Genomic DNA, 115,889 nt, shown 5'->3' with positions numbered 1-115,889 from the left:
GATACAATGAGATGTAAACAAAAGCGAAATATAGCGGTCAGAAGTTAGTATGATGTGCATGCTCTCTCTCATAAGGCAAGCAGCAGTAATCTCAATAATATACCCTGTAAAAAAAAACTAAGAACTAACGCAACTTAACTAATAATAAGTACAGTGAAAAAGAATAAGATAAGGAGCAGAATTACTAAAGAGAAACTAAATAGTGTATATAAAACTAAAAACTAAGGCGCAGCGCAATTTACGAACTAATAATAAGGAATGAAAGCACTAGACGTTCTATACCAGAAACAATGTTATCCAATTTCACGTGCAAGCAAGTCGATATGTCCACGAAAGGAATAAGCGTTGAGTTCAGTAAAACATCCCAGAAGAATTATATGTTGATTAAGCCGAACGATCAAAGAACAAGGGACGAGCCGGTCGGACCAGTCAGATAAGCTTAGCTAGATCAGCGTCGGAATCAATATGAATAACAGGTTGACCATCGGAAGACCTAACACATATTTGACCATTCCTTACCCAGACATACTTATACGACCTCTCTTTAGCAACACTCTTAGCTCGTTGTAACATGTCGTAAGTGCTCTTGGATAACAACTCGTTTACGTAAATGTAACGATCTGAGTTACCACCGCATACGTCCTTACATTTGAGAACACCCTTTGCCCGCTTTTTTGAAATAACCATATCGCGCACGGCACTCGAGGCCAAGGTAACAACGACTGAGCCGGAAGATGCAGCAACAGTGGAAGTCGCCGACAGTGCCTTCTTAACAGTTCTGACACGAGAATATGGCAAGACAAGTCAGGAACGTCCAATGCCTTTAGCACATTCCTGGCAAGCTCAGATGGAGCAACAGATAACGCCAATGGTAAACCCGAAATGATTAACTCATTGCCCCCATGAGTTCCCTGAAATGACTGAGCAGATTTTAAGTCGTGAATTTCGCGAATAAGTTCAGCGTTATCCTGCTCCAATTTGGCAATGCGCTGACTATTCTGACTAACGGTGTCAGCAAGCCGATTTAATTGACTGAGTTTATCACTTAGTTCCTTGTTGGTACGTTGCTGACCTTCAATAAACGCAGAAAACTTCGCATCTAATTCATCCATGAAAAAAGAAAACTTCGCATCAGATTTATCCATCCGCTCAATCAATCGACGCAAAAGATCATTGGTGGAATCATGTACAGTGTCACACATAGTGTCATGCGTAGTGGAATGCATACGTGCACCGTCAAGCGAGGCATCTACAATGTTAGGTACTTTAGTAAATGGCATATTTAAAAATTGTAATTTACAACAAGCACTAGCGGACTTCGTACCAACGTAAGCTTTGACACAACCCGGATGAAATGCTCTATGACACTCAGCACATGAAACAGATTCACCAGCAATCCGTTTAGTACACTTAACACACGTACGCTGCATGTGTTATCTACAATCGCTTAATCACTTAAAAGTAGAGTTCTGTAGTATCGATCCGCGATCAGAGTGTTCCGTATAGATCACAAGAAATATGGCAGAGTCAGCAGTCACTTAGATAGCACGTGTTCAGAAAATAGCATGTAGATAGGGAAGATCGGCAACGATAGGCGCATGCGCAGCTGAGATCAACGTCTTCCACAGGAACAGCCAAGAATTAGGTTAGAAACAAGCGATGATATTTGCCGCAGAAATGCTTCTAATTAGGTAGCAAGCACCAGAAAGATAATGATAGCACGTGACAAGCAACAAAAAACCTGCTAATACCTGCAACAAAATGGCCCGAAGGCGGCTTACGGCAGAAAATAGATTCACTTAAAGCAGGAGCAAAGAGAAGAGACAAGCAATGATACTCACAGAGAGAGAGAGAGAGAGAGATAGAGAGAGAGAGAGAGAGAGAGAGAGAGAGAGAGAGAGATTTGATTTGATTTGATTTGATTTAATAATATGCCCAAGCAAGGCTAAAGGGCAAAAAATGATACAGTAATGCAGTACAAAGAAATACGCATGCTCTCGCTCGCATAGGAGACTAACAACTTAACTATGGAGTGTAATATGTACAATGCGATAATAACTAACGCAACTTCCAGTTATATACGCAGTATAGTTATAACAAAGAACCAACATAAAAATGATACAGTAATGCAGTACAAAGAAATACGCATGCTCTCGCTCGCATAGGAGACAGACAACTTAACTATAGAGTGCAATTTGTACAATACGATAATAACCAACGCAACTACCAGTTATATACGCAGTATAGTTATAACAAAGAACCAACAAACAGGAGTACAGGAGAAAACAGAAGACATAGGTAAGAATAGTTACCCAGTTTCTCGAGCAAGCAGAAATGTCTTGAGAAGATTTTTAAAGGTAGGGAATGATGAAGTAGAGGTGATATTAACAGGAAGTGAGTGCCAGAAATAAATAGTAGAAAGATAAAATGAGTTTCTGTAGGTAGTTGTTCTATGTGAAGGAATATGAAATGTATGAGATGCATGAGGAAGGCGGTCAGATCTCCTCAAGAGCGGATCAAGCAACGTGAAATTTTCTCGCAAGTAAGAAGGGGAGCACATATGAAGTATGCGATACATTTGACAACCAAGAAAATATAGTCTTCTGTTTTCAACTGAGAGCCAACCTAATTGGCGTCTATACGGAGTAATATGTTCATCTCTCTTGAGATCGAAGATGAAGCGGATGCAACAATTTACAAGTCTCTGTAATAAGGTATTTAACTCACCACTTAAACCATGATAGACCAAACAACAATAATCGATGTGTGGCATAATTAGGGCTAATACCAGCCTTATCCTTAACCTCGTAGAAAGAGAATTTCTATTAAACTTGAGTTTATGCAAAGAAAAATGAACTTTTTGTGAGATGTGCAGGATGTGTTTCCTCCAGGACAGGTTGGACGTAAAAATTACACCCAAATTCCTGACTTCATTAACAAAGGGTAAAGGTGTTTGGCCAACAATGACAGGTGGTAAGCCATGGCAGTCAATATCATTAACATAAGAATGACTGCCGAAAATTATCACCTTAGATTTCGCAGGATTAAGTTTGAGACCGTTCAAGTTTGCATAGTTAAAAATAGCGTTCGCATCAGTAGAAATCATTTTAAGACCATGGAGAATGTCAGCACGAGAACATTGAAGATATATTTGTATATCGTCAGCAAAAGCATATGATACACAAACGACAGAAAACCGCCTATGTCGTTAATATATAAAGCAAACAGAAGAGGACCAAGCACAGAACCTTGAGGGACACCAGACGAAGTGAACAACCATTCCGAGAAATTACCTTCATCATCAATTACAGCCTGAGAGCGGCCAGTGAGATAGGAGAATATCCACACAAGGACCTCATCAGAGAATCCCAATTCTTTCAACTTCATAAGTAAACGAAGATGTGGAACAGTATCAAAGGCTTTACTAAAGTCGAAGAGAATCATAATTGTGATAAGCCTATCATCAATTCCCTTTTTTATGTCATCACGTACGCGTAAAAGTGCAGACTGCGTGCTGTAGCCTGAGCGATACGCAGACTGTCTCGGATTCAAAAGATTATGCTTGTTCAAATAGTCAGTAATCTGTGAAGCCACAATTCGTTCAAGGATTTTGGACATTTCAGGAAGGTTAGCAATAGGACGAGTATCAGATGGAGACAGAGGAGTACGAATTTTCGAGAGAGGACGGATCACCGCACGCTTCCATAGTGAAGGAAATACAGAGGATTGAAGTGAACAATTAAGCAGTGAAGTGAGCCATTCAGAAATGACAGGCCAGAGAGAGAGAGAGAGAGAGAGAGAGAGAGAGAGAGAGAGAGAGAGAGAGAGAGAGAGAGAGAGAGAGAGAGAGAGAGAGAGCATGTGCATGCTCTCTACTACACCTTTGATATAGAGCATGACGCAAAAAATATAACAATCGCAAGAATATAGACAGCTGAAGAACTAAAAACTAACGCAAGTTATAATAAAGTACAGTATAACTATCGCAAAAATATTACAATCGCAAAGTACAGTATGAGTAAAATAAAACTAAAATTGACGCACAGCATAACTTACAAACTACTTACAGAAAGGAATAGAAAAGGAGGTCTCAGAAAGTACTATACCCGAGAAGTGTCATTCGGTTTCACGTGCAAGCAAATATGCTTTTAGAAGACCTTTGAACGAAGGGAATGAGGAAGCAGAGGTGATATTGTCCGGAAGAGAGTGCCAAAAATAGATTGAGGATAGTCGGAAAGAATTTCTGTAAGTAGTGGTTCTGTGAAGAGGGATATGAAAGATCTGTGATGATGAGGCCAATCGGTCAGAGGTCCTCAATGTTGGATCAGGAAGAGTGAAGAGTTCACTCAAATACACAGGAGAACGCATGCGGAGAATACGAAAAGTCTGGCAGCCAAGAAAATAAAGCCTTCTATTCTCGACCAAAAGCCACCCCAGACGACGCCTGTACGGAGTGATATGTTCATCTCGACTAAGATTAAAGATGAATCTAATGCAGCAGTTGACAAGCCTCTGCAATTTGATGTTCAATTCATTACTCAAGCTATGGTAAACGAGACAACAGTAATCAATGTGGGGTAAGATCAGTGTGTTAACCAGTTTGATTCTGAGCATCGTGGAGAGGGAGTTTTTATTGAACTTGAGCTTATACAGAGCATGATGTACACTTTGCGAAACATGCAAAACATGCTTTTTCCATGAAAGATTGGACATGAACATTACACCCAGATTCCTCACTTCACTCACAAAGGGTAAAGGCGTCTGGTTTACAATGATAGGTGGCAAGCAGTTAAGGTTAATATCACTAACATAGGAACGACTAGCAAATAAAATAACTTTAGATTTAGCTGGATTTAGCTTGAGACCATTTAGGTTGGCATAGTTAAAAATCGCATTTGCATCTCTTGACATAAGCTCAAAAGCATGGAGGATATTCGCCAAAGAACATTGAAGGTATATTTGTATATCATCAGCAAATAGCATATGATAAGCGGAAGACAATATTCCACCTATGTCGTTAATATAAAGAGCAAATAAAAGTGGGCCAAGTACAGAGCCCTGAGGGACACCAGAAGACGTGTACAGCCATTCTGAAAAGTTACCCTCATCATCTACTACAGCTTGAGAGCGGCCAGTGAGATAGGAGAAAATCCATGTGAGAACCGCATCAGAAAAGCCAATTGCTTTAAGCTTGATGAGCAATTGTAGATGCGGGACAGTATCAAATGCTTTGCTAAAATCGAATAGAATCATAATCGTAATAAGTCTGTTGTCAATTCCGTTCATAATATCGTCACAGACACGCAAGAGTGCAGATTGAGTATTATGACCCACACGATACGCAGATTGTCTAGGACTCAGGAGGTTATATTTATCAAGGTAATCCGTGATCTGTGAGGCAACGATTCTCTCAAGGACTTTAGACATTTCCGGTAGATTAGCAATGGGTCTAGTATCGGACGGTGACAGTGGAGTACGGATTTTCGAAAGAGGACGGATCAACGCGCGCTTCCACATTGAAGGGAACACGGACGTTTCCAGTGAGCGATTGAGGAGAGGTAGAAGCCATTGGGAGATAGCAGGCCAGGCAATGCGGAGAACATGAAGCGGAATGCCATCACAGCCAGCCGCATATGAGTGAAGAGGTCCATTAGTGATAAGCTTGTATACCAAGTCAGGTGGTATGGTCGAGAATACAAATTCTGGACGTTGAGAAGAACGGGAAACAGAAGCAATGGCTGAGACAAAGTCAGCGTATGAGCATGACGATGGAGCATTGGACACTGAGACGTAATATGAGTTCAGCTGTTCCAGTGTGAAAAAGCGTAGAGGAGAAACAGAGGTAGATTTAACAAGTCCCAGGCGAGCAAGTTCTCTCCACATTTTAGCAGAGTCAGTAATATTAGTGAGAGAAGCAGCATGAAACTCACATTTGGCACGCTTGATGTCATCGTTGAGCTGGTTGCGAAAATGTCGGTATCTGGCATAACCAAGTAGACTATTTGAACGTTTAGCTTGTTTGTACAACTGATTACGCGTACGAAGCTTGCATTTAAGTTCTTGAGAGAGCCATTGAACAGGAGGCTTTCTGATCACAGACAAGCGAGCAGGAACGAAGACATCAAGCGCTCCAAGCAAAGCACTCGACAACCTGGCGCAAAGGTCGTCAACATTGGCCTCATCAGAGAGATTGCCCACCTCAGTCCGAACATTGACGATAAAAGAATAAAGATGTTCAAGGAACGCCGAGGTGTCAATGCTCCTATAACTACGTCGTAACATAGATTGCTTAATATCTAGCTTACAATTAAGTGAATACGACAGTTCCAAGAGATCATGTCCAGCAATAAATGGACTCGAGGATTTAGTAAACTTATGAACCTTGTCACAGTCATCCACAATCAGAACATCAAGCCACGAGTCGGAGGTAGCAGTATGATACGTTGCATCCGAGTTGACAACACACAAAGATAGACTTAACAATAGTTCACGCAAATAATTCGCTTCAAAACTGCTCGCCAACAGATTACAGTTCAGATCACCGCCAATGATAGTATTTTTATAAAGGTGAGAAACACTAGTCAGTGATTCAACGAAGTCGCCAAAAAGACTGCCCCTAGGTCTCCTGTAAACAGACGCAAACAATACTACTTCATCACTCGGTAAACGAATTTCCATTATAATATATTCAGGAGCATTGACATCTACTCCGATGGAGGTCGCAATTAATTTAACTTTTAGTGAGTTATGTACATAACAAGCAACACCCCCACCCACACGCCCCATCCTGTCATGACGAACAAGAAAATAGCCGTCTAAAGCAACAAGGTCGTCCGATACTCCCCCATGAAGCCACGTTTCAGATACCGATATTATGTGATGAAAGTTAGCATTGAAATGCAGCCGAACAAAGTCTATATGCCCACGAAGTGAATTTGCGTTAAATTGGGCAACACGCAACTGAGACAACGTTCGACTACAGTTTTTACAAGCTGCAGGAGCCGCTGTTATACCAGGTCCGAAAGGTCAAATAAGTTTGGCAAGATCAGTATCGTGGTCAACATAAACAATAGTATCGCCATCCGCACGCCTAACGCATATTCGACCATTGTTCGCCCAGACAAACTTGTAAGATTTGTCCCGGGCGACACGTTTGGTTCGCTGCAAGAGATCATGAGTAGCCTTGGGCAGAAGCTCATTCACAAATATACTACGATCGGAACCGCCACCGCATACCTCACTCTGCTTGAGTACACGTTTGGCTCGCTTCCTAGCTATGACCGCATCACGGACAGCACCGGAGGATAAGGTAACGATAAGCGAGCCAGTCTCAGTCGGATCTAAGGGTCGGCTTCGCGCAGCAACAGGAAGAGGCTTTCGCACGACGGTTCTAACGTCAAGGACATGACTCGAAAGATTCGAAATATCAAGAGCCTCGAACACACCACGAACGAACTCCGCAGGCGTGACCGACAATGCCGGCACACCAGAAACAATGATCTTATTTCTGTCTTCATCATGTGTCGAAGGAGCCGACCCAACCGATGTTCTCAGCTCGCGAACCTCACGCACAAGAGTCGCGCTCTCCTGTTCTAATGCTGCAATGCGCTGGCAATTCCGATCGACTGTATCCGCAATACGATTTAATTGATTGAGCTTGTCATTAAGAGAGAGAGAGAGAGAGAGAGAGAGAGAGAGAGAGAGAGAGAGAGAGAGAGAGAGAGAGAGAGAGAGAGGAGAGGAGAGGGAGAGGGAGAGGGAGAGGGAGAGGGAGAGGGAGAGGGAGAGGGAGAGGGAGAGGGAGAGGGAGAGGGAGAGGGAGAGGGAGAGGGAGAGGGAGAGGAAGAGGAAGAGGGAGAGGGAGAGGGAGAGGGAGAGGGAGAGGGAGAGGGAGAGGGAGAGGGAGAGGGAGAGGGAGAGGGAGAGGGAGAGGGAGAGGGAGAGGGAGAGGGAAAGGGAGAGGGAGAGGGAGAGGGAGAGGGAGAGGGAGAGGGAGAGGGAGAGGGAGAGAGAGAGAGAGAGACTATTTGCGTGTCTTATTACATATGTCCTCCGGGGCGAAGCCCGGGTAACCAGCTAGTCCTTTACATAGGTCGTTCGATGACAAACGCATACGCAAGCGTAAACCAATTTAGTTCTCGTTCATAAGATCATCTTCATTTAAGGCCTCATGCAGGTTTTCAGTCACTAAATTCCCTTACAGTATAAAATCTTCTGATCACCAAAGTGGACTTACAGACGATAACTGTGCGAGTATTGCCAAATTTTCCCGCTCTCAGAGGTATAACCATCTTCAGATTCGCCTTCAGCCTGCTGTTGTCTTCAGTTTTTCTTATAGCCTAAACATCAGGAAAGACTGACACAAGTGTGTTTGTGCGTTTACCAATAAAATTCTGGTTGGTCTTGACCTGAGACAAATTATATTCTTTTTTTTAAGCCTTTACCACTAAAAAACGTGGTTTTTTACGGTTTTTTGAGGTTATCTTTGAAATCCTCTGGGCGACTCCTATTTTTTATTGCAGATTCGTGTTCAGCGGGTCAAAATACATAGGAGTAATGTGGTCTCAACCCCAGAGAAATATACTTTTTTTTGTGGGCCTGTGTAATTAATGGATGAGTTTGGAGAGAGGGGAATAGATTTTAAGCTCGCGCGAAGCGCAGGCGAAAAATCTAGTTTAATAAATATCTTTGGTAGCTATTTTGTGGATATGGATATGTAGATAACACGTGGATATCTAATGGATATCCCTGGTGGCTATTTGAGAGATATGGATATGTGGATAACACGTGGATATTTAATGGATATCCCTGGTGGCTATTTGAGAGATATGGATATTTTTACATTTAATAGATATCTATTAAATATCCACCATAGATATGGACGTTATATGGATATGTAAATATCCATTGGATATCTATTAAATATTATGTTCTGTGTGGGATATCATTTCCCTCCTTCTTTATTCTTCCCTCAGGTCCTGTATCTCTTTCTTTATCTCATCTTTTTTTCTTTTTTTTCTGCTTGTCCATTCTCACCAAAATCTCTTTTAACATTCTTTCCGCTTTCATATTATCTTTTCTCTCTTCTTCTCTTTTTATTTTATTTGGCGATCTTATTATTCTTGCTTTTTTATTGAATCTTTCTAAGATTTCTTTTTTAGCTTTTTCCGCCACTTCTTTTTCTTCCTCTCTTCCTCTTTTCTTTAAGTAGTCTTTAATGGATTCTAGGCTTCCCGTCTTTTCTCAGTCGCGATAATTTTCCTGCCCTCGTTGGTCTGCCCCCTGTATTCTTTCCTCTTTCAACTCCCTTACTTTTCTCTTTGTCACCTCTCCGCGTTCTAATGCTCCTCTCTCCGCACCCCTCTTTCTCTTCTTCCATTCGCTCCTTCCTCTTTTTTCCTCTTATGCTGTTTCTTTACTTTTAGGTTTATTTTGTTTTATCACTTCCTTTCTTATCGGTTGGCTCTTACCAACTTTGCTTTTCTATGCCTCTTTCTCACATGTACGCTCTGTCTCTCTCTCTTTTCTCTATGCTCCTTCGGTTCTTTCTTTCTAACCTCCAAACTCTTACCGTTCTTGTATAATTTAAAAACCCGTCGATATTACGGCTCCTTCACTTTATATTTATCTATGCAATCATTGTTGCATTTTGGCGCTTACAAACTACCTGTAACATAAACGCCCTGAGGCGATGGAACAGCAGATAACTTCGAAAAAATGCGGACGAAACTGACAGTTGTGTTTCTATCTACTTACTCCACGAATGTCCTAGAAAGTGCTATTAAAACTTTTAGTATTTTTTTGAAAATTTGTAAAATATTGTATTAATTTCACAGACATCTTTCTAACTCCCGCCTTTCCAAATAAGTCGATCTATTGGATATTTCTGAAATGCTTCAGAAATATCTCTGGAATGCTTAAGAAATATCTTTGAAATGCTTCAGAAATATTTTTAAAATAATTCAGAAATGCTTCAAAAATATCTCTGAAATGCTTCAGAAATATCTCTGAAATGCTTCGGAAATATCTCTAAAATATTTCAGATACTTTTTCTCATATACAGGGTAATCCGGAACAATTTCCTGTCCTTCATAAATCATATTCTTGATTATAGTCATGATTTTGCTTCGCCGGAGGCCTGCTTATATTAGATCCCAACTGAAATTTACTTACGAGTTAGTCTTATCATTATGCGCCGCCTAGTGGCGTCGTTGCGAACTGGCGCGGAAATACTTCTGAATAATTTCAATGTTACATTTCAATATTATTTTCCAAGTTATCTTTCGGAAAGCTTTCAATGATACGTATTTTAGACATTACGTACGAAATATTTCTCTGAAATATTTCGTAATATTTCAGAAATATTTCAGTGAAAAGGGTCATAAATGATTTCGATAAAACGTTTCAGAAATACTTCTGAATAATTTCAATGTTACATTTCAATATTATTGTCCAAGTTATCTTTCGGAAAGCTTTTAATGATATGTATTTTAGACATTACGTACGAAATATTTCTCTGAAATGTTTCGTAATATTTCAGAAATATTTCAGTGAAAAGGGTCATAAATGATTTCGATGAAACGTTTCAGAAATACTTCTGAATGATTTCAATGTTACATTTCAATATTAATTCCAAGGTATCTTTTTTCGAAAGCTTTCAATAATATATTATTTTGATGAAACGTTTCAGAAATATTTCTGAATGATTTCAATTTTACATTTTAATATTAATTTCCAAGTTATCTTTCGAAAAGCTTTCTGAAACATGTTGTGCTGTGTGGGTTGTTTACATATCTACGTGTTCAATCGTGAATAGATCGTTAATTCGAATCTGCAGGTCTTTTATATGGTCCTGAACCTCTATAGACGCTTGTGAGGATAGGATATTCATGGATTTGATGCTCTGAATGACAGTGTGCACGAGATTGCATCTCTTGATATATTCTAGGTGTTGCTCTTGACAAGTTTTTGACAAAGTTTAATAATGTGGCTATTTCAGGAACATTGTCAAAAATACCTCAATCATCGAAAAGTGTCAAATTCCATGTAAATTGCTCTTATTTGAAATGTAATAATTCACAAACAATGAGGTTTAAGATCACATATTTTTGGGAAATTATGAAGCCTACATGAAGGAACATTTCCCCTCTGATTTCTTTTGAATTCAAGGAGAGAAGTCAAAAATGGCCCCTTATTGCAACCTTTCCTTTAACAAAAATTTCAATATAATAGAAAGAAATGATTGGTAGGGGGAGACCGGGGCTAAACCGCCAACGGGGTTGAACCGCCAAATCAAATATCTCGGAACCTGTATATTGTGCGAACTCGCTATTAACATTGTAAACGCTGCTTATGGTACCCATGTGACCAACGGAGTTTCGGCAGGTTACCTGCCGTGTTATGATTTTTACGGAGGCAAACGTGTTTTTGTGGTGAAAAGTGAAATTTTCTGCGCGTGGAAATTTTGTAATATCTGCAATAATATTTGCTCTCCAAATCTCGAGGTACGTGATTATAAATGCATGCTGATTATAAAGAGTAATGCATGCTGAACACGAATCCAGTGTAGATATCTAATATTTCATGGGCAATCAAACCTGAAACTGATTTATTCCGGGGGGTGGCGGTTCAACCCCGTCATTTTTTAGATTTCAATTTTTCCACCGTTGTCGTTTTTGCTCTATACCGGTTAAACAAAGCAACATAGATAAAAATTTCCTATATAAATTTTGTAGCTAAAGGTTCACTCTTTACAGTGGTATACGTCATTGGTACATCTAAAAAACATAACAGAAACATAACATTTAAAACGTTTACGTGATGTTTATGAAAGGTTTCTATATACAATTCAGCTGAAATAATATGTACAATAGAAGTACTGCCGGTATTCATATAGGTCTAAGAAATCCGAAAAGAAATCCTTTACTAAACATCAGTGACAAGGAAAAAAGTACATCATCTGATAAGAGCTAATTTAAAATTATCACTTTGGTACATGACTTTTAAGTAACAAACTTTAAGTAACAGACTTTTAAAAACGTTTTTGTCTTCTATGCTTTAAAAACATATTGTTTTATTCTTAACGTTCTTATTTCTTAATATTTTATATTTTTTAATATTCGTAATGTGTTTTATTTTTCTACTTATCATAAAGTGATATTTTATGTGCAATGATAATTATATTTAATATTTTTTTATATTTTATATTCAATTTTTTTATATATAGAGCTTCTACATATTAATTAATTCACGTAGGCTGAAAAATGGGTTACTCGTTCTTTCAAAACGTTAAATATTATTATGACCTTCACGCGGTTTATTTATGTGAATTTTAATGTTAAGACAATGCGCTGAAGATGGCCCCAAAAAGGGTCAAAACGTACGTTATTTGACTACTTTTGACTGTATTAATTACACAGGACCACAAAAAATTTTTTTTGAAAAGCAACTGGGATCAGAGTAGGTGTTTCTTATAGATTTTGGGTCACTGAATCCGAATTCGTAAACCGTTTTGCTCCATCACGTCTAGATTTTTAGATAATCGAGAAAAATAGCGGAAAATCTGTGAAAATTGAAATAAACATTTAAAGAAAGAGCAAAAGTATAACATCAAAGAAAGAGAAAAAGTATAACATCAAAATGCGGTCACAGAACTGATTTAAATATATTTTGGTAAGTTAAATAAAGTGCAAAAAAGGAGGATGTTAAAAAAGAGACGAATTTCGCCCAAAAAGGTGTAAGTAAAAGAAATAGTGTTTTTTGTAGATCTTGATCTCCTGAATACGATAAAGCTAATAAAAAGTTCGTGGTGCTTGGGGAACACCTTGAAAATTGAGCATAAACGTGGTGTATTTACAGAAATTCGGATGAGATATATGCTATATCATAAAATGTACTGGTGAAAAGATTTGATGGAGAGAGGGAAAAGGGGGAAGAAAGAGTGTTTTGTGTGCGTGTGTGTGTGCATGTGTGCGTGCGCGAGTGCGGGTGCGTGTGCGGGTACGGGTGTGTGCGGGTGTGCGCGTGTGTGTGCGCGTGTGTGCGGGTGTGTGCACACTCGCACACACGCGCACGCGCGCACACACCCGTACCCGCACACGCACCCTCACCCGCACCCGCACCCGCACCCGCACCCGCACCCGCACCCGCACCCGCACCCGCACCCGCACCCGCACCCGCACCCGCACCCGCACCCGCACCCGCACCCGCACCCGCACCCGCACCCGCACCCGCACCCGCACCCGCACCCGCACTTGCACCCGCACCCGCGCACGCACCCGCACCCGCACCCGCACCCGCACCCGCACCCGCACCCGCACCCGCACCCGCACCCGCACCCGCACCCGCGCACGCACCCGCACCCGCAACCGCACCCGCACGCACGCACACACACGCACACACACACGCACCCGCGCACACACACGCGCACACACACACGCGCACCCGCGCACACACGCGCACACCCGCGCACACACGCGCACACCCGCACCCGCACCCGCACCCGCACCCGCACCCGCACCCGCACCCGCACCCGCACCCGCACCCGCACCCGCACCCGCACCCGCACCCGCACCCGCGCACGCACACACGCACACACACACGCACACACACGCACACACACACGCACCCGCACCCGCGCACATACACACACACGCACACGCACCCGCACCCGCGCACGCACACACGCACACACACGCGCACACATACACCCGCACCCGCGCACACACGCGCACACCCGCACTCGCACCCGCGCACATACACACACACACGTACACGCACCCGCACCCGCGCACGCACACACGCACACACACACACGCACGCACCCGCGCACATACACACACACGCACCCGCGCACACACGCGCACACCCGCACCCGCGCGCGCGCACGCACGCGCACACACACACACACAACACTCTTTCTTCCCCCTTTTCTCTCCCCAACAAATCTTTCACCAGTACATTTTATGATATAGCATGTTTCACCCGAATTTCTGTAAATACACCACGTTTATGCTCAATTTTCAAGGTGTTCCCCAAGCACCACAAACTTTTTATTAGCTTTATCGTATTCAGGAGATCAAGATCTACAAAAAACACTATTTCTTTTACTTACATCTTTTTGGGCAAAATTCGTTCCTTTTTTAACATCCTCCTTTTTTGCACTTTATTTAACTTACCAAAATATATTAAATCAGTTCTGCGACCGCATTTTGATGTTATACTTTTTCTCATTCTTTGATGTTATACTTTTGCTCTTTCTTTAAATGTTTATTTCAATTTTCACAGATTTTCCGCTATTTTTCTCGATTATCTAAAAATCTAGACGTGATGGAGCAAAACGGTTTACGAATTCGGATTCAGTGACCCAAAATCTATAAGAAACACCTACTCTGATCCCAGTTGCTTTTCAAAAAAAAATTTTTGTGGTCCTGTGTTATTAGTTTTGCAAAATAAATCTTAGCGGCTAAATATCACGCTCGGATTTTATTGCCTGAATTTAATTTAAATTTTTTTATATATATAGAGCCTCTATATATATATATATATATATATACATATTTATAAATTTATATACTTGCATTACAAGATAAAGCGATGTAAAGAAAGGAATAATATTAAATATTTAATTGATCTATTTTTCTACATTTTTTAAAAATATTCTTAAAAATTTTTCTATATCTTTAAAAAATTAATTTTGCAACTCCATACAATACGATAAAATTATTTTTTGTTAACTTGGTCAGCGACCTTTCAATTCGGGACTAAATATTGATCAAAAATATAGGTACATAAAGTAAAATCTAATAAAATTAAAAGTTCATATAACTTTATGTAGCGTCCCTTTAGAGAAATGGGAGAACTTTAAAGAGATAGGCTCAAATATGGAATAAATGAGATTGTAAGTAAATGCGAGAACAAAATGTTTATGCAATCAAATACAATTTATTTTATGGTTTAACATAGTTTGTTCCCTCATTTACCTAACGGTTTTAATTATTCTACTATATGAGCGTATGTAATAATTGCCATGATATCTCTATGCAACGTACTCAAAATGTTTTGCGAAACATCTCAGAGATGGTAGCAAAATCTCTAGGAGATGTCTATGCAACCTTTCATAAAGGTCTTTGTGACAAAATAGCGGACATTTTCACGTATCTAAGACATATATGAGACATTTGTAAGATCTTTTTTGTAACACTTTGCGAAGGTCTCTGAAAGGTATTTGTTGAGTTTTGTGCTGTGTGGGCAACAACGGAACTTAATAATTAGTTTTTCTATTGTACTGTGTAATTATTTAAAATTTGAATATTCAAAATTTTATGTTATTTTTGAAAAATCGAAAATGTAAAATATTTAAGAATTGATATAAAAAGTAAAAGATTGCAAAAACTAATTCATGATTTGAAAAGTTTCAATATTAAAAAAATGAAACAATTTATATACAAAGATAGTTCAAACACAAAAGGATAGTTCAGTTTGCGGACCTAATCAATTTGTGTCACCCTGCATGTTGTGACACGTTCAGACAGGTTTCACCTTACAAGCCGTTAACAATCTTCACAAAGTCAGCAGTCAGACGCTGTCACGATGACTGAACGAGCAGTGCAAAGAAGTAGTGTTAGGCAACGAATATAATTATCCAACAGAAAGTATATGTATTTGTTTCGCCAATAATTAATAAACGAGAAAGACTCTATTTTTATATTCGACGACGTTTGGCTAATGTCGTGACAATTCGACCATTGGTTTTGGTCGTTTCTAAATTGATTTAATCTTTGATACTTACATATAAGCATCTCATTTTTATTAAATTAAATTATTACACATGCCTCAGTGGTCGAATTGGTACGACGCCCTACACGGAATGAGGGAGGTTCCAGGTTCGAACCCTGTCTGAGGTAATATTTTTCGCAATAAATTTAATAATTTAATTTAATAAAAATGAGATGCTTATATGTAAGTATCAAAGATTAAATCAATTTAGAAACGATCAAAACCCATGGTCGAAAAAGTCTTTACGATTAATCTGACCAAAACCAATGGTCGAATTGTCACGACATTAGCCAAACGTTGTCGAATATAAAAATAGAGTCTTTCTCGATAATTATCCAATTTTTCATGAATAAAAGAGTCAATTTTTCTGAAATTTTGACCAGACTTCAAGTATAGTTTGACAATAAATGTTTGTTACAGACAAGAGTGTATAATTGAGCAAAATTACTTCAAAAAGGAAGAAATTGTGTGAAAAATGAATCTCACGCTCAGTGACTAATTGTAAGAACTTCTGTGTATCCCGACATTATTGTTTTGGAAGCTTCCAGAACGATGGAACAAGTGTATTGTAGTCAAGTGAGATATATTAAAAAATGTGAAACATTCCGGTGATGTTGTACGTAACATGTATAGAAACAAATTCCCGTTTATATTTAATTTAAACTACTTTCATCTACGGTGTAATTTATAAAGTAAATTGCTTAAAAAAACCTGTTGAACTTTTTAATATACATTTACTACATTCTATATATTTATCTTACGTTTTTCATTGTTTTGATTTCTTATGACCAAAGTATCAGCACACAATGATATGCAAGCAGGATATAGTGGTTCTGAAGAAAAACCTTTCCATCTTGGATTACCCAGTAAACCGCCTTGGTAACTATACAACGATACAGTATTCCATTCCACAATTAAGAAGTGCCTAGAAAAAAATTATTTTCATACAATTACATTATTGCAAAATACATATACAGATAATTTCATTAATTGCTTACAACTGAACATTGCCAATCTGCAAATTCTGATTTTAATGAAACTGTATAACATTACCGCTCGAAAGTTTGAAACATTCTACAGGGTGTTTCCTACGTAAGTATAAAAGATTGAAGAAAATATTCTGTGGCTTATTTTAGGAAAAAAAGGTCTTATAATCCCTTTCAATTTTTTACTTAGAAAACACTGTATAATTTTCGGATAAAATCACAAGTCATGACAGATACTATTATTTTATTAAAAATATTGGTCTATATTTGAGTCTTCAACTCGCGGGGGGAGTCCCGGACGAATTACACGTTTCCCGGAGCTCCCCCTCACGTGTGAAAAACGCGCCTAGATGGACATCCGCTGGGTTTTTAGCCGGTAAGAATCCGGCACTCCCCTCGTCCTCTCCCCGGAGGCGAGGGAGTCTTCCCCCTCCCATAAAGAGGGGGTTACCGGGCCATATACCGGGCCTCCGGGCCCGGGAACCCGGTAGTCGAAGATTTCGCAGCGAAAAAAAAAGAGTCTTCAACTCCGATTTGCCTTAAAATTTATATGGAGCTTCCATTTGGTCTAGAATTAGCAGTTATAATATTTTAAAGGGCCACTTTCGTTTGAACACACCGCTCGATTAAACACGTAATATTGGACACGTTTTATTGGACACTGCACTATTGAACACCACACGATTAGGCATCGCGCGTGGTTGCAGTGGGTTCCGCCCCCTGCGGAGAGCTCCACCTCCAAAAAACTATCCTAACCCAACCCAATTGTTGTATGTGTGACTCACCCAACAATTGGGTCAGCATACGTGTCCAATCGTGTGATGTCCGATCGTGCGGGGTCCGATCGCGCGGTGTCCGATCGTACGGTTTCCGATTGAGCGGTGTCCAATCGTGCAATGTGCGTGTCCAATTGTGCTGTGTCCACCCGAGAAAAAATGATCAGATATAATCATATATGTTTATATAAAATCGACATTAGATATAATTAGATATAAAAAATGGCCCGATATAATCGTATATAATTATATATAACCACATATAATTATAGTATAACAAAATTAGGCTTTTTGGGTTTTATTATATATAAAATATTTATTGGATGGGGGGGATTAGATATAATCATATATAATCATATATGTACATATATAATGAGATTATATATATCTAAATATATATAATTATATACGGGGTGGGAGAAAAGTATGGAAACCCTGAAAAATCTCGAAAACTATAAGTTTTACAGAAAAATGTTTCAGACAAAAGTTGTTTGGTTTCGAGGGGGCCATAAGATGGTATTATTGGTTTGACCTTGGATGGTCGTTTAAAGCTCACGTAAACGACACCTTTAATTTCTTAAATGGAATAAAGCATTGATAAATTAAGTGTATATTTTTTCAAAAGCTAGAATCAAAAGTGAAATGATTTACATATAACTTGGCGCTGCTTGGCGTGAGATACTGCCGTGTCTCTTGATACCATTCTTATACCACTGTTTGTCAAATTTTAAATACGAGAAATAAATCCTATCGGATGCCATCTATCGGATAATCCGAATTTAAGTTTATATATGGTTATATATAATCATATATAATCTACATAGATAAATGCTTAATTCTTATATATATACTTTATATATAAATTATATGAACTTATATATAATCATGTCAAAATGTATGTGAAACTTTTTACATATATAATATATATATTTGATAGGATTCGTTTCTCGTATTTAAAATTTAACGGACAGTGGTACAAAAACGGTATCAAAAAACAAGGCACTGTCTCATGTCAAGCAGTGCCAAGTTGTAATATATGCATGGAATAAATCATTTCACTTTTGATTCTATAGCTTTTGAAAAAATATACATCTTAATTTATCAATGCAAGGAGGGCCATGTGGGAGGGCAGAGGGGACGGTTGGCTCCGAGCGTGAGTGGAGAGAGATAAGGGTTTAGAGAGGAGATAAGGGCACGTAAAGTGAGCAGTGTGGAGGAGATGGTGGAGGAGGCCCAGAGGAGAGTGAGGAAGTGGAGGAGGAGTCGAGGATGGCGTGGTTTGAGAGTGGTGACAGGAGTTAGTTGGAGCAAGTTTGGAGGTTAGAACGAGAAGCAGGAAGAGAAGGGAGCAGAGACGGAAGGGGGAGGAGAGAGAATCGAGAGAGGGAGAGGTGGCAAGGAGCAGGGTCTAACCGGTCGGAATGGTGACGCGTGGCACGTTGGTTGGCTGGCGAGGAGAACGGTGGAAGCGGACATCACTGGCGGTCCGGCCCGGAGCGGGGTGCCGACTGCCCCAAAAGGGTAGGTTGGCACCACTGCAGGGCGGCGGGACTGGTGGCGGGACTGGCGTGCGGAACGGGCCGGTAAGGAAGAGAGAGGGAATACCGGTGAAGAAGGAGATGGCGCGAGAGACGATGGGCGAACGCGCAACGCGCGTCAACACGCCAACGATAGAGGGTCGATTGTTGGAGATCGAGAGATCGAAAGAGGCGGGGTCGACGGAGCGTAGCCAGCGCAGCGATGCACGTGGTGACAGCAGAGAGAGAGGAGAAAGTGTGAAACGGCAGCGAGAAAAGTAGGAAAGCAGTAAAGCAATAAAGACCCACTCGGCATGTAATATTTCAGAAACATTTCTGCAAAATTTTATTTGAAATATTACACCTTTCATTAATATTTCAGAAATATTTCACGACCGTTTCTACATCATTTCGGCAATGTTTCAATGTCCGCAATTATTTCAAAGCAACCTTGCTGAAAGATTTCGGCAATATTTCGGTAATATACTGAAATATTTCTCAAATATATCTACGAAATATTGCAGAAACACTTCAGAGATATTTCAAATACATTTTACACTGAGAAAAATGTTTTGTATTAGCAAACAAAATTTTCTTACTGACGCAAAAACTATTTGTTAATATGTGAAAAATAAAATATTTTATTACCGGAACAAAAAATATATATTAAGCCGTATATGTGCGTATAGCCGTCGCGCGTTTGTCCGAAGAAATCCGCTCTCTCAGCCGGTCACCCATCCAAGTAGTATACCGGCGCCTTGTTGCTTGACATCGATGATCCGACAGGGTAGTGGTGATCCTCTGTCTCTGACGCTTCTTTCTTTCTTATACTTACTTATTTTGGTGAGCATAAAGCTATCGCATAACAATATTAACAATACAGATATACGAATAAATCTTTTTTGCCAGTCAGCGTCGAATATTATTTTATATTAAATATTATTAAATATTTTATATTTTATATTAAAAATGCCATATGACAAAATTTGGAATATCAGAAAATTCTTAATAAAAGAGAAAAAATGCAATAATTATATAATAATAAATTTCATTTTTTATAAGTTCTAAAGTCTGTCAGCAACTTTTCGGAAATATTACAAATGCAATGTTGTATGTGAAACACTCAAAAATATAACGCGTGCAATGTAAACGTAATAATAGTTTTATCATGTATCAGAAATGTTTCTAAACCATTACATCTGCAATATTTCTTCTGCAATATTGTAGAAACTCGCAGCCTGCAATTCAATTTTTCATTATCTACGCAATTTTTCAGAAATTTTTCAGAAATATTTTAAATGCAATGTTGCGTTTGATATGTTACAGAAATATTATTCGTGCAATGCAAACGTACTATTACTTTTATAATGTTTCAGAAATATTTCTGAAATATTGCATTTGCTACATTTTTTTGCAATATTACAGAAACTTACAATATTGTAAACAACTTTCTGAAAGATTTCAGAAATATTGTTAATGCAATATTATAAAAAACATGATGCAGGTACATTTCTAAAATATTTCAGATGCATAGTTACAAATGAAATGTTAACGAAATATTTCTGCACCATTTCCGAATATTTCAATATTTCAGCAACATAACATGCCGAGTGGGGAGGGTAAAGAAAAGCGGGAGAAAGGAAGAGATGGAGCGGGCAAAGGTGAAAGGTGAACAAGAGGAGGAGATACGTGAAGTGAGATAGAAGAGCGGACGGAGGGAAGAGAGGAGAACGGAGGGACGAGGCAAAAGACTGAAGAGGTGAAGCAGGAGTAGAGATGCGCGATGTTGACCGATTAATCGAAACGTCCGATTATTTTTTGTCGATTAATCGGTTATTACTGCCGATGTTTTTGAAATCCGATATATCGATATTCGGTTTTTTTTGTGAATATCGATTTTTCACATGTTATTCTTTTGATAAGGGGGTCAATTACGGTTCTTGAAACGAGGTGAAAATTACAAAAGTGAACAGATTTACTAGATTTCAACCAATGAAATCATAGATACGCTAGTAAATTTCCTCACTTTTGTAATTTTCACCTCGTTTTAAGAACCGTAATCGACCCCAAGCTAAGTTCGTTTTCGCTGCACTTCTAAATTAGTGCAAATAGTTCAATTGTTGGTTCTAGAAGTAAGAACCAATCACGTTCGATTGCTACTGTCTGCGAAGCTGAAGCCAATCGAAGCTCGCCGAAGCGACTAGTTATTTATGTATTATTTGATACGCGTAAAGGCCATCGCGCGTACACAAAATTGCATAGGCTGCATAAGCATAGCATAAGACCGCTGGACCAATGAGCATCTTATGTAAATCAATATGGCGACTTTATGCTAGATGCTCATTGGTTTAGCGGTCTTATGCTACGCTTATGCTAAGCTTATGCTAAGCTATGCATTTTGTGTGCGATGGCCTTAAAGCCTGTATCAGACGACGAATTGGAATTGAGATTGGATTGAAATTTAATCAATCAGAATAGAGAAAATTGATCTCAAGTTTAGTAAACTTTGCTCTGATTGGTCAAATTTCAATCCAATCTCAATCCCAATCCGTAGTCTAATACGGGCATAAAGCCGTGATCAGACTACGGATTGGGATTGAGATTGGAGATTGGATTGAAATTTGACAAATTAGAGCAAAGTTCACTAAACTTGAAGTTAGTTTTCTTTATTCTGATTGATTAAATTTCAATCCAACTTCAATCCCAATCCATAGTCTGATCATGGTTTAAGGGTGAAATCCCATGGAGCCAGCGTACGGCGTACCGGCGTATGGCGTAAAGAAGCTTGGCTAATCACAGGCTTTACACTCGTTTTCGTTACGCCAGCACAGATGTTACGCTGGTTTTTAAAGCGTTTCGGCGTTTATGCTACAATGATACACACCCACGTACACGCATATGCATGTATGAACGTATGTGTTAAAAATTGCGCTGAAAATTTCATCGGCTGTCCCATGGGGCGTATTTACGTCGGCGTAATGATCAATAAGCCAATCACAAGACCCCTTGAGCATCCATTTTGAAAATAAGCTTTGTAAAACAACACTGTGATTGGCTTATTAATCATTACGCTTCTTAAATACGCTCCATGGGACAGTTGATGTTTGTGCTGACGTAACGAAAACGAGCGTAAAGCCTGTGATTAGCCAAGCTTCTGTACGCCATATGTCGGTAGTGCCGGTACGCCATACGCTGGCTCCATGGGACTTCACATGGCTCCAACACACCAGCGCGATTCGCAACGCGCGATGCACGACGCGACGAGCGATATCCAATAAGCGTACAGTTTTTCCGGAAAAACAGTACGCTTATTGGATATCGCGCGTCGCGAATCGCGCTAGTGTACTGGAGCCATAAACATGATACTGTGACTGTGACACGCGAGAAATTTGAATAGTTATTACAAGTATTACGACTGTTACGAGTAGTTTACGAGAATCGTGGCCGGATTGCGCACGCGGATGCGATCACACATCACACGCGACTCGCGTGACTCGCGTCGCGAACCGTACCAGACCCAGAAGCTTCTGGAAAGATCGGGCACACGTGTTTCTACGTGTTGTGTGAGTTGTGTCTTGTGTCGCAGATCGCCCATGTGTTCCGATATTCACTGCCAGTACTGAAAATCTATAGTTTGCGTCACGTATACTATAGATATTCAGTACTGGCAGTGAATATCGGAACACACCCCCGCATCAGAAGTTAAATAATAAGAAGAAAAAGACGCAGATACATCGCAAAACGGTCGCCAATCGGGAATTACGGGGGAAATTATTCCGCTGCAACGAGGAACTGACGAGAGCTGCATACAAAAGTTTTTCCACCTCTACTTTGTGGACCACGTGCATTCTCGCCTTGACCATCCGCACATACATTCACATATACACTCACGATCATTTGTTACGCGCTTTCTCATGCATGCGTAATTATAAACCAGGCCAATACATTTATGCATTTATATTTAAAATGTATGAAGACGAAGGTAAGATGTGAATTGGTTATATTCTTTTTTTAACAGATCTATTGCGAAGTAATTTGAAAATTCTAAGTTCACTTCAACAACTCATCATCGAACTTATCTCTTTATCATTATCGATTTTGATTGAATTTAACAAGTCAAATTTAGTTTCATTTATCATTTCTTTTTATCCAACAGATCCTAGATATACGATTTATTTTTGTATTAACGAACAGCCTTCCTTCGCTGAAAGAGGATTGACCAGACATAAATATCTTCAATTGAAATGTACGTGTCTTTTTCATGAATTTATATATAAATACAATTAATATGTTATCAAATATTTTTAACTGAGACTACGTTTACGCGAGCGTTACTTCTGTAGTAACTTACGATAATTCACTCGTTTACGCGGGGTAAATTATCGTAAGTTACTACAAAATTCCGTTTACGCGAAGGAATTATCGTAAGCTACTACAGAAATAACGCTCGCATAAACGTAGTATGTTTGTTATGTAATATTGAAATGATAATTTCAGATGATGACAAAGTGACTTGGAAGTTTATCCAAGAAATGTACAAACTAAGAGTTAAAGAGTGGAATCCTGCTGTCGATGTTTTGTACCGATCGATTGATGATATTGATTAGTAAGTTTATCAGAATAATTACTGCAACTGGCTTAGGATTTCCAATTCATTTTCTATAATTTCAAATTTCTTCCCTATTTTATTATAGCACACGAGTTATGATGCCATTGCCAACGCAATCACATGCTAGGAACAAGAGTCCCCTGGTTTCTCATGCATGTGACATAGAATCAGTGACGTCATGCAATGCAGTAAACTCTCATCACGAAGTACATGATATATCACTTATATCAGCAGCAGGTCCATCTTCCAAGTCTAACAACGAATGTTCTAGTACCAATGTCGATAATTCTAAAAATCTTGAGAATGAAACGGAATTAGTTGTGAAGAGGAATAATTCAAGGTAAAAATTGCAATTAATTCATCTTTTTTTTTTTTGTTCAATTTGATAAGCATAGTTATATTATTTACAGTATCAGAAAAAAAAGTTCTGTATGGGCCTATTTTAAAGACAAGGATGATAAAGGTGCTGTATGCATCATTTGCAATGTTAAAGTTAAGCATTGTGGTGGGACAATAAATTTAAAATCACATTTGTCCAGAAATCATCGGTTATTGTGCTCTGATGTATTAAAGAATAACAGAGACAGAGATAATACATCTGAATCTAGTAGTGAATCGATAGCTAGAGATGAAGATGATCCGCCGCTTAAACGAATAAAATTGGCATCAAAGGTAATAATAATGATTTTTTACACTCATCCCTCCAACGTATTTTCTGGCACATCAGTCCTCCAGCCATGCACTTTCGGAATCTTCGAAGGAACGAAGTTTCGAAGGATCGAAGCTTCGAAGGAAAGAAGTTTTGAAGGATCGAAGCTTCGAAGGAAAGAAGTTTCGAAGAATCAAAGCTTCGAAAGTTTTCAAAAGAACGAAGGAATCTTCGAAGGATTTCGAAGCTTCGAAGGATTTCGAAGGAACGAAGAAATCTTCGAAGGAACGAAGCTTCGAAGGTCCGAAGTTTCCAAAAATGTGTAGAACCTTCGAAGCTTCGTTCTTTCGAAGATTCCTTCGTTCTTTTGAAAACTTTCGAAGCTTTGATTCTTCGAAACTTCTTTCCTTCGAAGCTTCGAAGCTTCGAAAAAGTAACAATCCTAATTTTTAATACATAATAAAAAATATTAAATTAAAATTTGTTTCAGAAGAGCAAGTTACCCCGAATCGACGAAGCCTTTAAGAGGGCAAATTCTTTCGCAGGTTTGTAACAAATTTCAAACAATTAACACTCATTCCTCCAACGTACGTTCTGGCACATCAGTCCTCCAGCCATGCACTTTCGAGTCCCACGCGTTTTTCAAAATGTTAAGGCTCCTGGTCCCTGAGCCGAAAACTCCGCAGTGACGGTGACGACGTACCGTAGAAATAAGAACTATCTCCTCTCACTCTCTCCAATGGAGAATAAGCGAGAAATGTTGAGAATTGACACGGTGAGAATTGTTGCGTAGTATTTCCAAATAAAAAGATATTTGCTTAAAATAACACTACAGATCACTTCAGCACACTTCGAAAATACGCCGAGTTCTCAAGATTAGCAAGGAATGTACTACGTTCAAGGAGCCTTTACCACTCCTTCCGAGTTGGCAGATCGCGTGTGTTCCTCCCCCCCATGATTGGGATCGTACAGGCTTCGTATCACGTTCGTTTTACGGTTGTTTAATAACTGTCAAGGGAAAGGGATTCAACTCGGCGTATCTTTGAAGTGTCCTGAAGTGATATCAATTTTGATTTTGTGCAAATATCTTTTTATTTGGAAGTACCACGCAATGCTTTTCAACGTGTCGTTTTCTCGCTTCTGACGTCACGATTCAATATGGCCGCAGCAGGTACCCAGGAGCCTTAATAGCTTTGAAAAATTCCCCAAAAGTTATTATAATATCTTTGTACCTTCGACTAAAAATCAATGTAAAAAACATTTGGAAATCATTTATTTAAATATTTTTTTACAACAATTATATGTTGACAAACACACGTTACGACTCGTTTTATTTAAAAAATCATAACTCACGAACAAATTGACGAAGCTTAATGATCAAACACGCAAATTAAAGCTAAAAGTAATGCAAATGACAAAAAAAATATGAGATAATTATTAATTAAATAGGAATACTTAATTTCGTCGCCGCAAATTTGGTAATTTTTAAATGGTACAGAAGGACTTTAAGGACTTAAAGAATGCTAGAAAAAGAATTTCTGAATAAGAAAAGACGAATTTGAAGTGTGACATATTTTTTATGTAAAAAAATTAAATTTTTTTTATAATCGTAACTCCTCCCCACCTCTTCCACTTGCCTCTGAGCCATAATAGTTCTCTGTGGAATGTCAAATTTTTGTTTTAACGACAAAAATATTTTAAATACGCTTAAATTATACACAAAAATACATTTTTATCGAAAAAAAATTCTCACTTATCTTTCACACTACACTGACGTAATCCTCCAACCATGCACTTTCGTGTCCCACCGAGATTTTAATTGTTCGCCGTTTCAAGAGTAAATGAGCTAGGACTTTGAAATTTCTACCTGATGTTCCCTACTATAACAACTTTTTTTTTGGGGGGGGGGATTATCTGACGATCATTTGTTTTCCGGAACAAACGACTGTTAGAAACTCGTGGGACACGATTGACACGAAAGGGCGAGTTGGAGGAATGAGGGTTAATAAGTAGGTTAGTCAAATGGTCGAATGCTCGCTTATCATTTTCAGAAGGAGGAGCACGGTCTGACAAAATTACTGCAGCACTAATGTTTATGATCGCCAAAGACAAAGAACCACTATCCATAGTTGATAGAGAAAGTTTCAATCTTTTAATGAAAATAGTAACTCCACTTTATCGTATACCTGATCGAAATACTCTAACTAAATTAATGGATAATCGTTGAAGCAAAAGAATGTTATAAGTCCACTCTTGAAAAAGCTTTGTCCTATACATTAACGTGTGATAATTGGACAGACTGCACTTTCCAAAGCTATCTGGGTGTCACCATTCATTACCTGTCTGAAGATCTTGTAATGAAAAATGGATGTTTGGAAGTCCTTCCGCTGCATACAAATCATACAGCAGAGTACCTCACGGAGTGTCTCAATTCTGTCATTGATGATTTTAAATTAGATCGAAAAAAAATTATGGCAATCACCAGTGATGGAGCAGCAAATATCAAAGCTGCTGTACATAATGTCGTGGGCCCTGAAAGACATATCTGGTGTTTTGCTCATTTTTTGTCTCACCTTGTACCTAAAGTATTAAATGATATGCCAGAGATCAACGATATTATTGCTACAGTAAAGAAAATTGTCGTGCTTATCAGAAGAAGTGTTGTGGCTACAGATGAGTTAAAACGGTTACAAATATTTGATGGGAAGACAGAAGGAACTGTCTTGAAATTTATTCTCGATGTTCCGACTCGATGGAATTCCACTCTTTACATGTTAGAAAGATTTCTCGCTCTGGAGCAGTACGTTCATGCAGTTACTTTGAAATGCAAAAGATCAGACATTTCAGATATGCTAACTCATAGCCAAATTGAAGTCCTACAGGAAATCGTGTCTCTCATGAAACCAATTGAATATGTCATTAAGGAAATCAGCGGCAGCAAATATCCTACTTGCAGTACTATTATACCAATCATTCACTGTATGACACTATCAATTGAACAAGTTAAACCTTCAACAAACAACGGAAGTCTTTTTCAGACAAAGCTCCTTGCATCGATTGTACATAAATTTAAAGATATTGAAAATAATATGATTCTCGCGGTTCCTACAATACTTAATCCACGATTCAAACGAATCCATTTTCAGAATGCCCGTGCAGCAGCTGCTGCTGTGGAACGAATCAATAAAGAAATGAAATCGATTGGTATGAAAAAAATTGAAGAAAAAAGATCTGCAGTTCAACGAGACTCTAAGGAAACTAGTCATAATTTTTGGAAGGTTTATGACGATTTGGTGGCAAAGTGTACTGATGAGAGTACGGACGATGAACACCTTACCCATGAATTAAGACAATATTTAAAGCAATCGGTAATTGCTCGACATCGCGATCCATTTCAACATTGGAAATCTTTAAAGCATTCGTTTCCAACGCTGTACGAACTGGCAATTCGATACATCAGTATTATTAGTACCTCGGTACCATCAGAAAGGAAATTTTCCGAGGCTGGTGACATCAAGAGCAATGAGAGAAATCGATTAACGGGTGAGCACTTGAATCGACTCTTATTTCTGGGATCTCTTTCAAAAGAAGAGTGGAAATTGGGATGAAGAATGTTCCTGCATCTAGACTCTCATTATTCATTATTCCCAATTTTTTCATTTTATTTGTCCTTGACTTATATATTTTCTTCGATTCTTATTATTCTCGGTTTATTTTTATACAATGTGCAATGTGTGCAATGTTTATTTTTGCAATGTGTGCAATGTTTATTTTTGCAATGTGTGCAATGTTTATTTTTATACAATGTGCAATGTGAACATCACATTTGCACTTCAGACATTTGTTGGTTTTTTTTTACAAAAACACTGTACTATGTACTTATTCATTAGAAAGAAATACATACTGGCAAAATTCTTCTTTTCCTTTATCCTGCTTTTTATATTAGTGACCTTAAATCAGCTGTTTGATTTTTTTATTTCAAATTAATTATTTTCTAAGTGAGTACGAGTCAAGTCAAGTATGAATTTTATCATGGGCACACTTACTTTGTCATGGACCTTAATTATACTTATTCCATATATTATCGGAAATAATCAATTGTTTTTCTTTCCAGGCTCACTTTCAATTACAAACGGCAGTCTCAAATCTACCAATTCAAATTATCTGAAGAAATATATGGTAAGGAAATGGTAGAATGATAAACAAATAACAAAAAAATTTTCTAAAATATTTAAAATTGTTTAGCGATGAAAATAAAATGAATTTTATATCAAAAAGTTGATTTCTTTTCAAATACTATTTTATGTAGGTGTTAATATTAAAAAATTATAAAAATAATTTAGTGTTTTAAACGGTTGTCTCTTTTTTAGTTTTTGATTGCCGTTTGTAAATATTTAAAAAATATTATAATCGATATATCGATTCTTCGATTTTTTTTTGCAACAATCGATAATTTAGTATCTATTTTTTTTCGTTTTTATCGATTGTTTCGATATCAATATTTTCTTCAAAATCGCGCATCCCTAAGCAGGAGCGGGGAAAGGAGAGGGGGCGCAGCTGAGAAGAAAGCAGGAGGGTGAAGAGAAGGCGGCAGAGGGGAGAGCGGGGAGATGGAGGAGTCGGAGGGTCTGATGAGGGTGCTGAGCACGATTGCAGAGGAATTAGGGAGGGTCAGAAGGGTGCTAGAGAGAAGGGAAGGGGGGGCAGAAGGAGCGGGGAGTACCGAAGAGAGAAGGCAGGAGAGCACGGGTGAAAAGAGCGAGCCGGGAAGCAAGACGTAAGAGGGAAATAGTAGTGAGGCGGAGTGGTGGAAGGAGGAGATGAGAAGAGAGGTCGCAGGGTGGAGAGGTGAAAAGGCGGAGGAAGCTGCAGCAGAAGAAAGGAAGGCGTTGAAGGGGGTTAACGAAGGCGGAGAAGAAGAGAGGAGTATAGTATGGGACAGAGGGGAGATGATCGGAAGATGGGTGGAGGAGGAGGCAAGGAGAAGAGTAAAGGCGGCGGGGGCGAGAGGGGGGGCTGACCTGGGGGAGGAACAGAGATGGAGGGAGATGGAGGAGGTGGAGAGGGTAGAATGTAAGAGGAAAGGGGGAGGGACGCAGAAGGAGGCAGAGAGAGGAGAGAGCAAAGAGGGTGAGAAGACAAGGAGGCTGAAAGAGATGGTAAAGAGGTTGGAGGAGGAGAAGGAGCAAAGAGAGAGAAGGAATGTGGTTTGGAGGGGGTTGGATGAAAGGGACGCAGAAGAAAGGAGGGGTCTGATGGAAAGGGTGGCGGAGAAGGTGCTGGGCAAGGTACCAAAGATCAGAAGGGTTTGGGAAAGGAGAGGAGAGGGAGGGAGAGAGGTGTTGATTGTGGAGATGGAGGATGAGAAAGAGAAGGCGGAGCTGTTAGGGAGGTATGGAGAATTTAGGCAGAGGTGGGGGATAGGAGTAGACGAGGACCTGTCCATGGAGGAAAGAAAAGCGAGGTGGAGGTTGCTGGAGAAGGCAAAGGAGGAGAGAGAAAGAGGTAGGAGAACAAGGATGGAAAACAGGAGAATTTGGGTGGAAGGAAAGGAGATTGTGTGGAATGAGGATGAAGGGAAATGGGAGGAGAAATAAGGGTAGGGAGGGCTGGGTAGGGTAGGGGGTCGAGAGGGGGGAGAGGGGAAGGAAGAAGGCGAGTAGGGGAGGGAGGGAAAAAGAATGTAAAAGGCCGCAATGGTCAGGTCGGGGCAAAAAGGAGCTTTGTAAAGGGTTGGGTACGTCCCTGAAAAACGCCACGTGTTTACGCGGATAAGTCTGTGTTAAATGTGATGTTAATTTTCATGTATGCGGATAAGAGAGGAGTTGGCTAATTGTAAACGGTTTGGGACCGTTCCTTGGAAAAACGCCTTTCAAACCCTGCGGGGATAAGAAATAAATCATACATACATACAATTTATTAATGCTTTATTATCGAAGTTAACAGTTCTTTGCCAATATATATTGACTATATATGGTCATATATGATTATATATAATTATATATAATTATATATGATCATATAGAGACAAAATTCATGTATAATTGCGTTATATATAATCATATATATTTATATATAATTATATATAATTTTTTTCCCGGGTACGCACACATGACCTGCAGTATTATTTTATAATACTGAATTATATAATATTATGTAACGAATTTTTGAATTTAATATCTATAATATAGGGTGGTGTGGGGTGATGTGCAACATGGGGTGATGTGCAACGTTTCCGATTCCTGGTCTGCATGTCGACATTTGACAGAACCGCATACTGCCATGTGTTTGTGTCGACAGTACCTTGTTTTAGATAAATAACTCGCGAGATACCACGCACCCTGGTTTGCTGTACAAAAAGCGAGTTAAATTTCTCGAGCTGAAAGTTTTTTTGCTTTTCACATTCATAGTGATTTCGTGAATTGGTTTTAGTCATCTTATAGGTAAATATTTTTATATTGTTAGTTTTTCAAGTGCTTTTGATAATCCAAAGCGATTTTGTGATTTTCTTACATTGTGTTGGTGTCACGCCAGTCCGCGCAAAATAGCGTGTTTGGGGTTATGTGCAACACTTTTTTTGGGGTGATGTGCAACACTCATTTTTCGCTAGTTTATCGCTATTTTACGATTGAACATGTGTATATGAAGTGTTTTAATGCATTTTTCAATGTGTTTAGTCATTATGCCACGAAAGTATAAAAATAAGGGTATCGCTGTTCCGGTCAACTATTTTACTTGTGACAACTGCGATTCAGATGATGAAAAATAAAGTTTTTTGCGTTTTTCCTTTCATTATATTAATTTTTAAGCGATAAATAAATAAGAAATCAAATAAAAAATGAATTTTTTTGTGAAATTTCAATTTGTCAGAGGTCGATTACAACACAATGAAATTTTTTGTTCACCAGATTTCGATTAATTTGTATTTAAGAAGCCCAAATTTAACATTTAAGTCGATTGATGTCGATATTCATGCATTTTTTACCTTAATTTTATCTGTGTTGCACATTACTTCAAGATTTTTTGAAAATGCTAAAACAGACGTTTTTGAAAACTCGAAAAATTTTTAGGAAAAATTTAAAATTTTGAAAATCTAATCATGCAGAATTTTAGTATTTTCCTTCCTCTACATTATACAGCCATGATATATTCAAGAATTTGATTTTCGGATATGTTTTCCGAGCAACGAAAAAAAGTGTTGCACATCACCCCACACCACCCTATATAAAAACGATTCAAATAAATTTTTAAATTTAGGATTAAATAATCTGCAGCATATATGATCACTTGCGAATCTATATCTATACAGATATAGTGCTATATCTGGTTGTACATAGGACAAGATTAGTCACATTAATATATCTGACTATATATGACTTCATATATAGTTGTATATAATGCTATATCTAGTTATATGTAGGGTGCACTACTCATATATCATTATATCTGGCTTCACATACATTTATATACGATTAGAAATGGTGCTATATCTGGTTGTATATAGCGCTAGATTAGTCACATTAATATATCTGGCTATATATGACTGCATATATAGTTGTATATAATGCTATATCTAGTTATATGTCGGGTGCAGTACTCACATATCATCATATCTGGCTTCACATACCCGCTAGATTAGTCACATTAATATATCTGGCTATATATGACTGCATATATAGTTATAGATAATGCTATATCTAGTTATATGTCGGGTGCAGTACTCACATATCATCATATCTGGCTTCACATACCCCACACAGCACCGAAATATTTCAGAAAGCTTTCAAAAAGCTGTCAATGAAATATGAAACCTTTCAAAAAAATATTTCAGACATGTTTCAGATATGTTTCAGATATATGAAATGTCCGCCAAGCTGAGATATCATAAATGTTTCTGAAATATTTCTGAAATATCTCTGAAATGCTTAAGAAATACCTCTGAAATGCCTAAGAAATATCTCTGAAATGCTTCAGAAATATTTCTGAAATAATTCAGAAATGCTTCAGAAATATCTCTGAAATGCTTCAGAAATATCTCTGAAATGCTTCGAAAATATATCTGAAATGCTTCGAAAATATCTCTAAAATGTTTCAGAAATATATGGGAAATATTTCAGATACTTTTTCTCATATACAGGGTAATCCGGAACAATTTCCTGTCCTTCATAAATCATATTCTTGATTATAGTCATGATTTTGCTTCGCCGGAGGCCTGCTTATATTAGATCCCAACTGAAATTTACTTGCGAGTTAGTCTTACCATTATGCGCCGCCTAGTGGCGTCGTTGCATATTTCTCTGAAATGTTTCGTAATATTTCAGAAATATTTCAGTGAAAAGGGTCATAAATAATTTCGATGAAACGTTTTAGAAATGATTTCAATGTTACATTTCAATATTAATTTCCAAGTTATCTTTTGGAAAGCTTTCAATGATATATGATTTTGATGAAACGTTTCAGAAATACTTCTGAATAATTAACAAAAGAATTATGTTTGACCCAACTGGCAAATTTTATTGTTCACAAAACGCTACGTTTCGACTGCAGATTTCGGTCCTTTTCAAGCGTATAGAAACTCACAAATATTGTTAGTCAGACATAATGCCCAAACTACGCCGATCTAAAAACTAAACATCAAAAATTGTGGCACGCAATAATAAGTGTAAGTCCAAAAATAATTATATAAATCAAAACTTACATATTTGTGCGTTAAATTCACAGAAGTAAAATACAATTTAAACGGCATTTTCGTTATTCGTTTATGTCGAAGGGCATGTAAGAGCTGTGCGGTGGTAAAATTTTAACTGACGAGAACGGACAAGTAATAAACACACCAATGACGTCAATATTAAAAACCAGGGCGTGGAGAGGGAAACAGAGAAGAAGGAGATAGAATTACGTTTCTTTTATGATATGTTCGTAGAGATGTAAAGATTGCAATGCTACGTATATTGGGCAGACAAAAAGACATTTGTGCACACGTCTCAAAGAACACCAGAACGATATCAGAAAACCGGCGAGCAAGCATTCTGTAGTGAGTGAGCATCGAACATCCTGTGAGCATGATTTCGATTGGGGGAAGCCAGAAATAATACATAAGGAGAGACAGATTAGAAAGAGGGAATTAGCGGAGATGTTTTTTATTAAAAAATTTGATGACACCATTAATTTACAAAAGGACACGGAGAATCTTAACGCTCTCTACGAACATATCATAAAAGAAACGTAATTCTATCTCCTTCTCTGTTGTTTAAATTGTATTTTACTTCTGTGAATTTAACGCACAAATATGTAAGTTTTGATTTATATAATTATTTTTGGACTTATACTTATTGTTGCGTGCCACAATTTTTGATGTTTAGTTTTTAGATTCGGCGTAGTTTGGGCATTATGTCTGACTAATAATATTTGTGAGTTTCTATACGCTTGAAAAGGACCGAAATCTGCGGTCGAAACGTAGCGTTTTGTGAACAATAAAATTTGCCAGTTGGGTCGAACATAATTCTTTTGCTAATTGTTAATTATTCACTGGCGATTCAAGTTTTTACTTCTCCGTTTTTACTTCTGAATAATTTCAATGTTACATTTCAATATTATTTTCCAAGTTATCTTTCGGAAAGCTTTCAATGATACGTATTTTAAACATTACGTACAAAATATTTCTCTGAAATGTTTCGTAATATTTCAGAAATATTTCAGTGAAAAGGGTCATAAATGATTTGGATGAAACGTTTCAGAAATACTTCTGAATGATTTTAATGTTACATTTCAATATTAATTTCCAAGTTATCTTTTGGAAAGCTTTCAATGATATATTATTTTGATGAAACGTTTCAGAAATATTTCTGAATGATTTTAATTTTACATTTCAATATTAATTTCCAAGTTATCTTTCGGAAAGCTTTCTGAAACATGTTGTGCTGTGTGGGACATTTATATACGATTAGATATGGTGCCATATCTGGTTGTATATAGCGCCAGATTAGTCACATTAATATATCTGGCTATATATAACTGCATATATAGTTGTATATAATACTATATATAGTTATATGTAGAGTGCACTACTCACATATCATTATATCTGGCTTCACATAAAATTAGATACATTTATATACTAGTAGATATGGTGCTATATCTGGTTGTATGTGGGACCATTGATTGCACATGTGGCCATGTATAATTAGATATGACCCCATATAAAAACATATATAATTATATATAATCAAGAGACACGGTAGTGTCTCGCGCCAAGTACACGCGGAGCGAGACCGACCGTGACTCTTTTACGCGACGCGACGAGTTGCGAGTACTCGAGATGTTGAGATCTCGATAACGAGTGAACGGATCAAGTTCTAAGTAGGCTTAATCGATAGCTTGGGGTCGAATTAGGGGGGGGGTTTCTCTTATAATATTTCCGCTACGTGCCCTACGAGCGGAGATATTGCGACGCAAAGTCCAAATGTGAAAATTTTTAATTAAGATACTCCTCCTAACGCCGACGTCTCTCATGCCATGCCATCATTTCATTAGCTGGAGTCGCGTCACTTTCACTTTTTCGACACCAGGGCGGTGCTAGTATCGCCAGTTTCGATATGCACATATGTATACGTGTGTGTACTGCGCGAGTGCAGACGAGTGCAGACAGTGCGTTTAGCGCGCTGTCACCTGTCACAGTCAGTTATAACCTATAACACGGTATAGTGTCCCACGTCAAGTACGCGCGGAGCGAGACCGACCGTGACTTTTTACGCGACGCGACGATTAATATTTTTTCTCATTCAAGGTAATTGTTTTATTTACATGTAATTATCCTATTATTATACGACGCGAAGCGAAACCGCACCGTGACTCTTTTACGCGACTAAGTGCATGTGACAGGAATTATAATAGTTTACAACTTTTGATAAGTCAAAGAATAATAGTTTACGTTTACGTGAGTATTACTTCTGTAGTAACTTATACGAACGATATCATCGTAGTTACTATAAAATCTCCCGTTTATACTGAGGAATTATCGTATCGTTCGTAAGTTACTACAGAATTAAGTAACGTTCGCGTAAACGTAGTATAGGTTAGATTACCGATTTCTTACAAAATTTTACATAAAACGCGAGATTCACTTATGGGAGCTTTCCAGCAAGCGACACAAGTCGACACAGGTATCGTTTTGTCTTTGTTACTCATTGTCAAAAAAGAAAGATAGAACGACGTTTATGTCGGCTTGTGTCACTTGCTGGAAAGCTCCCTATGTATGCAAGTTTAACGCCTATTGAGTTAATATGAAATAATTTTCCTAAATGTAATAAAAATAACACGATGTTATATATGCGGTTTGCCGTGATTATATACATATACACATGTGATTTCTGCCCAGTGCTCTGAATGTTATGTGATTTTCGCCCAGTGCTCTGAATGTCATCTAGTCATACATATCATGCTTTGATACAAGGAACGTGAAAAAGAGCAGGAAAAGAAAAGCACAAACAGAAGAGACAGATTCAAGCTTTGTCTTTTAATCTGGATGAAGACAATGCCGAAAAATCCCCGCAGTCAGAAAATGAGCAATCTGATGGCCTCGCGATTAAGAAGATTAAGAAAAATCCAGATGTAGATACAAGTTTCTTGCCAGATAGGGAAAGGAAGGAGGAGGAAAATAAACTTAAGGAAGAATTGAGGCAAGAATGGGCTAGAAAGCAGAACGCGTTGAAGGAAGAAGAAATTGAGATCACATTCAGTTATTGGGATGGATCTGGCTATCGTCGGAGTGTTATAATGAAGAAAGGTGAATGTCTCAGTGATTTAGAGAATTTTTAAGTTATTAAAATACTCCAGTGTCACTTTTGGAGTAACATTGGCGTGATATATAATGTTCTATTGCATAAATTAAATTTTCACATACAGGTAATTCTATCTATCAGCTTCTTCAGAGATGTTTAGAAGTTCTGAAGCGTGAATTCAGCGAGCTTAAAACAGTAATGGTAGATCAGTTAATGTATGTCAAGGAGGATCTTTCTTATATTACCGCACCATTATACGTTTTACGATTTTATTGTAACTAAGGTAAAGATACTAAGTAATAAAACTTATGAAGCAATATCACAATGTTGGCATGTTATTTTAATGTATGTAATATTGCGATTAGGCACGAGGAAAAAGCGAACCTCTGTTCACATTTGACGTTCACGATGATATTCGTGTTATGCACGATGCTTCTGTCGAAACCGAGGAATCACATGCCGGAAAAATTTCACTTAGGTATTTATCATTAAAAGAATACTTTGTATAATTCTCTTTTATGTTATTTCTCACTAGATCATGGTACGAGAAGAACAAACACATTTTTCCAGCGAGTAGATGGGAACCTTTTGATCCAACGAAAAGTTATGACAAGTATACAGTGTCGGATAAAAATAGGAAGAAAGATAAAATCTGATAAACTTAGATTCAACGAATTGTCCAATTTCGTTTAAAGGATTCAGATTCAAATTCATTCAGTTATGTGATAATATTTAATTCATTTACTCGATTATGTAGCTCTACTAAATTACAGTCCTTTGAATCTGAATCCTTTAAACGAAATTGGACAATTCGTTGAATCTAAGTTTATCAGATTTTATCTTTCTTCCTATTTTTATCCGATACTGTATACTTGTCATAACTTTTTGTTGGATTAAAAGGTTCCCATCTACTCGCTGGAAAAATGTGTTTGTTCCTCTCGTACCATGATCTAATGAGAAATAACATAAAAGAGAATTATACAAAGTATTTTTTTAATGATAAATACCTAAGTAAAATTTTTCCGGCATGTGATTCCTCGGTTTCGACAGAAGCATCGTTCATAACACGAATATCATCGTGAACGTCAAATGTGAACAGAGGCCCGCTCTTTCCTCGTGCTTATAGATATCCATTAACAGGTGGTACTTATATGGTCGGCAGTCCAGACTCCGGAAAATCGCATTTTGCAAAGAATTATCTGAAGGAATACGGATACGTCAACAGAGACACTTTATGCAGCTGGCAGAAGTGCATTGCTGCAGTCCAACAATACTTGAATCAAGGAAAAAGTATAGTTATAGACAATACCAATCCTGATCCAGCTTCGAGAAAGAGATATATTGAGATAGCCAAGAAGCGCAATGTCTCGGTCAGATGTTTCGTCATGACGACAAGTATAGAACACGCGAAACGTAATAATAAGGTAATCGAAAATTAACATTAACCGTCATCGTGTGAAAGAATCGTATGAAGTAATGTTTCCGAAAATTCTAATCGATTTATTATTATATTACAGTTTCGCGAGTTGACTGATCCAAGCCACATTTCAATCAACGAGATTATTATCAACTCCTACGTGTAAGTAGATTTTAGATATATACATCTCTACACTCAAAATTATTTATCTTTGGATATGTAATTATACTTTGATGTTACTCTTTTGCAGGTAAATGATCGACAGAAGCTTACAATGTGGTACAAAATTGTTCCTCAAAGGGAGTTGCTGCCCAAACTCAGATTGAAGGTCGCATTCAAACTAATATTTATGCAAATATTTATTTTATGATACAAAATTATGAGGTAAGTAGTTATTATTATCCAATCTTCGAGAATCTCTTTGCAGATGCGCAAATTAATTGAAATTAATTGATTTTTTAAAGCTAATTTCCCTTACTGAAGAACTGGTAATGAACGGACATGCTGAACAAGTAGGCATGGGACCAGATGAATGAAGCCAGAAACACTTGAATCCATCTGTACATAAGAGTTGTCAAGAAACTCTACAATTTTCACGCATAATCCGCGATTCTTAGTCAGTATGGACTGGAGTTTAATACAATCGCCATTGATGATCCCCTTTAATCGCGTCAAAATTGATTATTTCGCTTTTTGACTTCGTTCTTTACTCATGTTGTAAAATAGTTTTCCGATTGTGTAGAATATTTTTATTTAGAAAGAAATTTATAAAGATTGTTATATTGATCGTAGAGTAGAGAAAACAATAAAACTTAACATTTTACAAAGTAGTGTTACATTTAAACTAGAACATTGTATCGAATAACTCAGACGAATTAGGAAATTTGTTTCTACGTGACTCATGTCTATTTCTGATTGGGGACGATTCGAGAACTCATTGAAATAATTTAATTTCTTTTCACGTTTAAATTTAGGTCACCGTAGATTAAACTTGTTACCTTAGAAGTTATTGTTAAATGGCGCATTTTATTTAATATTCCGCACTTCACTGTTGTGGCATAAAATTATTTTATGTTTCAAAAGATGGAGACTAAGCTTTCGGATTAATCCAGATGTACGCATATATACTGTATATATTTGATTAATTGTTTACTTAGATATCGATGATTCTTGCGCGATATGCTAATACATATTTTTCTATGCAAGATTTCAATGCAGTAGAAACTAGTTAACTGAGAAAAAGAGTCTATAAATGATTCGTAACTCGTGCAATTGCGCTCAACTGGAAACGTTTGGCAGTTATGAAATGTTAATATTTAATATTGTTGTTAAACATAATATAGAAATATTTTTCTAGGAAATGTATACAAGTAAGGTTACAATCATTAAATCGCTCACAGTGCTCACGTACATAACTTTGTCGCGCGCTGCGATTAACTCAATTTATTATAATTTATTATAATTTTTTAACAAAGCGAAAATATAGCGCAATGAACATCGTTACGTAATAATCATTCGTAATTCATTTTCGTGTATATAATAATTTTCGTGTATATAATATGTAGCTGACCGCAAACTTTGACTCTATTCAAATTTTGTACAACACTTCATTTAGCATTGTGTTAATCATTAAGTAGCTTTGAGTACATTTAGTAGCTTTTGTATATTCGTCAGTTTAATCCTTGAAGTTATTAAGACTTGCATGAATTTTTACCGCAAGTCCTCTTACATCTTTTATACGTCTTCTGTAATATATATAAAAATATATCATAACTGAATTAACTCGCATATCTTGGTCTGTCTTTTTTTTCTCCATTGCTTAACTCCTATTCGCCTCCCGACTTGACGTATACGCTACTATACTCGTCCAAGACGTTATTCGCGACATTTACAAGCTCTCTGTCTTTCTCTTCAATCGCTCTAAAAAAAATGTGTCGTCTTGAAGTGATTGATCTCCCTAAAGGATTTAAAAGTTACGCTTTGCGAAGACATAAGATATACGTTAGCTGGAAAATCGATTCACAGCGGGATTAGAAAAAGACGGAATGTTATGCGGTCGGTTCTTCAACAGTATAACGGGTGAACGTTTCGCGACTAGGTTAATCCACTTGCATATCGGTCATTGCGATCTCGCTCTTGTACATACTTGACTCATCGTCATGAGACTAGCTTCATTGTTCGCGAAGATACTTTTCTCTTGTTCTCTCATCTGCTACCGTAAGGCGCGCGCGCGCTCGTGTGTGTGTGTGTGTGTGTGTGTGTGTGTGTGTGTGTGTGTGTGTGTGTGTGTGTGTGTGTGTGTGTGTGTGTCAAACGTTTTAACTATTATTAACAACTTCAGACACATTACATTTTTATTTTTAAGTAGTAATTTTTTTCTGTGGTATACATATGTATAGCATTAACAAGGTGTACAACTAAAAAGGTTACAGATTATTATTTTTAAAAAACTAAGCAAAATATTAAATTGTTGTTTTCTTTAGAAATAATAGTCCGTAACACCTTTAGCTTCACACCTTGTACATACTGTTTATAAGATTATAAGATATATTGTTTATAAGATTAAGATGCGTAACACTACAAAAAGGCGTGATATCCGTACAAAATTACCTTTTTTAAAAAAAAGGTAAAAAAAGGCGCCAAGTACACGCATAGTAGTGTATATGTATTATGTTGTTACCTCGAAAAAAACAAAGTGGTAGTATAATACCTCCAAATAGCTTTACCCTGTACATACTGTTTATAAAATGCGTAATACTACAAAAAGGCGTGATATCCGTACAAAATTATCTTTCTTAAAAAAAAGGTAAAGAAAGGCGCCAAGTACACGTATAGTAGTGTATATGTTGTTACCTCGAAAAAAAAAAGAAAGTGGTAGTATTATACCTCGAAAAAACCTAAGTAACAAGTGGTAGACGTACTCTTTGTATCTCGAAAAATCTCGAAAAAATCTAAGCAGTAGTATCTTTATTTCCAAAAAATTATAACCCAAGTGATACACATCACAAAATTATGTTACCTTATCAAAGAAGAGTCGCGCTTCAAATGATCTATTACAATTACAAAAAAGAAATGATATCTCTTTAAATTACAGCGCCAATTACAGAGAGAACATATATATTGCCTCAAAAAATAATTGTTGCACTACTTTGAAAAATCTTTACATGGTGTCAATTAGAAAGAGAATGTATGATAACAATTTTATAAGATTAAAAAATTTTATTTAAATTTAACAAGGGAATACAAGATATTAAAGTTTACATGTGTATTTTTTAGTGGTTACAAAGAATTACAGAGGAACAGTACAAAATAAAAATATTTTATTAAAATATTTAATCCAACGAGGGAATACAAGGTATTTAAATACAAAGTTTATATATGTATTTTTCAATAGAATAAAAGATTTAATCACAAAGAATTACAGAGATAGTAAAAAATAAAAATATTTTATTAAAATACATAAATTTTTCTTGTAAAAAAACTTGGCGCTGCTAGACCTCGAAATTTTAAATAAATAAGGATAACAATAAATAAAAATAATTCATAGAAGAATGCGACGGGAGTAACAAAATGATTATCAGCGTGGTGTGTATGTGCGAGCGAGTGATATGGGTGTGCGTGACGACGGCGAATAATGCGGCTTATAATTAAGTATAGGATAAGTTTATTTATTTATTTAAAATTTCCAGGTCTAGCAGCGCCAAGTTTTTTTACAAGAAAAATTTATGTATTTAATAAAATATTTTTATTTTTTACTATCTCTGTAATTCTTTGTGATTAAATCTTTTATTCTATTGAAAAATACATATATAAACTTTGTATTTAAATACCTTGTATTCCCTCGTTGGATTAAATATTTTAATAAAATATTTTTATTTTGTACTGTTCCTCTGTAATTCTTTGTGACCACTAAAAAATACACATGTAAACTTTGTATTTAAATATCTTGTATTCCCTTGTTAAATTTAAATAAAATTTTTTAATCTTATAAAATTGTTATCATACATTCTTTTTCTAATTGACACCATGTAAAGATTTTTCAAAGTAGTGCAACAATTATTTTTTGAGGCAATATATATGTTCTCTCTGTAATTGGAGCTGTAATTTAAAGAGATATCATTTCTTTTTGTAATTGTAATAGATCACTTGAAGCGCGACTCTTCTTTGATAAGGTAACATAATTTTGTGATGTGTATCACTTGGGTTATAATTTTTTGGAAATAAAGATACTACTGCTTAGATTTTTTCGAGATTTTTCGAGATACAAAGAGTACGTCTACCACTTGTTACTTAAGTTTTTTCGAGGTATAATACTACCACTTTCTTTTTTTTTCGAGGTAACAACATATACACTACTATACGTGTACTTGGCGCCTTTCTTTACCTTTTTTTTAAGAAAGGTTATATATATACTAGATATAATTATATGTGATTATATCTAATCATTTTTTCCCGGGGCAATCGTACTGTGTCCAATCATGCGGTGTCCAATCAAGCAGTGTCCAATAAAACGTGTCAAATGGTACGTGTCTAATCGAGCAGTGTCCAATCGTTACGTGTCTGAACAGGATACGCATTATTTTAAAGCGCCGGAAACAATTTATCATCCTTGGGGAAAATCATGAAGTTGCCGCTTTAAGCGCTTCTCATTTAAGAACATTATTAAATTATACGTAATATTTTACAGCACATATCTGTTTTTAGGTTAGGTTAGGTTAGTTGGTTGGATGTTGTGTCGGTGGAAAAGTATATTCGTGGTTGCAGTGGGTTCCGCTCCCCTGCGAGGGGCACCACCTCCAAAAAACTAACCTAATCTAACCTATTTGTTGCGTGAGTGACTCACACATACAACAATTGGGTTGGGTTAGGTTAGTTTTCTGGAGGTGGAGCCCCCCGCAGGGGGGCGGAACCCACTGCAACCACGCATATACTTTTCCACCCACACAACACTCAACAACTAACCTATGCTGTGAAAAGAATGTAGGCCCCCGCTAAACATGTAAACTTCTTGTAACATCACATTTCGACTGTAATTCAACAAATCTAAAACGTTTTATATGTATAGGCAATAAAAAGTTTCGTAAACGTCTCAAATTAACATTTTATTTGTGTCAGTCTGTAGAACGTATCAGAAACGTTGCTTTTCCGCATTTAATTTGACAATTCGGAACGTCACAAATAAAATGTTTTGTGACGTTCAAATAACATTTTGTATGAAACGTTTCCTTTGCGACTTTATAAACGTTGCCTCAACGCTAGCATTTGCGATATTTCTAAAATATTCATTTCGCTACGTACTTTAAACGGTTCAATCAAAACGTAACTTTGAAAAACATTTTACTACTTCGCATTAACGTTGTAAATCCGACATTTTTAAAAAATGTATAACTATATATATATATATAGGATGTTATGGATATGCGGGTAAATAGAGCGGAGGCTAGATCTTTTAACATACGATCGTTTAATCGATAGTCCGAGTGATATACAATATACGGATATAATATAGTTCTCGGTAACTCGCGGACTGTGTCGCTCGCTACTCTCCTCGTCAAACGCTCACTCGTTTCTGTCTCTCGCCTCGCGCAGCGCACACTCGCACGCACGCGACTCACGTGTCACGCCGATACTGCGTGATCAACGCCGCACGCGCAACAACAAACCGCCGAATTTGACATCCTACATTCGGCCATCCTGAAATTAAGGTCGCCCCGACCGCTCGCCGCTCTCGCCGTCCTCCGACTCATCATAGTCGTCCTCCGTTACATCGTAGTCGTCGTCCTGTATCCAAGGCTTCATATAATCGGCAGCGGACGACGTTTGCATGGGACCTTCGCTTTCGCCAACTTTGCGCAGAAGATAGCGGTGGTTACGCAAGACTTTTATGATCTCGTACGGTCCGAGATACTTATGCGGCAACTTGAGATGAGGGCCCTGCTGCGTGCGCTTGATCGCAACGAGGTCTCCCTCACGATAACTTAGAGGCTCCTTCCTCTTCCTGTCGTAAGTCTTTCTGTTTTCCTGCTGAACCTTTTCGATATTCCTCCTGGCCTCTGTTCGTAACTCTATTCGATCATCATCGAAAGACGTGACGATCTCGTTTTCAAGTAGCTCTCTGATATCGGGGCTATCCCTGATGCGTTTCTCCGATTGACAGTATTCCTCGAACTCTCTCGACGTAAATGCAGCTCCTCTATCCGATACAATTCTTCTCAGATTACCAAACGTGTATGACTGTCTTCGTAGTCGGTCAACCGCTTCTGCTGCACTCGTCGATCTAGTGGCGTATAGCCAGACAAACTTCGAGAACGCGTCCACTATAGCAAAGATATGCACGTAACTCTTTTTGGTTGATTGCAAGGGACCTAAATAGTCAACATGAAAAGTGTCTAAAGGGGCATCTCCCTTATTAATCGGACTCAGATAGCATTCGGCTTTCCCATGTTTCCGTTCTGCCGGGATACACGGGATGCAATTTCGCAAGACACTCTTAATCTTAGTGCACAGGTTAGGGATCCAGTAGTCTTTCCTCACCAAAGCCTCCGTTTTAACGATCCCGAAATGTCCTTGCTCGTGCACTCTCCCTATCATCTGCAGCTGCATGGCCTTGGGAACGACCAATCTTATATCGCCGACATCCTCCTTGTACAATATTCCGCCTCGAATCAAGTAGCCCTCCGACTGACCCTGTTCGATCGCCTTGAACGTCTCTCTCAAGTCGCTATCCGCGCTTTGTGCTCTCCTCAATCGCGCAAGTAGACCTCTCTCGCACTCGTTCACCATCAAACACGTCGGCAATGGATTTCGACTGACAAAGCATCGACATGCGACATGCTCTTGCCTGGTCTATGTTCTATTACATATTGAAATTCCTCCAACGATAACGCCCACCTAGCCACTTGCACGCAAAGGTCTCTCTTCGACATTGTTTGAGCAAACGCTCGACAATCGGTTACAATTTTAAATTTTATTCCTAACAAGTACGTACGAAACTGCTTAAGCGCTCTAACAATTGCCAGAACCTCTAGTTCGTAACTTGGATATTTCTCTTCCGCCGGGGTAGTTTTGCCGCTTGCATAATACACCGGGTGTAGTGTTTGATCTTCGCTGTTTCTTTGAAGAAGTATCGCTCCGAAACCGTGCATGAATGCGTCGGTATGCAATTCGGTCTCCGCGCCTATTCGGAATAAATTCAATACTGGCTTCTCGCTCAATATGACTTTCAACTGCTCAAAAGCATTTCTTTCGATAGCACCGAATTGAAACCTCGCATCCATCCTCAGCAAGTTCGACAGCGGACGCGCAATCGCGCTATATCTCGGGACACGGAAGTAGCCGCTCAAGCCTAGAAAGGACTGTACCTGTCGCATGTTCTCGGGCTCTGGAAAACATACAACCGCTTTAGTTTTTTGTTCCGACGGTCGTATCGTACCGTCCTCAACGACGTGTCCAAGAAATTCCACCGCGCGACGCAAAAAACAACACTTTTTCCAATTTATAATTAGACCAGCTCGACTCGCGGTATCTAAAACAGTCTTTAGGTTTTTCAATCCCTCGTCTTTGTTAGCCGAAAGCACAATCAAATCGTCCATATATATTAATACAATTTTCCGTTTCACTAAATCTCGAAAGACCGCGTTAATAAATCTTTGAAAGACAGAAGAGGACTTACATAGGCCAAAAGGAACTCTCAAAAATTCATATTGTCCGTCTGGTACAATAAAAGACGTATATTTTATACTTGCTTCGTCCATTCGCACATGGAAAAATCCATTTTTCAGATCGATCGTGCTAAAAACTCTCGCCCTCTGCAAACGATCCAACTGATCCTCGATGAGGAGAAGAGGGTACCGATCTTTAATAATTTTTTTGTTAAGCATCCTATAATCTACACAAAGTCTATAAGAGTCATTCTTCTTTTTTACTAAAACAACAGGGCTCGCGAAATCAGATGCGGATTCTCGAATTATACCTTCCTCCTTCCACTCAACGATTTGAGCATTTACAATATCTCTCTCATATTGTGAAAGGCGCCTTGTCTTCCGATAAACTGGTTCGTCATTCGTTAAAATAATAGTCATCTTAAAATCTATTTCGTGTGTCTTAGCCGGCTTGTATTTATTTACCAAGTCCGTTACAATACGCTCATGCTCGGGCATCGACAGCATGTCAACATCCATTGTATCCGAGTCATGTACGATGTCGATCGCAAATATTTCGGGTCGCGACTCATCGTTGGCCGTTAGCTCGCAAGCAGGTTTGATGGAGATTACACCTCTTTTGAAATTTATCTCTACCGTGTCTATAAAATCTGCACCTATAAGTAAATCGTACGGTATGATGGCGTCTGGCGCGACTCGAATAAGTATCGGATACGTGTGTTCGTCAATTAAAATATCTGCACAAAATTCGCCTAAAGTTCTCGCGCTAAATCCTCCTATTCTGCGTTCGACATCTGCATCCTCGGCGATCCTATTATCGCATACTCGCTTGCTCGCATTATCGATATATCGCTCCCGGTATCTATCAATGCCGTAATAACTCGACCGCCTATCGTTACCGTCTGCGTGTTTCTCATATGGAGTGTTCGCGAAACCGACGTGACAACGGATTTTCCTGCACTATTATTCTTTTCCGGACATTTAGTTGATATGTGACCACGCGCACCACACTCAAAACACTTAGCTCCTAAAGCCTTCGTCAGGCAATTTGCGCCGATGTGTTCGCGTTCGCCGCAATTAAAACAACGCTTATCGTTAGTGTCCGTTACGCTTTTCTTTTTGTTTTCGGTCATGCCTTTGTCGCTACCGCGTCGATTCGAATTTGTCGCGCCGCGATCACGCAACGTTATTTTCTCGAACGCTTTTAACAAACCGTCTACAGATGAAAATCCTTGTATGCGCGCCTGGTCGCGCATTGTGACATCCGGTATACCCTCGATGGCGTATTCCAGCAGTTCGTCCCTCTCGATTGGCACTCGGTTGCCTATGATGGTCTTATCGTGGAGGTACTCCTGGAACGTCTCCTCCTTCTTCCACACACGATTCTCGAACTGTCTCCGCAGATGTAGCTTGCTCTCGTGATGTCGAAACATGATCCCCAACTTTTCGAGGAGCCTCTCAAAGGTCATCTCTATGTATTCCGGCTTCGAATGGAATTCGACGCTCTCTTTTTCAGCCGCATTCCGATTAGGAGTTTTGCGCAATCATTATCTAGTCGATACGTCGTCTTCAAAAACCTGAGTTGTTTCTCCCACGTTTCGAAATTATTGGACGTGCCGTCAAAATCATTCAGCAAATCGGATATCGTCGTTAAACTTGCTCTGGGGTGCACGCGAGAAATCTCTCCGTCGTCGAGACTCATCGCCGTCCTCGTCGTCGTCGCCGCCTCGCCAGCGGGATTCTCTCTCCTCGTCAGCTGTTCTCGTAACAGCATAACCTCGCGTCGCGCGAGATCAAGTTCGCGCTCAGCAAGCTCCTTCTCTCGCTTGTAGAGTTCGACCTCTCGCCGCGACACACTCTCTCGTGCCTCATCCTCGATATCCTCGGCATCCTCGCCGCCCTTGCCGCCACCAGACCCGCTGCTTTCCGCCCAGGAACCCGATGGGTCAGCCTCATGTAGCCGCGAGACGAGTTCCGCCTTTGAACCCGTCGTGGACAGTCCGCGTGTCTTCAGCCTCTCATTCAACTCCGCAACCGTCCAGTCACTCTGATCGCGTGGCATCGCAAATTATTTTCGGCCACGTATCACTTCTGGAACGATCGAACCTTCCCGAACCACACGTTCGCTCTATCCCGGACGAGCCTCCAAAAGCTGTAGGATGTTATGGATATGCGGGTAAATAGAGCGGAGGCTAGATCTTTTAACATACGATCGTTTAATCGATAGTCCGAAGTGATATACAATATACGGATATAATATAGTTCTCGGTAACTCGCGGACTGTGTCGCTCGCTACTCTCCTCGTCAAACGCTCACTCGCTTCTCTCTCGCCTCGCGCACCGCACACTCGCACGCACGCGACTTGCGTGTCACGCCGATACTGCGTGATCAACGCCGCACGCGCAACAACAAACCGCCGAATTTGACATCCTACATATATATATATATATATATATATATATATATATATATATTATAAAGGGCCCTATATACGAGAAGAAGTAGTGCGTAGTCCGCGGCAAGCCATCGTTCCGTGCGGGCGTGTGCCGCGTGTGTAAAACTACCGCTACATCTATCGTAATGTTCACCGTAAGCGATCGTAACGCTCGTCGTAACAGCTATCGTAAGCTCATCGTATGAGTTGATTCAGCTTGAACTCTTACGATTACGACGCTTGTCTGGCGTTACAACATAACCTAACCTGTCAGCTTTCTCGACGTGCAAAGAAAAATGTGTTTATAGATATATTGGCATAGATATACGGTTTACGACGGCTTCATTGCTTACGATCACGATCAAAGCGTTACGATAGATGTAGTTCTAGCTTAAGATTTCGACGCGCGGTTTCTATAACCGATTTCTTTGTCCGTCATATGCGCGCGTCGCGGCTACCACGCCTGTTATTTGTCGCTTGAGTTACGGATAGGCGCCGTGGTGCTAGGCGCAGGAAGAAGCGCACTGATTGGTGGGTTAGCGAGAAGGTCGCTAGCTACCGATACCGGCAACGACCGGCAGTCTTTGCCCGCCCGTCTTTGTCCGGCAGTGTTTGCCCCTTTTTTCAGTGATATATAATTATATTAAACAATTAAAAATGACGTCCCGCACTCGGACTGATTCTGTTGCTGAGGAGGATCCGCATCAATTATGACATGAGGTAAGTAATAAATCTATTTATAATCCAGCAAACATAATATAACATGTAAAACGTACGTACAGCTAGGTTAGTTGTAATTTCCTACTCAAGAAAGAAAATGTAGGAAATTACAACTAACCTACATATACGTTACAATGTTGCATTGTGTTTGCTAGAAACCTATCTAACCTAAAAAGTAATTCATATTATTTACTTATGTATAATAATTGTTCAAGGTGCACACTCGCGAGCAGATAGAGCCAAAAAAATATTGGGAAAAAATCACAGGAAAAATAAATAAGTGTTCGGGATCAAACGTAAAGCGTATAATAAATTAAATTCGGATAAATTGATCCGTAAAATGGCTCTTAAAGTATTCCGGGAAACGACGTTAATTCGAGATCGTATTCTAGAAATAAGAAGGTCGTTTCTCGGAAATATCGAGACAGAAAAACTGTCTCGTTTTTGCGTGTGCTCTCTTCCTTTGTCTCGGGGCCTCAGTGCGCGAGGTAAACACCCGAGACAAAGCGAAGGACTCGGCGAAAATAGCTGATCGGTTGCCGGCCCCGAGATCAGCTGAGCAGTTTGACTTTTTCGAAATTAGCTGCTTTCTCGGGGTGGCGGCATCCGATTGGCTCCGCCGAATTTTCAGCCCGTTGCCGGGGGTCCGGAGCTAGAGTTTATAAAGCTCCGGCCCTCCGCGCGCGGATTCGCACTCGATAACAGTACGCCGAACGAACTTGACGAAAATAAGATTCCGTATTCCGTGCGATATATTCGGTCGGCTTCGAACTCCTGCCTTTTTTTCGCTGCTTGCGATATCGAACTCGTGCTTCGAGTGACTGCCTTTTCCGCGCGCATTCGCCCGCATCATTAATTTGGTCGCGTAAACGCGCATTTCTCGCTCGCCTTCGCCCGCACAATTTCCGTTGTTTGCGAAATAAAGACTTTTTGTAAATAGCTGTAAATATCATTAACTTTAATTATAAACATTCGTTAAAACTCTGCATAAACGTTTCTATAACCTTCGAACACTAATTTCCTCAACCCATTCGCGCACAATAAGTGCTTTGTATCCAAAAGACATATGCGTCGATTAGTCAGAAAAGAATTATTATAGAAACTTTGTTGGTGAATCAAAAATTAAATAAAATAAGTGATAAATCACAAACTAAAACTGCATCCCAGTCAGTAACGCAAGAAGAAAATGGCAATAAAAAAATATTGGCCAATTTGCACAGACCGAAAATCAGTGTACCGCAGTATTTCCAACAGAAATAGATGATGTAGAATCCATAAAACATATAGAAACGCTCGTCGATGATGATTTTCAATTACATAAATGTAACGTCGAATGTGACAATGAAGTTTCATCTACTGAAGAGTTTGTACTTGATGCCATGAAACAATGGACTTTGAAATATAGACATTTATTAAGCCAACGGTCCATTAACGATATGTTGCAAATTTTACGAGTGCCATATCCAAAGTTTCCTGCAGACTCGCGTACTCTTTTGGAAACAACAAATTCATGCCCCTATGAAATAATTAGTATGCCCCCCGGTTTCTACTGTCACATCAGTATAGAGAATACAATTCGTAGACTCATCAATAACAAGGGCGGCAGTGTGGTCTAGTGGTAGAGCGCCAGACTCGTAATCTGAGGAACCAGGTTCGAGTCCACTAGAGCCATGTAAACATGGAATGTTTTTCCGAAGCTGCGCCCCTCCGTGCAAGATAGGCTCTTGTGCGGAGCAAACTGGGCTCCGTCTTTCGGAAAGAGACGTTAAGCCGTTGGTCCAAAGGGTTAAAGTGAGAGGAGAAAGGGTAGTAGTGTAAAGGTTTGGGTAACGTTCCTTATAAAAACGACTTGCAAACCCTGCGGGGATAAGCAATAAAGATAGTTTATGAGTTTAGGAGTTTATGACTCATCAATAACAGTATTAATATGCAAAATTTCTTATTTAAAACTTCAGGAACAGTGTTAGCTATTAGTATAAATATAGACGGATTACCTATTTCTAACAGTTCAAAAAGTCAATTTTGGCCGATTTTGATTTCTATAGATGTAGAATTGCAATTGTGATGCAACTAAATTAATTTTGTGTCTTTTTTCTTGTTTTAGGCAAAAGCACAAGCAGTAAGAAACCATGCAGATGGTCCGATATAATTCAGTGAGTTTATGAGGCGACTATGCAGAAGCAACGGTTGTTATAAACAAGGGAGGACACTCGTCGTCCCTTAAATCAATAGTTTCACATTTGTTAAAATTTACGTATCAAATGGATCTGTGATGTGTAACGTACACGACATTATAGTATTATAGAATAGATGTGCAATGACATTAAACCCATTTACTATCACAATACTGTATTTGTGTGTTATTTATTAAAATAAATTAATTAATAAGCGAATAATTATTATAATGTTTTTGATTGATTATATTTACGCATGTTGTATCATATTATGCGTCTTCCACAATGGCAGCAGAAGTGATGGATTAGGCTGTAAGACATCGGAGTAAAGCTGGTTTTCCAGTGTAATAGGGCGTAGATTAAGGTCATAAGCAAAATGGTTGAGCAGACCATAGAAAATGGAGTTCAACCATTCCGTTGACGGCCTTACTCTACGCCCTATTACACTGGAAAAACCAGTTTTACTATTACGTCTTACAGCCTAATCCACTATTCCTGCTGGTAGACCCCGCATTATACATTTGTTACAAAAACGTTACAAATGCAACGTTGCAAATTAACCGTGAAGGGGAAAATTTAAGTTCCTGGTTGTATAAACGTTATTTTTGGAACGAAAGTTGTAACGTTTTTCTAACGTTTGATGCAAGTTTCACAAACGTCGCAAAAACGTTGTAAATGCGACGTCGCACATATAAAGTTTTGCAAACGCCTAAAACACCCCTGGCGAAAATGAGAAGTTTCATAAACGTTTGTTTGACGTTTACGTGAGCGTTTGCGGAAGTTCATTGTGAGAGTTTAGAAACGGTCAGTAGAGAGTTCGTAGAGCGGAAATTGCAACGCTGCAGCGTTTGAAAGGCGTTTGTATATAGCGTTTTTGAGAGTTTGCACAGTGTTTACATGACGTATGACGTTTGCTGAGAGTTTTTTAAAACATTTAGAGATCCTCTGTTAAGCGTTTAATAAGTCGAAAGCGTTTGCTTTCATCATTGAAAACTGCGTGCAGCCTTTATTGAGCGTTTAATGGGCGTTTACTCTTGTCATTAGAAGAAACGGCGTAAAGAGCGTTAAATTTTAAAATCTGCTTTTCGCCTCGCAGGGGGTCTGCTTATATACGCGGCTAGATGTATTTAAATCTGAGAAAGATGCGCCGCCTAGCGGCATTGTTAGAAGAATGTTTGCTGAACGGAGGGAAAACGCTTGTGTTACGGAGTCGGGAAAAGCGTTTCTTGGGCGTCTCCAAGCCGTTTGCGTTAACGCCTTACAAAACGTTCACTGCGCCTCTACAATTCGCCACATCGGAAGAGCGTTTGCTGAACGGAGTGGAAACGCTTGTCTTACGGCGTTGGGAAAAGCGTTTGCTAAACGTTTGAAAAGTCTGACAGCAAACTCTCTGCACGAATGCGTTTCAGCGTTTACTGAGTGTTCTCTGAAAAGCGTTGCCTCAGAATTCCAGAACTTTCATGAAACGTTATATACAGCGTATAAACTCTCAAAAAACCCTCATTGAACAGTTGTCAACGCTTTATAAAGCTTCTTATTTTCGCCAGGGACGTTGTAAGTGCAACGTCGTATATGTAAGGTAATTGAATCAGGATATTTCTGGTTCCTGAAATGTTATTAAAATGTTTATGCAACCAAACTTAAAATGTCGCATGGCTATATTGCGATGTTACAAAAACGTTTCTGTAACAAAATATTGTTTAGCGGGCCGTAAGAAGAATGTAAACAAAGCATCGATCAAATGATATTGATATTGTATCGTGCTTTCGTATTGTAGAAAACGGAAATTTTAATGCTTTATAACTTTTGAACTGATCAGGACCACCACTTTTCCGGCACTCGAAAATACGATAATAACTGCTAATTCTAGACCGAATGGAAGCTCCATGTAAATTTTGAGGCAAATTGGAAGTGAAGATCCTAATATAGAAATTTACCAAAATATTAATTTTTATTTATGAACACTTTTACTTCAAGACTCTGGGATTCTTTTACTTTTTGGAAACAGAGAGATAGAATAGGATATGGAAAGATGGTATATTCTTTTGCAGATATACACATTGAGGCGCGCGCTGCGAATTAAATGCACTATGCAAGGCACCAGATAAAAACTAATGTCCCAAAGGGTTATTCCAAGGATATTTATTAGAATAAGTAATATCCCGTAAAACATATTTTGTGCGCAAAATTGAATGATTTTTAACGGAGTTATGAATGATCAAAGTCAAAATGTCCACTTTTTCTTCAATTCCCGATAATTTAATAAGAAAAACTCGAAATCAAAATGTAGTAAAAGGTTTTGCAGGGAAAACTTCAGGCTTTAACATGAAAAAGTAAAAAACTTATTCAATTCTTCTTTGTGCATGTGACACGCCCATAGTGACAAAAAATTTCTCCATTTCGTCGAGCTCGTAGTTTTCTGTGCATTAAAATTACCATAATTGAAGAAAGTAAAAAAGAGCTGCCACCTTTTGAAAGTAGAGATTTCAATCTTCAAAACTCTTTTTTTAGATTTGGACTCCTATTTTTTTAAACAAAGTCACAACTGTTTAAAGTTTACTTTTTTAAAGACAATTTATTTCTTAATTATTTGGCGGAGTGTATTATCAAATATAGATGCAGATTTTACATAAAATAATGTTCAGCAATGTATTAATAACTTCAGACATATAAATTTTCAAATTTTTATAATTAGCAAACTGATACTCTGAATCAAATTTGAATTTTATTACATATAAGTTAAAACAACCTGACTTCGATACGCGGATCTAGCTCGCGGCGTGGCTGGGTTCGAAGGAGGCGCGGAGGAACAGAAGCGAGGCGTGGGATGGCAAAATGAAGCGTATCGTTTTCGATAACAGAAAGTTTATTATAAAGTAATAAGTGCTCGCGATGTACAGAGTCGTGATGCATGCGTATTTACAAGAAAGGAATTTACTATAAGTATGCAACGTGCGCAGTGTATAGTGTCGTGATGCACGCGTATGTACGAGAGATGAGCCGGCGCGGTACAATGAAAGGCGCGCGTAAGTACAATTCTCGCGGGATGGCACTAGCGGCCGGGTACACTTGTTGTGCGATCGTGACGGATGGCCGATTCGTCGCGAGCGGCGCGAGGTAAATATTCCGATTGGCTTATTAGCGCGGTACGTACGGGGCGGAGCCGGTCCTTTCGGAAGTTCGCGTGCCGAATCGCGCGACAAGCTATTGGTACGGGCGGAGCCGGTTTTCCGGCGTCGTGGAGCGGGGCGCGTGGAAAAGGCGCGAAGCGCGGATGCGGCTATGAGATCGCGTGGATTCCGCTCGGAGGGCGGAAGGATTGATCTAGCGCAAGTCCGACCACCGAGAAGCGCTCGGTGGAGGCAGAGTACGGAGGCTCTACCCCCGATGGAAGCCTGCAAGCGGCTGGATCGAGGAAATGGCGCGAAGCGCGGACGCGGCGATGGGATCGCGTGGATTCCGCTCGGGTGGCGGAAGGATTGATCTAGCGCGAGTCCGACCACCGAGAAGCACTCGGTGGAGGCAGAGTACGGAGGCTCTACCCCCGATGGAAGGCTGCAAGCGGCTGGATCGGAGGAGGTATCTGTCGAGACACACTCGATGGAGGCAGAGAAGCGCTCTACCCCCGGTCGGATAGCCTTGTGGATGAGGAAGCTGGTCGTTTGCCGAGACACACTCGGTGAAGACAGAGGAGCTCTCTACCCTCGGTTGACTACCCACTCGGCAAGTAATATTTCAGAAACATTTCTGCAAAATTCCATTTGAAATATTACACCTTTCATCAATATTTCAGAAACATTTCACGACCGTTTCTACATCATTTCAACAATGTTTCAATGTCCGCAGTAGTTATAGTAGACCGATTCCACCCCGGGGGCAATGAGGGGGGGAGGGGGTGAGGGAGGGGGGGTATCGGGTTTCGCGGGGGGGGGGGGTAAGGAGGAGGGGGCGGGGGCGGGGTATCGGGTTACACAAGGGTATTGGGTTTCGCGGGGGTGAAGGGGAGGGGGGGGTACCGGGTTTCGCGGGGGTGAGGGGGAGGGGGGGGTATCGGGTTACACAATGGTATCGGATTACGAGGGGTGAGGGAGAGGGGGGTATCGGATTACGAGGGGGTGAGGGGGAGGGGGGTGACCCTGACATACCACCGGGATGACTAACCGGGATGACTCACCGGGGGATGACTCACCGGGATGACTCACCGGGGGATGACTCACCGGGATGACTCACCGGGATGACTCACCCGCATTCGAGTTCGAGTTCGCGGTCGCTCCGCGGGTCCGCGCGGGGGGGTCCGCGTCGCGCCGCGGGTCCGCGCGGGGTGGTCCGCGTCGCGCCGCGGGTCCGCGCGGAGTGGTCCGCGTCGCGCCGCGGGTCCGCGCGGGGGGGTCCGCGCCGCGCCGCGGGTCCGCGTGGGGTCCGCGTGGGGGTGCGCGGTCGCGCCGCGTATATATCTAGCTTCTATTAGCATTGTAAATCCTACTTTAGCAGGGCGGTGAATCTCTACAAACTCGCTACGCGGTTCGCGTAGGCAATCAGCGCCTCGTCCACGAGGAGAGATCGGTCCTCCGTCAGGCGGAAGAGGTCTTCCCGCGCGCGGCCAGGCGCGGATATCGTGCCGAAAAACGGAAGCCGGGGCGCGGAGAAGCACCTTCAGACGTCTCTATAGCGTCTTCAAACTGGGGAGCATCAGGTCCCCCCAAAATTTCACTGTCTTCTATGTCTTTAGGTATAAACGGTTCGCGCGGAGACATCACAAAATCACAGAACACGTCCGAACACGCGTTCGTAAAAAAAAAACTCGTAAAAAACACGTGAACCACTTTGCGCTGACTCGATGCGACTGAATTCAATGACGATTGCAGAACGGAGAAGTCGCCAAAGAAAAAAATATAATGGGCGGTGTATAAAACTGATAGCAATACATCTCGCATTACACCTGCGAGCGTAGACGTCCGCTGGAGCATCGACGCCTCGCTTCTATGTTATGATATGTGATATTTGATTGTAAAATTCAAGCAGCCGGAGTTTTGGCGGACGTCGCATATACGACTCGAATAGAAATGCGCGCGAAGGAATTATAGTATAATTTATACTTTAAAAAACAATCTATCTACGCAGTACGTAAAAGACAAAGGAAAAAATGACGTCATCGGGACGATGATCGACTCGATAACGCGTCGAACCTGTCGGAACATGTTCGTCGTAAACAACATTTTTATGGGAAAAAGGGGTGTTATCGCGTAGACTAAACAATATATCTACGCAGTACGCGAGACAAAAGAAAAGATCTTTCAAAAATCAGTTGGAGCGAGAGAGATAGCAAAGGGTATATAACGAGGGATGAAGCGCGTCGAGCCGCAGTAGTGAGATTTGAGAGCTATACATCGATCGAAAAGTAACGCGGTTTCTTCGTTATTGTATGGTTGAACATTATCATGTGCAAGTGCTCTGTAAAAGAGATTCTTTTATCGCTCAGTCGCAAAGATGTTCGTCCTGCTGTCGAGACCGTCGGACATTCGCGATTTTAGCGCCGAACAGCTGCAATTCGTGCCGAAAGCCGTTCTGTTGCAAATGTGCGGTGATCACATTCACTACGTGTGGGACAAACTTCCGGAGCATATAAAGGCGGATTTGGAGGTTCAGACCTATCGTCGCTGTGACGAACACTGGAATCAACCGTGGCAGCAAACGCACATCGACGGTCCCGCTCCGACGCATAAGGATTGCGGCGAATGTCAACGAAAATAAAAACATTAGCTTTCGCGACGTGAACATTATATATAATGTGCGCAACATGGAATGGACAAGTGGCGAGAGCTCTACGGAGTCTCCAAAATTTGTGGATGTTGTAACAACGGAAGATATTACAATAGATGTCGCCGATGATTTGCATAAAGAAGATCAAGGAGTGAAATTGACTGATGTGCGACGAATATCACCGGTACAGTTTCTTCGCGATCGCGAACTAGGTATACGCGGAACCGGTCAACGCATCGCTAGACAAGGAGTCGTTATCGATACCAATCCTCCTTATTACTGGAGGTCTAACGTGCAACGAAAAGTGTATCGACGGCTGCGGGACGTGTGCGTTAGCGAGGAAGAATCACGTGCAGCTTACCGTGCTGACGTTGTGCCGTATCATATTAAGCCTATTGTTGACTATCGCTATTGGGCGTCTAAAATTTTTGAAAAGCTCGACGATTGTGAAGCAACATACATTAAAATTCATACAGGTATTGGGAAATACGTTGAATTGGTGGTGATGAACAATTCGGTACGTATGTATATGTACCCTGGCCGTATCAATGATCCTAATCATCTATTGATGCTTCATAGAACTTATGAACATGATTATAATGATATTATTAATTGGAAACTTAATCATTTTAATGCCCCCTACTTCAAGCCTATGGATTTTATGTTTATGCACTTTGAAATTCAACGTTGCAAACGATATTGTCCAGCGTGTGATCGAGTCACGTGCAAGTGCCCCCTTCGAAGAGTGTGACGTAATCGACAATTCTACAATATGGAATGTGCATCGACTTCGTGGTGATGAACAACCTGAATCTGAATAGATAAAACATGGAGCAATTTGAGCAAACCGAACGCGATCTGTTGGAGCTGTCCGACCAAGTCGCTACCTTGGGTGAATATTTCACATGGGCGCTGCAATGCGCAGAATTCGTCGAGCAGCTCGAAGAAGGCTGTCGTACCAAACGTCCGCGGCTCTCGATCGGGCGGAGACAAAAGTTGGTTGCCAGAATCGCGCAACTCGAGGGTGCGAAGACGCGATAGGAAAGACAATTTATCCATAGCGGTGGTGATTATGCGAATGCCGGTAACAGTGGCGACACGCGCGCGACAGAACTCGTATGGCGAGAAATCGATGCCGCGTTCAAATCGCGGATAATGACCGGTGCGGTAATTAATACAGACCATGTAGAACCGCGGCAGTTTTTGGAAGACGCCTGCAGCGTAGTGTGCAAGCGAGTGCGAGACATTATAAAAAAACATAACTGTGTCAAAGTGAACACCTTGTTCAACGGGGAGTTTGTGGCGGGTGATAAACGTGCCAATAAGAGTTTTAATACAAATAACAAAGAACTCTATCGTACATCGCACTTGCGCGAGTGGTACGAGCGGCACGTTATCGAACCCACATTAGCGAAACTCGAGGAGTTCCAGGAACGCGACAGTGGGTGGGCGTTGACGCGAATCCTCAATTTGACGGTGAACGTCAACAGATACAATCCTTTGCGCGCGGGGTGTCACGTGAAATTGCCTCAAGACATTAAATCGAAGAGAGCGGTAATCAATGTACTGTCTATGGATAATGCGTGTTTTGCGTGGTCAGTGGTAGCCGCCTTGCATCCAGCCGAAAGACATTCAGAACGGGAATCATCATACCCGCATTATTCAACGGTATTGAATGTACGAGACATTGAGTTCCCAATGACATTGAGTCAAATTAAAAAGTTCGAACGGCTCAACAATATATCCGTCAACGTCTATACCATCGAGGGACAGAAGACGTCAACCGTTCTTCCAATACGGCTTACCGACCACACGAGTAACAAACACGTGAATCTGCTGTACGTGCAGGATCCGCGAGACAACAATGTTGGACATTTTGCGTGGATTAAGTATCTATCCCGCCTCGTGAGCTCACAAATTAATAAACTTGGACACACAAAGTACATTTGTGATCGGTAAGTGTCTATACTTTTTTAAAATAATATATAGAATATTTTATATTTTGTATATAAAAAAATGTATAATATTTGTATTTCTTTTTTGCAGATGTCTTCACTATTTTAGTTCGAGCGACAAGTTGCAGTCTCACACTGTGGACTGCCGAGAGGTAAACAAATGCGCAATCCGACTGCCGAGCGAGGACAACAAGTGGCTGAGCTTCAAGAACCACAGCAGGAAAGAGCGACTTCCCTTCGTGGTGTACGCCGATCTGGAGTGCGTGCTGCAGAAGACACAACCGGAGACGGAACACGCGTCATACGTCTATCAACATCATCGGGTATGTAGTATAGCATACTACGTACAGTGCTCGTACGACAAAACGTTATCAACGTATCGATTTCGTCGCGATAATGACTGCGTCGCGTGGTTCGTCGAGGAACTCAAAGGATTGGCGCATCGCGTAAAGAATATCTTGTCAGACAATGTATGCATGGTAGACCTAACTCGAGACGAGTGGGAGACATTTCGCAGCGTGGCGCAATGTCACATATGTGAAAAACCGTTCGCGCCGGATGATAATCGTGTACGCGATCATTGCCACCTGACCGGGCGTTACAGAGGTCCGGCACACTCGACGTGCAATCTGAATTATAAGGATTCTCACTTCATCCCAGTAATATTCCACAATCTGTCGGGCTATGACGCACACTTTATTATCAAGGAGATAGCTGCCGCGTTCGAAGGCTCGATCGATGTACTGCCTATAACAAAGGAAAAGTACATCTCATTCACGAAGCATGTAAAGACACAGCGGAAAGATCAGATTCGCGCAGCGACATAAAATTAAGATTTATCGACTCGTATAAATTTCTGAGCGCGAGTCTCGCAAAATTGGCATCCTTCCTCGACAAGGATAAATTAAAAATTATACGTTCCAAATTTTCCGCGTTATCCAACGACGATTTCAAATTATTGACGCGAAAAGGTGTCTTTCCATACGAATACGTGGACAGCGTCGAAAAGCTGGAGGATACGTGTTTACCGCCGCGCGATTATTTTACAGTTCCTTGACCGGTGAAACCGTATCCGAGAGCGATTACGCGCACGCCGCGAACGTATGGCAGCGATTCTCCGTTCGAACCCTGGGCGAATACAGCGATCTATACCTGAAAACCGATGTATTGCTGTTGGCCGACGTGTTTGAAAATTTCCGCGACAGCTGCGTCGCGAGTTACGGACTCGATCCCGCGTACTACTACACTTTACCAGGCTTTACGTGGGACGCCATGTTGAAACATACCTGTATCAATTTCGAACTGCTGACCGACATTGACATGGTCATGTTTATCGAACGTGGTATTCGCGGCGGCCTGAGTCAATGTTAGGGCAAATACGCGCAGGCCAACAACAAATATATGCAGTCGTACGATTCATCGAAACCGTCGTCTTACCTATTGTACTTCGATGTAAATAACCTGTACGGCTGGGCGATGTGTCGGCCATTGCCCTACGCGGAGTTTCGATGGGTCGAAGACGTGTCGAATTTCGACTTTAACGCGATCGCTTTGGATTCGCCTACGGGCTATATTCTCGAGGTCGACCTAGAGTATCCGCAGGATAAACACGACGCGCACACTGACCTACCGTTCTGTCCGATGCGCGATAAACCGCCCGGCAAACGGCAGGACAAACTTCTCGCCACGGTAAACGATAAGGAGCGTTACGTTATTCATTATCGCAATCTACAGCAGTGCACGCGCCACGGTCTTCGCGTCACAAAAATACATCGCGTATTGTAATTCGTTCAATCTGCGTGGCTCCGCGCTTACATCGAACTCAATACAAAATTTAAAACACATGCCAAAAATGAGTTTAAAAAAACTTTATATAAATAAATGTATAACGCAGTTTTCGGGAAAACGATGGAGAATGTACGCAATCACGTCGATGTAAAGTTACTAACGAAGTGGGACGGACGATACGGCGCAGCGGCGCGGAGGCAATGATCGCGCGACCGAATTTCCACAGCAGGAGCGTGTTTTCGGAAAATTTGGTAGCCGTCGAACTGCGCAAACTCGAGGTGAAATTCGACAAACCGATCTACGTCGGCATGTGCATCCTCGACCTGTCGAAGGTGTGCCTATACGAATTTCACCACGAGTACATGTCTCCCCTGTACCGCGACTCGTGTAGAATCATGTATACCGACACGGACAGTTTGATTTATCATATTAAGTGCGACGACGCGTATGAGACGATGAAACATGATATAGTCAGGTTCGACACGAGTGACTACGCGGTAGATAACGCTTATGGTATGCCTCTCGTGAATAAAAAAGTGCAGGACCTGATGAAGGACGAAAACAACGGCGCGATCATGACCGAATTCGTTGGACTTAGGGCTAAAATGTATGCCTTGCGAGTCGATAGTAAAAAAGACTGTAAAAAAGCGAAAGGTGTCAAAAGCAACGTTATCGCGCGCACCATCACGTTCGACGACTACACGCGGTGTCTGAACGATGAGATCGAAATGACTCGACCGCAGTCGTGCATACGATCGAAAATGCACGAAGTGTACACTATCAGCGAGACGAAAATCTCTCTGAGTCCGTACGACGATAAGCGATATATCGTGCCGGATTCGACAGATACGTTGCCGTGGGGACATTATCGCATACTTTTATATAATAAGGAACAGTGAAGATTCATGTATGTAATGTATGTATGTATGTATGTACATAGGAATATATGTATGTAATGTATGTAGTAGTATAACACGACATATGTATGTAACGTAATATAATATGTAATGTAATGTACTAGTAATGTACTAGTAAGAATGTATGTATATGTATAATGGAAGTAATATTAATCACGTATATTTTTATATTTTATATTATAAAACATTTATTCAATAAAAAATTTTTTATACAATATTTCCATTTATTACTTCCCTAAACATTTTGTTCCTAAAGTATGGCATGTCATCATGCGTGAACGTTATCTTCCTGCTTGCACAGACGTATTCGGCGAACATGCAAGAGAATACACCACAATCGCTGCCGTTCGTCTGTTGCGGAATATTCTTGGCGGAATAAAATGTCCAATTACTCATATCATAAGGTTGTTTCTTTTTGTCAAGACTCTCATCTTGTAAATATAGTTTTAGCGCAGCCAGACATTTCGGATTATCACTGCCCATACTGTCGTAATAAACAATTGTTTTATCGCGGAAATCTACTATTGACATACACCAGTGCACATTCAAATGTATAGGGATAATAATGAGATCCTGCGCAAAGATGTCCACCTTCCTGGTCCATCGCTTCAGAGATGAGTGACCGCTCGACAGAAGTTTTGGGTAAAAGAACGTATTCATCGCGTGTACTTTCGGATATTTGTTCGAAGATGTACCTCTGGCGATCAGCAGATTCATATAAAAGTTAATCACTTCGTCGTTGAGCCAATTTAAGTCGACCAGCGTGTGAAGATCCTTTTGCGTGAGCTTCAGACCGAAGCCTTCCACCACCATCTCCATACTGCGATTTTGTCAAAACCTTTGACAAAAAAATATGATGTCATAAAAATTATACCACATCACATTCCAATAATTTTAAATAATAATTTGCAAATTTACCAGATGAATTGCTGCACCATAGATTGTTAACTGTTTCGATCGCTGCACACATATTTTAACTGTTTCGATCGCTGCACACAGATTTTAAATGTCTCAATCAATGCACAGATGTATCACCGAGGTGTTTAAGCTCTCAAATCATACTACTGTAGCTTGATGCATCCCTCGTTATATACCCTTTGCTCTCTCTCTCGCTCCAACTGAATCTTGAAAGATCATTTTTTTCTTTGTTTTGCATTTTTTCCTTTGTCTCGCGTACTGCGTCGTAAAAAAATAGTGTGAAATAGATACGTATACGCAATAACAGCCCCCCTTCTTCAAGAAAAAAATTTGTTTATAGCGCCACGATGAACACGAAACCCGCAATAGTAGATAACGTATTATAATAGAAAGAATATTAATAAAGATATCGTATATGTATTTCAAACATTTTATATGTTGCATACGTCGTTACATATTTTTATATATTGGATATTTTGTATTTAATATTTTATACATAGTTTATTTTTTCATATGTTTTAAAAAAATACAATCTGTACGAATTAAATAACATTATTCTTGTGTATCCAAGAGTTGTGCGATCCATCGAATCCCGCCATTTCACGTAAACCTCGTCGCCCTTTCTGCGCAGTACTTTCTCCACGAGATACACGTCAGGATACGTCGCGCGATGCAACTCATACTCGTAGAACGCTCCGGCGACGGATTTTCCACGATAGTCCTCGAGTAGATAGGTTACGGGATTGGTATGCTGCACTTTAACGATCTTAAACATCTCGGTGGTCCAATTCGGCGTGTAACCCTTCTCGAAAATTGTCTTGTATTTGCTGACGCGTACCGAGTCGTCCGTTTTGAACTTTGCCGGGCCCGCGATCTTTATCGCGCTGTACACCGTAGCCAAGAGTTTTTCGGCGATCGCGGGGGTAACGTCGACGGGTCGCATGCCGATCGTTCGATGCTTGCGCGCGTTGTAATCCGACACGAGTCGCGGCAATGCGTCGACCCACTTGTAATTTCCATTGAGCGTAAACATCTTCCACATATTGTTTTTTAAGGTGCGATTGAATCGCTCGACGACCGATGCCTTCATCACCGAATACGTGGAATAATGATTGATGCCGTGTTTTCTCACGAGACGTTGCACGTCGGTGTTGTAAAATTCCTTCCCCATGTCGGTTTGTAGATTACTAGGGCACCTCCCGCTATCTCGAATTAACTCAGCGATAGCGTCAGCTGTCTCGCTGCCGCCTTTACCCTTGAGCGGCACGGCCCACGCGTACTTGCTCAACACATCGATGACGGTGAGTATGTAGTGGTGGCCTCCGTTGAAACGCGAGTACGGACGCATCTCGACGATATCAGCCTGCCACAGATCGTCGTATCTTCGCACTATGACGTGTCTGCGGGAAAAATTTCTTCTCGCCGGTGCGTGCAATTCGTCCACCAGCCGTCGCTTTTCGATATTTTTATCCACATCGGTCGATTTTAACAGTCTCATGTTCGGTTAGCGTTTCGTTGTCGTTCGTTGTCGTCAGTTAACCGTTGTTTATCATTCATCGTAGTCGTCGTCGACGTTCTTTAGCCGTTTGTAGCCTTTCCTGTCACCGCGTAGTTCGCACCTGTTTCTGAACCGCTCGTAATCGTTTCTGAGCTGTTTTTGAACCGTTCTTGAACCGTCCGACAACCGTTCTTGAACCGTAAGACAGCCGTCCGACAACCGTTCTCGAGTCGTTCGTTGCTGTTCGTCGCCGTCGTTAATTAACCGTTGCCTCTCTTCACTCGTCGCCGTTCGATAGTCGTTTCTGCTGAACCGTTTCTTGTCACTCATCGTCGTTCGCGAGTCGTTTCCAATCTAACGATATTCGCGCGCCGAAGCGCGTTTACCGCAGTCTGTAACGCTCGCACGTCCTTCTCGAACGCGGTAAGCTTCTCGTCTGACTCTTTCCGTTGATCTCGCAAACTTTTAACGCACTGATCCACGTATAGTTTGTTAACAGCGTCACCGTCAGTCTCAGGTTGCGCTACGCGACGAATCTTGCACGACCTTGCGTCAAAGTCCGTGGCGATGCGACACAGAGTGTTGTCGCGCACGAAATTTCTCACTAATCCGCTCCACCGATGGTACGAAATGGCATTCGTCGCGTCTTCGCTCTGCTCGAACAATCCAAATTTATTGATCGGCATTTCAACACCGATTGAACGGATCGCTGTCGCGCCGTTTAATTTATAATAAGCCCAGCCTCGCGAAGTTCCTCGATGATCGACGTGATCTCGTTGTCGTGGGCATTGTTGCCAGCTTGACGCGATGTGTCGAGCAATCGCAGACGATCCACCAGCTCGTTGTGGTCGTCCCAGTGCACGTAGTCGATCTTATTGTCGGTTAGCGTCATCGCGCGAGGCGCGAATACGCCCTTTCCGGATTTTGTCTTCTTGGATTCGGTTGATATCAACGGTGAGATTACCCATAGATACTTGTATCCCCTGTTACCCTTTACTCGCTCGCGAGGATCGTGCTTGTATTTATGAGCACTCGTCGCCAACAGTATGCTCCTGTACTTTTGCCTATCGGCCTCCGTGTAGAGTTTATCATCGGGTATTTTTTTGAAGATCAACTCGTAAATACCGGGTGTACCGGCGTATCGTACGTCGCCGATATGAATGTTATCCGCTTTGTCCACGTAAAAACGTTTATTACCGAGCATCTGTCGTTGGATCGGCGCCCAAAACAGACGAGATATACACTCGGCTCAGTGGACCGAAGCGATCTTCCAACGTTTCTATAAACAATTCTCGCCCCTCCGACGTTTGCAACTGCTTTTGAACGGTCGTCCCGATCGAGTCATCCGTGGTTTCGAAAACATTTTCGTTTTCGAGAAATTCGGGACTTGTACGTTGCACGGTTCGCGTCGGTGTAGAGGTTATCGGTGTAGAGGTTATCGGTAGTACTATCGAGCATTTTGATTGATTAGATTTACGCGGTGTCGACGATGAGAGATCCGACCAGGAGTCTAATCGTTCCCTCTTTATCTTCGGTGTAGCATCCTCCTCCTCCTCGCCAGCGACGCTTTCCGGCTTCTCCTTCTTCACCGCGGTCAAGCTCGAGTTGTCGACGATTTTTTTCAGCGGTCCGATGAGAGGTCTAAAGTGCGTGTCCAACTCAATGTCCTTCTCGATCTTACCGGTCTTCAAAGCGCGAAGTTTCTTACGAATTGAATTACTCGTTTTCGCAATATCTTTCACGATCTTCTCGCGTTCGCGAATCGTCTCGCTCCCGTCGATCGCAGCCATCGCGGGGGAAAAAAAAACAAAGCAGAGCGTCGATCTCTCTCTGTAACGCTAACGTTTCACCTTCGACGACGTATCGGCGACGACTGACCGCTTTTGCGGTATCGCGAACACGTTAAACCCTTTTCTGTATCGGCCGTTCGAAAGCGCGCTGTCCTTATCTATCACTACGAATCCGTACTTGCATTGCCAACAATCGTGGCACAACGAGCAAAATTCATCGTACGACATGTCGGTATTTACGTGATCGTTGTACACGTGTTTCAAATTAGTACCATCCTGTTTGAATAGGATCAGCAGATTCGCGTTGTCGCGTATCAGATGCTTAGGTATTCTCGCGTACGTCTGACAGAGATAAAAGCAGTCGACGCTCGAGTGCCTGCCCACTGAGAAATACTCTCTCACAGTGTCTTGCTTATCGCACGCCACGTCGTCAAAAACGAATATCGAGTTTGGGCACGCGTCGCTCGGTGGAATGACGTCACTGTTATTGGAGAAGGTGTAGTAGCCGATTTCGTCGATCGATGTCAATAAATTCTCCAGATATCGGTATTTTGGTTGTCGCAGCGATTTCGAGTACACGTACACATTCTCGAAGCGTACACCGTGCGGACTTTCCAGTAAACTTATCAGAACATTGGTTTTACCGCAATTCGAGGGACCGCAAATGATCGCGCGTATAGTAGTCGGCAGCATCGTACCGTGTCTGTGCCTCTCCGCGTTGCCCTCCATCGGTCGTGATCTGTCGTCGCAATTCGTCACGCGAATCGTCAACGGTTGTCGCACAAATCTCATTTTTTTTTCCTCACACTTTGTACGACTGAATCGAACTTTCTCGTTTGAACGTCTATTTATAGATGCGCGGCACCGCGAATCGCTCAGTCGCACAGATGTTCGTCCTGCTGTCGAGACCTTCCAACATTCGCGATTTTAGCGCCGAATGCGGCGAATGTCAATGAAAACAAAAAAAAACAGGTGGAGGTCTGTTTAATCGCGCGATTGGTGCACTTCCGTTCGAATTGCACATTCCCGGCTACCAGTTTTGCGGTCCGGGTACTCGTTTGCAAGAACGATTGGCTAGAGGTGATCCGGGTGTAAATCCATTGGACGCGGCGTGTCGCGAGCACGACATAGACTATTCGCGTAGCAAAGAGCTCACCGAGAGACACGCGGCTGACAAGATACTCGCCGAGAGAGCGCTGGGACGCGTCATCGCGAGAGATTCGACTCTCGGAGAGAGGGCTGCCGCTACAGCCGTCTGGGCGGCCATGAAGGCTAAGACGAAGCTCGGAATGGGTTTGAAAACACGAAAAACACGAACGAGGAAAAGGTCGACGAAGAAACGGATACTTCCGACAGCGAAACGAGGTGGCGTATTGCCGATTCTACCGTTGTTGGGAGTTCTCGGTTCTCTGGCCGGTGGAGCGGCCGGAATTACAACGGCGATGAACGCTAGCAAAGCCGCGCGGCGTCAGCTGGAAGAGACGCAACGTCACAATCGCGCCATGGAAGGTCGCGGACTTTATCTCGCTCCGTACAAATATGGACAAGGACTGTATCTCGGCCCGCACAAACGCGGGCGAGAAGTAGCGTTGAAGATTAGAAAGAAAAAAAAAACGTCAAAATAACGACTAACGTACAATTGAGTCGACTGGCAAGGCGAATGCGCGTACCGTTCTTCAGAGGTGTTTTCATGCGTGATTCGTTACCGATCGTCGATGGCGTACGTCGAAACGAGAGCGGTATCGTGAATTTGGACGATACAGCGGGCCCCGGCACCCATTGGGTAGCGTACGCCAAGAGGGGAGATCGAGTCGTATATTTCGACAGTTTCGGCAATCTTCGACCACCGAAAGAACTGGTGCGATATTTCGGACCGAGCGTGGCGAAGATCGAGTACAATCACACGTTTTATCAGCGATACGATCAGAGCATCTGTGGACAATTGTGCTTGCAATTTCTCCGGACGATCGACGACGATCGACGCTAATTTAAAACCTGACGACGCGCCTTGCGGAGACTCAGTGTTTGTCGAACAGCTCCCGTCGACATGTCTATAACGTTCACACTGACCGGGAAGAGCAGCATCCTCGCGGAGCACTATTTTCCCGCCGTGGATCTGAGCGACGGTGACTACAAGCTAGGTCTAACGTGTTTTGAGACTTATCATACGATTCCGAACGTGAATTCTTTGAATAATAAATTTTATTTCGACGAGGATGACACGGAAATTACGATTCCCGAGGGATCGTACGAGATACGGGCCATACACGAGTTTTTGAAACGTGAAATTTCACGGAAACGTCCGCGACGCGTGGTTCGTTCCAACGACGACGACGATCGTATGTCGGTCACGAATATCGCGCGAGAGGAGACCGTTCGCGCGAACGGCTACGAAGACGAGGTCGCGGAGTACCCGATAGTGCTCCGCGCAAATTACAATACGATGAAGAGCGAGATCAAGTGCGCTTTCAGAGTGAACTTTAACAAACCGAACAACGTCGGATCGCTGCTGGGATTCTCGTCGACGCGTGTATTGCAGCCGGGACAGTGGCATGAATCGGACGCACCGATTAATATTATCAATGTAAACATTATCCGCGTGGAGTGTAACGTGACCGCGGGTGCGTACAGCAACGGTAAACGCGTTCATACGATACACGAGTTTTCACCGAGCGTACCACCGGGATATAAGATATCGGAAATGCCGGCGCAGATTATTTACCTGCCGATCATCGCGCGGAGCGTTACTGATCTAACGATACGCGTCGCTGATCAAGACGGACGATTGCTCGATTTTCGCGGAGAAGAGATCACCGTCAGATTGCACGTACGACGACGAGAGCGATAACGCGGCAGCCGTGTGCGTGAGCGTGAGTGTGCGCGCGACATATGAGATGCTAGTGTTGAACGACTCGGAGCACGCGACAGATAACAACAATAATATCTTTACGGCTGCGCCGATCGACGATATCGTCAAGTCGACATTCGGCGGTGTTAAACAAGCGACGAGAAAGAAGCTCAACGCGTCGAACGTTAAATTTTTACAATCTCTGGGATTCGCGGTACGAAACATCTGAACGATGACTGAAATTCTCAACATCGGAGGCGAGCCGGTCTTCGACGATCGCATCGTCAAGATCGAGACTCACACGTACAACCCGTACGCCAACACAACGTTTGACTATAGCGACGAGATACGAATACCCATACAACAGCAGGATCTGTATACGTTGCCGTGCGAATGTTTTCTCTACGTCGAGGGAACATTGACGGTGACCAGAGCAGCCGGCCAAGTCGATAACGTGGTACTGGGGACTAATTGCGTTGCGTTCATGTTCGACGAGATTCGATACGAGCTCGACGGTATGGAGATTGATCGCTGCAGAAACGTAGGAATAACCAGCACGCTCAAGAACTACGTTACGGTATCGTCCGACAGAAACGTGATCCTGAGAAACGCTGGCTGGGAGCCACAGAATAACCCGAATGGATATTTCAATTTCTGCGTACCGCTCAACACGTTACTGGGATTTTGCGAGGATTACAAACGCGTGGTGATCAATGCTCGTCACGAATTGATCTTGATACGATCGCGCAACGACAACAATTCTCTGGTGGGAAGTCTCGCGTTGGAGCCCACCATCAAAATACTCAAGATACAATGGCGAATGCCTCACGTGGTATTGAACGAGATCAACAAGTTGTCGATGTTGCGCGCCTTGGAAAACGCACGATATCTAAGTATGGGTTTCCGTTCGTGGGATCTGTACGAGTATCCCCTGTTGCAGAACACGACCAAGCATTCGTGGGCCATTAAGACCGCGACTCAGCTCGAGAAACCGCGATACGCCGTCTTCGCTCTGCAGACGGGTCGGAAGAACGTCATGTCCGCCGACACAAGTCGATTCGACGATTACAACTTGACCAACGTAAAACTCTATCTAAACTCAGAAGTTTATCCGTACGACGACTTGAATTTGGATTTTGGTAAACACAGATGGGCGATTCTGTACGATATGTACGCGCGTTTCTGCAAGGGCTACTACGGATACGAATATCTCGAGCCAAGTCTCACCGTTTCGACTTTTCTACGTAACGGCCCGTTTGTGATCATCGATTGCTCTCGCCAAAACTAATCCGTCAAAAACGCCACCGTGGATGTCAGAATAGAATTCGATTGCATGGAGAACGTACCGCCGAATACCTCCGCTTACTGTCTCATCATACACGACCGCGTGATTGAGTACAACCCGTTGACGAACGTGGTGCGCAGAATAGTCTGAGCGTTCGCGGCAACGTCGACGTGAATATTTTCTCTCTCTCTCTCTCTCTTTCCATCAGTCTCCGATACAATTATTGAGAGGGGTAAGGGAGGGGGAAGTATAAATCAGAGTGTCGCGAGACGGTTTGCAGAGTTGCGCGTCATTCCTCTCGATTGACGCATCGACGAGAGAGAGAGAGAGAGATATAAAGAAATCTCGTCATGTTCATACCAACATTCGTGGACCTGCAAGGATTCCTCGTCGGGATGAAATTTGTCGTGAAGGAGGTGGCAGTGCTGAGAAAAGGCTGCGTTCTGTCGCATCACATCTTTAATTACCCCATGTCGTGGAATCTCCTCACAAAATCCGATAAATCGTGTGCTACCTGGTTGATTCGCAATCACCATGGATTACGATGGGAAGACGGAAACGTGCCGTACAGCATGGTGAAACGCCTGATTACATCGGCCGTGCTTGGTGTAGAAGAAGAAGACGATGATGAGAAAGAAGACGATGACGATGAGATGCCGACTCTCGTGTACGTCAAGGGATGTCAGAAACGAGAATGGCTGGTGGATCTGCTGGAGAATTATGCGCGAAAAAACCTAATCGTCGAGACTCTGGATGCGCATTACGAAGATATCGAATCTTTGAATAAACTAGATGACACCAATACTATGCGATGCGGAAAACATGAAAAAAATTGCGCGTTACAAAATGTAATAAAACTATTTAACTGGTGGTCGCGCGCGACGCCATAAGAACTTGCGATCTTTTTTTAAAAATAAATTATATATAACTTTTTATAATGTTTTTATTTCTTACTCCCCCTCCCCCATCATCACCGTTAGAGTAGGCTTTACTTCCCCCTCTCCTAATAAAAAAAATCCACTGCGCAGTTCTATATATAAACATTAATTCCCTCTCTCCCTTTCCCCCACCACCTCATTACTTTTGGAATTGTCGCGTATACTAGATTAATTTTACATGATCAGTCTTGTCGCGATCGCTTGTACTGACGGTCAACTTCGCAGAGCCTAGAGAGCGAAAATGTTCTCCTTTGAAGGATGCAACAGCAGCAGCAGCAACAGCAACAACGGTGTAAAACGCGTGAATGCCGTGAATTATTACGTGCCGATTCACGACGTTGAAACTCAAACGTATGAGGCCAGATGTAATAGGTAAGTTTCTTTTAAGAAAAAAATAGAGCCTCTCCCAGTTTTTATATCTTTACAAATTGTATTACTTACGAAAATAAACTAATTTCATTTCTTTTATTCAGCATTTCGGGGGACCGTCGCGCGGTACGTATACTCGGCAGACGATACGCGCTGACAGCTACGGGATATAAATTCCTCGAAATTGGTATCAACGTGGGCCCACCGAGCTACGTGGAGATCGCCGTTGGAGATCATCGAGGAAAGGAACTGCTGTTGTCTCTCGAAACGTGGAAGGCACTCTACGAGCAACGGCGAAACATTCAGAATTTCTTTCGCAACGACTACAAAGATGTCCATAGTTTTATAAATGTTGGACCGCTAACGGTGAGAGTTTGTACGTCGGTTAATAACGTCAAACTCATACGTCTTGAATCTGTAAACGTACGCTTGATGATAACCGAATCGACGTTGCATCGTATGTTCGATCTCGATCGGTGCATCGATGCGAGATTCGATCGTTTGGTCAGAATACTTGCGACGGTCGATGCAAAGTTTGCGCAGTTCTCCGATATCGCGTCCACCGTGACGGATCCCAAGGAAGCGTCGAATGTAATATACGCTAGCGATGCGTTCAATACGAATCAGCTCATCGATTGTGAGCTCGCAGCTTTAGTTTTTTAGTACGTAAGATATATCATGTAAAAGAAGAGTTAAATAAACAGGCTTTTTTACACCTAAATGAACGATGTAATTTCTTTGCATGCATGTCCATCCCTACCTTAATTTTTATCATCGCTTCTATGCGGTCGATCATCGTCGATCCGTCATTTCTTCCTTTGTTTTTTACGTACTGCGTCGTAAAAAATAACGCGAAATTGTTTAGTCTACGCGATAACACCCCCTTTTCCCATAAAAATGTTGTTTACGACGAACATGTTCCGACAGGTTCGACGCGTTATCGAGTCGATCATCGTCCCGATGACGTCATTTCTTCCTTTGTCTTTTACGTACTGCGTAGATAGATTGTTTTTTAAGTATAAATCATACTATAATTTCTTCGCGCGCATTTATATTCGAGTCGTATATGCGACGTCGGCCGGAGCATCGGCGCCTCGCTTCTATATTATGATATGCGATACTTGTTTGTAAATTCAAGCAGCCGAAATTCTAGCGGACGTCGTCGCTCGCCTTTGTAGCGCGAGACTTCGCTGGAAGCGACTATCAGTTTTATACACCGCCATTATATTTTTCTCTGGCGACTTCTCCATTCTACAACCGTCTGAAGCGTCATTGAATTCAGTCTCGTCGTGGCCGTACGTGAGCGTGCAACGTGTTTCGTTTATATACATTTTTTATAATTATATTAAGTATTTGTTTGTTTGTTTGTTTGTTTGTGTGTGTGTGTGTGATGCCTCCTCTAGAAATTGTGCGAGGCCGTGTAAAAGTGGGTGATTATAACGAATCAAACGACTCTGACAGTGATCAGGATCAGGGTGAGTGGCTCGCTGCTCCGCCTGCTCCCGAACCCCCGCGTCAGCCACCCGCCATAGGACGCGGGCGGGCGCTGCTGAACCCTATCCGACCACTTGGTATCGGACGCGGGCGGGTGCAAGTTTACGTGGATCACCGCGCGGCCCTCGGACGCGGGCGGGCACAGTTTTACGCCGCGGCTCTCGCGCAGGGTCGCGCGTATGTTCCAACGGAGGAGGACAATAGATTAGCGGAAGAACTTTTGTTCGACGTGGATCGAGTCCTGCATATCGCGGGTCCTCCTCCTCCTCCCGCTAACCGCCGCCCTGGTGCCCAGAATCCGCGGAGGCTTTACTGGCTATGTTGCGACGAATGGAGGGTCGCGGCCATGGGACCCCTCCTCGCCAAAATTAAAAGGTAAGATCGCTAACGCGACCGTCACGCAGACCCCACGCGGACCCGCGGCGCGACGCCGACCCCCCCGCGCGGACCCGCGGCGCGACGCCGACCCCCCGCGCGGACCCGCGGCGCGACCGCGAACTCGAACTCAAACGCGGGTGAGTCATCCCGGTGAGTCATCCCGGTGAGTCATCCCCCGGTGAGTCATCCCGGTGAGTCATCCCGGTGGTATGTCAAGGTCACCCCCCCTCCCCCTCACCCCCTCGTAATCCGATACCCTTGTGTAACCCGATACCCCCCTCCCCCTCACCCCCTCGTAATCCGATACCCTTGTGTAACCCGATACCCCCCCCTCCCCCTCACCCCCGCGAAACCCGATACCCTTGTGTAACCCGATACCCCCCCTCTCCCTCACCCCCGCGAAACCCGATACTCCGCCCCCTCCCCCTCACCCCCCGCGAAACCCGATACCCCCCCTCCCTCACCCCCCCTCATTGCCCCCGGGGTGGAATCGGTCTACTATAACTACTGTCCGCAATTATTTCAAATGCAACCTTGCTAAAAGATTTCGGTAATATACTGAAATATTTCTGAAATATATCTACAAAATATTGCAGAAACACTTCAGAGATATTTCAAATACATTTTACACTGAGAAAAATGTTTTGTATTAGCAAACAAAATTTTGTTACTGACGCAAAAACTATTTGTTAATATGTGAAAAATGAAATATCTTGTTAATTGAACAAAAAAAATATATTAAGCCATCCATGTGCGTATAGCCGCCGTGCGTTTGTCCGAAGAAATCCGCTCTCTCAGCCGGTCACCCATCCAAGTAGTATACCGGCGCCTTGTTGCTTGACATCGATGATCGAACAGGGTAGTGGTGATCCTCTGACTCTGACGCTTCTTTTTTTCTTATACTTGCTTATTTTGGTGAGCATAAAGCTATCGCATAACAATATTAACAATACAGATATACGAATAAATCTTTTTTGCCAGTCAGCGTCAAATATTATTTTATATTAAATATTATTAAATATTTTATATTTTATATTAAAAATCCCATATGACAAAATTTGGAATATCAGAAAATTCTTAATAAAAGAGAAAAAATGCAATAATTATATAATAATAAATTTTATTTTTTATAAGTTCTAAAGTCTGTCAGCAACTTTTCGGAAATATTACAAATGCAATGTTGTATGTGAAACACTCAAAAATATAACGCGTGCAATGTAAACGTAATAATAGTTTTATCATGTATCAGAAATGTTTCTAAACCATTATATCTGCAATATTTCTTCTGCAATATTGTAGAAATTCACTGCCTGCAATTCAATTTTTCATTACCTACGCAATCTTTCAGAAATTTTTCAGAAATATTTTAAATGCAATGTTGCGTTTGATATGTTACAGAAATATTATTCGTGCAAAGCAAACGTAATATTACTTTTATAATGTTTCAGAAATATTTCTAAAATATTGCAACTGCTACATTTTTTTGCAATATTACAGAAACTTACAAATATTGTAAATAACTTTCTCAAAGATTTCAGAAATATTGTTAATGCAATATTATAAAAAACATGATGCAGGTACATTTCTGAAATATTTCAGATGCATAGTTACAAATAAAATGTTAACAAAATATTTCTGCACCATTTCCGAATATTTCAATATTTCAGCAACATAACATGCCGAATGGGTAGCTTCGGATAAGCGGATGCGGGAGCTCAAGATCGGTGCGATCGGTGAACGGGTCGGTCGCGGAATTGAATTTGCGTTAACAAACGCTCGTTTATATATACGCCGCGGCGGCGTTTCGGAGTGGCGGGGGAATAAGCGACGGCAATCGCGAGCGCCGGGATAGATCGGCGGAGCGGTCGGTAATTACGGCGTCCCGGCGCTGCGATTGCGTTCGGCGCCGCTCGGCGCGTCGGTGGCCGCGGACTTCTTAACGTATCAAGTATTAAAAAATAAAGTGGGCACACCGTACCCGTTTCTCGCCCGGCGGGTGGTCGGCCGGGCGGTCGCGGCTTGTTGTCCGGCCGGAACGATGCGTTTTACGGGGCGCATCGTTACAAAGTTATTATTTTTTACTGTCAATTATGTTATTATTTTTTATCACAAATAGCATTCCCATTGAAGGACAGAAGATATGCTTGCAGTGGCGCTTTCCTTTTCTAACATTTAGGTTAAGATACGATTAGAAAAGGAAATCAGTACTGCAAGCATATCTTCTGTCCTTCAAATCTTGCCGGAAGTTCTCCAATAGGAATGTTCAGTCTATTATATACGTCTATGCGCGAGGCTCTTGCCCCCCACTATGTATAGATTGACGCGTCGATCTAGCGAACCCGCACCGGTGAATTCGGGAGCAGAGTGACTTGAGCGAATCGAGAGCACGTTAGAAAGCCGTGACAACGTTCCCTTAAAATAAACTATTGTTAATTAAATCAGTACTCGGTGTAAGTCATTGCACGCTCCAGACCATTGACCTTTCTCCCGAGCAGTGGCGAAAAATATAGCTCGGAATCCTAGAATAAATGCGGAACGAGTAACATTTATTAGTATACTTATATTGACATAATTAATATAATTAACATAATTACTGTAAAAATGTATTATATATTTATCAAATTTATTAGGGCTGGTGATTTGCTTCAAAGGTTTCGATATTCGAACCTTTGAAGTTAACTTCGAACTTCAAACTTTCGAAGCTTCGAAGTTTCGAAAAATATGTATATTCGTGTGAATGGCGAATTCATTTAGAGGACGCTAAAAATATTCTAAATAAAAAGAATTAATTAATATATATGCTTAAAAAATATGTAATTATTCCTAAATTACAATTTTGAAGTATTATAACTAGAGCTCGGAAAAAGAAACGGATACCCAGATATCCAGGTACCCGCCCGTTCGCCCGTTACCCGTGTATACGGATCTGGATCGGTTCCGCGAGTAAATAATCCAAATAATTCGAGTACCCGTACGATGCGGGTACCCGTATCGAGATGCGGGCACCAGCTACCCGGTGTCAATATTACGGATACTCGCTCTACCCGCGTGAATACGGGTATCCGTATCGACGCGGGTATAACAGAGTATGCTACAGATATCTGTATATTACACGAAGACGTGTATACTTGCTCGGTATTCGACGATATATTGATCTTTCGGACGCCGAGCGAAAATAATCTTCTTCTTATGACGCCGTCTTCTTTCGAAGATTGGCGATCCAAATGGCCAACGTAATCTTAGATACGGCCATGCGAAATGTTATTAATGTTTGATGTTATTAATTGCTTTGCCATTAATCTTAATTCCACCAGTAGACTCCTTCCAAAGCCTCCCTGAAGATAGCCTCTGAATATATGTTGAACAGTAGCGGTGATAAGACACATCCTTGCCGCACTCCTTTCTTGATGAGAGTTGCTTCCGTCGTTGCTTTCCCTACTCTAACTTTTGCAGTTTGTTGCTAGTAGAGGTTTGAGATTTTGCGTATTTCTTCTCCCAAAATAATATCTGCTCGTAACTGTAAAACTGGCAAGCCTGCCTGTCTAGCTCCCCTTCTTAAAAAAGTAGGTGGGAGAAGGGACTCAAGAGGGACCCAGAGCTGTTACAAAAGATTAATATATCTTCGAATATAGAGCAAGTCAAATCTCGCACGGACGTCTCAGACCCACGTATGCACTAGATAATCTTTTTTGTGAGTAATAATTTTGCTAATTTTATTCAAAGTTTATTAAAGATAAAATATTAAATAAACGATGTTTATCAAAAGACTATAAAATCGTCAACTACAATGTAAACAGATGTTTTGTAAATTTTTTTAGATTTTGAAGTGAAACTTCTTTAGACACGGTAGTGAGTTCGATTTTGCGACACGAAAAAGCGTTACGAATTTTGGGAAACGGAAAAGTGTAACGAAAATTCGGCCAATAGGCGTACGACATTGATGAGACGGCTACTTCTTTTGGCACGGTAGTAAGTTCGATTTGGCGACACAAAACTCGAAAGTGTAACGAAAATTCGACCAATAGGCGTACGGCATTGGCGAGACGGCTCCTTCATTTGACACAGATAGTAAGTTCGATTTTGCGATACAAAACTCGAAAGTGTAACGAAAATTCGACCAATAGGCGTACGGTATTGGCGAGACGGCTCCTTCTTTTGGCACGGTAGTAAGTTCGATTTTGCGACACGAAACTCGAAAGTGTAACAAAAATTCGACCAAGAGGCGTACGGCATTGGCGAGACGACTCCTTCTTTTGACACGGATAGTAAGTTCGATTTTGCGACACGAAACTCGAAAGTGTAACGAAAATTCGACCAATAGGCGTACGGCATTGCCGAGACGGCTCCTTCTTTTTGCACGGTAGTAAGTTCGATTTTGCGACACGAAACTCGAAAGTGTAACGAAAATTCGACCAATAGGCGTACGGCATTGGCGAGACGGCTCCTTCTTTTGGCACGGTACTATAAAACACTTAAATATTGAATGTTTGCACTTAAATTTGAGTGTTAACACTCAAATTTGAGCGTTAATACTCAATTTTGGGAGTTTACTCTGAAATTTTGGTGTATACACTCAAATCTTGAGTGTTTATACTTAAACATTAAGTGTGCACCCTGGTGGAAATAATTTTTCACAACACCTCCACGGAAAGTCCGACTTTCCATGCCTGTAGAGAGGGGCGAAAGTGTCCAATTTCACGCCAGGGAGGCAAGTTGTTACTTTCCGCCCGCTAAACAAGGAGGAAAGTTGTTACTTTCCGCCCTAGGGAGGAAAATTGGTACTTTCTGCCCCGTATAGCGGGCAGAAAGTAAAGTAACGGGCAAATCTTAGAACATATATAGGGAGCTTTCCAGCAAGTGACACAAGTCGACACAAGTGTCGTTTTGTCTTTGTTACTCATTGCTAAAAAAGAAAAATAAAACGACGTTTGTGTCGACTTGTGTCGCTTGCTGGAAAGCTCCTATAAATGGAAGGGGAATTGAGCATCGAGTCCAACATCGTGCGAGAGAGAAACGTACAACGTACGCAAAAATTATAGATATTAATTTCAATAAATAAAAAAATAATTACTATTTCAAAAATTACTTGTATTAAAACTACTGATTTGGAATGGTTTTTTCTTAATAATATCACTAAATAATGAGATAACTAATTATACCTATTTACATAATATCCTTAAATAAAATCCCAAATCAATCAGATTTAGTGCAATAATTAAAATTATTTATATATATATATTTTTTTGAAATTTTATTGTTACTTTAATTTTGTGTTATGTGGGGGCTTCGCCCCCCACATCCCCTACTTTCGCCCCTTGGTGCACACTATACTATTACAATTTTTCACGCAAAAATTACGTGAAAACTATAATTTCTTATGATGTAATTACAACTTTTTAAATTATTTTTACGTAATTTTTACATCAAACTACGCGATTTGGGCCATGTTTGTAGTTTTTCATAAATTTACGTAGAAAGTTCTTATGCGACTACAATTTTTTAGATGTAAATACGTGATATATTTAACATTTTACAACGAACTATGCTGCTTGTTGATAAGGATTAAGAAATTAGATAATTATTTATAAGTTGTTGCATATCTTATTTAGTTATTTTTATATGCGTGATGATTGCATCTAACACAAAAAAATATATTTTATAAGATAAGGAAAGTATTTTTTATATTTAATACAATTATTTATTAAATATAAATATTTCATGCTTAATAAAATTATTTAATAACATGTAAATAAATAAGTAAGACGTATCTAACAATTTATTAAAAATTGCTTTGCAGACCTCTGCACTAAGTGATACCAGAGGTATCGGTATAGGTTAAGCTGATCTGCAGCAAAGAACATCGTATAATTAGGCTTTTCACAAGCTCGCCTCTTATACTAGCGCGTGATGATTTTTGATTACGAGAAAGTGACGCGTGGTATAGCCGCGTCGCGGCAGCGCGCGGTACTAGCGCTAGCGGTCGCGGAGTGTTCTCGCGAAATCAGGGCGTCTTCGCGCTTATTGCGAGTTATCAAACATTACAGTGAACAGTTTGTTGTGTGTGCACAGTGGTCTGACTATCACATTTAATATTAAATTATTAAATTATAAAAATTATTAAATTTTATATTTTATTAGGTCATGTATATTTATGCAAATAGATAATTTTCAATATGTAAGTAAAATTCCCTATGATTATTTAAAGTATTAAAAGACGTCAATTTACAATATACTTGTTGTAAAATATAGAAAATAGTGAACATTTCTTACAATTTATTATAACTTAATACAACTTATATCTTTTCATAAAAATAGAAAAAATAGTATTGAATCTTTTATGGATTTATCATGCTAAAAAAAATATTAGCCACGTATTACAGGGAATATATTGACATAAAAAATTCAAATGTTTTTTACGTCATGAAAACTTGTTTAAGGACGTTCTCTTGTGATAGTCCCTCTCAAAAGTTCCGCGCGCCGGGCGAAAGAAACTGCTGTACGCAGCGCCTCTCTGGAGAGGGAAACTTTTTACTATGACTGTACGCGCACACATAGCGACGCTCTATCTGTATATACGCCCATACTAGCTTACGTCGAGGATACGGCAACACTGCGCCTCAAGCTCAGAGTTGCGCGCGCAGTAAAAGCGACGAATGTATAGCCGCCTAGCTCCGAGCCTAACCTCTATCATTCTGTGTTGTGTAAAAAAATTCCACTCAATTTCGCATTTCAAACGGCAGGTTTGCCAGGAAAAAGGCAGAAGAGAGTAAAAAAAAAGAAACTTACAGCCATGTCTGCAGTTAAAAAAAGACGTATTCAGAATATTTTATGTGAATGCGATGAAAATGTCTGTGAGGGGAAACGCATCGTAGACCTCAAAGTACTTGCAAAAAATTTGAGATGTTCGAAGTGCAATGAATACCTATACTTAGATAAAGTCTTGAAAGAAAAATATACAGGACTTGATTCTACTTTAATTATCTGTTGTGATAAATGCAAAAGAATTAATGAAGTTCGTACCAATAAAGAGCATGAGTGTCAAGCTCAACAACGTATTTACTCTGACATCAATTCAGCAGCTGTATTTGGTAAGTCCGTTGTTACTTTTAGATACATAATAATTCATCTGTTATAAAGTTGAATACATTATTTAAATATTAATTATATATACTGAAAATAACCTCAAATGCTCTTTGACAGGTGCTGTACATTCTGGTATGGGCTGTACTGGATTGAATAAGTTACTGGCTGTTATGAATATCCCAACAATATCAAATGACTTGTACAAACGGTACGAACGAGAAGTAGGACCAGCAATTGAAAAGGCTGCAAAAGAAAGTTGTAGACGAGCTGCAGAAGAGGAGAGACGTCTTGTCATCCAGAATGTCAAGAGATTATGTGAAAAATTGTAATTGATACTTTTTTTACAGTAATTACATAATTGTAGTTATACAACATGCATGCAAGAACATAATTGTAAATAATCAACAGCTTTTTATGATTAAGGTAACATAAAAGAAGGAAAAAAATTTTTTTGGTCAGAATGTTACCTTAAGCTAATGAAAAATGTTTAAATGTATTCTACTATATTTTTAGAAATATTACATAATAAGATTATTATTCTAATAAAAAAGTTAGAAGTATCAATAGTACTGTATGATAGATGATTTCTTCGATTACTCTGATATGTACCAAAAATGTACTGTATATATATAACAATTTATTTTACTGACTTGTGTCAAAAATGTGTAGACGCATAGAAAATTATTATAAGATGATTTCTTCGATTACTCTGATTTGTACCAAAAATGTACTGTACGTATAACAATGTATTTTACTGACTTTAATCTTATTTTATTTTGAAGAAATCATCCATCGTGTGATCCTGAAATTTACACTATTTTTATATCTACTTTTTAAGTACACGAAATCATAAATAAAATCTTCATTGTGATCTACTTCATTTTGTATGTTTTTATAATTTGCTATTTACTAGGTGCGCAACTAAGTTTCCGGGTTTTTTTTATCAATAAAAAATGGAAAATTTCAAGAGAAATACAAAAAATGGTTTATTCAAAGTATCGTCCCTCGCTAGCTATACATTTTCGCCATGTCTCTGGCAATACATAAATACCGCGACAATAAAACGACGCGTCTTTGGACCGAAACCATTCATCCAACCAATTTTGCACTTCTTCGAAATTGGTCAAGTGTAGCCCAGCCAAGCCATGCGCCATCGACCGGAACAAGTGATAATCGGAAGGCGCCAGGTCTGGCGAATACGGCGGGTGCGGTAGCAGATCCCATTTCAGCGTTTTGATGGTGTCCTGGACGATGGAACTGCGATGGCACGGAGCGTTGTCGTGCTGCAATATCACTCGTTCGTGTCTCGTGTCCCATTCTGGCCGTTTTTCGAGCAATGTATGGTTTAAATTGATCAGTTGTTGTCGGTAGCGATGCCCATTGACAGTTTCGCCCGGTTTCAGCAGCTCATAGTACATGATTCCTTTCTGGTCCCACCAAAGCGCTCCTTGTCCTCAGTGTCGAAATCGCCACTTCTGAAGCGTTTAAACCAATCTTCACAGGTAGTTTTCGATGGTGCATGTTCGCCGTAGGCCTCCTCAAGCAAACGACGTGCTTCAGCTGCATTTTTTTTCAAGTTAAAGCAGAAAAGCAAAGCTTCCCGCAAATGCTGTTTATTTGGCACAAAACTCGACATCTCCGTTGTTAGAAAAAATATTTTTGCGTTGCGATATGTGTTTATATAACGACTGGTTATTGTTAACAGATGTCCAAGCTATAACTTCAGACAACTTCAAACATGTAAGTCGAGTACATGTGTTATTGGTGCCATCTATGTGTGAAACCCGGAAACTTAGTTGCGCACCTAGTATTTACTTTTTTATAGGCCGCCAGAAATAGTTGATGACATCTATCCTAATTTACAAATCCTTGAATCCTCCGACATCAATAATAATCTAAATTGTGAGTTGGATGCAGCATTATTAGATATAGTAAATATTATAATTTCATACGACATGGGATGGACCAAGAGAGGCAATGGAAGAAGCTACGATAGCCTTAATGGTTATGGAATAATCATCGGATTTTTGAGTGGAAAGATTCTGGATTATGCTACTCGCAATAGGAAGTGTGCATTATGTGACCGGGGACATGATAAAGCAGATCATGACTGCCGCAAAAATTATCACGGAAGCGCAAAAGCTATGGAGGCGGATGCTGGAGCGCAACTGATTAATCACAGCCAAGTACTAAAAGATGTACTTGGCTTGAAAGTTCGAGTTGTTATTGACGACGAGGATAGTAGCACAATAGCAGCTGTGCGAAAAGAAAATTCTGAAGTTATATACAAATTAGCAGATAAAAATCATTTAGTAAAAAATTTCGGAAAAGAATTGTACGAGTTAGTAAAAAGTCATAAAGAATTAAATAAAAAAGGTGCAATTCCACATTTAAAAAAATGTTTTGCTTATGCAATCTCGCAGAACAAACGTAAAACTGCAGAGCTTGCAAGTGCCATCCGGAGTATTCCCGATCACATTTATAATCAACACGAAAATTGCGGTAACTGGTGCAGGCGGGGAAATAATTCCGGAGTACAAACAATACAGCTAAAAGATGAAAAATTATATGCAGCCTTATATGCGTTGTTTTCTAAATACGCTAATAACGCTCGAAAGTTTTCTGTCGCAGCTTCTAGTCAGGCAAATGAAAGCGTAAATAATATTATAGCCCACAAAGTGCATAAAAACGTATGTCACAGTAAAAGCGCTGCAGCAGATTTCCGTGTTGCGAGTGCAGTATGCACAAAAAATGACGGCGAAGCTTCAATTTTAGATATTAAAAAAAAATTGCAATTGTCACCGGGCACTCACACAGCTAAATATGCTATTACATATGATAAGAAAAGAAGGGCAAGAGCAATAAGAAAATCTACTAAAGAAAAAAAATTACGGAGACTTGAATTAGTAATAAAGAGAGAACAGTTAAGAAAAAAAATGGAGAGTTCAGAAGGTGTAACATATAAATCGAATTTTGGTATGAATGTATCGAATTGTGGTATGAATGTATCGAATTGTGGTATGAATGTATCGAATTGTGGTATGAATGTAACACCTACACAAACAACTGTTACCGAATCAGTATCTTTTGCTTATAATGTAATTTATTTTGATCTTGAAACTGGTGGTCTAAGTATGACTGACGACATTTTACAAATAGCTGCAATATCAGAAAATCGCGAATTCAATGTTTATGTAACCCCGACGCAACCTATCTCACCTGCTGCAATGAATATAACAGGTTTAAGTATTATAGAAGGACATTTGCATTTAAATAATGAAGTAGTTTCCACGATTCATATAAAAGATGCTTTAATTGCTCTTAATCGATTTTTAAGTTGTTCAGAGAAAATGAATGTACTCGTCGCACATAACGCTAAGTTCGATGTTCCGCGACTACTCAGAGCAATGGTTAAAAATAATGTTCACTTAGATTTTACTAATATAGTTGGATTTGTTGACACGTTGACAGTTTTCAAAAAAGCTTTTCCAGAACGGAAAGGTCCAGGATTGTTTAAATTGTCAACATTAGCTCAAGACATTTTAGGTCCTGACGTTCTGGAAAACTTTCATAATGCAACTTTCGATGTTTCAGTTCTTCAGAAGTTAATTAAATTTTTTAAAAAAGAAGATGATTTATTAAAATAAATGAAACCATACGAAACTTGTCTATCAGATCAATTAGAATATGATACCATTAAGGCAAATTTAGAAAAGTTACATTTATTAAAAGGTGTTGTTTCCCGAGATTTATTGAAAAGGATGGCGAAACAAAATATCAGTTTTGAGAACTTAAAAAAAGTGTATAAAAATGGAGGAGAAAAGGCTGTGTACACTTTTTGCACTGCAAAATGTGAAAATGGAAAACCAAAAATTACGAAAGATAAAAAAGCTATAAATAAAATTATTACTAAGTTAATACAATATGGTTCACATTTTGCAGTGTAAAAAGTGTACACACCCTCTTCTCCTCCATTTTTAGAAATAAAATAAAATGTGATAGAAAACTAAAATGGTGATAGAAAACCAAAAATTATAAAAGATAAAAGCGCTTAGAAATAAAATAAAATATGTTACATATTGTAATAAATAAGAATAAAATAAAGTGTTACATTCTGAATATTCTGATTATAATCCACATTACCAATATTGTAATAGATAGTTTTTATTTTTCTATTCCAGTTATAAATAAATTTTTTATTCACAAAATGAAGGTCAATTATGTATAAATCATTTTATTTATTTTCTGAATACGTTTTTTTTTTAACTGCAGACATAGCTGTAAGTTTCTTTTTTTTAATCTCTTCTGCCTTTTTCCTGGCAAACCTGCCGTTTGAAATGCGAAATTGAGTGGATATTTTTTACACAACACAGAATGATAGAGGTTAGGCTCGGAGCTTGGCGGCTATACATTCGTTGCTTTTACTGCGCGCGCAACTCTGAGCTTGAGGCGCAGTGTTGCCGTATCCTCGACGTAAGCTAGTATGGGCGTATATACAGATAGAACGTCGCTATGTGTGCGCGTACAGTCATAGTAAAAAGTTTCCCTCTCCAGAGAGGCGCTGCGTACAGCAGTTTCTTTCGCCCGGCGTGCGGAACTTTTGAGAGGGACTATCACAAGAGAACGTCCTTAAGGCTGTGTAAAAAGATGTAGAAAGTTGTAAATAATATTATTGTTCACCAGTCGATGAAAAGTTGTACAAATTTGTAAAATTTATAAACATGTTCTGTTCTTATACTTCTACAACAAACTGCATTTAGATCATAAAATTCGTAGAATCTTGTAGGAAGTTTTAAATAGTTGTAATTTTTACAAGAATTTACAACTTCAACAATTTACTACATAATTCTCATAAAAATATTCGTAGAATGTTGTAGATAGTTGTAAATGGTTGTGATTTTTACAATAATCTACAACTTCTACAATTTACTATGTTCTCATAAAAAATATTCGTAGAATGTTGTAGATAGTTGTAAATAGTTATGATTTTTACAATAATCTACAACTTCTACAATTTACTACGTTCTCATAAAAATGTTCGTAAAAAGTTGTTAAAATTTGTAAAAATTTTCTATTACTTTTTACAACATACTACAATTTACCATGAATTTCTACAATTTTCACAAATTTGTAGAAATTTGTGATTTGTTGTAGAGGATTGTAATTTTTCGTAGAAATACGTAAATTGTTGTAAAATTATTTCCACCAGGGCACACCCAAAGATTGAAAGTTTATACTCAAATTGAGTGTATAGATTAAAAGATTGAATGTGTACACTCAATGACTGAGTGTTCACACTTAAGTTTGAGTGTAAATATTGAACATTTAAAAGTTTACTCTCAACACTTGGGTATGACACTCAATAGATGAATGTAAATCCTAAACCTTTGAGTGTTATTCTGAAGATTGAGTATTCTCAAGAGTCACTTGAGTGTTAACTCTCATGATTGAATATTAACGCTAAAATGTTTAGTATGAACGTCTGCAAATATTTGAGCACTGCTTAAAAATGATTTTAAGTAAATGCAGTAAATTTAGAATATTGCGGTTGCATAATAAAATCTTTTCTTAAATTAAGAATATACTTTAAATACTTCTTTTTTAAGTAAACTAGAAATTAATGATGTTTTTTAACAGTAATGTGTTTATTACAATGCTCCACAATAAATATTTATTGTATTTGTACCAACAGAAAAAAATATTAAAATATGTTAAAACAAAACATACTGATAAAATAACACTTAATGATATGAAAAATACTGAAAAATGATAATATATCGATTTTGTGGAATAAATAAGCAGCTTCGTGTAGATAGTATAAAGTTATTTTACTTGGTAAAAGAGTACACAACTGTATCGTGAGAAGTAACGCCAGAGACAGAGAAAACGCGAAAGAAGTGTCGCCAACCATGTGTTGCTAAAATCATAAACTTTATAGAACATAGAATTGCGTATCAACACACCCCCACAATTCTATAATCAGGCTTAACTAATCTGATTTTACATTTTCGACGTGCATATTATCTCTAAATTTAATAAACTTTGGAACTGATAATGCTTTTGTAAATATGTCTGCAATTTGCTCATCTGTTGGTATGTAACTTAGACTTATTAACTTATCATTAACTAAATCCCTGACAAAATGATGTTTTACATCGATGTGTTTACTACGTTTACATTCATAAGTCTGAGCCATCTTTATACAGAAGATATTATCTTCATAAATTTGTATTGGACGAATACTATTCCCTAAGATGTTTGACAGCAACTGTTCTAAAAAAATACATTCAGTTACACACGAAGATAATGCAACGTATTCAGCTTCACTACTCAATAAAGCTACAACAGATTGTTTCTTAGAATTCCAATGTACCACGTTATCATTCATTTTTAAGAGATATCCGCTAGTGCTTTTTTGGTCATTCACATCGCTCGCATAGTCTGAATCCACATATGCACTAACATTTATTTTACCGTTATATTGTTTATCTCCATTTTTATAATAAACTAAACCTAAATTTTCAGTGCTCTTTAAATATCTAAGTACATTTTTCAGCTGATTCCAGTGATTCTGATTATAACAATTCTAAAACCTACTAAAGTAACAGACTGCATAACACAAATCTGGCCTAGAGCCTAACATTATGTACATTAAACTACCAATCAACACTTTATACGGTATTTTAGGAAGAGATTCGACTTCACCTTTCTTAAGATCTAGTTTTGGTTGTACTGGTATCCTGGAATGTTTGCAATCAGTCATATTGAAACGATTTAATATCTTTTGAATAAGCCTATTTTGTGAAATACTGATTTTGTTTTCATTCTTCTTTATCTCTAAACCTAAAAACACTAATCTCTTTTTGTTACTTAAATCTCGTATTTCCACTTTTGACATAAGTTCTTTCTTAATAAACTCTACCTCATCCTCAGAATCAGACACCATAATTATATCATCTATTCAAATTAGTAAGTATACATGCGTCGTGTAATATAAACAAGGATCAACTTTAGATCTAGTAAAACCTAAGTTTAACAAACATACTTGTCCAGGCACTGAAGTTTCCAGACCATCCGGCGGATGCATGAATACCTCTTCATTTAGTTCACTCTTAAGGAAGGCAGATTTCACATCCAACTGATGAATGCTCAAATTCTTTTCAACTGCTATAGCCAATATTACTCTCAGTGTCATCATTCGAGCGACTGGTGCATAAACTTTTTCTTCTAAATTTTCTTGTTGATATCCTCTTGCTACAAGTCTTGCTTTTTTCTTGATCTCTCCCTTGTCATCTATTTTCTCAGTAAATACCCATCTCGAGCTGATAACATTAGCATTAGGAGGTTGAGACACTATCTCCCATGTTTTATTTTTCTCAAGTAATTTTAATTCTTCGTTTATAGCTTCTTTCCATCCATCATTACTCTTTATTGCTTCTTTATAATTCCTTGGGATCTCAGATGGTAAATGTCCTGTTGTCAAGGCAGCTATCAGATCTACATCAAAATCTTCTAAATATTTAGGAGTTCTTGTTATTCTCTTGCTTCTTCGTAGTGATTCTAGCGGTACATTTTCAGCATTTTCGTATAAACTATCCTGAGATTCTTCAGTGTCGTCAGTTTCTATTACTTCTTTGCTTCGTTCTTCGTTCTCAATATCATTCGATGCAATCTCTATTACATTTCTTTTAGTCTTCTCTTGATGAGTTATATTCTTGCTTTCATCAAATATAACCAAACGTGATGTAATTACTGTCTTCTTATCGGGATCTCAAAGACGATATCCATTATTACAATATCCTATAAGATACATTTTCTTCGAGTGTGGATCAAGTTTCCCATTTCTCTCTTCTTTTGGTATATGAGCATACGACAAGCATTCAAGCACATGAATTTTCTTTAAGTTGGGTTTACAGTTATACCATATTTCAGCTGGAGTACAACCTTTAGGAAGAGTTGAAGTCTCGGTTCGATTGTTTAAATACACTGCTGTCAGAACTGCATCTCCCCAAAAGTCCTTATTGAAGTTAGAGTCATAAATTAGACATCGAGCTTTATCCAATATAGTTCGGTTGTATATTTCTGCTACTCCATTCTGTTCTGGGTTTCGAGCTACAGTATATTGTATGGCGATTCCTTTCGACCTACAAAAAGTTTTGAATTCAGTAGAGGTATACTCACCCCCGTTATCACATCGCAGATTTTGGATTCTTTTACTAAATTGTGCTTCCACCATGTTAACATATTCTCGAAATTTTTCCATAATCTCACTTTTATTTTTCATTAAATAAATTACTCCAAAATGACTAAAGTGATCTATAAAACTTACAAAATATTCCATTTCATCCCTTGTGGGAGGTTTTATTTTTCCACATACATCTGATGACACTATTTGAAGCAATCTACTTGCTTTTCTGTCCTCAGGGATTGATTTCAGAAATGGTGCTCGAGTTTGCTTACCTTCCAGACATATTTCACATATTCTGTCAACTGGATATCTTGAAGAATGTCCCATTCTTCTATGTTGTAGTATCATTTGGTTCTTCTCATCACTAGCTCCTATACTCGCGATTTCCTTTCCATATTCCAGCTTTACTTGATACAAACTTCCTTTTATAATCCCTTTCATAATGCTTGTGTTGTTCTTCTCAATATTGACTTCTCCTTTTTCAAATATCACCTTAAATCCTTTTTCTTCTATTTTCTTTACTGACAGTAAGTTATAAGCAAGTTTTTCACATTCCAAAACGTCCGTCAATGTTACATTCTTTTCTTCTACCGTTTGCAGTAATAGATCTCCTTGCCGCTTAGCAATTACTACCTCGTGTTCCTTAGCTACTTTCACCTTGTGGTTAACACTTCTTACATTTATTAAGTATTTTCCTACATCACTGTTTACCAAGTGGATAGTTGCACCACTGTCTATTATAAATATTACTTCGGAATTATTAGAGAATAATCCAGTGTAACCTCCATCATTAATGTCACCGTCACTATTTTTCTTTACTTCTGTTATAAAGGTTATGTTATCCTCTTCCTCTTTTTCTTCCTTTTCTGCAACATTGGCCTGACCCTTTAACTTACGTGGACAATCCATCTTCTTATGTCCTTTGGCACCGCAGTTAAAACAGTTCCTGTTGAAAATATAACCTTTATCCAGTTGCTCTCTATTTCCTTTGAAATTATCACTCCGATTGAACTGCCTTTTTGATCTTTGTCCAAGAAAAGCATGCTGTGATACCGTACTTTCCTTTTGACTCTCAGTTTTCTTTTGTCTGTCTTCTTCCATTAATAATTTGTTCTTCACCAAATCTAGAGTCACGTTAGTTTCTTCCTGACAGAATAACACATCAAGAGCTGTTACCACCGTTTGGTAGGTATCTGGCATTGCAGCTAGAAGTTGCGAAATCTCTTCCGTTTTTTCTATTTTTCCTCCTGCATTCTTGAGCTCCTGTACTGTCTTCTCAAACTCTACCAGAAATTCATTTAGCTGAGACTGACCTGTAAATTTAAGTGTTCTCAGTTTTCTCTGCAGCTGTATCTGTGTTGCTATACCTGTCTTCTGATATGTGGCTCTCAGCGTTCTAATCATTTCTTTAGCAGATGGTTTTTCTTTCACCATCTCCAGCACATTGTCTGCTAAACACTGTACTACTATATTACGTGCTTTTATATAATTCTTTTTAAAAGTTGCCAATTCAGCTTCCTGAGACGGCGGATCCTGTGTTAAGACATATAAACAATCACTTTGTTCCAAAATGAGCTTGACTCAATACTCCCAGTTTGAGTATCCCGTTCCATCAAAACCTTTCACATTCTGAAATTGCTGTGATGTCGACGCCATGGTGTTTCCCGCCCGTTCTTCACTCTTCTAACCTAACCTTACAGAAACTTTCAGATCGCTTATAAATCCCTCTTTTTCGGCTGACAAATACTAATACTGCTTATGGTCCTGGGCCCATAACCTGATAATATATCGATTTTGTGGAATAAATAAGCAGCTTCGTGTAGATAGTATAAAGTTATTTTACTTGGTAAAAGAGTACACAACTGTATCGTGAGAAGTAACGCCAGAGACAGAGAAAACGCGAAAGAAGTGTCGCCAACCATGTGTTGCTAAAATCATAAACTTTATAGAACATAGAATTGCGTATCAACAAAAAATACTAAATAATGGACATGTCATATGTTGGCTGGATTCGGGGAGCGCGCTATTAGCGCTATTTGCTTATTCTATCCTTGTTTTACACCTGATGAGCGATAAAGATAGAATGATGCAATAGCGCTAATAGCGCGTTCCCCGAACGCAGCCGTTAAAAGTACATTAAACTGCATATCCAGCTTATATATAGTACGGTATAAGATATATGATAGTTCCTGCATACAGAACGTGTAAACGTTTGCTACGCCGCAAGAAGCGACGCAGTCGGCAGCCATTCAACCATTGAATGGCTACGTAGCGTCGCTTCTTGTCATGCGACAATCCTTTATCGTTTCCGTGTCCTGTGCAGGAGCCATCAAAAGCGTCAAGTTTCGTGTGGTGCGTAACAAACTGAAAAGGATTAACAACATATTGGATCGACATGGATAGAAGACTAATAAGTTTGAATTGTCTGTAATGTTCCTTGCTTTTTTTATACTAATTTGGTAGCACATTGTGATTGAGGTTAAGTTAGGTTAACTCCACCCAGTGGTGGAGTTTTCCATGTGGTGGTGTTTTCCACGTGGTAAGTCGATATAGTAATGTATTCGTCGTTTAATTGTATTTCGGGTGCGTTCAGGGAACTTGCTATTAGAGCTATTGCACTATTCTATCTTCATCGCTCATTAGATGTAAAATAAGGTTAGAATGACGCAATAGCGATGATAGCGCGCGTATTGTCTAAATACTTCGAAGCGAAGATTATGGACATCTCCAAGGTATATATAATTGCTGAGTGTTTAGGGCTGGTTTTGTGGTGACGGCTGGTCTAGTGGGTAGAGCGCCAGATTCGTAATCCGGAGAACCAGGTTCGAATCCCGCTGGACCACTGAGAATTTCTCAGTAAAAATGCCGCACCTCCCATCTGATGGATAGAGGTAAGCTCTAGATGGGAAAACTGGGCTCCGTCTTTCGGAAAAAGACGTTAAGCAGTTGGTCCACTCATAGCCATCGACCTATGAAGTACCTCAGGAAAAAGTCACCAACCCGCTCGATAAGCGTGGTACGACTTCTAGTTAGCGTAGGGCTGACAACCCATCTAATGAAACAAACCTGTCATAAACGCATTAATATAGTAATGCAGGCCAAGGCTTTCCCCGAGCTGTGCCACTGGATTATTATTATTATTATTAGGGCTGGTTATATTCTAATTCTATAGCTTTATTAATAAGTATAACTGCAATTGAATATAATTGTTGCCCAAAAATTACATTGAATGCTTTATATATGGATTTTCTGTAATAAATGGAAAGTTACAACGTGATAATAAAAAATTTTAGTAAATGAATTTTCAGTACTTATGTATTTGAAATATATTTGTAGTTTTTGAAGTGAAACTTCTTTAGGCACGGTAGTGAATTCGATTTTGCGACACAAAAGAGCGTCACGAATTTTGGGAAACAAAAAAGTGTAACAAAAATTTGGCCAATAGGCGTACGGCATTGGCATTGGCGAGACGGCGCCTTCTTTTGGCACGGTAGTAAGTTCGATTTTGCGACACGAAACTCGAAAGTGTAACGAAAATTCGGCCAATAGGCGTACGGCATTGGCGAGACGGCTCCTTCTTTTGGCACGGTAGTAAGTTCGATTTAGCGACACGAAACTCGACAGTGTAACGAAAATTCGGCCAATAGGCGTACGGCATTGGCGAGACGGCTCCTTCTTTTGGCACGGTAGTAAGTTCGATTTTGCGACACAAAACTCGAAAGTGTAACGAAAATTTGACCAATAGGCGTACGAAATGAAACTTCTTTGGCACGGTAGTAAATTCGATTGTGCGACACGAAAAAACATCACGAAAATTCGACCAACAGACGTACAAAGTGAAACTTCTTTTGGATCGGTAAGTAAGTTCGACTTTGCGACTCGAAAACGCGTTACGAAAATTCGATCAGGCATACGGCACTGGCGAGACGGATATAATGAGAACTGCGTGTAACACATTTTCGAGTTGCGGGCGGCTGCGTGGAGTGACTAATTTCGTTGTATTGTTTTTGTATTAATTTCAGAAAAGTTATGGCAAAGCCTTGCCTTCAAAAGTTTCACTTCTAACGTGGCGACCACGCGTTTATTTTTAAAATACTTTAAGGTAGAGAAAACAGTGTTGAACGTGACAGACTCACGTATGCACTAAAAAGGTACCGAAAGAACGGACGATTAATAAAAGCATTCTTTCATACATTTTATACATTTTTGAAGCGTGTGAAATGTTTTATTACTCTGCATATACGCGTCTCCGTGTAATATACAGATATCTATAGCATACGCTGTTATTACCCGCGTCGATACGGATACCCGAATTAGGGCTGGTAATTTGCTTCGAAGGATTCGATATTCGAAGTTTCGAAGCTTCGAAGCTTCGAAGTTGTCAAAAATAACAGCCCTATCCTTTATGTGTGAAAAATATTACAAAACATACAAAATATATTATAATTCTTCAAATAAAATGCTATTTAAGAATTATGATTTAAATCACAATAAATGACTAATATTTTCTCCAGACTGGAGACTGTAAATTTGTGACGTTTGTCTGAGAAAATCGTCTTGTATGAAGGAAATGAACGTCGCAAAATGTAATAGGAGCGTATTTGAATTTACTCCAGTAGTGTGTTAGAATTTCAAGAGCGCGTCCTTCAACATTGTTGCCTTTCAAAATTTTATTTATTTTTGAAATAATGGTGAATTCAGGATTTTTTTTAAAACTAAATCAAATTTGGAAATAACTTCTTTTCCATTTTTATCTGGTACTTTTTCATATTTTTTATAGTATTAGTTATCAGATCCATGTACTCAATTAAAGGCATATCTCTCGTCTCTAACTTTTTCATGATTTCTGGTAAATATTTAAAGTGAGTTTGAATATATACTCTAAATCATATTCAAGTCGTTCATTTTTCAATACTTCCTGAGCTGTTTTTATTGATACTGCATTGTTACGTTTTGTTGACTCCACGATTTCTTTCTTTCGTGGAATCACTCATTTCATTATACGAAATAGACGGAAACCATAAATAGCGGTTATCGATTGGCGAGCGGATGCAATCCAACTGTCATCGCTCATTAAAGAGTAAATGACGAAACCTTCCAGAAGACTCGAGCCTAATAAAATAGGCAAAATATAGACTTGTTTGTCGCATTCCTTCTAATTCCACGAAATAAAACACGAAATTTCAATTATCTCAAAATTTCCGGGCATGGGTCGCTATAAATTAAAAACACCATAAGGGTCTGGGTAAACTTTCAAGTACGAGGCCAAAAGGACGTGTTGATCTCGCGCCTTTCCGTAAAACGCGGATATGACCTAAGACCCTCGCCTCGCAGCAATTGATGAAGCTAAGACTCTGGAAGGGACTGTCAAAAGACAGGGTGATAGAGAACTCGCCAATGAATAACCGCTAACTAGAAATTGCTTCATACGCAATGACGATATTTTGGTAACTCGCCAAGGGATAGGCGGAAAATCGAAACCTACGTCATAATCGGAAGAGAACTCCACCAATCGAATCTTGTCAAAGATTAATTTACTTTACCGCCTCCTTAAGGCTCCTGGTCCCTGAGCCGAGAACTCCTCGTTGACGGTGGCGACGCCGACGTACCGTCGCGGTAGAAATAAGAACTCTCTCCAATGGAGAATTCTGTCCTCTGTGACATGTTGACAACCTATTTTGTCGTGCGTGGAATTTCCTTATTATTCGCTCTATACTTGTGCTATAACGTTTAACGTATTCGTGAAACTCGTAAAATTGACCGAGGAGTAAGATTTGCAAGGAATACATATGCGGAGGAACATTTTCCATTTCTTTCGATAGTCGTCAACTTGTTTTCCCGTATGTTTAGGATTCGTTTTATGGTTGTTTGTTTATTGTCGAGGGAAAAGAATAGTCCCCGGTCAATTTTAGAAGTGTTTTGAAACGATCTATAGTGATTTTTTATTGAAATGTCTTTTTATTTGAGAATGCCACGCACGACAAAATAGAGTCATTTCTCGTCTCGATAGCAAAAAATTCAATATGGCCGCGGTGACTACTCAGAAGTCTTAATTTTATATAAAAATCGCGACTTTGCGCATTTGGAGTCACTTCCGATCCAGCACAAAGCAGTTTTATTTCAAATCCGTTGTCATCGCACCGACCAGTTTTACTTATACATCAAGGGCAGTTTTCTGTTTGCGTCGTGAACCGAACAAACGCGAGTCGACTCTGTGCGCACTAAGCGCCACAACCAACCACCATCACCAACGACTCGCCGGAACTTACGACCAGTGCCCAGCAGAATATACATATACAGGGGCGTAAACTAGGGGGGGCTAGAGGGGGCTCAGCCCCCCCTTGGGCTACATCGAGCCCCCCCCCCCTGGGCCACGAGCGACTTTTACGCGCGACAGAGTACTCTCTCTCTATCTCACGCGGCGTCTGTCTCTCGCCGCGCGCGCGCGCGCGCGCGCGCGAGAGAGAGAGAGAGAGAGAGAGAGAGAGAGAGAGAGAGAGAGAGAGAGAGAGAGAGAGTACTCTGTCGCGCGACAAAAATCGCTCGTACCTTTTCGCGATCCAGTATCAAATGTCGATAAGTCCGCGCTAGTCGATCGCTGCCGGCTGATGGCGCCTTTTCTTATCTTAGAAAACAAATCATTAACGACCAGTATATATGCCGGTATTAAGGTGACGTGAGCGAAATAAGGTTATAGGCAGCCTATCATAATATTCATAATATGCAATTATCAATTATGCATTATGCAGGACATAAGGAGTTTCTTTAATAAGAATAATAAAAAGAGCAATACAGTACAGAGACAGAGCAGTACTGAAATATCTCAGTCACCAAAGCAAGCGTTAAAAGAAATACCATCCGATATCTCTAAGTAAGTTACTATCGAATTTAATGAATTAATGATTTTATGTTGTATACAATGTGCACGTAGTACCTGGTAGGTACTAAATATATTAATTATCGCTAATAAGTAGGTTTAAAATACTGAAATATAATAATTAATTTCTTCGTCCTTATAGCACTAATGTTAATGTACGTACCTACAGTAAGCTGTTGAGATTTCGCGCAAACTCACTTTTTGTTAGGATTGTCAGTTTTAATGCGAAAATGTAAGTTAGTAAATCTAAAGGATTACTGACTTCGTAAATCATAAATCGTATAAAGTCAGTAATTTTAAATTTTCAGTACATCAATGTCAGTCATGTGTATTGCCCATTGAAAATGTATTTCCCTATTTCCTATATTAAACTAGCCATCACCTATTTGTCCTGTTTTATATTAGATGCCCTGGCGATCCTCTTTCTCAGCCTCGATTAACAGAATATCCCAAGTCTTCATCGAGATCATTTCAACAGTCATGCTACAGTAAATACGACTGGATCGAATATTCTAAGGAAAATGATGCAGCCTACTGTTACCCATGCAGACATTTTCCATCTGGCAACACGAAAACGGAGAACATATCGCTAACGAAAAATGGATTTAGGAACTGGAAAAAAATGATTGAAAAATGTGATGCTCATCAAGACAGCTTCAACCATCAGAAGTCAATTGAAAACTGGGTTAGTTTTATGATTGCTGAAAAAAGAGGGTCTGTTGTAGAACAAGTTGTTTCCCATAAAGTGACGATAACTGCTGAACATCGAGAATACGTAAAATATCTTGCAAAAATAGCACTGTTCTGTGCAAGGCAAAATGTAGGACTGCGAGGCCATGATGAAAGTGATGACTCGCCGAACCGAGGTAACTTTTTGGAATTACTTGATTTGATTGCAACATTGTCGTCAGAATTTGCAAGACTGAGAGAAAAAACATCAAACTCAGCACAGTATACTTCTCCTCCATACCAAAACGCATTACTGGAAGCAGCAGCAAAGGTAGCAAGAGAGACTTTAGTCAAGGAAGTTAAAAGATCTGGCAACTTCTCTATTATATCAGATGGAACGACAGATATAAGATTAAAAGAACAAATGACTCTTTGTTTGAGGTTTGTCGACACTGCAGGTGTGATTCAAGAACGCTATCTTGATATTATCGATATACACAAATATGATGCTAGATCCATCACTACTGGCATTCTGTCAATGCTTCAACGACATGGCTTGGATAAAACCAAATGTGTAGCACAGTGCTACGACACCACAAATGTTATGAGCGGAGAATATGGGGGTGTACAGAACTTTATGAGAGAAGAATGTGGAAATTCCTGTCCATATGTCCACTGCTACGCCCACCGGTTACAACTGGTGCTGTCTCACACAATTAAAGATGTGCCAATTGCTTCTGATTTCTTAGACTTAGTTTCAAGTACTGTCAAACACATTCGATCGTCTAAGATTAGACATGATCTGTATGTGGATATTCAAAAGGAAAACCCTGACATGAAGGTTTTAGAGCTTCCAAGAGTTTGTGTTCACAAGTGGGAATACAACCACACGGCAATATCTATACTTCTACAACGGTTAGGGTGTGTTCTACACGTTTTGCAGCATTCTTCACGGCAAAATAATACTATTGAAGAAAGAGCTGTTGCTTCCGGGTTGCTGAAATTATGGCAGAAATTTTCTTCTATCCTGTGCCTGGTAATTTTTGACGAACTCTTTTTAATGACATCTGTCCTGTCTAAACTGTTGCAGAGCAAAAGAATTGATTTATGCGAGGCAATCAACTTAACCGAATCCTTGATCAAGAAATTGGATGAGCGTCGCACTCATGATTCGTATTTCACAGCTGTATATCAGAGAGCATTGACAATCGCTACGGAGCACAATATTGAAGAAGACGCACCACGACAACAAAAAAGAAAGAGAACTGACAGTGTGCTACTAAAAGACTCTTACGTATGCAGTACTATAGGTAGACGTGCTTTGTCCGATCAGAACGACGATGGCGACGATGCTTCCGACTTTCAGAAATACTTTCGCATTAATGTTTTTAACGTTGTTTATGACAGATTTATCACAGAGTTGTCATCTAGGCTTTTAGTAAACAGTGAACTATTTGCTGCGATTGCTGCTTGCAACCCCAAATCTCCCAGTTTTTGAATGCAGAAAGACTGTTTGTTTTGGGGGAGAAATTTGGTATTGATTGCTCAACTCTCACAGCAGAAATTGTTGTTGCAGAAGGTTATTTGAAAGAAAAGTCTCAAATGAATACCCTCACCGATGTCTTAAAAGAACTGAAGAAACTTGAAGATGGATTTATTTGCCTTTGCAGACTATTTACACTAGCAGCAACTATTCCCATAACCAATGCCTCTTGTGAAAGATCCTTCTCAGTCCTGAAAATGGTTAAAACGTACACCCGTTCCACAATGTCCGAAGAGAGGTTGGGTCATCTAATGTTTTTAAGTATCGATAGAAAGCACGTTGATTTAGACGCTGTTGTGGATGAGTTTGCAAGTATGCACATTAAAATAAACCCGACAAAAACGAGTACAACGAGAAGGTTGTCTTTGACAAGAGATATCCCGTGAATACAGCTGCACACGTATATAAGTTGCACATACATTGTTGACTAGCTGAGCTTTTTATGTTAAAATTATATATATATATACACATATATATATATGCATATTTTAAATTACGGTACAAATAATAATAATATGTGCAATAATAATATATAATACGAAAAAAATTGTATGCTTTAATTTGGTTATACCAAAAACGCTAGCGCATTTTTTTTTGCTTGCTTGGCCGTTGATGCCAGCCCCCCTCTCTTAAGAATCAGCCCCCCTTGTGAGAAGAGTGAGGTTACGCCCCTGTACATATATATATATATATATATATATATATATATATATATTTTGTTCCAGCAACGTGTCTTACTTTTACTAGTTGGAACCTTAACTAGTCTTGCCTTCACTGCCTGAACTTTCATATTGCTTTGCCTTTGCTTATTGGACTGAAAACTTGTCTTGCTATTTATTATGCTTTGGGAACATTGTGTTGGATCCGCCTTTGTTTCAATTTTGAATATCTTATGTCACATTTCTATTCAATCACCTTAAAACCCCCGTGTAAAAATTTTCATGTGAATTCGATATAATTTTAAAAAATCGTCCACCATATTGGATCATGGATTGGATCATGGATTGGGCCATTTTGAATTTTGAAAATCTAATGTCAGATTCGTGTTCAGCGACACCAAAAACCCCCGAGTAACGAGTTTCAAGCGAATTTAAGCAATTTTATGTACATTGTCCGCCATATTGGATCGGCCATCTTGAATTTTTTATTTTGCCACTTTGCATTTAAAAGTAGATATAATTACCTAAATTTTAAGCCATATTAGAACTCTTTACGTCAAAACCAACTTTGGGGGCGGGCCTCTCTCGTTGAGAAAGAATGCCCCATATATATATATAGGAAAGTCTCCTATATTATGAGACAGGATCCTAATATGAGATATTTTAAGCTAAAAGGCCCTATATAGGCTCCATCTGTTAATCCCACCATGAATAAACCCCCTATCTCACAATAAAAGACTTTCTTTTATATATGCTGTCTCTTTTCAAAAAAGATATTGGTAAACCTTCGGAAAACCCACCTATATGAAATAATGAATAAAAATACCCAATTCTTACGTATTTTTGTTCTCTGAACATGAATATGAAACTTAAAAATGGCGCTCGAGACAAAAAACATCGAAAATCGCAACAACAAAAAAACAGAAAAACGCGGGTTAGTCTTCGGAAAACCCATCTATATGAAATAATGGGTAAAAATACCCAATTCCTATGTATTTTTGCCCTCTGAACATGAATATGAAACTTAAAAATGGCAATCGAACTCGCAAGTTGAAGAGAAACTATAAAGGAGTAATATTGTGAAGGAGAACACACTTCTCACTGATTTCGTTGAACTTAGGCTTAATCAACACGTTTTTGCACAAAACGACCGAATCTGGCAGAAAAAAGTGTTGTTTTGCCCCGCGAAGCAAGATATTAACAGTTAAAGTTGACGATTATCCCGTTATAAAACCTGTCATACGATGGGATGTAGCAACTGGTAGCGACCACGAATATGCCTCGCATGCTCCATGGCCGCAGGCGCATACAAAAGTGCGCGAATTTGAATAAAATTTGTCTTACTAAATAGATGAGTCTACAATATACTAAAAATAATCGATACAGAAAAGATTAGCAAGACCCCTACGCAAGACAGGATGTTCCATTCACTTGACGTGTAGGATCTATATGTTGCAGCCACATGCGGTAATGTAGCACTTTATAAAGTGTTTAGACATTGGACACATGCTGTAATTTAATCTTCAAATTAAAAATTACCACACGCGCACACACACACACACGCGCGCGCGCATGTGTGTGTGTTGTGTGTGTGTGTGTGTGTGTGTGTGTGTGTGCGTGTGGTAATTTTTAATTTGAAGATTAAATTACAGCATGTGTACATTTACTGCCTCCACGCATACATATTTTCCACGCGAAACGAGGTGCCACATGGGTTTACAACTTTCCACGCGTGGAAAGCCCATGTACTTTCCCACATAGACATTAATATTTAATAGATATCTATTAAATATCCCCAATGTATATCCATGATATCCACGAGATATTTAATAGATATCCATTAAATATCCAGATGTCCGCCACACGAGATCTAATAAATATCCATTAAATAAATGGATATTTATATAAATAATTTTATATAAACTACTGCACGTCTCGTGGATATTGATTAGATATTTGCGTGGATATTTATTTAATGTTTTTTATTTTTATATATGTCCATTATATACAAATAGAACCCCATAAAGCACATAAACGTTGAATCAACATCTCAAAAATATTATTTCTCTAGATTAAAAGAGGAGCCGGGTCCGAAGACCCGCGGATGTCGCGATTTTGCTTCGCCAGGGACCTGCTTATATTCGCTTCCAACAGAAATTTACTTACGAATTGGTCTTACCATTATGCGCCGCTTAGCGGCGTCGTTACGAACTAGTAAATATCTGTGGTAGACATGTGGTAGATACTTGGTGGATATGGATATGTGGATGGCACGTGGATATTTAATGGATATCCCTGGTGGCTATTTGAGAGATATGGGTATGTGGATAACGTGTGGATATTATATTATACTATAATATAAAACCCGACTGTTTGTCTGCCTGTTTGTTTGTATGTCTGTCCGCAAACTACTTATTCGTTAATGAACCGAATTTCAAAGAATTGTACATGACATTCGTTAATGGACCGAATTTCAGAGCATTGTATATGAAGTAGGGGTAGAATTTTCCGGGGATTGCCATGATATGTATAATTTTTCGTTACCGATCTTTTTGGAAACCGGTTCAGAAATTTTTCCAATTTTTCGGGAAATAATTGACCGAATCTTAAAGAATTATATATAAAATAGGGGTAGAAAAAGAACTAAAGAATGTAATAGAATTAGAAAAATGGCTAATAATAAAGGGGTTTCCGATTTCTGTTTAAAAAAATGTACGTAATTGCTCCAATTTCCGCAAATTTTGAGATATTAAGCTAAATTTTTTTTATGGATAATTTTTATGGATAATTTTTCGTTGCCGATTTTTTGGAAACCGGTTTCAAAATTTTTCAAATTTTTCGAGAAATAATAAGTATTAATGGACCGATTTTCTTGAAACCAGTGCCAAAATTTTTTTAATTTTTGGAGGATAAGTTTAATTTTTCATTAATGGATAATTTTTTAGATGGTGAAAGCGCGCGAAGCGCGAGCAAAAAAAAAGAATAAATGAATTGATATTAGAACAGAAAGGCAGTAAATGTATAACTAAACCCGGTAGAATTTTTAAACAAAATAGAAAAAAGGAGGAACAGAAAAAAAATAAAATGAAAGAGAGTCAATAATGGCGGGTCAGCGGAAGGTGAAAACGCGCGAGGCGCGAGCAAAAATAAAATTTAAAGGCTTTAATATAGGGGATTACATTTTTGAAATATTTGACAAATATTATCTATTATTTATTATTTATTAAAAAAGAATTCGAAGATGTAGGTTACAGCTATATACCCAGATAGCACGCATGTCTAAAAAATGTCTAAAAGATGTCGTAAAAATGTCTTTTAGACACGTGTGTCTAAAAGATGTCTAAAAGATGTCTTTACGACGTCTTTTAGACATACGTGCTGGGTACGTATTAGTCCAAGTCTACAATAGGTGTTTTAAGCCCTAAGCCCTAAGAAATTGTTCAATCACAGTTTAATTTGAGGAGAATAATTGACTGTGATTGGTCAATTTCTTAGGCTTAGGGCTTAAAACACCTATTGTAGACTGGAACTTATACGTATTATGTACGTACGTAATACAATATATGTAAAATATCGAATAGTAATTAAAATTGAAATAACTATATATTTAGCAAATTTCTAATTAATATCAAGTAATTAGATAGGACTCTCGATAATTAACAATAAAAAGTAAATCTGGCCAAATAACGCGCGTTATTTGTGCGTGATAAATCAAAATTCGTCCGGACGAAGATGTAAGAAGAATTAATAAATAAATTTTGATTTTTTACGCACAAATAACCGCGTTGACTCTCGGCCAGATTTAATTTGTATTGTTCTAATTAATAATTCATTTATAATAAAATATCTCCGCGATAATTCAACAGAAATGGATATGTGGATAACACGTGGATATCTAATGGATATCCCTGGTGGCTATTTGAGAGATATGGATATGTGGATGACACGTGGATATTTAATGGATATCCCTGGTGGCTATTTGAGATACAGCTCTCGAATACACGTGTATCAGACTACACGTGTAATCCGTGTATTTAAATTTTCCGTGTTTTAAACCGTGTACATCAATTTAAGAAACTTTTATTCACGTGTATCCGTGTACGTGTACACGCGTACACGTGTATCTGTGTATGTGATACGTGTACACGTGTATGTGATACGTGTATACGTGTATCCGTGTATGTGATACGTGTACACGTGTATGTGATACGTGTACACGTGTATGTGATACGTGTATACGTGTACCCGTGTATGTGATACGTATACACGTGTATGTTCACATAAATGAAGATGAAATATGTGTATGTAGTATGTACACGGGTTAAAACACAATAAAGCTAAATACATAGCAATTGTTATTGTTATTTATTTACTGGCGAAACAAAAACACTTCATTGTCTAAATACATAGGTTACACGCAACATCTATTGTCAATGTATAAGTGTGTGTGAATAAATACATTTATTATAATAAGCGACATATATATTACGGAAAAATAATGTTTATTAATATTTGTTTTTCTTAACTTATCATAAATTTCGAAAATGTAGAAAATTGTATCTATGAAAGTAGACTTCTATTTGGGTATAAAAAAACTAACATATTTACATTTTCTAGCAGCAAAGAACTTCTTTTTGAAGTAATTATATTACCAGCCGTTGAGAAACATCGCTCTGAGCTTGCAGAAGATGCCGGTATACTCAAATATCTTCTGGCAAGATATGAAATAGCAGGAAGTTTATCCTTCCGAATATTCCACCACTCAAATGGATCCAAATCAAATCTTAGTTGCGGTTCAGACAGATAACGTTGCCATTGCGTATCAATGTCATTATTATTGATTTCTTGCTGATAAAGGAACTCCAAAGCACTATTTTTTGTGGTAACTTTGGAGCACGTGTCTTCGACAGGAGATACTTCCTGTAGCATGTATTTCACGTGACCTCTAATCTCTAATCTCGCCTCAAAAGGTTCATGATCCAAGTCTTTAAATCTTGGATCCATCATTGAAGCAATCTGTCTCGCTGTAATGTTGTTGGAGGTCCATGTTAAGTCGAAACGTTGTGTGATTTCATTTGCGATTATTTCCTTGGCGTTCTTTATCATTACATCATCCTCATCGCGAATTTGCATGTGGTTCTGAAGTGTCTTTTGTAGGACAGGACGAACCATGGATACAGGAGAACTGTTGTCGCCACATAAAACCGTAGTTGCCAATTGCAGAGGTTTTAACAATGTCAAAAGCGCCTCTATGAGTGTCCATTCTCTCTCGCTTATTTCTAAGCTTTCGGCTACCGAAGCTGTGGTACTACGACGATCTGTCAATACATTCATGACAGGGATTCGGTTCTGAAGAAGTCGCTCGAGCATAAAGTATGACGAGTTCCATCTTGTCTTGCAACTCTGTAAAAGACTCATCGTAGGTAGACCGAGCTGCTCTTGTTTATCTTGAAGCGCGTATTTTGCCACATTTGAGTGTTTAAAGTGTGAAACAATTTTGCTGGATTCACAAGCAGTTTTTCAATATCACCTCCAACGAGCGCTTTGTTAACCGCTAGCTGGAGACTATGAGCAGCACAAGTGAGACCAAACTTTTCTTAAATTTGCTGGAGTAAGTGAGTAGCGTTTATAATATTTGTGGCATTATCGGTGACTACTGCCATGACTTTCTCATTAATGTTCCATTTAACGAATAATTCCTCCATTCGACTGGCCAAATTTGCTGCTGTGTGACGCTCCTCCATTTCGTATACTCCAAGAGTGAAGCATTTAGGAGTCCAATTCTCATCCAACATGTGAGCGATTAGAGTGACATAAGAATGCTGTGTTAAAGAAGACCAGCAATCAGTAGTGCATGAAACAGCAACAGCATCTTTCAGCGCGACTTTAATTTTCTCTTCAACATTATCCTTTAATAGATTCAACCTTTTTTTTAGGGCTTCATCTTTACATGGAGAATAGCCTGGTCCACTGCGGTCATAAATTGCCGGAACCCCTCGCTGGAGCAAAAAGAGATCGGCATTTGGTTGATTGCAATCATTTTAGCCAATGCTTGGTGTATGAGTTCCTTTCGCTCTGCATTGCAAACAATGTTGGTTTGTAATGTTTGTATGTTGCGCTGCTTCCGTCGGCGTTTCGGAATTGATTGAAAAGACGAACTTGATTGGCGTTTCGGAATTGATTGAGAAGACGAACTTGATGGGAAGAGATCAGCTATCTGATCTTGTTCAATGTCTGTATTGTCTCTAATATTATTTTGTTGTTCTTCAACGCTTGTGTTTTCTTCATGATCTGATGGATCGTGCCTGTAATTTATTTTAATATAAAAAGCATTTGTCATTTAGAGTAAATTTATTTATTTATCAAATCATTGGAGAAAGCCATTTACGGTCTGACTGGATCTTGGTAGCCTAATAACATTTTTGTGTGAATTATTGTATAAATTTTCCAACATAATAACTGCGCGCCGAACATTTGTCAGTCTTAAAACACAGCTTTTGTTGGAGCAGTAATTTCACATGTTTAAATCGATAATCAATTTAACTTGTGATGCTAACAAGCATCACGCCCGTCACGGTATGAGGGAAGCAATAAATTCTTTACAGTGTTTTAATAATGATGCTTATTAGCATCGTAAGTTAAATCGATTATATCGATTTAAATATGTGAATTTACTGCTTCAACAGAAGCTGTGTTTTAAGACTGACAAAAATATTCGGCGCGCAGTTATTGTGTCGGAAAATGTATACAATAATTCACACAGAAATATTATTAGGCTACCAAGATCCAGTCAGACCGTAAATGGCTTTCTCCAATGATTTGATTGTATATCTTAACGGTTTTGTTCACTTATTAATATTATTTATTTATGTTCAATTAAATTTATTTATATTCAATTAAAGTTACTTGCATGCGCAAGTCATATTTATATAAATGTTTCTTTATTAAGTAGCAAAATAATTTTTCGTTTGCGGTATAAAATAATAATAAATATTAAGAAGAAACTAACTGTGTGTGTATGTGTGTGTTGTTCTCTAGATGCTTGTGTTGCTTTCCTTGTAAACACCATGAATTGTCATTAAATGTCTTCCCAAAGATCCGGTAGTACCGCCAGTGCAGGAGAATTCATTGTCGTCTGTGTCATCGCATAATTCACAATATGCCTTATCACCTTTACGGGTAGCGTACTGCCAAACCCAACTTTGCGAAGCTTCATGCTGCTTGTCCAATAATTACATGAATTGTGATCTCATCCAACAGACAGAGTTTGTCTCCACGCGATTGAAGATACAAAGGAACAAATAACAGTTATTTTGAAGGTGCTGCCAGAAAATGTCGATGTTAGTTTTTTTATACAAAATAGAAGTTGACAATAGATGTTGCGTGTAACCTATGTATTTAGCTTTATTGTGTTTCAAGGTTTCAACCCGTGTATTTATTTTCATTTATATGTATACATACACGTGTATACGTATCACATACACGGGTACACGTGTATACGTGTCACATACACGGATACACGTGTACACGTGTCACATACACGGATACACGTGTACACGTGTACACGTACACGAATATTCGTGTACATGTGTCACGTGCATAAGTACACGTGAATAAAGGTTTCTTAAATCCGTGTACACGGGTCACGTGTACACGTGAATATTGAAACACGCGGACAATCGAGAGCTCTAATTTGAGAGATATGGATATGTGGATGACACGTGGATATTTAATGGATATCCCTGGTGGCTATTTGAGAGATATGGATATTTTACATCCCACACAGCACACTTTATCTGATGGACGTCCTACAGACATCATTTTGGAATATCTCAATAACCGCAGGACATCCCAAAATGGTCTCAGATATCCGGTGGATATCCAGCAGATGCACAAGTGTCTGGCTATTTAGTATCGTGCAGACATCTTAGATGACGTCCACAGGATATCTGAGGCAGACCGAAAAATGTCGCAAGATATTAATTATATAGCACTCGCGATATTATATGGATATTCTATATACAATGAGCCAGAAATTATGGTTTAACCAGAAAGGGGATAATTGTACAATCATGGACAGAAATATTATTCCTCTTTTTGATAAATTTCGGAATGCATTCGTCTTGTCCAATAAAAGAATTCTCCCATTGAAAAATAAATTATAAAATTAAACAAACACATTCCAAAATTTATAACAAAAAATTAACCTTTCTATCCACGATGTACATGAAAAAATAATATATTTATGGGGCATTCCACGCCAATTCGCGAGGGGTCAAACTTCGACCTTTTTATTTTGATGGCGGCTCGTTTTTAGCAGATCTTTACGAGTACAATACCCATGTAAGAGCGTTGCTATAATAAATGTAGCGTTTCCGAAATAGAGCCTGCGCAAAATGAAGACTGCAAGATTTTCATTTTGCAAGGGGACCTAAGTCGTCTACAGACGATTCCGAGTCTCGACATCGAACTCGCAAAACTCATGTTCGACCGTTAGACGCCCGCGCCGTGCCATCGTAAGCGGTGAGATCCCGACGACGGGCAGAGGCGCCGTACGGCAAACCGGGCTCGTGCGACGACCGGCCCGCGAGGACCGGCCGCCTAGTAGTGTGTCACATTGTTTTGAGCCTTTTCGACTCACGAGACTCCTAGAGATATCATTACCACCTTTGATTAGAGAAGATACGGCCTTAGAGGCGTTCAGGCATAATCCCACGGATGGTAGCTTCGCACCACCGGCCGCTCGACCGAGTGCGTGAACCAAATGTCCGAACCTGCGGTTCCTCTCGTACTGAGCAGGATTACTATCGCAATGACTGGTCATCAGTAGGGTAAAATTAACCTGTCTCACGACGGTCTAAAATACGCTATTTCGATCATATTTTTTAAAAAAATTACTCGTAATTTTTATAATAATATTGTTAAACAACTAGAGTAAAAAAACACAAAAGAATATCTTAAAAAACCCCCATTTTCCTATTTTTTGAAATTTATAAGGAATATTCTGGGGAGTAATTAAAAAATTTTAAGACCGGTCCGAAGTTGCGCAGAAAATTTGGGAATTTTATAAATTTTTTTGTAAGGCAGACAGAGGTACCGTGGCTTCGCACGGACTTGCGCGCGGCCTCGAGCGGACTCGAGCTTCAACACAGTACAACCAGTAAGTCAACGTGACTAATTATTTTGCTTTGCGCCGATCCGTACTGCGCATCGACATGTTGTTGGGCGCGCTATGGTCCCGGTTTTATTCACATTCTTACTAGGAAGGGCCTATAGGTATAAATACACGTACAAATCACTTAGCGTCTCTTACATCATTGATTTCACAGAGTTTTCCATTATTGACCTAAAACGTACGAAAATCTACTGTGGCGTCACACCGACTTTGCACTACTACACATACAAAAATCCTCTGATTGGCGCGCCCAACAACATGTGGTCCTAGGAAGAAAATCTCTCCGAAAATATCCTCCCCGGAAATGAGCTCCCGGGAAAATCTCCCCGGAAAAAAATCTCCCCATCCAAAAACACAGTAATACTGTATTTAAATTGTGTGGCATCATTTGTGGCGCTTCACTACCGTTAAACTAGACACATAGTGTGCCTTGCAAAGTACATGCATGGCTTTCCACGCGTAGAAAGTCGTAAACCCATCTGGCACCTCGTTTACATGGAAAGTGTATGCCGTGGAGGGTAGTAGGTTCCATCCCCCCTAAAAAAATAGGTTTGCAAGGCAAAGCGAGGTTTATTCCACACTAATGTGGAATACTTTAACGGTAGTGGAGCCAAGTCAGAAAAAAAATGATTAAACGTTTTATAGTAGAGATAGATGTAAAGTATTGTATGGAAAAGTACATGCCTGGTGGCAGCGAGTTCCGCCCCCCCTGCGGAAGGTTCCACAAAAAAAAAACTAACCTAACCCTTAACCCCTTAACCCAACCCATTTGTTGCGTGGGTGACCACCCACACACGTGTGTGTGTGTGTGTGTGTGTGTGTGTGTTGTGTGTGTGTGTGTGTGTGTGTGTGTGTGTGTGTGTGTGTGTGTGTGTGTGTGTGCTGCGTGTACGTGTGCGTGAGCGTGTGGCGTGTGCGTGTGCGTGTGCGTGTGCGTGTGCGTGCGCGTGTGCGTGTGCGGTGCGTGTGTATTTGCGTGTGTGTGGTTAAGTGCTATCGCGCGCGTTAAGCCCCTTGCACAATAGGCGATAGCGATAGCATTAGTGACAGCGACAAGGTTGCCGACAAAGCTGTACAGACGGCGTCATTAATGCTTTCTTAGCTGTGTTCTGGGGATTTCTATAGTGCACGTTACATGTACTATGTCTTCAGGTGAAAGGCATTAATGACGCCGTCTGTACCTTTGTCGGCAACTTTGTCGCTGTCGCTATCGCCTATTGTGGCAAGGGGCTTTAGATTCTGCGTTAGAGTTATTGCGCGTGTTGTAATTTCGCGTTATTACTCGTATTATATTCAGCGTTGTGTGTTAGAGTCCCGCGTCTCTCGCGAGCGTCTTATACCTTGGCGACAGAACCCTTTCGCGGTTTTGGACGTCGAGTCCTTGCGCGCCGAGCGTGGCGCAGCACTACTTGATGATATTTCATGTTCAATATTACTTCGTATTCGATCATATTTTCTGTTTCTTGTACTATTATATGTAATCCTAGTTTACGTTCCATATTACGTCCTATTTACTTTGTTATTTCGCGCTTACTTCTACATTGTGTTTATTTAGATTCCGAAATTAATGTTCTCTATCACGTTACATTATCTAATTCTGTTAATTCAGTCTCTTTAATACAATTAATGTCTGATCTCTGCTATTTCATAATCCGACTCAGTTTAATTTCTGACTTCCGCTATTCAATAATTCTCTTTACCATTCGATCTCATAGTATTTCCAAGTTATAATAAAGACTGTTACTGACTAGTATTAAACATTTGTATGTTGCTTAACCGTCACCCAGCCGAATTTTAGAGCTGCCCGACATCCACCTCGCCCTTAGGCCGTTAGGTCGAGCTGGCCGATCTCTCGCACGACCGACTAAATTAGCTATCGGTTTAGCGTATGGATTTCGCGATTTTGAGTAACTTAGTGGACGCGAGTATTACGCGTCTGGGCGCCCAACTTTTGGTTTAGAGTGTAATTGTCGGGCCGTGCGAGGGACCAGTTGGAGAGGCCTTCATCCTTCTCTCCTCACCTCCCTTTGATCCATCTTGCGCCTCGTGCGCTATTCACAAATAAAAAGGACGTGACAGTGCATTGTCTATATATATAATATTACTAATTATTTTATTATATAAATTTATTTGTCGACGTCAGATCGACATTGATTCGACGTTGAGTCAACTATAATTAGTCAATAAGTTCGTCGATCAACAGTGATTCGACGTCGAAAAACGTCGATCAATTCGATTTAACCAGCTGTCAACCTCTTCGACGTCAAATTAACGTTAAATCGACGTCACCTTTCTGACTGGATAGGGATTGCTATTTAAAAATTTAATTTGACTTTATTTCAAAATGTCGGGTCATCCGATAGATGGCATCCGATAGGATTCGTTTCTCGTATTTAAAATTTGAAACAATGGTATAAAAACAGTATATAATCATATAAATGACGGAACTGCACAACTTGTATCAGTTGTATCAGTCGCGCCTATGTGTACTGTCTATACACATATACTAATAAATTACTTCCCTTAGCACTGACACAAACTTGTAAATTTTTCAAACTTTGTTTGTTCATAACTTTTAAATAAGCAATGACCGCCGATTAGTTATAAGGAAAAGTTACTCAGGATCACGTCCTTGACAACATATGTTAAGGTCATTGAAATTGGTGAGGTCACCCTCTTTCTGGATAATTACCTAATTTTATTTAAAAATTTTGTGACTTAATTATATAGAGGAAAGTCCCCTATTATGAGATAAACTCCTAATATGCGATAGCGGGGTTTTTGCTAAACTAATAGGTTCTATTTGTTGGTTCCACCATGAACTTATTGCCCTTGGTGTAAAACCTATTTAGTAGAAAATTCATTGTTCGATCGTGCATGCACTCGTTACGAATATCGAAATTGTGAATTTGGATGTTGTCAAGTTCCATAAAGGTAAGACTTTGAACCTTGTTTATTATTATAATAAATAAATATTTGACAATGAGTTTTGTATGCAGCGATAGAGTAAGGTCGTATTAATAGGAAAATACAGGATATGTTGAGTTGCTTAATTTAGATTTGGTGATCGCGAAACCGCAAGGCGTGGGGTCCGCAATATGAGATATTCAGGGTGACGATCGTTGCTAGAGTATGAAGGAATGTACAGTAATTATTGTACAGTAATAAAAAGTGGGAAAATACTATGTTAAAGTTAAGGGAAGGTTCATACGAATTTATAAAAGTGTGCTGATGGTGATCGCATGCTCATGCTGGGCGCACACTGGCTGCGCTGGAAATATTGAGTATAAGTGGGTTTGCGATTATTGCAAATAAGCTTCTCCATTACATTTGTATTTCAGAGACATTAAATGAAGTTTTCTAATTGCAATACCGATGTATTTTGCACATTATTAGCGATTTCTCAAGGTATCTCATATTAGGAGTACACTTTTTCGATTTTGCATGAAGTTCATTTTTACATTTTTCTAATTTTCAGAAAAATTAATATTTAAATTAGATTTTACATTTCAGCATCTTAAAGCTTATTAAATTCCCTTTAAAATGACCTACTACTTTTTTTTCATTCTGCCCATAGACTTCCGATAATCACACAAAATAGATGTGGTGTCTCCATTGTTAGGATGGGATCGGATGGATGAGTGGAGAGATATAATATCCATGATAAAGCTTATATTTCAGCGTACACCAGTTCAGCGATGTTTACAAAGCGTAACGGACACACAACGAAAAAGCAGAGAGTGAGTGATGTAGATGTCGCGATGGCCGTATTAGGGAGGACGGCGATTGGTAGTACTATACGCGGACTTTTGAGAAATCGTACACTATAACATCCATAATAGGGGACTTTAGTAGACCATAACAGTATCCAGGGCGGTCGGGTGCAACCGAGGGGAAGCGGGGGGGGGCCGCGCGCACGCAGGGGAACGCCATAAGAGATGGGCGAGGGGGACGAGGGGGGGGCATGGGGTGGAGATGGGTGAGGGGGGTGAAGGGCGGACAGGTGCAAGGGGAAACAGGGGGGGTGAGGTGGACAGGTGTGAGGGAAAATTTCCCCTGTAACCGGACAAACATTCCCCTGGAACTGGACAAAGGTGTATCGCTGTCCAATCAGATCGCGGTACGAAGACTCGAGGCTGTCCAATCAGATGCGAGTATTTTGGTGGAACACCTGTCCCTAGGCGGGTGATGGGGAATTCGCACCGCAGTGTTGCCACCTTGCAATAACCTGAAAGACGTAAATTCCCTAGGCGGGTGATGGGGAATTTCGCGCCGCAGGGTTGCCACCGGGGTTGGGGGGATCGTCGCTCCGAGAGGGCGATCGAATCGGCGTTATCGACCACGTTATCGGCCGCGAGCGGAAATCCGCCCCGATTCGCGCGTCAATCGCGAATAATGTTATCATCGCGCGCGTTCGAACTCGTTCGAGGTCGCTCTTGTCAGTTCCTCCTTTTGTTTTTTTCGCAGGATGCGGCAAGCGGATGTCCCCTTCCCGGAAGGGTGTATCCTGTAGGTACATCCTCCGTTGAGATAATGAACGAGTATAATTGATTGGCGCGACAGCGTAAAGCGCATCGGAATGGGATAAGTTAATGTGGTTTTTTTCTTTTAACGTGGTATGAGCGGCGAGTACGTAGAACTTTGCAAACCGGCGTGGGTGAAATCAGAAATGCTACATTTCCGAAAACCGCTCGTGAAAATCAGCGAACCGCTCGCGAGGAATGGAGATCCGTTCGCGAGGGAGTGGGATCCGCGGCGCATCGATGTAGCGAGATATCTGATCCGTCGCGAAATCGGAATCGCCGATCTCCGATCACATCGGAAGTTTACTCGATCGCTATATATTTTGTGAAACAAATCGGTGTCCGCGAAACCGATCTCCGATCCCAGCCCCCTCGGAGCGCCCTGGGTGTTACAGTGCACTTCCGACCCCCTCGCCGCCCACTTCATATGTAAGATCGGTGAACAATCGGCGTCCGCGAAAAACCATAAATGCTACATGGGGTGAAGTCACCGTTATTTTTTGACGCGGTATGCGCCGCGAGGAAGTGAAAAAACTTGAAAAAAGTGTGTGCGCGGGAATCAGCAAACCGCTCGGGAGGAGATTGACGAAAGACTTGGATCCGTGTAGCGTCGACGTAACCGGATATGTGATCGGTCGCGAAATCGGAATCGCCGATCGCCGATCGTACCCGGACGTTTCTCGAGACAAACGTGGCGTATCACCTGCGAGGACGGTGTTACAACGTAATATTGGGCGCGGAATACCGTAGATCGATTTGAGGGAGCGCGTATAAGAGTTCCACCGAAGAGTGGACCTATGAGTGTCTGTTACGAGACGGAGGGTATAGCGAGATTTGGCGTTTTGCGCTAGCGGTATTTATTTCTCCTGCAACATTATTGGAGGAGTGGGGTGAAAAGAACATATCTGTGCACTCGCGAATGAAAGATCGCCGTTATCCCTCGCCCGAGGAATCTGATGACAACCTCACTGCTACGAGCCCATGCCCATGTTCTCGTCCGATTCGGACGACGAACGGCGAGACTCGAAACGTCGTTATCGTCAAACGTATGCGCGTCGGTGGCGAAGGAGGACTCGCGATGGAATCTAGCGACTCATCATCTGCGAAGGGAGATCGGAGCGCGAACTGCGCGCGAGCGAGCGTGGATAGAGACGACAATGGCAAACTCCGTTAGGGCGAACGATTATATGCGTTACGTACCGCTCGAGTATTATCTTTACTATCAGACGGTGGACGGAGGAGAGAAGATACGTAGGATTCAGACCTACAAGTCTCGTCGTCTTTTCGATTGAGTGAAATTCAGTGTTCCCGAGGGTGAAAGGCCCTTCTGGATAGGATGCAGGAAGAGTGCGACGAGTTGCTCGCCGCGGACGTCCGCGACGCGGACGGGTACCGCGCGTGGGGACGACGATGCGATGCGAGAGTCTCCGGCTCTTGCGGGAGAGTTGTCGAGTCAGACAATCTGGGGGGCGAGGAAACACGGGAGCCGTGAACGCTCTGTGGCTCGATTAGCGCGATTGGAAGGTTCGAGGGAAGACCTGCGTCGACGATTCGAACGCGTCGTAGGTGCCGGTTTGGACGGCGATAGCAGCGGCGTTAGCGGAAGATTTTCGTGGGTCGAAATCGATACGGCGTTCCAAAGTCGCGTACTCACCGGCGCTGTGACGAACTCTACGTACATCGAACCAGCGCGATTTCTCGAGGATGCGAAGGGCACCGTGCTCGAAAAAGTGCAGGATAATTTGAACAGATACGTGTGTCTGAAGGTCAATACCATATTCAATGGAGAATTCGTAGCGGACGTTAAGACCGATGTGAAGAGTATCGCTACGCGGAACGAACAGCTCCTCCAAGGGTCCGATCTGGGCGAGTGGTACGAAAAGCACGTGCGCGACGCAATTCTAGCGGCGTTGGACGAATTTCAGGAACGCGATAGCGGATGGGCGTTGTCGCGAATACTCAACCTAACGGTGAATGTGAACAAGTGTAATCCCATGCGCGTGGGATGTTGGATGAAGATACCGCTAGGTATAAGACTTAAACAGGCGGTGGTCAACGTGCTGTCGGAGAACGACACGTGTTTCGCGCGTGCGGTGGTCGCGGCTCTGTATCCCGCCAAGCACAACGCCGAACGATGCGGCTCGTATCCCGATTACGCGACGGTGCTGAATCTCGACGGGATCAAGTTTCCCATAGATCTGAAACAGATCGGAAAGTTCGAACGTCAAAACGACGTATCGATCAACGTATTTACAACTCGGGAAGGAATCGAAAAAAAAAATAAGTTTGGACGGGGCGCCGACCGCAACGCGATCGTGCCTCTGCGGTTAACCGACGATAAGAGGGATAGACACGTAAATCTCCTGTATCTGCGCGATACGCTACGCGGCGTCAACAGGGGCCATTTCGACTGGATAAAGAATCTGTCGCGATTGGTGAATTCACAATTGACCGCAAAACGGTGCGCGAAGCACGTTTGCGATCAGTAAGTAAAGCAACCTGAGGAATAAGGAAACGACGCGGTGATTTTATATACGCATAGTAATCGCACGCACGTTACTTCGCAGATGTCTACACTATTTCTATACGCGCGAAAAGTTGGCCGGTCACAGCGTCGACTGCGGCCGAATGAACGACTGCGCCATCGTTCTTCCGAACGAGGACGATAAGTGGCTGTCGTTCGACAATCACTACAGAAAGGAGCGACTCCCTTCGTGGTGTACGCGGATCTGGAGTGTCTTCTCGAACCGCGGGAGAGGGAGAATGCCGAAGAGGAGCGCGCGAGAACGAGTAGATAACCTTATCAGCGTCACGTACCGTTCAGCCTGGGCTACTATCTGTGCTGCACCTACGACGATACCGTATCCACGTACAGATATCGTCGCGGCGACGACTGCGTTTCGTGGTTCGTGAACGAGCTTCGCGTTCTCGCACGTCACGCAAAGATTAAATTCTCCCCAATATATCGATGGTAGAACTTACGGAGGACGAGAAACTCGAATTTTGGCGCGCGACGCATTGTCACGTGTGTCGGAAAGCGTTCCAACCGGGGACAAGCGCGTGCGAGATCACTGTCATCTAAACGGACGGTACAGAGGTCCGGCGCATTCTCGTTGCAATCTGAATTACAGAAACGTGTACGTGATTCCCGTGTTCTTCCACAATCTGTCGGGTTACGACGCGCACTTTATCATCGAGAAAATCACGAACGATTTCGAGGGTGGGGTCGATCTCCTGCCGCTTACGAAGGAAAATTAATATCTTTCTCGAAGACCGTTAAGGAGACGCAAACGGACAGGATGTATAATCGATCGTGAAGCTTCGATTCGTAGACTCGTACAAATTTTTAGCCGCGAGTCTCGAAACCCTGGCGTCCTATCTGGACAAGGACAAGCTGAGAATAACGCGATCGGAGAACGCGGATTTGAGCACGGAGGATCTCGATATGCTCACTCGCAAGGGAGTATTTCCGTACGAGTACGTCGACAGCGAGGACAAACTGCGGGAGACCGAGCTTCCGCCGCGCGAGGTCTTTTACAACTCCCTGACCGACGAGACCGCGAGCGAGAGCGATTACGAGCACGCGACGAGGGTCTGGCGACGTTTTCGCGTGCGGGATCTCGGCGAGAGTACAGCGATCTGTATCTCAAGACCGACGTGCTTCTTCTGGCGGATATCTTTGAAAATTTTCGGGACACGTGTTTAGCGAGTTATGGGCTGGATTCCGCGTATTATTATACATTGCCCGGGTACACGTGGGACGCCATGGTTGAGGTACACCGGCGTGCGTTTCGAGCTGCTCACCGACATCGACATGGCGATGTTCGTGAAACGCGGAATACGCGGCGGCCTCAGTCAATGTTCGCTCAGGTACGCGCGAGCCAAAAACAGGCACGTACCGACGTACGACTCGTCCAGCCACTACGTATCTCATGTATTACGACGTGAACAATCTGTACGGCTGGGCTATGGGCGAATCGCTGCCGTACGCGATTTCCAGTGGCTCGACGACCCCGAGAATTTCGACGTGACGACCGTGCCGACGGACAGCGAGGTCGGTTACATTCTGGAGGTGGATCTCGAGTATCCGCCGGAACTGCACGACGCCCACGCGGACCTGCCGCTGTGCCCGACGCGCGATAAACCGCCCGGTAAGCGGCAGGAGAAACTGCTCGCTACTCTCTACGACAAATCGCGCTACGTGACGCACTATCGAAACCTGCAGCAATGTCTGCGACTCGGTTTGCGTCTGACGCGCGTTCGTCGAGTGCTGCGATTCGCCCAGTCACCGTGGCTTCGCGGCTACATCGAGCTGAACACGGACGTTCAGGACGCGCGCGAGCAACGAGTTCGAACGGAACATGTACAAACTGATGAACAATGCCGTCTTCGGCAAAACGATGGAGAACGTGCGCGCTCACGTGGACGTGCGTCTCGTGACGCGATGGGACGGGAAATACGGCGCGGAGGCGTTGATCGGCAGGCCGAACTTTCACAGCAGAAGCGTCTTCTCGGAGAATCTGGTCGCGATCGAGCTGCGGAAGCTCGAGGTAAAATTTAACAAGCCGGTCTACGTGGGTATGTGTATTCTCGAGATATCCAAGACGCGTCTCTACGAGGTTCACTACGACTACATGGCGCCGCTCTATCGCGACCGGTGTCGAATTCTGTACAACTGATACCGATAGTCTGATCTATTCGCTGGAGTGCGAAGACGCGTACGAGCGTATGAGA

At 40.3% G+C, this 115,889-nt stretch overlaps 4 protein-coding genes, 3 long non-coding RNA genes and 2 pseudogenes across 9 annotated transcripts; 6 read left to right on the top strand and 3 right to left on the bottom strand.

Moving 5' to 3' along the window:
- Positions 1-23,220: 23,220 nt before the first annotated feature.
- LOC139783877 (uncharacterized) lies at positions 23,221-23,991 on the top strand. Its single transcript, XR_011721410.1, has 3 exons — positions 23,221-23,302; positions 23,554-23,662; positions 23,751-23,991. It is a non-coding gene; the product is annotated as an uncharacterized lncRNA (long non-coding RNA).
- A 108-nt stretch (positions 23,992-24,099) lies between these two features.
- LOC139783884 (uncharacterized) lies at positions 24,100-26,557 on the top strand. Its single transcript, XR_011721414.1, has 3 exons — positions 24,100-24,337; positions 24,805-24,859; positions 26,366-26,557. It is a non-coding gene; the product is annotated as an uncharacterized lncRNA (long non-coding RNA).
- An 8,421-nt stretch (positions 26,558-34,978) lies between these two features.
- LOC139783882 (uncharacterized) lies at positions 34,979-39,022 on the top strand. 3 transcript variants are annotated; one of them, XR_011721411.1, is made up of 7 exons: positions 34,979-35,100; positions 35,692-36,099; positions 36,219-36,377; positions 37,257-37,518; positions 37,612-37,673; positions 37,762-37,895; positions 37,976-39,022. It is a non-coding gene; the product is annotated as an uncharacterized lncRNA (long non-coding RNA). The 3 variants fall into 3 exon arrangements; XR_011721413.1 differs by having other exon boundaries at positions 34,992-35,100; positions 35,767-36,099; XR_011721412.1 differs by having other exon boundaries at positions 34,993-35,100; positions 35,722-36,099.
- Positions 39,023-61,127: 22,105 nt separating this feature from the next.
- LOC139783881 (sentrin-specific protease 1 pseudogene) lies at positions 61,128-61,739 on the bottom strand (annotated as a pseudogene).
- A 7,870-nt stretch (positions 61,740-69,609) lies between these two features.
- Positions 69,610-71,262, top strand: LOC139783880 (uncharacterized). Its single transcript, XM_071723033.1, has 3 exons — positions 69,610-69,926; positions 70,465-70,569; positions 70,671-71,262. Exons 1-3 carry the CDS (start codon positions 69,610-69,612, stop codon positions 71,227-71,229), a joined length of 981 nt encoding a protein of 326 aa, XP_071579134.1. The 3' UTR covers positions 71,230-71,262.
- Positions 71,263-82,534: 11,272 nt separating this feature from the next.
- On the top strand, positions 82,535-83,608 carry LOC139783883 (DNA polymerase III PolC-type-like). Its single transcript, XM_071723034.1, is given in 1 exon segment — positions 82,535-83,608. A coding segment is annotated over 1 exon segment (927 nt). The 5' UTR covers positions 82,535-82,541; the 3' UTR covers positions 83,469-83,608.
- An 8,567-nt stretch (positions 83,609-92,175) lies between these two features.
- On the bottom strand, positions 92,176-93,954 carry LOC139783879 (uncharacterized; annotated as a pseudogene).
- A 2,899-nt stretch (positions 93,955-96,853) lies between these two features.
- LOC139783878 (E3 SUMO-protein ligase ZBED1-like) lies at positions 96,854-103,877 on the bottom strand. Its single transcript, XM_071723031.1, has 6 exons — positions 103,846-103,877; positions 103,653-103,762; positions 103,408-103,532; positions 103,065-103,366; positions 102,217-102,957; positions 96,854-96,989 (listed from the first exon to the last, which is right to left on the bottom strand). Exons 1-6 carry the CDS (start codon positions 103,875-103,877, stop codon positions 96,854-96,856), a joined length of 1,446 nt encoding a protein of 481 aa, XP_071579132.1.
- An 8,693-nt stretch (positions 103,878-112,570) lies between these two features.
- Positions 112,571-115,834, top strand: LOC139783875 (uncharacterized). The gene is made up of 5 exons (XM_071723030.1): positions 112,571-113,640; positions 113,723-113,874; positions 114,488-114,747; positions 114,862-115,379; positions 115,486-115,834. The coding sequence occupies exons 1-5, from the start codon at positions 112,571-112,573 to the stop codon at positions 115,832-115,834; spliced, it is 2,349 nt and encodes a 782-aa protein (XP_071579131.1).
- Positions 115,835-115,889: the final 55 nt, after the last annotated feature.

This window comes from Temnothorax nylanderi, unplaced genomic scaffold (genome assembly GCF_030848795.1).
Source record: "Temnothorax nylanderi isolate EJ_2023f unplaced genomic scaffold, tnyl_v1.0 TNYL_tig0553_pilon, whole genome shotgun sequence".
Taxonomy (NCBI): Eukaryota; Metazoa; Arthropoda; class Insecta; order Hymenoptera; family Formicidae; genus Temnothorax; species Temnothorax nylanderi.
Note: the sequence above shows the minus strand (reverse complement) of the source record. Positions and strands in the feature narration are given on the sequence as shown.

What these genes read in the sequence shown, in the direction of transcription:
- LOC139783880 (XM_071723033.1), top strand. Translation starts at nt 69,610, where the DNA reads ATGTTCATACCAACATTCGTGGACCTGCAAGGATTCCTCGTCGGGATG. An exon ending in GATGAGATGCCGACTCTCGT is followed by an intron (nt 69,927 to 70,464) that starts GTACGTCAAGGG and finishes AGGATGCAACAG; the next exon opens with CAGCAGCAGCAACAGCAACA. An exon ending in TATGAGGCCAGATGTAATAG is followed by an intron (nt 70,570 to 70,670) that starts GTAAGTTTCTTT and finishes TCTTTTATTCAG; the next exon opens with CATTTCGGGGGACCGTCGCG.
- LOC139783878 (XM_071723031.1), bottom strand. Translation starts at nt 103,877, where the DNA reads ATGTTATTAGGCTACCAAGATCCAGTCAGACC. An exon ending in TGGACCAGGCTATTCTCCAT is followed by an intron (nt 103,367 to 103,407) that starts GTAAAGATGAAG and finishes AATCTATTAAAG; the next exon opens with GATAATGTTGAAGAGAAAAT. An exon ending in GATTTGGATCCATTTGAGTG is followed by an intron (nt 96,990 to 102,216) that starts GTGGAATATTCG and finishes AACCATTTTCAG; the next exon opens with GACTGAGAAGGATCTTTCAC.
- LOC139783875 (XM_071723030.1), top strand. Translation starts at nt 112,571, where the DNA reads ATGCGAGAGTCTCCGGCTCTTGCGGGAGAGTTGTCGAGTCAGACAATC. An exon ending in GGAGCGACTCCCTTCGTGGT is followed by an intron (nt 113,875 to 114,487) that starts GTACGCGGATCT and finishes TTCGATTCGTAG; the next exon opens with ACTCGTACAAATTTTTAGCC. An exon ending in ACGCACTATCGAAACCTGCA is followed by an intron (nt 115,380 to 115,485) that starts GCAATGTCTGCG and finishes ACGGACGTTCAG; the next exon opens with GACGCGCGCGAGCAACGAGT.